Source organism: Moschus berezovskii, chromosome 2 (assembly GCF_049115385.1).
Source record: "Moschus berezovskii isolate FMDL1 chromosome 2, NW_MosBer_1.0, whole genome shotgun sequence".
NCBI classification, from domain to species: Eukaryota; Metazoa; Chordata; class Mammalia; order Artiodactyla; family Moschidae; genus Moschus; species Moschus berezovskii.
The window spans coordinates 278,792-391,329 of record NC_142461.1 but is presented as its reverse complement, the minus strand read 5'-3'; the positions used below and the strand labels follow the sequence as shown (position 1 = coordinate 391,329).

At 56.2% G+C, this 112,538-nt stretch overlaps 4 protein-coding genes and 1 long non-coding RNA gene across 5 annotated transcripts; 3 read left to right on the top strand and 2 right to left on the bottom strand.

Annotated features, from left to right (window-relative positions):
- Positions 1–33,641: 33,641 nt before the first annotated feature.
- FAM131C (family with sequence similarity 131 member C) lies at positions 33,642–54,613 on the top strand. Its single transcript, XM_088831310.1, has 9 exons — positions 33,642–33,651; positions 33,695–34,149; positions 34,249–34,609; positions 47,841–47,944; positions 49,312–49,347; positions 49,562–49,712; positions 51,998–52,180; positions 52,606–52,716; positions 53,848–54,613. Exons 1-9 carry the CDS (start codon positions 33,642–33,644, stop codon positions 54,087–54,089), a joined length of 1,653 nt encoding a protein of 550 aa, XP_088687436.1. The 3' UTR covers positions 54,090–54,613.
- A 718-nt stretch (positions 54,614–55,331) lies between these two features.
- CLCNKA (chloride voltage-gated channel Ka) lies at positions 55,332–68,399 on the bottom strand. The gene is made up of 18 exons (XM_088841582.1): positions 68,192–68,399; positions 67,393–67,521; positions 65,619–65,758; positions 65,251–65,328; positions 65,083–65,161; positions 64,294–64,419; positions 63,917–64,001; positions 63,738–63,839; positions 63,153–63,237; positions 62,509–62,682; positions 61,998–62,067; positions 61,721–61,831; positions 61,135–61,348; positions 60,144–60,277; positions 57,164–57,252; positions 56,937–57,020; positions 55,865–55,951; positions 55,332–55,523 (listed from the first exon to the last, which is right to left on the bottom strand). Exons 1-18 carry the CDS (start codon positions 68,310–68,312, stop codon positions 55,476–55,478), a joined length of 1,956 nt encoding a protein of 651 aa, XP_088697708.1. The 5' UTR covers positions 68,313–68,399; the 3' UTR covers positions 55,332–55,475.
- Positions 68,400–73,003: 4,604 nt separating this feature from the next.
- On the top strand, positions 73,004–76,858 carry HSPB7 (heat shock protein family B (small) member 7). Its single transcript, XM_055397658.2, has 3 exons — positions 73,004–73,279; positions 73,797–73,942; positions 75,039–76,858. Exons 1-3 carry the CDS (start codon positions 73,093–73,095, stop codon positions 75,216–75,218), a joined length of 513 nt encoding a protein of 170 aa, XP_055253633.1. The 5' UTR covers positions 73,004–73,092; the 3' UTR covers positions 75,219–76,858.
- Positions 76,859–81,286: 4,428 nt separating this feature from the next.
- LOC129537836 (uncharacterized) lies at positions 81,287–109,332 on the top strand. Its single transcript, XR_016038623.1, has 3 exons — positions 81,287–81,488; positions 87,004–87,088; positions 109,019–109,332. It is a non-coding gene; the product is annotated as an uncharacterized LOC129537836 (long non-coding RNA).
- Positions 85,889–88,030, bottom strand: SRARP (steroid receptor associated and regulated protein). Its single transcript, XM_055397657.2, has 2 exons — positions 87,845–88,030; positions 85,889–86,735 (listed from the first exon to the last, which is right to left on the bottom strand). The coding sequence occupies exons 1-2, from the start codon at positions 87,930–87,932 to the stop codon at positions 86,221–86,223; spliced, it is 603 nt and encodes a 200-aa protein (XP_055253632.1). The 5' UTR covers positions 87,933–88,030; the 3' UTR covers positions 85,889–86,220.
- Positions 109,333–112,538: the final 3,206 nt, after the last annotated feature.

Genomic DNA, 112,538 nt, shown 5'->3' with positions numbered 1-112,538 from the left:
GACCTCAGCCCCACTCTCCCATGTGGTTTCAGCACATGGACCACAGCGGGGCTGGAATGGCATTCAGAGGCGGGGCCCTCCCTGCAGCCCCGACCTCTCTGCCTGACAGCCCCAGTTCCTCCATTTCTTCAAGAACTCCGTAAACTAGAGCTGCTTTCATCCACCCCATGGGACGGGCTGCGTGCCCCACTTGTCCAGGGCCCAGTCGAGGCCACGTGTCCTGCATCACTGGCAGCAGCGCCCCTTCCACTCTGCCCGCGTCTGGATGGGCACTCACTCGGTCACCCTGCCACGAGGTACATAGAAGAGACGTGTATGCTCGGTTGAGTCTGAGACCCCCTGGACCGTAGCCCACCAGGCTCCTCTGTCCATGGGATTTTCCAGGCGAGAAGACCGGAGTGGGTTGCCACCCTCCTCTAGGGGATCTTCCCAACCACGATTGAGCCCATGTCTCTTACATCTCCTGCGCTGGCAGCGGATTCTTTACCACTGAGCCACTTGGGGAGGGAAAGCTTTGCCCAAAGCCCCAAGGCCAGAAGGTGCAGAGTCACAAGGCGAATCCGGCATCTTGACCTGAGCCCTGCAGCCCACGGCCAGGAGCCCAAGTGTCCGGGACTAGGCTTCCTCCAGGGCCCGCTCTGTGCCGCCTGCTGCCTGGGACTTTCCCCAAGGCCCTGGGCACTACCCACCAGCTTCCTCTGAGCTTTGACCTCGCCCACCCCTCGACTTAGAGGCACCCCTGACCCCCACCCCCGCCATCTCTCCTTCATGCACTTTTGACTCTGCAGCCACAGGCTGACAATGTGATGGTTACTTATCGTAGCTACACCTTCCTGCCTGGCAGCCAGTTCTGTGCAGCCTGACACCTGGAGATCGTCCCCACCACGTTTTTCACGTTGGGATCAATGACTGGATCTTGGTGCCAGGGAAAGTGTGGGCGGCGAGAGAATCCAAGTGGTCCCTTCACAGACCCTACGCGTCATAGCTCATGGCAAAAAGAATACTCAGAAGTCCAACCTGCCATGGCCCAGAGAAGGAGCAACTTGTTCAGTCTGGAGTGAGTCAGGGAAGGCTTCCTGGAGAAGGCAGTTGCTAAGCTGACTTGGAGGATGAGGTGATAGGGGAAGAATGAGGGTGTCCAACTCAGAAACTGAAGGAAAGCCAGTTTGGCCGTGTCTGACCGAGACTTCTGCTGCCATCCTAGGGGTTGAATTTTGATCCCGAGGCGGGGTGCCAAGGAGCAGCTCAGTGGTTCTTACCTTGGGGGTGGGGGGATGCGCAAGAAAAATGTCAATTTTTATTTTTTTCAGGGTTCCGCTACCCCCTTGTGAAAAAAAAATCAGCTAAGCATCGACTCTTAAAAAGAGAAAAATCAATTTTTTTTTTTTGGCCCGCCATTTGTGAGACCAGAGCTTCGGCCTGCCTGGCCCTGACCTGCTCTCAGAACAGGACTGAGTTGCAGGTGCCTCGGCCCCCCATCCCCGGCCATCTGTCTGGAAAGGCCCATTGTGTGGGTTCTGACATCACAGCGGGGGGCAGCGTGATGTCACAGGCCCCATTGTGGAGGCACAGGCGGCCCCTCCAGAGGCCGCAGCCCAATCCTATTAAGCACAGGCAGCAGACAAAGGCAGGCGCTTTGTGTTCTAGGCCCTGTCTGAAGTGAGTCCCAGCGTGGAGGGCGGGGCAGAGAGGGGCTGTGCATTCCAGAGGCTGCCTCCCCCCTACGCGGGCCCCGGGTCAGGCCAGAGGCCCCGCTGACCCCGGGGCTGGTTGCTATCCCCGGGGCCCAGCCCTGCTCACTGGACTCCCAGCAAGCAGGACAGCAGAGATACAGAGAGCCAAGGTCCTACACCTCCTGCCCCAGATCCCAGGCCACCCCCTGTGATGGGAGGCCAGAGACAGAGGCTCCTGGACCCCCGATGGGACAGGCAGCCTTGAGACAGGAGAGGGTCCCGGGGCGCAGAGAGGCGGCAGGGGCAGCTGGAGTGAGAGGGGAAAGCGCCCGGAACATAGACCCGGGGAGTGGCCTCGGCCACAGGTGGGGACCAGGTCGAGAGAGGTCAGGACCAGCCACCCAGCTGCGTCAGCGAGCAGCTATGAGCATCCACTGAGCACACGCTGGCCTGGGCTGTGGACTGCTCATCTGATCCCTGAAACCCTGGACCATGGTGCCCAGCACCAACCGCAGGCCTGGCCGCTTCGGACAAGGTCTCAGGGGTCTCTGAGGGAGGAGGGGCAGGCCTCCCGAGGCTCAAGCTCTGGGTTTGCAATTCCTCTTCTGCTCTCCCCTCACTGAGCCTCCATTTACACAGCCATAAAGTGGAATCTTTTATGGAAGGGCTACTGCTGAAGCTGAAGCTCCAATATTTGGCCACCTGATGCAAAGACCTGATTCACTGGAAAAGACCCTGATGTCAGGAAAGATTGAGGGCAGACGGAGAAGGGGGTGACAGAGGATGAGATGGTTGGATGGCATCACCGACTAGATGGACATGAATTTGAGTAAACTCCGGGAAATAGTGAAGGACGGGGAAGCCTGGGTGTGCTGCAGTCCATGGGGTTGCAGAGAGTCAGACGTGACTGAGCAACTGAACAGCAGCCGTAAACTGGGACTCAGTGTCCCTCCCACAGGGCTGTCCTGACGGCTGGACGAGACAGTGTGAGCACCCAGGACGCTGCCCCAGCCGGGGAGGGGGCAGGGACTCCTCCGATCCTGGCCACCCAGCCCCACTGCCATCTCTCCTGGGGTTTCAATCCTCCCCAGCTGGCATCTGCATCCTTTGAAGGACCTGTCTGGGGACACCTAGGTTGGGGGGAACAGCCCCTCCAGGAGAGGTCTGCGCTCCGCCCTGTTGCCTCCCAGTGGGTCTCTCCATTCTTGGCAGACTGCCCGGGCGTGCAAGGATGCCAGGGGTAGCTTGATTTCGGACAACAAAGTCCTCTTTCTCCCCGGCCTGAAGACTGCCTGGCACCCCTCCCACCCCCGCCCCGCCTGTATCTGTCACCCAGACCCAGGGCTCACTGCGCGGGGACCAGGCTGGGCATGGGCTCCGCCCTGAGCTTCTGGGGCAGCAAGGACCCTCTGCGCTACAGACGTGTCACCCCTGCCCCTGAGCAGCCTCCCCAGCCTGCCATCTCCCTGTCACACACACACATGCCCCCCAGAACAGCCCAGCCCTGGGCTCACAGGCCTGAGCCCCATTTAGAACCTGCGGTGGGTCCGGTGTGGCCGTGGACGCCTGCAGCAGCCTGGGAAGGAAGACGGGCCCCAGAGGGTGAGTGCCACCTCACCCTGTCGTTCCTCTGACCTTGTGCTTGATGCTGTTTTTAAAAATACCCTAACTTGGCAAAGCAGGAAGTCACAGCCCCCCACGCCTGCCCCGTTCTCTGATCTGGTGTCGGCGTGTGAGGTCCCAGGGTCTGAGCTCCTGACTTTGTTCAAGCCCCTCAGGTCTACCACGGAGGATGTAGAGGCCCAGGGTGGGCAGGACATTTGCCCAAGGCCTCGAGCCTGGTAGGGCTGGGCCTGTAGGGAGGATGGGCCACTCAGGCCACACAAGCTCTGATGGGAGCTCAGTCTGAGCCCAGCCAAGGGCAGGAGAGCGGTGACTCCCCTCCGTCCAGATGGGGACACTGAGGCCTGGCGAGGAGCAGCCCGAGGCTCCCAGTGGGGAGCAGTGAGAGTGTGCGCTCAGGTGTTGGTCCCGCTATGGGAGGGGCGGTCAGAGATGCTGAGCCCTGGGTGCCCTCCCTGCCCACTGCAGCGCCCAGGATGGCCCAAGGACTCAGTGAGGGCAGGCCCGACGGGGCGGTGCGGGGAGGGTGCACTTCAGGTCCAGGCTGCTGCCCTGGTCTTGACCCCCGCGGCGGGGTCTGCCCTTTTGCCATAGCCCTGGGCAGATTCTGCCCAGACACCTCAGGAATGTGTGGGGAGCAGGGCTCGGGGAAGATGGTGCCTGGGGACTGAGGGGGCAGAACACAGGAGCTGTGTGTCTGGACTCTCCCTGCACCCTGGGGCTGGACCACAGCCAGCAGAGGGGCCCCCAAGGGCACGCAGTCGTCCTTGAGTGCTGTGTGACCCTTGGGTGTGGCTACCCGTCTCTGGTTTCCCTGGCTGTAAAGTGGGGCCCAGCAGCAGGGGATTAAGGCCTCGGAGCTTGCTGATGGCCTGAGGTTGGGACTTCTGGCAGGAGGGGAGACAGCGGTGGGGGCAGCCCCACGAGGGCTCTGCTCCCTGCCTCCCACCGCAGCCTCAGGAATCGCCTTAATTACAGCGTCAGCCTCCCTGCGCTTCCTGCCATAAACCCAGGAATCTAAATTAGAAGGCAGCAGGCCTGCTCCCTTCTCTCCGACCCCCCAAGTCTGCCGGGAAGTTCTCCTGGAGACAGGCCGCCAGCGGGGGGCTGCCGACAGAGGTGCCCAGGGCTTAGACACGGGTGGGGGCCCGCGGGAGGGAGGCTGTCCCCAGAATCCCCACTCCTGTCCCTGCGAGTGCCCGCTGTGTGCCAGGCACGGGGCTGAACAAGCACGTTGCCTCCTCCTGGCAGTCGTGTTAGGCAGACACCAAGGTCCTTTGTACAGAGGGAGAAACTGAGGCATGCGTTCAAGGCCACCTGGGGTGTTGGAGGCTCAGCTGGCTGCACTCAGGGCCCCAGCTCCCAGGCCGGGGCTGGCCCCTCTGCATAAGGCAGCGTCTACCCTGGGCCAGGCCGACTGGGAGCCCGCTCCCCGCAGCCCCAGCGGGAGGGTGCTGGGTGGGGGTCGGGGAGCCTCTGGGCAGGTACCAGGCAGGGCCGGACCAAGTCACCCAGCGCTGGGGCTGGGCCCTCAGATTCGGGGTGAAACCCAGCCAGAGACCAGGGTGAGTGCGTGCGTGTGTGTGTGGGGTTTGCATCTGTGTGTGACAGTGAGTGTGTGTGCACGCGTGTGGTGGGGAAGTGAGGTCATCTGGGCAGAAGGGAGCTGAGACTGTCCAAACCACTGGAGCCACTGGGGAGGGAGACAGACGTTTGTGGGGAGGCGGGGAGGGTGTGGGGGGGAAGGAGACCAAGGCAGGAAGGGAGAGAGAAGGACGGACAGAGCCAGGGGGCTGGGGGGGCGGGAGGTGGACAGATGGACAGGACGCTGGTGGGCCGGGATGGTGCGGGGGAGGCGAGCCACGCCCGGGGAGAGGGCGCATCTGAGGAGGGAGCTGAGACTGGAGGTGAGGGGGCGCCCCAGAGGTGAGGGGCCGCCGTCCAGGCAGCTGCCACCCGTGTCCCGCTGAGTGGGGCCCAGCGAGGGCCCCTCACAGCTGCTTTCTGTCGTGGTTCTGGGATCACTCCTCACCCGAACGTTGCGTGCTGTGGCCCAACTAAAGGGGTGCAACCAGAGGCCGGGCGGTCAGGGCGTGGCCCCAGGGTGGCCCCGAGAGCACGGGGACAAGCGAGGGTTGGGAGAGCAGGAGGGGCCGCTCAGAAGCAGGAGTGTCACAGAGGCTGTTCGCGAGGCGGGCGCAGAGCTGGGCCCGTCACAGACACTGGCGGGGCGAGGCAGCGACCCGGCAGCCACTTCCCAGCAGCCGCAGCTCCGGCCGCTCTGACCTCTCATCACCCCGCTCTTGAAGCAGCTGACTGGGGGCCGTGGGCCCGGCAGCCAGATGACTGCCCACTGTGCTCGCCCTAACCCCACTGCTCTCAGGCATGATTTTCCCCCATGGGACATCTGACAGTCTCCGAAGACATGTTTGGTGGTACAGCTGCGGTGTGTGTGTACGTTGCTGGTGTCTACTGGTAAAGGCCAGAGATGCTAAACATCCTGTAGGACACCTCATGGTTGAGAACAAGTTGAACGGTTCTATGAAGACCTACAAGACCTTCTAGAACTATTATCCCCCAAAAATGTCCTTTTCATCATAGGGGATTGGAATGCAAAAGTAGGAAGTCAAGAAACACCTGGGGTAACAGGCAAATTTGGCCTTGGAGCATGGAATGAAGCAGGGCAAAGGCTAATAGAGTTTTGTCAAGAGAACGCACTGGTCATAGCAAACACCCTCTTCCAACAACACAAGAGAAGACTCTACACATGGACATCACCAGATGGTCAACACCGAAATCAGATTGATTATATTCTTTGCAGCCAAAGGTGGAGAAGCTGTATACAGTTAGCGAAAACAAGACCAGGAGCTGACTGTGGCTCAGATCATGAACTCCTTATTGCCACATTCAAACTTAAATTGAAGAAAGTGGGGAAAACCACTAGACCATTTAGGTATGACCTAAATCAAATCCCTTATGATTATACAGTGGAAGTGACAAAGAGATTCAAGGGATTAGATCTGATAGATAGAGTGCCTGATGAACGATGGACAGAGGTTCGTGACATTGTTCAGGAGACAGGGACCAAGACCATCCCCATGGAAAAGAAATGCAAAAGGGCAAAATGGCTGTCTGAGGAGGCCTTACAAATAGCTGAGAAAAGAAGACAAGCAAGAGGCAAAGGAGAAAAGGAAAGATAAACCATCTGAATGCAGAGTTCCAGAGAATGGCAAGGAGAGATAAGAAAGCCTTCCTCAGCAGTCAATGCAAAGAAATAAGAGGAAAACAATAGAATGGGAAAGACTAGTGATCTCTTCAAGAAAATTGGAGACACCAAGGGAACACTTCGTGCAAAGATGGGCTCAATAAAGGACTGAAATGGTATGGACCTAACAGAAGCAGAAGATATTAAGAAGAGGTGGCAGGAATACACAGAAGAACTGTACAGAAAAGATCTTCATGACCCAGATAATCACGATGGTGTGATCACTCACCTAGAGCCAGACATCCTGGAATGTGAAATCAAGTGGGCCTTAGGAAGCATCACATGAACAAAGCTGGTGAAGGTGATGGAATTCCAGTTGAGCTATTTCAAATCCTGAAAGATGATGGTGTGAAAGTGCTGCAATCAGTATGCCAGCAAATTTGGAAAACTCAGCAGTGGCCACAGGACTGGAAAAGGTCAGTCTTCATTCCAATCCCAAAGAAAGGAAATGCCAAAGAATGCTCAAACTACCGCACAATTGCACTCATCTCACACGCTAGTAAAGTAATGCTCAAAATTCTCCAAGCCAGGCTTCAGCAATATGTGAACCATGAACTTCCAGATGTTCAAGCTGGATTCATAAAAGGCAGAGGAACCAGAGACCAAATTGCCAACATCCATTGGATCATCGAAAAAGAAACAGTTCCAGAAAAACATCTATTTCTGCTTTATTGACTCTGCCAAAGCCTTTGACTGTGTGGATCACAATAAACTGTGGAAAATTCTGAAAGAGATGGGAATACCAGGCCACCTGACCTGCCTCCTGAGAAACCTGTATGCAGGTCAGGAAGCAACAGTCAGAACTGGACATGGAACAACAGACTGGTTCCAAATAGGAAAAGGAGTATGTCAAGGCTGTATATTGTCACCTTGCTTATTTAACTTATATGCAGGGTACATCATGAGGAACGCTGGGCTGGAGGAAGCACAAGCTGGAATCAAGATTGCCGGGAGAAATATCAATAACCTCAGATATGCAGATGACACCACCCTTATGGCGGAAAGTGAAGAAGAACTAAAGAGCCTCTCGATGAAAGTGAAAGAGGAGAGTGAAAAAGTTGGCTTAAAGCTCAGCATTCAGAAAACTAGGATCATGGCATCCGGTCCCATCACTTCATGGCAAATAGATGGGGAAACAGTGACAGATTTTAGTTTTGGGGGCTCCAAAATCACTGCAGATGGTGATTGCAGCCATGAAATTAAAAGATGCTTGCTCCTTGGAAGAAAATTTATGACCAATCTAGACAGCATATTAAAAAGCAGAGACAATACTTTGCCAACAAAGATCCGTCTAGTCAAAGCAATGGTTCTTCCAGTGGTCATGTATAGATGTGAGAGTTGGACTGTGAAGAAAGCTGAGCACCAAAGAATTGATGCTTTTGAACTGTCGTGTTGGAGAAGACTCTTGAGAGTCCCTTGGACTGCAAGGAGATCCAACCAGTCCATTCTAAGATCAGTCCTGAATATTCATTGGAAGGACTGATGCCGAAGCTGAGTTTGGCCACCTGATGTGAAGAACTGACTCATTGGAAAAGACCCTGATGCTGGGAAAGATTGAAGACAGGAGGAGAAGGGGACGACAGAGGATGATATGGTTGGATGGCATCACCAACTCAATGGGCATGAGTTTGAGCAATTCTGGGAGTTGGTGATGGACAGGGAGGCCTGTTGTGCTGCAGTCCATGGGGTCGCAGAGAGTTGGACACAACTGAGGGACTGAACTGAACTGAAGTAGCATACCCACCCCCTTCTGTTCTCAGCTGTGCCATCTTAGTTCCCACCTCAGGGCCTTTGCAGCTGCCTTGCACTTGACCCTACTTGGAATTCACTCTCCCCAGATCATCATATAGCCTCTTGTGTTCTTATCCTTCCAGAACTGGCTCATTCATTCTCTCCTTAGAGTGGTTGACATCCCCACACCCTCCCACACTCTCCACCGTAAACTTGAGTATTTCCCTACCAGCATTTATCCCCAAATCGTGAAGATCTTGTTTACTTATTCGAGTCCTTATTTATAGTTTGTTTACCCTCTACTTGGCTGTGAGCTCCATGAAGCATGGGCACTTTGACTCCCAGCGGGACCCAGGCTCTGAGCACTGGGTGATAAGATTCAGAACTCAACTAGAACAACAGGGGCTATGTGAGAACTTTGCTTAGCTCAGTCCTATGAGGTAGGCAATACTGCAGTGCCCAGTTCACGGAAGAGGAAACCGAGGCTCAGGAATATCAAGTGACTTGGCCAAAGGACACAGCTAGCCAGTGCCTGAGCTGGGATAGGAACCTGGCAGGCTGGCTTCCGAGTCCAGCCCTGAGCGGCGCTGCACTGCAGCCTCTCTGCAGATGTGAGTGGAGCGGCTGTGTGACCTGGTCACCAGGACGCATGCCTGTGTCTCCCTGAGAGAGCCTCCCCTAGCTCTCCGCTTGCCCCCCACGTTTGGGAAGCTGCTGTCAGTCGAGCGGAGATTTTGACAAGGAGGCAGTCAGGGCGCCTTTATCTCCCAGTCAGCAGTGAGAAACGGCTCCTCTGGGCAGCTCCTGACAGTGGGGAAAGTTGGGGACCCAGAGCGGAGGGCTCCACCCCGTGGGGCTCCCCCACCACAGTCACCACACTGGGGCCACGTGTGTGCATTTCCCTGGGTCCCCGTCGACTCTGCCAGGCACTCCTGGGCCTGCAGAGGAGGGGTCCCCCTGTCTCCCTGGCAGGGTGGGGGCGCTAAGCACTAGCCCCCCACAGGGGCCTCCCTGCCCAGTTGGCAGCCTCTAAGGAAGAGCTGTAACCATGAGGGGCCACCGTGGCAGGGGAGGAGGAAGCCCTCTGCAGCAGGCTGGGGTGCCCGGTGTGTTGGGTGGGGTGGGGAGAGGAACTTGGAGGGCTGCCCAGAGCTGCTTGCCGCCCAGATTCCTTGAGGAAGCCCCTCCAGGTCCCAAGCGCACTGCCCGCCCTTCTCTGTCCTCCTGGGCCCTGTCTGCCCGGCTCTGGTGCCCCCTGATTTCTCCAGCAGCCGTGCTGTCCTGCCCGTTTCCCCCGCGCTTCTTTCCCTGGTCCTGTCCCCTCCGCCAGCATCTGTGGTGCTGATCGAGCAACACCCTGGGCCTGGGCTCTGCCAGTGGTGCTGTGCTCGGCTGTGTCCAAAGGTTTGTGGCCCCGTGGACTGCAGCCCTCCAGGCTCCTCTGTCCATGGGATTTCCCAGGCAAGAATCCTGGAGTGGGCTGCCATGCCCTCTTCCAGGAGATCTTCCTGACCCAGGGATTGGACCCACACGTTCTTTTCTTGTGGGCTGGTTAAATCGTGGCTGCTAATCCCACAGGGCTGCGTTGATATTGTGCTTCATCACTGATTAACTGTGTGATCTTGGGAAAGTCTCACGATCTTTCTGAGCCCCCAGTTTTGCAACAATAAAAAGAGGGATGATAAACAGGGGTTTGGAGGTTTCACTGGGGTGAGGCATACAGTGTTGAGTGCAGCGCCAGGCTTGTGGTAAGTGTCATGGCCTCAGGAGCTATTCTTTCTTTAATTCTTTGCAAAAACTCTCCTGGGGCTTCCAGGGGCGCATAGACTCCTAACAGCATCCCCCAACCCAATAAGACACGATTCTGAAGGCCTGCTGAGGGAAAGCAGGCAGCGGCTCTAGCCCTGACTTGCTTCGGGCTGCCGTGTGACCTGGGTGTGTCATCAGCTCTCTCTGGGCCTCAGGTTCCCTGTCTGAACCCAGTGACTTGGATGACCTTAAGCACCAGAACCTTCTCCGTCTCAGCTGTTGTTAAAATGGAACAGTAACAGTGCCCACCTACAGGAGCGCTGAGAGGCACAAGTGAATTAATCTATATAAAGTACTTAGAACGGGTCTGATGCGTGGTTAGTGCTTCACAGATGTTAGCTGTTATTGGTGAACCTTGTCTCTGAGGATATTTAAAAAATCTGAGATATAATTTGCATACTATAAAGTTCACCATTTAAAAATATACGATTTGTTGTTTTAAGCATCTTCACAAGGCTGTGCAGCCATTAACACTGTCTAACTCCAGGACACACTCATCGCCCCCCAAATGAGATTGTACCTGTCGGCCTCGCTCATCCTCCACCCCTGGCAACCACTAATCCATCTTCTTTTTTATTGTTTAATTTTTTAATGGAAGTATAGTTGATATGCAACATTATATACTATGGGCATACAATATAATGGTTCACAATTTTCAAACTCCATTTATAGTTACTATAAACTATTGGTTACATTCCCTGTGTTATACAATATATTATTATAGTTTATACATATTAGTTTGTATCTTTTACTCCCCTATTCCTAAATTGTCCCCCCACTGGTAACCACTAGTATTTTCTCTGCATCTGTGAGTCTTTCTTTTTTGTTATATTCACTAGTCTTTTTTTTTTTTTTTTTAGGCTGAGCCATGCAGCATATGGAATCTTAGTTCCCCAACGAGGGATCAAACCCCTGCCAGCTTCGTTGGGAGCATGGAGTCTTAACCATTGGACTGCCAGGGGCGGCCCTGCTGTGTGTTTTAGGCTCCATATATAGGTGGCACCTTGCAGTATCTGTCCCTCTCTGTCTGACTTATTCCCTTCAGCATAATATCCTCCAAAGGGCTTCCCTGGTGGTTCAGTGGTGGAGAAACCACCTGCCAGAGCAGGAGACCAGGGTTCAATCCCTGAGTCAGGAAGATCCCCTGGAGAAGAAAATGGCAACCCACTCTGGTATTCTTGCCTGAAAAATCCTGGAGGAGCCTCGCAGGCTGCAGTCCATGGGGTCACAAGATTTGGACACGACTTAGTGACTACCAACGGCAACAAACCTCCAAGTCTGTCTATGTTGTTGCAAATGGCAAAATTTCTTTTTTATGGCTGAGCAGTATTCCATTGCATATATATATATATACATACATACATACATATATATATATGTATATATATCACATCTTCTTGAACACATTCATTTGTTGATGGGCATTTAGGTTGCTTCCATATCTTGGCAACTGTATTGTGAATAATGCTATAATGAACTTTGGGATGCATATATCTTTACAAGTTAGTGGTTTAATTTTTTTTCTTGATATATACCTAGGAATCGAATTGCTGGATCATCTGATAATTCTATTTTTAGTATTTTGAGAAACCTCCCTACCAATCTTCACATTGGCTGCACCAATTTACACTCCAACCAGCCGTGTGTGAGGGCTTCCTTTTCTCCACATTCTTGCCAACATTTGTTTTTTGTGCTCTGTTTGATGATCTCCATCTGAAAGGAGTGAGGTGATATCTCATTGTAGTTTTGATGTTCACTTCCCCAATGATGAGCATCTTTTCATGTGTGATCGGCCATCTGCACTTCCTCTTTGGAGGAACATCTATTTCAGTTGAGTTCAGTTCAGTCGCTCAGTCGTGTCCGACTCTCCGCGACCCCATGAAACACAGCATGCCAGGCCTCCCTGTCCATCACCAACTCCCGGAGTTCACTCAAACTCATGTCCATCGAGCTGGTGATGCCATCCAACCATCTCATTCTCTGTCGTCCCCGTCTCCTCCTGCCCCCAATCCCTCCCAGCATCAGAGTCTTTTCCAGTGAGTCAGCTCTTCGCATGAGGTGGCCAAAGTATTGGAGTTTCAGCTTCAGCATCAGTCCTTCCAATGAACACCGAGGACTGATCTCCTTTAGAATGGACTGGTTGGATCTCCTTGCAGGCCAAGGGACTCTCAAGAGTCTTCTCCAGCACCACAGTTCAAAAGCATCAATTCTTTGGCTTTCAGCTTTCTTTATAGTCCAACTCTCACATCCACATGGAAAAATCATAGCTTTGACTAGATGGACCTGTGTTGGCAAAGGAATGTCTCTGCTCTCTAGGTTTGTCATCGCTTTTCTTCCAAGGACCAAGAGTCTTTTAATTTCCTGGCTGTCCGCAGTGATTTTGGAGTCCAAGAAAATAAAGTCTTTCACTGTTTCCATTTTTTCCCTATCTATCTTTATAGGTTTAATTAGGTCCCATTTGGGCTTTCCAGGTGGCACTAGTGGTGAAGAACCCACCTGCCAATGCAGGTTAGACATAAGAGACTCAAGCTCCATCCCTGGGTTGGGAAGATCCCCTGGAGGAGTGCCTGGCAACCCACTCCAGTGTTCTTGCCTGGAGAATCCCCATGGACAGGGGAGCCTGGCAGGCTGCAGTCCATGGGGTTTCGAAGAGTTGGACATGACTAAGCAACTAAGCACAGCATAAACTACTTTCTATCTCTACGACTTTCCCTATTTGGAACATTTCATAAAAAATGGGAATGCAGAGTTTTGCATTTGGCATCTTTCATTTAACATAATGTTTTCAAGGTTCATTCACAGTGGTATTAGTATTATGTTCCTTTTTGTGGCTGAATAATATTCCATTGTATAGCTATACCATTTGGGTTGTTTCCACTTATTGGATATTATGAATAATGCACCTATAAACATTCATGTAGAAGTTTTGTGTAAACATATGTATTTTATTCTCTTTGGTGTCTCTGTTGGAATGGCAGTGCTGGGTCGCATTTAGCTTTCTGTGGAATTGCCAAACTCTTTTCCACAGTGATTGCACCAGTTCATATTCTTACCAGCCACATATGAAGATTCCAGTTTCTCTAAAGGGCTGCAACCCTTGTTAAGGTCTGTATTTTTTATGTAACCATCTTAGTGGGTGTAACTGGTGTTTCCTTGTGGTTTTGATTTACATTTTCCCAATTTGACTAATAAACTGTGGAAAATTCTGAAAGAGATGGGAATACCAGACCATCTGACCTGCCTCTTGAGAAACCTGTATGCAGGTCAGGAAGCAACAGTCAGAACTGTACATGGAACAACAGACTGGTTCCAAATAGGAAAAGGAGTACGTCAAGGTTGTATATTGTCACCCTGCTCATTTAACTTATATGCAGAGTACATCATGAAAAACGCTGGACTGGAGGAAGCACAAGCTGGAATCAAGATTGCTGGGAGAAATATCAATAACCTCACATATGCAGATGACACCACCCTTATGGCAGAAAGTGAAGAGGAACTCAAAGGCCTCTTGATGAAAGTGAAAGAGGAGAGTGAAAAGGTTGGCTTGAAGCTCAACATTCAGAAAATGAAGATCATGGCATCTGGTCCCATCACTTCATGGCAAATAGATGGGAAAACAGTGGAAAGAGTGTCAGACTTTATTTTTTTGGGGCTCCAAAATCACTGCGGATGCTGATTGCAGCCATGAAATTAAAAGACGCTTACTCCTTGGAAGGAAAGTTATGACCAATCTAGATAGCATATTAAAAAGCAGAGACATTACTTTGCCAACCAAGGTCTGTCTAGTCAAGGCTATGGTTTTTCCCGTGGTCATGTATGGATGTGAGAGTTGGACTATAAAGAAAGCTGATTGCCGAAGAATTGGTGCTTTTGAACTGTGGTGCTGGAGAAGACTCTTGAGAGTCCCTTGGACTGCAAGGAGATCCAACCAGTCCATTCTAAAGGAGATCAGTCCTCGGTGTTCATTGGAAGGACTGATGCTAAAGCTGAAACTCCAATACTTTGGCCACCTCATGTGAAGAGCTGACTCACTGGAAAAGACTCTGATGCTGGGAGAGATTGGGGGCAGGAGGAGACGGGGACAACAGAGAATGAGATGGTTGGATGGCATCACCAGCTCGATGGACATGAGTTTGAGTGAACTCCGGGAGTTGGTGATGGACAGGGAGGCCTGGCATGCTGTGATTCATGGGGTCGCAAAGAGTCGGACATGACTGAGCGACTGAACTGAACTGAACTGAATTGAATGACTAATGATGTTGAATATCTTGTACTTATTGGCCATTCATATGTCTTTGGAGAAATACCTATGCAATTCCCTAGCTCATTTTTTAAATGGGTTTTTTGTCGATTTTACTCTTGTGCTGTAAGAATTCTTTTTTAAAAATGTATTTATTTTTAATCGAAGGATAATTGCTTTATAGAACTTTGTTGTTTTCTGTTAGACATCAACAGGGAAGAATTCTTTATATATTCTAAATAGTAGGTCCTTATCAGATACCCGAATTGCAAATACTTGTTTTCCATCCTGTGGGTTGTCTTTTCACTTTTTTGCTGGTATCGTTTGAAGTCCAAAGGTTTTAACCGCTGATGACATCCAGTTTCTCTCGTTTCTCTCTGCTTGTGCCGAGTCGTCAATTCTCAGAAACCACTGTTGAATATCCAAGGTTATGCAGTCACACTTGTTTTCTTCTTCTTGTGTCTGGCCACATCACGCAGCTTGTGTGACTTTACTTCCCTAACCAGGGATCAAACCCATGACCCCTGCACTGGAAGCTCAAAGTCCCAACCACTGGACCACCAGGGAATTCCCTACTCTTGTTTACTTCTAAGAGTTTTATAATTCTAGCTCTTAGATTTAAAACTTTGGACCATTTTGAGGGAATGGTGTACGTGAAATATGGGGTCAACCAGAAGTCCAATTCCATTCTTTTCATGGGAAAATCCAGTTGTCCCACCTTTACTTGTCGAGAAGGCTATTTCCCCATTGCATTTTCTTGGCACCCTTGTCAAAAACCAACTGACCGTAATGTATGGGTTTATTGCTGGGCTTTCAGCTTCATTCTGTAGGTCTAAATGTCTGTCCTTACGCCAGTATTACACAGTCTTGATTACTGTGGCCTTGTAGTAAGTTTGGGGGCTGAAAGTATGAGTTTTCTGAATTTGTTATTTTTCAAGTTTTTTTTTTTTTTCTCTTCTGGTCCCTTGAATTTCCAAATGAATTCTGGATTGAGTTTGTCCATGAGGATCTCTGAACCTGTGATTCTGAAGCCATAATTTTTGAAAACCCCAACATCTGCAGTCATTGAGGTCTGTGTCTGTCACATTTGTAAGAACTTATTGAAATGTGACTGACACACAACATTATGCGAGTTTAAAGTGTGCCAGATGCCGGTGTGATACACTTATACATTGAAGTGCAATTACCACCTTAGTGTTAGCTAGCACCTCTACCATGTTACATAACTATTATTTACAGAGCCTTCTGTTTCTGCCGGTTTTGTCTTATTTCCTTATGCACCAAGTTATCTTTGTGCTCAACTCACTGTATTTGAAAACCTGAAATGATTTGAAATTATTAAGATTTTAATTTGAAAATTATCTGTGAAAATAACACGAGGCCTCAGACGGTGGCATCTCTAGCTAGATAATCACTTTGTTTGCTTCTATCGAGCACCGGGAGGCACTTGCTAATCCATGGCCTCTGTAACGCAAGTCTTGAGTGTCACGAGTCATCCTGGTGGGCGCAGGTCTGGTTTTCTTCCGGTTCACCTTATTCTGGGGACGTTTCTGCTTAGACACGTGGGGTGTCAGGCCCCCCCTCTTGGGCAAAAAGCTAGGTCTCCCTTTTATTCTTCCTCTCTCCCTGCCTCCCTTGAGGCCATCACAACAAGAGCTCAGTTTCAAAGCTGATTCTTCCGGATTGGCAGTTACCTTCAGGGCAAACAGGATCTCCAGACTGGGCTTTCCCCTCTGGATTTTTGCCTTCTGCAAGACTCTTACTATGGAATTCTTTTTTCTTTCTTTTTTAAAATTTATTTATTTTTGGCTGCACCACGGGGCATGTGGGGTCTTCATTTCCTGACGAGGGGGTCGAACCCAGCCCCCTGCATTGGGAGCCTGGAGTCTTAACCACTGGGCCACCAGGGAAGTCCCCTTTCTTTCTTTTTAAAATACTGATTTGTTTAAGCACTTCTTGACTGTGCTGGGTCTTTGTTAATGTGCACGGTTTTCTCCAGTTGTGGAGAGCAGAGGCTACTCTCTGTAGTTGCAAACGCATGTCCTCTGCACTGGCAGGGGGATTCTTGAGAGTCCCTTGGACTGCCAGGAGATCCAACCAGTCCATTCTAAAGGAGATCAGTCCTGGATGTTCATTGGAGGGACTGATGCTAAAGCTGAAACTGCAATACTTTGACCACCTCATGCGACGAGTTGACTCACTGGAAAAGACTCTGATGCTGGGAAAGGTTGGGGGCGGGAGGAGAAGGGGACGACCGAGAATGAGACGGCTGGATGGCATCACCGACTCTGTGGACATGAGTTTGAGTGAACTCCGGGAGTTGGTGATGGACAGGGAGGCCTGGCGTGCTGTGATTCATGGAGTCGCGGAGAGTCGGACACGACTGAGCGACTGAACTGGACCACCAGGGAAGTCCTTGGAATTCTTGTTAATTGTTCGATGGTCTTAAGGAGATGATCTTTTTGAATTGGATCTAGGGACTCTGGCTGTCTTCAGCAGGAGGGTTGTTCCAAATTACGTATCCCAGGAGGTCTGGAGTAGAAGTCCCCGCACTTCTGCCTCCACTGGTGTTTCTTCACCCTTGCCCGGGCTGTGTTCTGGTGGCTCAGATGGTAAAGAGTCCTCCTGCAGTGCGGGACACCTGGGTTCGATCCCTGGGTGGGGAGATCCCCTGGAGGAGGGCCTGGCAACCCACTGCAGTATTCTGGCCTGGAGAATGCCATGGACAGAGGGGTCTGGTGGGCTACTGTCCATGGGATTCGAAAGAGTCGGACACGCGTGACTGACTGAGCACGGCATCAGGCTGCGTCCAGGCGACACCTCTTCCTCCTCATCCCGGGCACGCCTACTCTCAAAGCCCTTCTCACAATCTGGCCACCATAGGCTCTCCCAGCTCAAGGGCCCTCGCTGGCAGCCCTGGTCCCTGGAGTGCACATCTCCACGCCTGTGTTTATTTACCATCAAACATGTGTGCAGTACTCACAGTCTGCCAGGCCCGTTCCAGGCCCTGGGGACTCAGCTATGACCAACACAGAGGCTGCCCCTTACCCTCCAGGAGGGTAATGAGAAGTGGGTCACAACGCAGTGGGATCCAGGTTGGGAGGAGGAAGCAGGAGCCACGGAGTACACTGCAAGGAGATTCAAGCAGGGGAGGCTTCCAAGAGGAAGTGATATTTAAACTGAGGCCTGAAGGATGTGTAGCAATCATCCAGCAAACACGTCTGTGAAGGTGCTGAGTGGAGCCAGTGAATCAGCCTGGAGGTCGGGGGTGGGGGGCCAGAAAGAAGCTGGGAGGTGGCCGTGGCACCCCGACTGCCTTTATGGGTCTCCTCTTCTCGCCCACCCCCAGAGACGGGCCTACAAAGATGGGAGGTCCCACGCTTGAGGGACAGCAAGCGCCCTTGACCTTCAGCCACGCAGCCTCTTTCTGGAAAGGTCACCGTCCCTGGCTCCCTCGGTCCTGGGCTCCGGCCTCCTCCTCTGCTCCTGCCTGGGGCGGAACAGGAGTGGCCGTGTCCGCTTGTCTCCGGAGAAGCCGGATGCAGGGCTGAATGGAGCCACAGAGCCGGCTCCCTCAACCGCGGCTTCCAGGTCACCCTCTGCTCAGCCCCGAGGCCCTTCCTGAGCCACCTCCGGCTCCGTCCTCCCATCTGTTTGTCTTGGACGGGATCCCTGCACTTGGGAACCTGAGGGACAGGGTGATGGGGTGCAGAGGAGGCCTGAGCCTTCAGAGCAGGCTCCAGTGATGCTCTCTGTGCAGCCAGGGGTGCAGCGACTGGAGACATACGGGTCCCCCAGTCCCTCTCTTGCCCCCCACATCCCCCTGCCTCTTCTCCTCGCCTCCGCAGATGCCCCCATGGTGGGGGAGGAGGCCTCAAGGCTCACACTCGGGCTGTGCTGGACGGGACCGCAGGAGTTAACCAAGGAGTTAACCGTTCTCCAGCTCCAGAGCCTGAAACTCGGCCTGCTGGGAACATATGGGGATGGCGGGCCCCATCCCACCCCGTGACATTTCATCAGAGGCTGTCACCTTCCTGGCCCACAGCTCCAGGGCCAACCACAAAATGGGCTGAACAAAACAGGTCCTGTGCAGTTTCTCTAAGCCTTTGTCAACGCCTCCCAGGCAAAGACCCCAGAAACACAGCTGAACGAAGCTGGCTACTGCTTGTGGCAGCGAGGGCGGACACTGGGGGGTGGCTCCATGAGAAGCAGTTGGGCAGGACTTGCGGAGGGCTCTGGGCTGCTGTTAGGAGCTCTGGGAAGCGCTTGAGGGAGTGGAGTTTCACCCTGGGCTGGATGCATCCGTAAGCGGGGGTGACTGTGTGGCGGGTACCCTAATGGTTTTAATCTGGAAGTGAAGAGGGATGAACTGAAGCTCACGCTGTGATCAGCAAAGAAACAGCCGTCACTCACTCAGCTGGGATGTCTGGTCATTTTTGTGGTTTGGATCACATTCATCTTTTGTCTGCATTCAGACTCGATTATCGAGTGCTCTTGATTTTTGTCTTGATCCCCCATGGTCCTCGAGGGGCCGTGTCTGATGCTGGTGATCTGTGAAACTGCTTCTGCTTAATGGGAGTGCATGGGGGGCCCAGGCGGTGGGGCTGGGCTGCTCCCGGCTGTCTGTAGGGGCTGCGTTTCTCTTTCTCAGTGTGAAACGAAATAGCGTGGAGCCTGGGAACGCTGGCCACCTGACACAGGAAACCTGTAACTGGATAAATGTCAGCCAAGCCTTGTCTGTGGGTCCCAAGGCCACAGAGGAGGTTCAGCTGAGAGAGAAGCCAAGAGCCTCTGGAGTCAGGCCTGGGTGCAGAATCTGCCTCTGTTCAGGCTCTTAGACAGATCACCTTCCTCCCTGCAACTGCATCCACGCACGAATACTTAGTGAATGAGCGCCGACTGTGTGCCAGGCAGGGGGAGCCTGGGGCGAGCGCCGCAACTCCCTGGGCTCAGTCTCAGTTCAGTCCAGGCGCTCAGTCGCGTCCGACTCTCTGCGACCCCGTGGACTGCAGCACGCAAGGCCTCCCTGTCCACCACCAACTCCCGGAGTTTGCTCAAACTCACGTCCATTGAGTCGGTGATGCCATCCAACCATCGCATCCTCTGTCACGCCCTTCTCTGCCTTCAATCTTTCCCAGCGTCAGGATCTTTTCCAATGAGTCTGCTCTTCGCATCAGGGGGCCAAAGAGTTGGAGTTTCAGCTTCAGCATCAGTCCTTCCAATGAATATTCAGGACCGAGTTCCTTTAGGATGGACTGGTTGGATCTCCTCACGGTCCAGGGGACTCTCAAGAGTCTTCTCCAACACCACAGTTCAAAAGCATCAATTCTTCGGTGATCAGCTTTCTTCACAGTCCAACTCTCACATCCATACCTGACCACGGGAAAAACCATAGCCTTGACTAGATGGACCTTGGTTGGCAAAGTAATGTCTCTGTTTTTTAATATGCTGTCTAGGTTGGTCATAGCTTTTCTTCTAAGGACTCAGTTTACTCCTCTAGAAAATGGAAAGAAGGTTGGTCCGTGAGATTAACTACTGTCTATCTCGCAGGGTTGCTGTGAGGTTCCCTGAAAATATGTGTGGAGTGTCTCAAGCACAGTCTGGCACATGCCATCTATTCTTCCCAGGGGCCCCCACTGCTCCTGACTACCCCTGTCTTGTGGGCCCTCTGTTGGTGGGAAAGCAGGAGAAGAGGCACGTTCCAGGTTCAGCCTGCTCGGGGGAGTGAGTCCCAGGGACCTGAGATGCCAGCTGGTTGCCAAGCAGATCTTGGGCTCACCAAGCAGAAGGAGGGCCTGGCCCCTGCGGTCTGTGTGTTCCACTGCTTCCTGGGGGTGGACCATGTGGTAGAGCGGGGTGGGACTGGTGACCCCAAATCTTGGAGTTTCCCTGAAGACAGCCAGGCCCCCAGCTCTGCCCAGGTACCAGCTCTGCCTGGCTGCACCGTGGTCTGGATGCTGCCTGTTTTTGGGACCAAATCTGTGCCCTATGGGGGCTCCTTCCCCGGCCTTCTGCAGAGCAGTGGTGCCAATCGCTTACCGGGGCCTGGGGAGGCCGCGAGGGCGCTGGGTGTGGGGGTGGAAAATGGCATGCCCCGTCCTGCCCTCTCCCGGTTGACAGAGGAGGGCATGAGGCCAGCCCCGGAGGAAGCGGGTGTATCTGCCGGAGGTGGCAGAAGGGAGGGCCCACTGCAGCGCCTCAGTGGTGTGGCAGACGGGGGCGTGCGCAGACGGGGGCCCGCGCAGACGGGGCCTCCGCTGAGGGCTGTGTGGGCTGTGGATGTGCATTTTCAGGGCCCTGGCATGTGGGAGGTGCACCTGCACTCGTGTCCATGTGATACCCCCACAGTGGTAGGTGGGTCTCAGAAACAGCCTGGGTTGAGGATTTGAACTCGCCGGGGTCGACTCTCAGAAGAGCGACCTTCTGGCTGTGCGTCCTTGGCCAGGTTGCTTGCCTTCTCTGAACCTCCTTCACTCACTCCACGAGTGTCACCTGAGCTCTTGTCCCATGGCAGCATTGGGAAGACAGGGACGGGCAAGTGAGAGCCAGTCCAGTCCCTCAGGCAGCAGCCAGTCTCACCTGAGCGTCCCTGTTTTTAAAGTGGGGGTGGCAATGCCTGTCTCCCAGACAGTGTGTGCCAACGGCAGGGCCTCAGTGCTCAGTGGTCGGTGGAGACTGGTTTTCCTCCTTGTCCTGGAAATCTTGGAGCCTCACCCCTCCTTCCAAACGACACAGCTCTCAGCTGGTGGGGACGGGGCCATGGGGGCCCCTTCAGGGCACGACCGAGCGCCCAGACGGCCCTCGTGCTGCTCCGTGGGCCTGGGGAGCCAGTGGCAGAGGCAGGCGGGCCAGGGTGGAGGAGCTGGGGCCTGGGATCCCGAGAACCTGGCTCCTTCCCGGCACCAGCGCAGGGAAGACGTGGGCTAGGTGCAGGCCTGGAGCACAGAGAGTCCCTGGGCCCCCCGCTCACCCCCACCCCGCCCAGGATGGGCACAGGTGAGGGGCGGAACTCCTCTAACGAGTCGAGGCACGCTCTTCTCTCCGGGCAGGGCTCCGGGGAGCGGGCTGGGGAGAGGGCAGCAGAGGCGGCTGCCAGCTTCCCACTGGGCTGCTGCTTACACCCAGGCGATGGCTGGCTCTTGGCTTTGCTGCCTGCTCAACTGGCCAGGTATGTCAGGAGAGGCTGCCCAGCGGCTCCATGGGCACCCAGTGCTCTGACCCTACTGGGCCTGGGCCAGGAGGGGCGGCGGCGGAGGAGGACTCTGGGCCCCCCGCTTAGAACTGGGTGTCTGATTTCTCTCGCCGCCTGCTTTCTGACATGGGTCCACGGCAACTCCTCTGAGTCTAGGGAGCTGCAGATCCTCTTGAGTGGGGGAGGCGGGTGGTGCCTCAGGAGCCCCTGGGCCGGCAAGGCAATCCCATGTGGGGAGCTGGTGACCTCTCTTCTGCACCCATGGACTTGGGGTGGGGGTGCATCTCTACAAGGGTGGCTGCCAGCTGTTGGCCCAGAGGCAGGTGAGGAGGAAACAGGCTGCAGCTCCCGCAGGAAAGATGCCAGTTAGACCCGAGAGAGTTGGAATAGCCAAGGGGGGATGCGGGGTCCTCAGAGAGGCTTGCGGTTGCTGACCTGAGCCGTCTTGGGGCCGGCCTTCGACAGCAGTGGGGAGACGGTCCAGCAGAGACGGAGGAGAGGCTGGGAGTCTGGTACCCTCTCCTGACACCAGCCGGAGGGCACGTGGATCCCGTCTCAAACCCACCCGCCCACCCGTTCCCTTCCACTTCCCAACCATCACCGTGGAAAGAACCAGGCTTGGGAACTGCTTGGTCAGAACTGCGCAGCAAACCACTTCAACCTCTCTGAGACTCAGTTTTCCTCTTCTGCGTGATGGGCACAGTGTCTCTGCCTCTCAGGGCCCGTGTGAGGCCATGTGATGTCACACCAGCAATCAGATTGTTGCTGTAGAGTCGGTCAGTCGTGTCCGACTCTTTGCAACCCCATGGACTGCAGCACACCAGGCCTCCCTGTCCATCTCCAACTCCCAGAGTTCACCCAAACTCATGTCCATTGAGTCGGTGATGCCATCCAGCCGTCTCATTCTCTGTCGTCCCCTTCTCCTCTTGCCTCTCCTCTCCTCAATCTTTCCCAGCATCATGGTCTTACTAATGAGCCTTCACATCAGCCAGCTATGCCAGGCAATTTGTGTCTGCCACACATGGTTTAATTTAGTCCTCTCGTCAGCCCTCTGAGGCAAGCGTCATTATAGCCCCCTTTGACAGACAAGGAAGCTGGGGCTTAGAGAGTGCAGGGAGACACGCGGTGAGCTGGGAGAAGCGAGGCCTGTGGCCGCTCCTGTCGTTCTCAGAGGGGAGGAGGGAGGCAGGGCCTGGACGTGTGGCAGCTGCAGAAGAGACCAGCAGCGCAGTCCCGGGCTGCAGCTGGCCCCATCGGAGGGGTGTCTCACCATCCAGACAGGGGTTCCCTTCCAGCCACCTCCCCGACTTTCATTTTCCGCAGCAAAGGGTCCCAGCTGCATGGCTGGCTCCCTAGTGTCGCGGACTGGCACCCAGGCCCCCACCCCCAGCTGAGGTTCTGCTGGCGAGGATGCCCTCGGCTTCTCGGTCCTTGCCCCAGGGGACACCGCCTCCTCCTAGCCCCTCTGCTGTCCAGGCCAGAGCCCTGCCTCCATCCCGTGCATGTTCCCTGCTTCCTTGGGCTCCCATCGCCCTGGTCTAGGCGTCCTCTGGCTGCGGCATTGATGCTGGGGCGTCCAGCGAGAGAGGTGGGGAGGGGGTTCTGTTTTGGCCCAGTTCTGACCTCACTTTCATTTTTCGCGCAAAGAGCAAGGTGCAGGGACTTAAGGCGCAATCAGCACACAGCCTCGGAGCAGGAGCCAGGAGCGGACCCCAGGGAGCCCACTCTGGTGTCTGTGCGTCCACCCCCACTCGCCCGGCCTCTGCTGAGCCCCGCACCCCTTTTCCAGACCCCGCTGCCGCCCAATCTGCGGCCACATAGGACCACCTCCCGCCCTCTGCTGGACCCATCAGTGGCTCTGCTGTGCTTCCTGGTGACGTGCTGGCCTCCAGCGCCCTCCCTGTGGTGACTGGCCAGGCTGCGAACCAGCTGGGCCTGAGGCCTCCTCCCGGCCCTGTGTCCAGAGTGAGGGGGGCAGCAGTCCCTCGTGAGTCGCCAGGAGACCCCTCACATGCTCTGGGTTCCACCTGGGCAGTCCAGCAGGTCCCCCACCCAGGGCTGAGCCCTCCCCCTGGAGACCCCCAGGCCCCTGGAAACCAGAGCTGGTGAGTGGGCGGGCGGCCTGTGCAAAGCTCCCGGGGGCACAGGCACGCACCGGCCCTGCTGGGCACCCCTGGCCCTCTCCTTCCCAAGCAGCTCCCCTTCCAGGGAGTAACGAGCCAACCAGCTGCCTCCTGAAAGGCAGGCTTGCGGGGCAGGGCGGCGAGGCCTCAGCTCCGCGCATCTCCACCTCCCAGCAGGGAGGCCTCCACGCAGGGCCACCCCACCTGCCCGGCCGCCCCCCGCAGGTTTCTTTCCGGCCTGGGCCCGGCTCAGCCTCAGGGCTGCGGGTCACGTAGCCAGATTCGCTCCTCCTCTTAGCCGGGCTGCTGAGCACAGCGGTTTCCTGCCCCGCGGGACCCACCCGGGGAGGCGCGCCCGCCAGCGCTGAGCGCTGTGACCTGGGATGGGTGACGCCCTCTCCGAGCCTTGGGTGCCCTGGTGAGAAGTGAGGGGTGAGACAAGGTCACGGGAGGCCACTCTCCCACATGATTAAAGAAGCTCTCCGTGAGCATCTGTGCGCGTCCTCACAAACACTGCGGAAGCTGGCGCAGAAGGTAAACGCTCGGCCACGGCCAAGCCCCCGCCGCGGCCGGCTCCCAGAGCTGCCTCCTGCTGCTCAGAGGTCTGCGCCCCGTGCCAGCCCCACGCACAGCCCGTGTCTCCCCCTCCTCCCCCTAGAAGGCACCCAGCCCAGAAGGGTTGAGCGTGAGAGGCATCGTTGGTCCAGATCCCATCAGAGGGACCTGGCCCACGGTGACCCGAGTCGGCGGACCCCAGGGGGGAGTGGGACAGAGGGTTAGGGCCATGAGGGAAGCGGAACTGAAAACGGAAGTGAATTGAGGCAGAAGGGAGAAATGAAAGCTGAAAATGTCTGCGGGGGCAGAGGGAGCCAGCCACCTTGGAACTAAGAACCGTGTGACAAGTCCCCAGCCAGGGGGTTTCCAAGCCTGGGAGCCCAGCATATTGCATCTTGCAGAGTTAACTCCTGACCCCTGCCTGTCTTCCCCTCTACAGGACCCTCAGCCTTAATTCCTTGTTTCCCGATTTGGACTGGGCTCTCCGACCCAAAGCCTGAGCCCCAGGGCCTGACCATGAACCAGAGCCTCCCAGTGGCAGGGAGAGGGGATGTGGCCACACTCTCCAGGTGACAGCGCTCCAGGATGGACCCCGGAGCCCCCTGGTCTGACTCTGCCGAGGATCAGGATCTGCGCCCGGGGTTCCTGGGAGAGCCGGTCCCAGGAAGGGTCTTCCTCAGAGCAGGGCAGGGATCTGTGGATGAGGAGACAGCTCTCCGCCCAGACGCGGAGGCCCCCCTGGGGGTCAGCTCTCCGCCCGGACGCGGAGGCCCCCCTGGAGTCGGGTCCGAGCAGCGGCCCCCACAGCGTGTCTTCCCGCCCCAGGCTCCAGAGCCTGAACCGCCCCTGCCTCTCGCCAGCCATCCAGGGTTAGAACGGACCCTGCTGGTGGTCAGCTATGACTTTCACCCTGCCCCCACCAGACCTGCAAGTGTCTCAGCCACTCAACTCTGAAGCTCAGGGTCCCCAGAAGGATCAGCCCTAGACGAAGCCCCCGTGATGCAGCCTCACCTCCCGCCTCTTGTCTTCTCCTGACATGGAGCGTGGCCGCCCTGCTCTCCTGGGCAGATGGGATACAGGATTCTGGCACTCATGTCTGAGTTTCCTCAGTGGTACAAAGGTCCTTAAAATAACCCCCACTCCCTAGGTTAGTTGTTGTTTAGTTGCTAAGTTGTGTCAGACTCTTTGTGACCCCATGGGCTGTAGCCCACCAGGCTCCTCTGTCCATAGGATTCTCCAGGCAAGGATACTGGAGTGGGTTACTGTGCCCTCCTCCAAGGGATCTTCTCGACCCAGGAATCAACCCGTGTCTCCTGCATCGACAGGTGCATTCTTTACCACTGAGCCACCTGGGAAGCTCCTAAGTTTTGAGGACCAGAAGGATTACAATGTATGGAAACCTCCACCCAGTGAGATGCAGGGTCCTGAGGACTTTAATTGTTAACAGGATTGACTTGCCATCCCTGTGTGCCTGTTCCTTCCCCCCTGCCTCCCTGCACTTCTGACTTCCTTATCTCATGGTTGCCACCGCCTCAGGCCTCCAAGCCTTCTGGAAGAGCCCTCCGTCCTCAGACAGACCCTGCCCCAGAGTCACTCCCTCCCAAGCCACCACAAGCCTCTCCTCAGATCAGCTTCTGCCTCTCCCAGCAGGCCTTGCTGGGCCTCCTCCATCAGATCCCAGGGCTTGAGGTCATCACAAATCTAGGGAATTAGGATCTGGGTGGCAGGACTTGTGGGTGGGCAGGCAGAAGGGTGTTGAACCAACTTCACAGTGGGTTCTGCTGCCCACTGTCCTATCGGCTGGAATAGGAGCGTCTCACCCCTCAGCTGAGTCCTGGGGGCCCTTCTGTCAGCTCTGCCGTGCCCTGGTTACTGCCACTCCCTGCACTGGGAGGAAATACTTTCCCAGAGCGTCTGTTTCTCCCCCGACTCACCCCACCTGCTTCTTGGGCTGCGAAGGCAGGAGTGGGCAGGGCAGGGCAGGGCTGCAGAGACCAGCTGGGCTGTGTTTGTGTTGGGGGTTTTCCTCTTTAGCTGGTTTTCTAGACAAACAACATGGGAGGTTGTGGGGCCAGAGCCAGACCCACCCCCTTATGGGACTGGAGGGGTCACAGCCGAAGAGGCTGGGGTCCCAGAGCCACGCTGTCTTAAGGAATCCTGTAGCTGTGTGATGTAGAAGCTATCACCCCATTTTACAGAGGAGGAGACTGAGGCTCAGAGAGGCCCAAGGACATGCCCAAGAGCACACAGCTGGGGAAGGAGCTGGGAGGGGGAGCCTCAGCAGGGAGTCGCGTCTGGGGCTGCCGCAACGGGCGCCCAGCTGCTCTTTCCTCCAATCCTCCCGCGCCTCACCGCGCCCCTCCTCCCCACTGTGTGCTCTGCGTCCCCCTCAGGCAGCCTCTGTCCTCTCCAGGGGGCCTGTCCTAAGCCCTGTCCTCACCGCTCTGCTCCTGAGGTGACGCGAACCCCTCGTGGCTTCACCGGTCAAGGTGCAAACTGTCCAGATGGGGTCACAACGGCAGCATTCAAGCAGCTGGCCCCAGTCAGAACCTGCTCTAAGGTGTCACCCACGGTTAGCTCTTTCGGTTCTCGCAGCAGCTCTGAGAAGCGGGTGCAATTATTATCCCATTTTACAGGCGAGGTGCCCGAGGCCCGGAGAGGCAACCTGCCTGCGCGTGGCACAGCCAGGAGTCAAGCCCAGGCAGCCCAGACGCTCCTCCACACTCTCCGCCTGGCTGTCCGGCCCAGGCCGCCGACCTCCTGCTTTCTCGTGGGCCCCCGGCCCGGGGGTCACTACCGCTGCCCCGCCCTGCCACGAGGCCCATCGCAGCCCCGCCCGAGGTCGGGGGTCTCTCCGGCCCCTTTCCTCCGCGTCCGCGCTGCGCGGGGCGGGTCCGCGCTCAGAGGGCCAGGGCGGGATCGGCCTCCGCTTCCCCACGGCGCCGCCTGCTGGTCACAGCGAACGCGGCCCCGGGACCCCGGCTCAGGCCCGGCCCCACCGCCCTAGGAAGCCTCTGGGTTTACAGAGGCCATTTCTTCCAGCGAGCTCAAAGCATTTTCCCATCTGTGATCTCCCTGGCCGGGGCCCAGCCTCAGGAGTGTGGGAGGGCTCAGCATTTCTCTCCCCACTTTACAGAGACAGACCGAGGTCTGGAGACAGACGGGGCGAGCTCTAGCGTGCCGCTGCAGGTCCAGAGAAGAGCTCCTTTCTCCAACCTTCTCAGCTACAGATGAACAAACCGAGGCCCAGAGGGGAACAGGCTTGCCCAAGTGATACCTGGGCTAGAGCCCTGGGGTCCGAAATACTGTCCAGGGCTTTCCCACGACATCAAGATCTCTGCCTGCAGCTCAGCAAAACTTGGCCAAGTCATTAAACGTAACGAGCCTCTGTTGTCCCGGGTGTAAAATCAACACTGCTTCCTGCTCTGCCTGCCTCCCAGGGGACGGGGAGATGGGGGACATGAGAATAGTCACAACCAGCTGTGAGGTCTGGTGAGGTGAGAGAGAAGGCAGTGACCCCGCACCACACATTTCAGCAGGACCCCCACCCCTGCCGTACACACAGCACAGGAGGAGGCTTCAGTTCCAGGCCGCCCTGCAGACCCTAGCGCGCTGCATATGCTGTCCACGTCCTGCCCCACTGACTGCTCGGAGAATCAAGGGCGGGAGGGAAGAAGTGGTGGCCGTCTCACCCTGCCTCTCAACTCCTGACCCTTGCTGTGCCCTCCTCACGCTTCTCACAATTTGTCGATTTATTTATTCCAGTGGACTTGTTCATGTCTGCCTTCTCTGCCAGACTAAACCAAGTGTCAGCAAACTTTTTCTGCGAAGGGCCAGGTAGCAAATATTTTTGGCTTTGAGAGCCATGGGATTTCTGCTGCAAGAACACAATTGTGCTGTTGTAAGGCAGGGTGGCCATAGGTAAACAAATGAGCACAGATGTGTTCCAATAAAACTTTATTTTAAAATGATGGCCAAGGGCCGGATTTGGCCCATGGATCACAGTTTGCTGACACCTACTCTAATCTCCAAGACAGCTGGGACGTGTCTGATTACTCTCAACTGTATACCATTATCTGAGCAGACAGCACATTGCTGATGCCGATTTGATCAAGATTTGACAAATGAAGACATGAATGAGGAGGGACGCAGGGAAGGCCTCTGTGGCTGAGACTCGAGGGGTGGATACAGAGGATGTGAACTAATCAAGGGGGATGCACAGTCTGTGCAAACATCCAGAGGTGGGAATGGGGAGAGACAGCAGGGCCCCAGGAGCTGCCAGGCTCCTAGGTCCAGACAGAGGGGCACTCCTGGAGTTTCCTGGCTGCCCCAGCACGGCCACAGCTCAGGCCCATCTTGTAAGGTTACTGGAAGGATTAGTTAAACGGGACAGGACTGGGAGGGTCTCAGTACAGCAGCTGGCACACGGGAAGGCCTCAGCTGCCATGACTATCATTGTTGCTGTTATTAACCCAAACATACCCACCTGCCCCTCAAGCCCACACCAACGGCCCCCCTGAAGTCAGGGGGCTCTCCGACTGGGGGTGTGCCTCTGATGCGCGTGAGAACTCCTGCCCCTGAAACAGCTGGGGGACAGCGGTCCTGATGTAGGAGATACCTCACCCCGCTTACGCACTGGCTGGAAGCTTTCCAAAGAGCAGGGCTGGTGCCCCCTTCGTGCCCCGCGCCGTACTTGCTCCTCCCCCATCAGACTGGGGGGCGTATTCCCTGTCCCTCCCCTGTCTAGTCCCTCTGGTCGCCTGGAAGGGACTCCGACCTGTCATCTCAGTCCAGCTGGAAGCCCCCCTAGTCTTGAGCCTGGAGCTGAGAGTGCACAGCTCTGAGGTCAGCCTGCAGCCTTTTCTCCCACATCCCGGAAAGGCCCCAAGCCCTGGTCTCTGGGACCCCTAGGCAGGGCCTGACTCCAGAGGAAGCCCCCGGCACCTGAAGCCTCCAGGTGGAGCAGGTAGTCCCTGCAGCTGCAGGGCACCAGGCCCAGCTTGCTCCTAACTGGCCTCGGTGGGCTTCCCAGGCCTCGGTTCCAACATCTGTACGGTGGGAGTCGGGACCGGGTAACGTGAGCTCAGGAGTGTTGCCGGCCTAAATGAAGACTGTGTGCAAATCTGGGTCAATGCAGCCTTGTGGTCTGAAGCATGGAAGGGAGATAACAACTTTGTGCTAAGAAAAAGACACCCCGGGGCTTCCCGGTGGCCCAGTGGCTAAGACTCGGCGCCCCCAGTGCAGGGGCCTGGGTTCGACCCCTGCTCAGGGAGCTAGCTTCCAATTGCCAGAACTAAGAGTTCACATGCTGCAGCTGAGATCCAGCACAGACAAAAAAAAAAAGGTGTCCCTTCCTAGAGCAGACCCAGCCCGTGCCAGAGCTCAGGGCTTGGTGACCAGAGCACAGGCAGGGTTTCCGTGTCCTCCTGCTCGGCTGGGCCCCCCCGTGCAGAACACACCAGCACAGCCTCACACAGTGGGTGAGTCCGGGTCACTAAGCTCCGTACCTTCTGGGTAAATTGGCCTCGGCAGGAAGGCCAATGACAGCAGTGAAGAAGGAGACTGTCCCAGGCTGCCCCCTGGTGGTCAGACGGCGCATGACACACACGGCCCCCGAGGCGCATCTCAGGGGAACCTTAACCGGCCTTGGTCCCTGCAGGGGGCCTCCTCCCCGCCGGCAGAGTCAGGGTACCAGCATCGGACCCCTGAGAAACGGATCCTGTCACGAAGCAGCTGCTGTAGGCCAGGCTTGGGCCGCGCACTTTAGAGATGAGCTCAGTGAACTGTGCTCACTCACCAGGCCGGAAGGCCCCCCGGGCCAGGGCTGGCCTCACCCCAGTGTCACCGGTGCCCATCACAGCGTCTCCCCCGTCAGCTGGGATCCCCCGGCGGAACGTACCCTTGTCCGTCTCCCAGTCCCACCAGTCACGAGGGAGGAGGGGGAGCTCTCACTAGGCACCCCACTCTGGCTAGAAGTCCCCGGGCCCGAGGCTGGATTGCAGAGCGGGCACTGTCTGAGGTCAGCTGTGGGCTTTTTGCCCAGGTGTCTCAGAAAGGCCCGCAGCCCTGGTCCTCAGGACGCCTGGGTCAGGCTGGGCCTCCAGAGAGACAAGGAACTGTACTGGGGGCCTCATCTGGGCCGCGACAGCCCCCGACCCGCACCCCAAGGGTGGCTGGAAGGGAGGCTGGCTTGCAGATGGAGAAGGATAATAGGGCTTCCCAAGGCCCTCTGGATGAAGACGAGATCCCAGCACCTTGGGATCCGGGCCCATGGCCTGGCCAGCTCCGCCACCCCACCAGCTCACCCTCTGTGTGCCAGCCACCCAGGCCTGGGGGGCAGGGGAACGGTGCAGGGCAAGGGGAGCCACATGCAGAAAGAGCTCAGGTCAGGGAGGACAGCGGTGCATGCCCGTTCCTGCCAAGTACGGCAGGAGAAGAGCTGGAAGGCCAGCTCGCAGAAGAAACACAGACTCGTCCTGCTGAGAATCGAACCCTTCCTCCCTTCTCCACACCATCGCCCACTCCGGTCTCGCTGCCAGGCCGGGTCCCACTCACCTCCCATCTGTGGACTTATCACTGTCACCTCCGCTGGACGCTCCCTCCACCTAAGAGACCAGATCAAGTCCTCCTCTTCCACCCTCTTAAGAGCTCTTGTCTAGAACCTTCCAGGGTGGTGAGTCTCAATTTGTCTGGGCCATTATCGGGTTAATGCCAGCCTCCCCCACCAGTCTGTTCTCCCTCCCCAGGGAGTGTGTCTCTGTCACCACCCCACAGCTCTGGGCACATAGTAGGTCTCCGGAAGTATCTGCTGGATGAAGGAGAGGTGAAATCAGACAGCCCTGGCTGCAACCACTTTCCGGACGTGTGGCCTCAGACAAGTCTCACGTTCTTACCTTCAGTCAATGAACATTTACTGAGTGTCTACTGCGTGTTATTCTGAGCACCGGAGGTAAACCCAGATCCGTCTGGTTTCTACTTCTGTTCTCTTTCCACTTATCCAGCTCTGTCTTTCCTGAGAAAACTGGTGCTGATGATCTGTCTGAGGCTGGGATGTGGGTACCTCCCGTCTGAAGTCTCGTCCTTCCCCACTGGACCCTGGGTGTCATAGATGTCAGTCCCCACGGGCCCGTCAGCACCCTGCCTCCGAGTCTTTGTGGACACGGAGCCCTCCTTCATCTCTGCCTGCCAACATCCCTCTTAACCTTCAAACTTCCACTGCGGGGTCACCCTCGCCTTAACACCATCCTCCTGACCCTTGGCAGAAGCAGCTCTCCTGTGACCACCCGTGGCTGGCGTGGGGGTGCCCCGCTGGCCACCCTGATCAGAGTTACTTATGCACGTGGCTCCCCCGCACCTCGCCGTTCCCCTCCCGGGACTGAGTCATCTCTAACCTCCCGTTGGCTGACCTCTCTCCTACCAAACCCCGCAGCGTCTCCTCTCCACACTCCAGCGCCCAGCCCGGGGCCAGGCACTCAGCATGGTGGACATTCACTGTCCACCGGGAGCAGCGGGCAGGCCATGCAGAGGGGGTGCTGGCTGGACCCCCCAAACCATGTCGGGAGAGCGGGACGCAGAGTGTGACAAGAACAGCGGGGCACTTGCCTCTGGCCCCTCCCCCACCAGGAGCCCCCTCCCCCATGCATGGCTGGGGGCGGTGGGTGGAAGGTCACCAGGCAGATGGGCTCTGGGCTGAGCTGGAAAAGGACAGCCTGCCCCTGGGGAAGGACAGCCGCACATCTTGGCACTGTCCTGGAATCGTCCGCTTCAGCAGAATTCCAAGGACTGGGAAGGTGAACGTGGCTGTGCCGGAGAGCAGCCCACCCTGCGAGGCCCAGGCTCAGCCGAGGGCCGGGGCTGGGCTGACGGGCAGCAGGCCTGTGTTCCAGTCCTCACTCGGCCGCCAGCTGGCAGTGTGGGCAGGCCCCCGCCCCTGTCTGAGTGCCTATCTGGACAAGGAGAGCGGCAGGCAGTGGAGAGCTGACCAGCCTGAACGCTGAGGCCGGGCTGGCCAGAGCCCCACCCTGGACGTGTCTCTGGGCTAGGGAGCAAGCGGCCTGCAGGGCATACTGCCCAGCCTCCCCGCGGGCCTCTGTCTCAGGCTGAAGGGGCTCTATGGGCTCCCTAGGCACCCTACTCCCATGAGCCTGGCACCCCCGCTGCCCCCAGAGTGGCCGGGCTGCCAGCGGGAGCCTCCATGGCTGTGACCCAGCGTCTTGCGTCAGGGTGAGTCACAGCCCTCCCTCCAGCAGGAGCCATGTGCCCCGTGACGGGAGGAAGAGAAAGGACCCCCGCCTCCCCAGACTGGTGCACAGACCTGGGCCTGGCTGCAGGCGGACGGGCAAGGGCACACGGTGCACGGGAGGGTCAGAGCTCCCCTCCTCTAGAGCAGACTCGGCGGGAGGGGCTGGGGCCGTGAGGCGGGCAGGGCATGCATGGCCTTGAGTGCCCCAGTCCGAGGGCAGTGCTGGGCTCCAGGACCGGCGCCTCTGTCGTGCTCACACTGGCACCTAGTAGGCACTTCACACGGGTCCGCTGAATGGAGTTTCTTCAGCATCCTCGCTTCATGAGGAAATGTGTCATACCTGTGCCCACCACCACTGCTATTTTTAGCTCTAAGTGCCTACTCTGGGTCAGTCGTTTTGCACACATTATCTCACGGGTCCTTACAGCAATCCCGTGAGGTAAGGTTTCTACTCCCAGTTAACAGGCAAAAGACTCTGATGCTGGGAGGGGTTGGGGGCGGGAGGAGAAGGGGACGACAGAGGATGAGATGGCTGGATGGCATCACCGACTCTGTGGACATGAGTTTGAGTGAACTCCGGGAGTTGGTGATGGACAGGGAGGCCTGGCGTGCTGCGATTCATGGGGTCGCACAGAGTCGGACGCGACCGAGGGACTGAACTGAACAGGCAAAAACCTGAGGCTCAGAGAAGGGAAGCAACTTGTCCCAGGTCGCACAGCGGGTGTGAGCCGAGCACACGTTCTCACCAGCGGTGCTGACACCCCTGGCCGGGGTCTCTCCCCACCAGGACTTTCCTCCGGAGAAGGCGCCAGGCCTGAGGAAAGAGGAGGTGGCAGCGCCCACCCCGACACGGGCAGCCACGAGGCCCGGATCCTGCCTGGCTGGAGGCCCCGAGCCCCACCACACGGCCTCCCCAGCCGCCTTCATCCCTCAGAGCCCTGTTGCGCCGGCACCAGGGAACCTGGCCTCCTCACTGTAAAGCGGGCCTGGCGCACAGGGAGGTGTCGGGCTGGAGCCAGCCGGAAGGAGGCGAGTGAGCGCCGCGTGCCCGAGGGCGGTGCGGACCGCTGGCTGGGGAGCTGGGCGTCTGAGCGCCACTGCGTGTGAAGGTGGGTGTGTGCGGCGGTGAGCGTGCGGCTGAAGCATACACGTGCCAGTGTACGCACGCACGTGTGTTCATGGCTGGGCATGCGGGAGGGTGAGTGTGAGTGATTAGAGGGGCCCCGGTCACCCGCCCTCAGGCGCCGGAGGGGACCGCAGCCGTGACCCCGACCTGCCGGCCCACCGCCCCCACCGTCAACATCCCCGGCCTGGCCCATCGACCCCCCAGCGAGGGGCTGACGGGCAAAAGTCGCCGTCCCTCCCCGCGCAGGCGCCCCGGGCCAGGTGGATGAGCGCCTCCGTTTCTTCCCTGCAAAGCGGCTCCCCGCCCGCCCTGCGCTCCGCCCGCCGGCCGGACGCGGGCGCCTCCCCGCCCCGCCGCCCGTCGCTGCCCTTCAGCCGGCGGCCCGCGGCCCGGGGTCCCCACCGGCCGCCCCGCCTCCGCGCTCGGCGCCGCCCCGCCCGGCCACAGGTGCGCGGCCGCGGGGCCCGGGCCGCCCGCGCTGACCGCGGCGGGGCGGCGCTAGGCGAGCGGGCGGCGCGGTCCGGACGCCCGGGCGGCGGCGGGAGCCGCGGGCCCGACCCCGCCCCGCTCGTCCGCGCCGGCGCCGCGCGTGGGCCCCGCGGCCGCGGAGACATGAGCGCCCGGCGGCCCGGCCCCGCGGCCCCGTGATGGGCTCCTGCGTGTCGCGAGGTGAGGGGGCCCCGGCCGCGCCGGGGTCGCGCGCGGGCCCTCGGCCGCTCCGAGGAGCCTGGCGGGGGTGGGGGGAACCACCCGCCCTTCGCGGCTGCTGCACCCCACCGGGACGCGGTGCCCCGCCTGCACCCACACCCCACCAGGCGGCGGGAGCCGGGGCGCTCCCTGCCCGGCGGCCGCACAGCCCTGCCTGGGGCGGGGGACACGAGCGTCTGCGCGCCCCCGGCCTCTCCGGAGGGACTCGGGGCACTCGCTGCGCAAGCCGACCTCCGTTCCCACGCCCCCCGGGACACAGGGCGCTCCGCTGTGCGCGGACCCCACTCCCTGTCTTCAGACTGCCTGGACCCACCTGCGGCGGGTTAGTGCGATGAGCAGGGTCTAAAGAGGGCCCCTGCCGGCGCCTCACCCCGCCCCCAGCCCGGTCCGGGGACAGGAGGCGGGCCCCCAGGAAGCCGCGGCCTGTGTCTCCGCCCGGCTCTCTGCGGCCCGCCGGTGCCTGACCCCTGGCTGTCCCCGGGGTGGAACCAGGGAGCGCCGGGAGCCGCCCTGGGGGCGGTGGGGTGCGCAGGGAGGGGGCGGGCAGGTGTTGCGGGCGCAGCCGGGCCCCTTCACCCTGCAGCGGGAGCGGCTGGGCTGAGGGCAGCGGGGCCAGGCTGGCTCCCGCTCTGCGGTGCGAAGCCACACCCGCTGACCCCAGGCGCGGCCGTGGGGGCCGCCGCCTCCGCCCGCACCCAGCCCTTCCTGGAGGGGTGTGGAGGGGCAACCAGGCCCTGGGAAGGGGCGGGGCGGGCTCCAGGGGACCCGCCCTGGGAGACAGCGGGTGGGGGGAAAGGGCGCTGCGTGGGGGCTCTGCTCACCTGGCCACGGGGGTTCAGGTAAGTGGCTCAGGATGTCTCGGGAGGGTGGGGTCGTGCGTGGGGGCTGGGCTGTGTGAGGTTCTTTCATTCATTCATTAAACTGACGTCAGCCTGACACCTACTGTGTGCCAGCCACTGTGTACATGATGGGTGCCTTGAGGTGGTGAGCCCAGCACAGCGTCTGCTCTGAGGCCTCCAGCCTGGCCAGAGGGGAAGGTGCTATTTCGAGTGGAGAGTACTGAAGTTTCTTTAGAAGCAGCAGGCTCTCGGTGTGTCTGCAGAAACCCGAAAGGCTGGGCAGGCTCCTGGTGTTGGGTCCTGGTGTTCCCTTTCCTGTGCGAGGTGTCAGAGGCCCCGCCCCAGGGGACTTGCCTGTGAGCCACAGACCAGGGCAGTCTGTCAGGACTGGGGCGGGGGCTCAGGTCCTCTGACACCCCCCGTAGCTGGTGCTGGGACCCTCTGCCATGCCCTCTGTGTGAGGTCACCCTGAGGTCTCCACCCTTCCTGCAGTGGCTCGGGTTCCTCGTTGTGTATTCTGACCCTGTGGCCTCCTGAGGGGGTCTGCCCACTCCCAGTGCCAACATGCCCGCAGGCAGGTTGGATGCAGGTACAGTGTGAGCCCACTTGCGCAGAGGACAGTCATCGTCCCATCCTCTGGTTCTGGGCATTGAACCCCTGAGTGGAGGCCACTCTTGCCGTCGCTGCTCCTCCCAGGTGCGTACGGCTAAGGGGCTGGTGGGAATGCTCCAGGCACAGCTCGCCAGTCTGGGGTCTCTACTAGCACAGCTCACATTTTACAGACAGGGAAACAGAGTCTGGGGCTGCATGGTTAAGGAAGAGCAGAAGCAGGCTTGAACGCAGTCATGCTGGCTTCGGAACCTGTCCCTTGTCCTCTGTACCACAGAGCCAGCCGTGGATCCAGGGCTGGCCTGGCCCGCTCCTCTCCAGCCCCCCGGCCTCTGGCTTCCAAGAGCCTCTGAGTCTCCACGTGCTAAGCTGCTCAGTCGTGTCTGACTCTGTACAACCCCATGGGCTGTAGTCCACCAGGCTCCTCTGTCCATGGGATTCTCCCGCAGGAACACTGGAGTGGGTAGCCATGCCCTCCTCCAGGGGATCTTCCAGACCCAGGAATTGAACCCGTCTCTTAATGTCTCCTGCATTGGCAGGCGGGTTTTTTTTTTTTTACCACTGGCGCCCCCTGGGAAGCCCTGGGAGTCTCCACACCCGCACCGATTGCTAACAATCACAGCCCGAAGCCAGGCCACAGATTGCATCCTGCTGCTGCCCATACCCACCCAGAGCCCGCACACGACTGGAGCTGCCCAGCCAAAGCCCAGGCTTCGGGCCACAGCTGAGAGAGCCACCCCACCCAGCCCTGGGCAGCCCCCTCAAGCCAGGCCTGAGAGGGTAGGAGTGTGAACTTTGGAGCCGGCCAGCCTGCTCTGCCACCTCAGCCAGTTACTTCACCCTGTGTATGTACCTCAGTGTTCTCCTCCCTGACATGGGAATAATCCTGCTCTGGATGTCAGGGGAACTGAAAGTGAAAGTGATCGTGCTCAGTCGTGTCCGACTCTTGGCGACCCCGTGGACTGTCGCCCGGCAGGCTCTTCAGTCTACGGAGTTCTCCAGGCAAGAATACTGGAGTGGGTTGCCATTCCCTTCTCCAGCGATCTTCCCAACCCAGGGATCGAAGCCAGGTCTCCTGCATCCCAGGAGGACTCTTTACCAGCTGAACCACCAGGATACTAGGCGGGGATTACATGACTTAATTCGTGTAAAGCACTCAGAGCACTACCTGGCATGCGCAAGCCCTCTGACTGTTAGATGTCACTTTAGTCTAATTTTTATTATCACCCTTCTGTGCAGACAGCTCATCCAGACCCTCTTGACTGGGAAAGGGAAGCTACAGGGGCTTTGAGCACCATCCCACCTTGTGGGAAAAGACACATGTGAGGGGCTGAGGGTATGGGGAGTGATCGGGCCCAGATGGAGGCAGCACACGCCTTTCCTCAGGGCTGCTTTGTGTTGTCTTGAGTGCTTATCCTGAGCTGGCTGAGGCACCATTCTCCTGACCTTGTTAGACCCCATTCAACCCCGAAAGTGGGGAGTATGGCTCAGAGATGGGAAGGGTCTTGGCTGAGGTCACACAGGCAGGATTTGAATCCAGGACTGCATGATCTTGGAGCCTGAGCAAAGAGCCCCTGCCTTTTGCTTTCTCATGCCCCCACTTGGAGAGGGGTACCGAGCATGTGGCCCGTGCTTGAGACATTCAGCCCTCTGGAGAAACGCTAGTGTGAGCATTCGGTTTGGCTTTGCTGCCACCCGCGGTGACAATCTGTACAGAGCAATCTGTGTCTGCCCGCCTCTCTCCAGCTCCAGGTCTCTCTGTGCCCCTCTCCTGCCCCTGGAGCTGAAACTCTCTGCCTGCCCCTTCCTGCTCCAGACCACCCGTCACCCTCCTGGCCCCACCCTGGGTCCAGTGCCCTGGGAGCTGTGAATTGTGAGACTGGGGGGTTCCTTCTGGAAGGTCAAGCATCTGATGATGCCTGAGAGGGGCTGCAAGCTCTAAGGGGCTGACCGGAGCACCCCCAGCACCCCCAGTGCTCTGACCCCGACTGTGACCCCCCACCCCCAGTGCTCTGACCCCGACTGTGACCCCCCACCCCCAGTGCTCTGACCCCGACTGTGACCCCCACCCCCAGTGCTCTGACCCCGACTGTGACCCCCACCCCCAGTGCTCTGACCCCGACTGTGACCCCCCACCCCCAGTGCTCTGACCCCGACTGTGACCCCCCACCCCCAGTGCTCTGATCCTGACTGTGAGCCCCCACCCCCAGTGCTCTGACCCCGACTGTGACCCCCCACCCCCAGTGCTCTGACCCCGACTGTGACCCCCACCCCCAGTGCTCTGACCCCGACTGTGACCCCCCCACCCCCAGCACCCCCAGGCCCATAAGCGGAGTCCCTCTGGGCACCGTGGGGAGACTGAGGAAGGGCTGGATGGGGCCTTGCCCTTTGGAAGCTCACAGTCTGAGGCGGGAGACACAGCCCTGTCCTTGGAGTTTAGTCTCGTGGGGGAGGCGGGACACACACGCTTGGAGAAGCAGCCTGAGGCCCCTCTCAGGAGATCAACACTGGTCAGTGGTCAGAGCACAAGCTCTGGAGCCTCATTTCTACCACTTACTAGTAGCTGCCCTTAACCTCTCTGAGCCTCAGTTTCCCCATATGTAAAATGGGTGTGAGTGTTGTGGGCGGGAGGAGAAGGGTACGACCGAGAATGAGATGGCTGGATGGCATCACCGACTCTGTGGACATGAGTTTGAGTGAGCTCCGGGAGTTGGTGATGGACAGGGAGGCCTGGCGTGCTGTGATTCATGGGGTCGCGGAGAGTCGGACACGACTGAGTGACTGAACTGAACTGAACTGAACTGAGTGAGTGAAGCCGCTCAGTCATGTCTGACTCTTTGCGACCCCATGGACTGTCACCTGCCAGGCTCCTCTGTCCATGGAGATTCTCCAGGCAAGAATACTGGAGTGGGTTGCCATTTCCTTCTCCAAGAGATATTCCCAACCCAGGAATCGAACCCAGGTCTCCTGCATTGTAGGCAGAGGCTTTACCGTCTGAGCCACCAGGGAAGTCAAAATGGGCGTAATAGTGCCTGATTTGCAGAGCTGTTGTTTCCCTCTCTGTCTCTCTCTTTTGGCCACCTGGCAGGGTCTTAGTTCTATGACCAGGGATTGAACCTGGGCCCCCAGCACTGGAAGCACTGAGTCCTAACCTCTGGACAAATAGGGAATTCCCTGAAGGGTTGTTGTTAAGATAAAATGGGAGATAACGGATGGCAAGGCCTAGCAGAGAAGGTGTTCAGTCAACAGTGTAAGCAAATCACTGTACGCTAGACTATGCCCAGTAGGGCTGCTGGTAAGGTAACGGCCTAATGTAGCTGAGGCTGATCTAGGCAGGCTGCTTGGAGGAGGTGAGGCTAGATCACGGTGTTCAGAGAAGTTGGGCTCTTGTCACCAGGCGCACCAGCCCAGGGAGTGAGGGGTTTGGATTCGTGCCTGGGGCAGTCCCATGGGGGGAAGGCCGTGCCCGGCGTGCTGTCTCCAGGGTGGGGCTGGAGCCTGGCATGTCACGGACGGCCGTGGCCGCTGTCCACCCTGTGCACTTAGCCCAGGGGCCCCAAGACGCCTCCCCGAGATGGTCCAGGGAGGGCCTCACAAGGGGCTTTGGGCCTTGGCTGTGTCTCAGATCCTGTGCGTTTTCGAGAGGAGCCTCACCCTCTCTGGGCCACTGAGCGGGAGCAGGGTGAAGCCTGGGAACCGCGTGCCCCCCAGGGTGTGGGGCCCGGGCAGACGGCAGGCACTGACTGATGGGCAGGGGCGCCAAGGCCCAGCTCAGGGGCTGGAAGGCAGAGAGAGGACTCCAGGGGGTACGTGGCATCCTCACCCCGGGCACGAGTGGAGAGGACTGTTGTGGGAGCTTTGCCGCAAGAGGGTGAAGCATCGGGAGCAGCTGCCGGGGTGGCTGGACTTGAGCGGACTGAGGAGCCGGCATGGGAAGGCAGGGAGCATCCTTGGCATGCTGAGCAGCTCTGGTGGAGGCAGGGGGTGGGGGAGACGGAAGGAGAGGACGGTGCCCCCATGCTGCCACGGTGACCGGGGCCTGTTCTGTGCCCGGCCCACGGTGGAGGGACAGTCAGAGAAGGGACCTCAGACCCTGGGTTTGGGGGAGTGGGCTGTGCACTGGGAAAGAGCAGGTGCCCCACGGCCCCCGTAGGAGAGGAAGGTGCCCCCAGGAGTGCAGGCTGGGGGTCTCTGCAGGCTGTCCCCCAGCCCCCGCCCACATGAAATGTTGTTTTTCCAGTTGCCTGTGGTGATGTGGCTGTTGGTCCCAGCTGGGCGAAGAGCAGCCTGTGATTTCACCTGGGGCTGGTTCATTACCTGACGTCTCCATGGCAACCAGCCTGTGACATCATGGGGCCAGAGTCCTCAGGGGGAGCAGGCGGCTTTGGTAGAGGTGCCTGCACCCCTCCTGAGCTGGAGGGCAGGAGCCCAGGTCTACGCCACGTTGACAGATAATCTTGTCCGAGTCCCATCTCCTCCAGGCTTGAGCCTCACCTGCCAGCTCCCCTCATTCCCGCTCTGTGGTCCCATTTCCAAACAGCTTCTGGCGACGGGTGGGGGCCTGGAGGGAGCCCTGCACCCTCGGGAGTTCCCGGGGCAGCTGGTAGTCAGCATCACCCAGCCTGCACCTTGGAGGCCCCAGCTCGTGAGTGCGGAAACCCTGAGGGCAACTTTCAAACTTGTTGACTGGACGCATAAGAATAAATGTATTTTGTATCATAGCCCAGGACACACATAGGAAACCCTTCCTGTGCACACGTGGTGTCTTTGCAATCTCAAAGAGGCTTCATGAGGGAAGACCTAACCTGACTGTGCCGTGGGTTCTGATATTTTCTGTTCTGCCCCATTCTGTTTCATTCTTTTAAAATACGACCTAGGAAACTGCTCGCTTGACCCACTGAAGGTTCCCCCTGCCCCCTGCCTGGTTTGAACGCCAACTCTGAAGGGCCTGGAACATGGCCTCTGTACACTGGAAAGTCTGAAGACCAGTGAGGCGCAAGATCTGCCCAGGGGCACAGGGCCAGAGCTGAGGGCGAAGAGCACAGTGTGTTGCGCGCTCCGGGCAGCGCCCCCACTGCTCCTGTTCCCGGATCGCTGAGCTCCGGATCCAGGGCTGGAGCTTAACCTGACTCCACTGCCCTTTCCTCCAGCCCCGCCCCACCTGCTGGCACGTGACACCCTTCGGGCAGATCACAGAACCCTCTCGCCTCTTCTGGACACAAGTCCAGTCCATCCAGTTCAGATGACAGCTTTCCTCTCCCGTCCCATCTGACCCTCCCCTCAGCCCCTGTGGCCCAGGCTTGTTGTTGTTCCGTTGCTAAGTTGTATCCGACTCTCTGTGACCCCATGAACCACAGCACGCCAGGCCTCCCTGTCCTTCACCAACTCCCGGAGTTCACTCAAACTCATGTCCATCGAGTCGGTGATGCCATCCAACCATCTCATCCTCGGTCATCCCCTTCTCCTCCCACCTTCAATCTTTCCCAACATCAGAGTGTTTTCCAAGGAGTCAGCCCTTCACATCAGGTGGCCAAATAATTGGAGTTTCAGCTTCAGCATCAGTCCTTCCAGTGAATATTCAAGACTGATTTCCTTTAGGATGGACTGGTTTGATCTTGCAGTCCAAGGGACTCTCAAGAGTCTTCTCCAGCACCACAGTTTGAAAGCATCAATTCTTTGGTGCTTGGCTAGCCGTATCCAAAGGTCTGCTCTTTGCTCTGCTGGCATCTCTCTCCTTTGGGTCCCATTCTCTGGTGGCATGCTGGAGTCCGGCACAAACAACTTGAGAAAGAATGGGGCAGAGACCGTTTTGTATTTGTGTCTCTCTGGAGCTCTGACCCCTGGCTCACTGGTGACTCCTCTGTGTGGCTGACACCCAAATGTTCGTTCCTTCCTTCTTACATCAAATATTTAACAAGCACCTACTATGTGCCAGGCCCTGGGCAGGTGCTAGGGCTATTTTGGCAAATAAAACAGAGTCCCAGCCCTCCCAGAGTGCGTGTTCTAGGGGAAACCACGAACAAGGAAACAGACACACGCTTTGTGGAGTGATGGGTGTAACGCAGGGTGAAGGGCTGGAGAGGCGCGGGTGTCCTGTTGAATGAGGTGGTTGGGGAGGCCTCGCTGAGGTTACAGCATCTGAGCAGAGACCTGGGCGGAGTGAGGCGTGACCCGTGTACGGGGAGAGAGGCCCAGGTGGAGGAAAGAGCAGCGGGCACACAGGATCCACAGCAGGAACGCCTGCAGTGAGGGGCAGAGGAAGGCTGGGGTGGCTGGTGGCCAGGGTCTCCCCGGTCAGCTCGGCAGAGTCTCCAAGCCCATGGCAGTGGGAGCAGGGCGGGGCCATTGTGGGAGATCTGATCTGGTCTGACCTCTTCTTCCGCTGTTCAACTTGCTTTTCTCCCTTCAGTGGTCCACCTTCCGTCCTCTTGGGGCTGGAGTCCCATTGCCGGCAAGCGGCCCTCTTAGCGGGCACCAGCAAGACTCACACCTGGCCCCTTTCTCTGTCTGCCTGGCCCGTGACAACACAAGCCTTGCCTTACTGGAGGTGGGAGGGCAGGCTGCCCCTGCCCCAGTCACGGACATCCAAGCAGGGAGGGGTGAAGTGTGCGGGTGAGGTGGTGGCCTCTCCTTCGCAGGCTTCCCAGATCTCTGCAAGTGAGTCCCTGAGATCACCTCATGCAGCCTGTGGGGAGAAACGGGCAGAGTCAGAAGATACTTGCTCCTGGGGGTGGGGGCGAAGTATGACAAACCTACACACAGCATATTCAAAAGCAGAGATAATCGCTTTGCTGACAAGGGTCCGTACAGTCAAAGCTATGGTTTTTCCAGTAATCATGTATGTATGTGATTTTCATTCTTTATGTGATTCTCCGTAAAGAATGTGGAGTGCCAAAGAATTGATGCTTTCAAACTGTGGTGTTGAAGACTCCTGAGAGTCCCTTGGACTGCAAGGAGATCCAACCAGTCCATCCTAAAGGAGATCAGTCCTCAATATTCATTGGAAGGATTCATGCTGAAGCTGAAGCTCTAATACTTTGGCCACCTGATTTGAAGAACCGACTCATGGGAAAAGACTCTGATGCTGGGAGAGATTGAGGGCAGGAGGAGAAGGGGATGACAGAGGATGAGATGGTTGGATGGCATCACCAACTCCATGGACATGCGTTTGAGCAAGCTCTGGGAGACAGCGAAGGACAGGGAGGCCTGGCATGTTGCAGTCATGGGGTCCGAAAGAGTTAGACACAACTGAGTGACTGAACAAGAGTCAGAAGGGGGTTGACAGCTGGGGTGGCAAAGCTGGTTTCAGCTGCTTTGAAGAGGCTGCCCGCTCCCCCCACCCCACATCCACCCTCTGGGTGGTTTTCTTCAAAAGCGGGGCCCTCAAAGCCTCCTGGGTCTCAGTTTTGGATCCTAGTAGACAATTCCCGAGGAATGAGAACCGTCTTCCTCGGTTGCCCGTTTTACAGATACATAAGTGGAGGCTAGGAGAGGTGAAGCCACTTGTTCAGGGCCCATGGGAATAAAGGGCAGACTTGGGATTTGAACTGGACAGTCTGGCACCAGAGCCTCTGCCAGCTGTCTTCAGGGCAGTTCCTCGAGAGCCGACCCTGAAACTGGGATTTGGGTGCGGAACCTGCCAGAGGAAACCAGTGCAGACGAGGGGAGAGTGGGGTGGAGGAGACGCAGCCAGGAGAGGGTGTCCGTCGTCCTGCAGGGGTGGTGTCAGCCTGATCCCACCGGGAGCTCTGGGGTGAGAGTAAAGCTCAGAACTTTCCCACCCGAAATAAAGCAGCTGGGGCCCTGCCCCTCCAGTCACAGACGGGAGCAGCATCGCTTCTCGGCTAGTTTCAGCCCAGTTGCCCTTGGGCAGCTGTCCAGGAAGCGCCTCAGGAGCTGCCTGGTGGAAGCCCAGCCCGCGGGGCAGGGACGGGTGACAGAAGCAGACGGGGGTCCACGGGGTCTGGGGGGCTGGGTGGGGCACCCACAGCCTTCGCTGCCCACTTCCCCTCCTCGTTAACTCCTGATCTCTGAGTCTCCAGTTCTGCCCACTCTCCTCCACCCAGCCCTGCCTTTGGGGTTGCCTGGCGCCTCCCATCTCCAGCCTCAGACGCTCCTGGGCCTCTGCCTCCTCCAGGAAGCCATGTCTGTGTCCACGCCATCGGTTCGTCTGCTTCTGTCCAGGTGGCCCCCAGCCAGAAAGGGTGATGGGAGCCAGTGCCCAGGGCAGGATGGTGGAGGCCGGGACGAGCGTCCTACAGAGGTTCCTCTCCCGGCATCGCCACAGACTGCTCCTTCCAGACTCCCTGGCTTGGTGCAAGCCCTGCCCGCCTCACCCCTCCCCTCCCGCCTCACCCCTCCCCTCCCCACCATTCCCCTCCTCTCCCCACCATCCCTCCCTGCCCACCTCACCCTTCCCCTCCCCACCCGCCTCACCCCTCCCTCCCATCTCACCCTCCCTCCCCACCATCCCCTTCCCCTCCCCACCATCCCTGCGCCCATCCAAACTGTCCACCTCCAGACAGCCCCTCTGGCCGGCTGACCCATCAGCACTCCCGTGCAGCCCCCAGTCCCTGCCGAAAATCATCACAACTCCTCCTGTGCTTTGCAAGAGGAGGAACCTTGGCATCAGACCCGCAGGGTTCAGGTCCTGACTGCCCACGGCGGGCCGTGTGCCTGGGGTTGTGACCCCCCCACATGCCCTGGGTTTCCTCACCTGCCAGGCTGACCACGGAGCCCTCCCTCTAGGTCAGGTGAGGACTCTGCCGTCACGCCGGGACAGGAGGGTGGAGAGAACAGCAGGCTGGGGTGCTGTCGTTCCCGCCGCTCAGCCTTGGGTTTGAGTGAGGGGCTTTGGGGGACTTCCTACTGTGAGCTCCCTGAAGGCAGGGACAGAGCTGATCCCACCTCGGTCCCCAGGTGCCTGCACAGTGTAGACGTCCAGGAGATGGGCGCTCACTGGCTGAAGGAATGAATGGTCAGCCTACAGCTCTTCATGTAACCGGACTTTCCTGGAACCCAGACCTCAGCTCTGAGCAGCTCTCAGAGCTTGTGAGTTTTGGGTTAATAGTCTTTCTCACTTACTAGAATGTCAGCTCCACGAGGGCAAAGAAATCATCTCTTTTTTTTTTGGATCATGCTGCACAGCATATGGGATCTTAGTTCCCCAGCCAGGCAGGGATCAAACCCACACCCCTTGCAGTGGAAGTGCAGAGTTTTAACCACTGGACCACCAGTGAAAGAAAGTGAAACTGTTAGTTGCTCAGTCGTGTCCAACTCTTTGTGATCCCATGCATTGTAGTCCACCAGGCTCCTCAGTCCACGGAATTCTCCAGGCAAGAATACTGGAGTGGGTAGCCGTTCCCTTCTCCAGGGGATCTTCCTGACCTCAGGATCGAGCCCACGTCTCCTGCATTGCGGGCAGATTCTTCACCATCTGAGCCACCGGGGAGGCCCAGGCTTCACCACTGGGCCCCTAGTACTCAGAAGAGTGGGTGGTATGCAGTAGTTGCTCAGCCAGTACCATTCGGTGAATAGAAGAGTAAGTAAGCACATTAATCAAGTGAGTGATAAGAGTGTTCCCTGTCACCCAGGGGGACTGGAGGATTCCTCTTAGTTAGACCAAGGATTCAGTCCAGCAGTTCTCGTTGCTAGGTTCACGGTGTGCACTCCCTCAGCAACGACTGTGAACCTCGTATGTGGTAGGCCCTGATAATCCATCAGTGGCGGGCTGGTCCCTGCCCTCCCACACAAAAGCACCTTTACCGGACGGTAGAAGTCATCCCCCGGTGTTCACAGAGCGCCTGCTAAGTGCAGGTGCCGTGGCCGCAGAGCCCAAGCAGGGCCGCTGTGGTCTCCACCCTCGTGGCACTCACACTCGGTGGGGGAGAGGCTGGACACTTAAATAAACACAAATATCAGGGTGGTGACTCGGGGGTGACTGGTGCCCGGCATGGGGACAGGGCGGTGGCAGGGATGGCCTCTCTTGAGCTGAGCGCTGGATGACAGGGTTCCGGAGGATCTGGGGAACCAGTGTTCCAGGCACAGGGAACAGTAAGGACGAAGAGCAGGCCTGGCCCGTTTGCGGAGCAGCACAGAGCGCAGTGCCAAGGACAGTGAGCCCAGGCGTGAGCGGGGGCCTGCAGTCAGAGTGGCCTGCTGGAGGCCCCCAGGCCGCGGGGGCCAGGGCTGGCTCTGTCCCTAAAGGTGAGAGAAGGGAGGGAGCCAGGCAGATGGAGACAGCCTGAGCGGGGCCCTGCTGGTGCAGAGTGGATGGCCCGGCAGGGGAGGGAGGAGGCTGCTGGTGGAGGTAACGGCTCTCACCTGGCAAAGCGGGAGCAGTGGTGCTGCTGGAGAGGGCTAAATCTGGGGTGGAGGTCAGAGAGAGGGCCAGGGGGACTTGCTGGTTGATAGATGGGGTTGGTGGGAAGAGTTGGAGAAGCAGGACTCCAAGAAAGTGCCTGGGTTTTTCGTTCGGACAGCTGGGTGGACCATCGCTTTGTTTTCTAAAACTGGGGAAGGAAAGGAAGATGGATTGTGGTTCGCAAGTTCCGTTTTGCTGCGTTTGCTTGAGATGCCTAGTGGGCAAACATGTGGGGAGCTGGAAATTCAGTCGGGAGCTCCAGCAAACAGTCGGGGCTGGAGGCATAAATGTGGGTGTCAGCCGCAGGGGTGAGGCCTCCTGGGAGAGGGGAGAAGGGAGGAGGGAAGGGGCCCTGGGGTGAGCAGCGGGTGGGCTCGGGTGGAGCAGAAGAGGAAGAGGAGCGGCTGTGGAGGTGCGGCTTGGGGGTGGGGGGCTCGTGCCTGCTGGGGGCCACCGAGGACGGGCCAGAGGATCTCTCTGAGCTTTCTGGCCACTTGCCAAGGGCTATCTCAAGGAAGGCTGGTTGGAACCGGTGCTGGAGAACAGGAGACGGGAGTAGCAGCTGGACACAGCTCTAAGCTGGGGGCAGAGGCGTGAGCAAGGAGCGGAAGAACAGGGGTCGGGAGAAGGTCTTCCAAGGGTGGGGAGGCTTGGGCTGCCAAGATGGGCGGGGCTGTGGGCCAGCCCAGTGGTGCGGGGACCCCACACGGCAAGAGTCCCTGAGCCCAGAGGCATTGCAGTCACACCGACGGGCCGACTCTGGGGAGAGAAACTCAGACAACACAGGAAAGAGAGAGCATGGAGCCCCAGGGCAGGGCAGGCACGAAACCCCAGTGGACGGGCTGGACTTGGACTGGGGGTACAGTTCTTCCTTTGTCACAAGAGGGAAAGTGGACTGTGTGGCATGCGGGCACAACAGTGATTTGAGGCGGAGAGAATGGGTGATATCTGCCGAAGGCTCCTGGATCACACTGACAGCCGGAGAGCAGCCGGCAGTGGGGTGCAGGGAGCAGCAGGGGTGTCAGTGTGAAAGTTCGAGAAGGAAAGAGGATGAAGTGGTCAGCCTCACAGGATGCAAACTCGCAGGAATCAGAGACAGGTAGAGGGATCCCTGGGTAGACCGGTGGGCACCAATTTAACTTGACGCCCATGACTTTCCCTGGCAGCCAGTAGCTCTGAGAGTCCCCACAAAGCGGGCAGAGGGTTAGGCCAAAACAGGGTTAAGAGAGGCGAGTCAAGGGCATCTGCAAAGGAGACCTTTAAGGATATGTCAAGGAGTCTTAGCCGGGCCAGGAGGGAAGTAGGGACATGAGTGTCTTGTGAAAGACAGGCAAACAAACGGATTTGAGGTCTCTGTGAGGTCAAGGAATCGCTGGAGTGTGAGGACTAGAGTTAGTAAATCTGGCTGGACTCCTCACCTGCTGTGGGCCTGACTACTTTCTTTTTCTAAATTTTATTTATTTGGCTGTGTCGGGTGTTACTTGCGGCATGCAGGATCTTTTGCTGCACTGCGCCAGCTTAGTTACTCCAGGTGTGTGGGATCTTAGTTCCGCTACCAGGGATTGAGCCCATATCCCCTGCATCACAAGGCAGATTCTTAACCACTGGACCACCAGGGAAGTCCCTGAGTCTATTTTTGATGAAACGATGTAATAATAAAGTAACACCTCTCAGAACTGGCTTGAATGGGCTTCGTAATCAACAGAGCTTGTCTAAGTTCCTCGTCTCTTCCTTTTTTCCAGACTTGCTCACAAGTGCCCACAAGGATTGCCCCCTGCCCCAGGGCATGGCCCCCCTGAACCCAGACTTGCCCTCCATCGTGGCTCCAGACCATGTCACTGGCAAGGTAACTGGTCATACTTTGTACCCCTGGTTCCTGGGCTGTGCCCTGGAAGCAGAAACTGTTTCTGCCTCTTTCTCTCCCTGCCGGGCCTGGCTACTTCCTGCAGGGTCAGGGCCACCCAGGGTTGTATTCAGCTGGATGAAGCTCTGAATGGAGCAGGGCATCCAGGCACTGAACCTGGTCTATCTAGAAAAGAGCCCCATCCTGAAGGGCCTCCCACCCAGATTCACTCAGTCCTGCAGATAAGATGTTCCGTTAGGAGCCCACAACTCCTTGGCCTCCTATGCTGCCAGCTGGGGAGTAAAGGAATGAGTTCTCAGTTCAGACAGATCAGCCATCTTGCTAGGGGCCTCAAATCTGGTGCATAATTTTGACCTTTGCCCCAGAAGCTGTGGCCTGAACAGACTAGTTGAGATATACATATATCACAAGTATATATATATATGATATGTATAGCATATGCAAGTGTATAACACACACACACACGATTCTCAAGTGGTGTGGTGGTAAAGAACCTGCTTGCCAATACAAGTAGATTTAAGAGATGTGGGTTTGGTCCCTGGGTCTGGAAGATCCTTTGGAGGAGGGCATGGCGACCCACTCCAGTATTCTTGCCTGAAGAGTCCCACGGACAGAGGAGCCTGGCGGGCTACAGTCCATAGGGTCACAAAGAGTTGGACACGACTGAAGCAACTTAGCAGGTAATTGTGTTGTTGTTTAATCTGTAAGTCGTGTCTGACATTTTTCGACACCATGGACCATAGCCTGCCAGGCTCCTCCATCCGTGGGATTTCCCAGGCAAGAATACTGGAGTTGGTTGCCATTTTCTCCTCCAGGGGACCTTCCTGACCCAGCAATTGAACCCCCATCTCCTGCATTGGCAGGTGGATTCTTTAGCACTGAGTCGCCTGGGAAGCTCAGTGGTAAATAATCGGGTGTGTGTGTGTGTGTATAGAGCAAGCCCACGCACCACATGCTCAGTGTCGTGCCCGGCACTTTGCCCACTTTATGTCGTTAATGCTTCAGCACAGCCTGTGAGATGCATGGCACTGTCCCGTCTTACAGAGGCGCAGACTAAGGTTCTGGGATATTAGGTCACTAGTCTAAGGATGTCCAGGCAGCAATGGCAGAGTCACAGTCTGAGCCCAGGCCTGCTCGGTCCCCCATACCCGCTGCCTCTCCCAGCAAAGTCACGGTCACCCTCACCCACCCGCTTCTCTCTGCGTGCCAGGGGCCAGGAGGGCGTACCCCAGGAGCAGGCAGACCGTGGCTCAGTCAGGGAGCACTGCTCCCCGGGGCTGCAGGAGCCCTGCCGTCTGCCGGCACAGCGTGCCAGGCCCTTCCTGTTCCTCTTTCTCCTCTTGTTTCAGGACATACAGATGAATTTCTGTTGGGATCCTTGGCAGGTCAGTGCACTCACCCCTCCCTGCAGTCTGGCCAGCCCCAGCTGATACCGTCGCCCTCTCTCCTGCGCCCAGCTTGGGCACACAGGGCTGCCAGCCCTGGAGGGGCGGGTGTCTGATGGACACAGGTCTGGGGAGGGTGGGTAGTGGGGTGGCAGGGGTGGGGGGTCATCGTGCCAGTCTGCCTACCCTGCTCAGCCCCCTCCCCTTCCTACAGAGGTGCTTCCAGACCACCAATGGCTACCTGTCCGACTCCAGGTCCTGCTCCAGCAACTACAACGTGGCAGCCCTGGCCACCTCATCCCTTGTGGGTGAGCTCTGGCTGCCCCCTCCTGCCCTGGGAATCTGCACAGCGTGGGGGTGGGAAGGTCAGAGTGGAATTGCAGCTGGAGGGACTGCAGCCCTGTTGGACAGAAGAGTTTTCTAAATGCCCGGCTCCGTGTGGGACTCTGCAGGACTTGGGGGTTCTTGCCCTTCTTGGGGTTCAGTTACTGGGTTCTCCTGAAGTTCTGGGTGTCTCCCTGCTTCTCTGCAGCAGATGAAAGCAGCCAACTTGTGACGGGTCTCCTAGAAGCAGAACCGAGAGGGGCACTGTGCTGGGGTTCACCGAAGGGTTGTTCTCGAAGGAACCCCGCAGGGAGCGAGGGGAGCAGGGCAGGGGTGGGGCTCGGGCGGGGTTAGGGGCGGGGCTCGGGGCGGGGCTAGGGCGGGGCTCGGGGCGGGGCTCGGGCGGGGGCTCGGGCGGGGTTCGTGGCGGGGTTGGGGCGGGGCTCGGGCGGGGCTCGGGGCGGGGCTCGGGCGGGGCTCGGGCGGGGCTCGGCAGAGGGCTGGTTGCAGGGCTCGTCTCTCCCAGCCTGACCCAAAGAACCGTGGCTCTGAGGCCGTGGCTGATTTCACACGGCTCCTCCGTCTGTCAGTGTCGGCTGCCACTCGGGAGGACTCCCAGCTTCCGGGCCTCTCTGGGTGAGGCAGTTCCAGTCAGCCGAGGCCAAGGCTCCCGAGTGTGCAGGTGTGAGCACAGGTGTGAGCACAGGTGTGCCCGCGGCGCCCGCAGCACCAGGGGTGGTCGTCCCGGCACGGCCTGCGGGGCTCTGCTCCGCCAGCTCTGCTCACAGGCTGCTCCATCACCAGTCGCTCGCAGCCCCCCTGAAGCTGCCCCTGTTTCCTCCACCCGAAATCCCCTCCCTCCGCCTCACCGGGCCCTTGGGGGCCACTGAACCACCCCCTCCAGAAGCCTCCGCCGGCTGCCAGTGCTCCCTAACCTGGGGGCCCCACCTTCTTTCCGAGCTTCATCTTTCCCATTCTCCCGGAGTTTTGTCTCAGCTTCCTTTATGGATGCCTTTCTTCCTTTCTTTTTCTAAAACAAGTCAACGTTAGCTTTTCTGAATTATTATTTTAATTATGTATCTGTCTGTCTGTTTGGCTGTGCCAGTTCTTAGCTGTGGCGTGAGGAAGCTCAGCTGTTGCATCTGGGATCTAGTTCCTTGACTGGGGATCGAACCTGGGCCCCCTGCATTGGGAGCATGGATTCTTAGCCACTGGACCACCAGGGTAGTCGCCTTTCTTTCTTAAATATTGCTTTTCCTCATGTCCTGCTTTCTGGGACCAGCGATCCGCAGATCTGTTCTCAGCCTGGGTTTGAGGAGATACCAGGGATGGTCCTTGGCAACGTTTTGTCCATCAGCCTGCTCATCCAGCTGGTCTGCTCCCAGGAGCGCCCCCAGGCCCTGCTCCCCATCTCCCCACCCTGTCCTGTCCCTCGCTGACCCCCTTCAGTGGCCCCTAATGCCCACCCTTGGCCCTAGGCCTCCGGTGAGGAGGTCCGCTGACCCCCTTCAGTGGCCCCTAACGCCCACCCTTGGCCCTAGGCCTCCGGTGAGGAGGTCCGCCCTGGGCCGCTCTCCTGCTCATCATTGCGCCGTTGCCGCAAGGAGAGGGGTCGTCCGCACTGAGTCTGGATCTTGTTGGGCTTCCCAGACTCTCCCGCCACCCTGTTCCCAGTGTTGCCCTGTGGCTTGACCCTCAGTGGTCCTGGAACCACGCCATACTCTTCTCTGCCTCCGTCCTCTTCTCAGCTCTGAAACAGCCTCCAGCCTTGCCTCTTTTTATCCATCCAAAACTGCCTTCAAAGCCTGCCTCCAGCCCACCTCTTCCAGGAAGCCTTCCCTGCCTGCTGCAGGTCTCACCCTGGGCAGAGTAGGCTGTGTCTAGGCACAGAAGATGCTGTCCCCTAGCTTGTTTACTGCTGGAGGAAGGGACGGCTGGTGGGGCTTGAAGGATCCATGAGTGAATCTTCTTGAGCCAGCGAGTGTGAACTTGGTCAGAAGGGAGCGAGGGGTGTGGCAGGCGTGGAGAAGGGCCAGGTGGGCGGGAGCACTGCCCAGGAGCAGGCCACTGGTAGGGCATGAGGCCCACAGGTGGGTGGGGAATGTCTGTGCAAGGTGACCTCGGGTGTGGGAGGGTGTGGGCAGGCAGGGCGTGGACAGAGCAGTGACCGGCTGTGAGGAGCTGGGTGGGCACGGGCACTGCGGGTGGGACTCTGAGGACACAGCTCTGGAGGCACATGGGGCACAGGCCAGTGGACCGGCCAGAGGTTCTGGGAGGGCTGGGCTCTTGGGGCGGGGGCTGGCTCAGCCACCCTCAATCCCCGCAGGGGTGGTGCAGAGCATCAAGGATCACATCACAAAACCCACGGCCATGGCCCGCGGCCGCGTGGCCCACCTCATCGAGTGGAAGGGCTGGAGCGCCCAGCAGGCGGGCTGGGAGCTGCCCCCGGCCGAAGAGGAGCATTACCGCCGCCTCCCGGAGAAGCTGCGTGAGGCCCGCTTTGCTGCAGGTCAGCGGAGGCGGGGGCTGGGGTACAGACTGGCCGGGTCTGGTCCTGAGCGGCACCGGGGTGCCCCTGCATGTTGTCGGGGTGTGCTTAGTCGCTGAGTCATGTCCAGCTCTCTGTGAGCCCATGGACTGTAGCCCGCCAGGCTCCTCTGTCCATGGGATTCTCCAGCAAGAATAAGGAGTGGGTTGCCATTTCCTTCTCCAGGGGCTCTTTCTGACCCAGGGTTTGAACCTGTGTCTCTTATGTCTCCTGCATTGGCAGGTGGGGTGTTTACCACTGATCTGGGCAGGGAATAAATACAGTGCTGAGCACTGTGGGGGGCATTGATGGGAACTCCGATCCCCCGGGCCATGGATGGGCAGCCTCGAGAGCCAGCATGTGGTGCCCGCCCACCTGCCCCCACTGAGCCGGGTCCATCCCCACAGGGGTTGCCGAGCAGTTTGCCATCACGGAGGCCACACTGAGCGCCTGGTCCTCGCTGGACGATGGAGAGCTGGGACCAGAGAGCAGCCCTGCGGACATCCTTCAGCTCCAGGGTACGGCCTGGGGGCCTGCTCTGCTGCCTGTGCCCTGAGACCTCAGAGAAGGCCCCCAGCCCTCAGCCCTAGGTTTTCTGCATCTGGAAAAGGGGCCTGGGGATCCTTGCCCTGCCCATCGCCCAGGGAGTGCCATGAGCATAAAGGAGAGAGAGGAGAGGCGATAGGTTAGATGACGGACAGACAGATGACGGTCAGCAGGTGACAGACGATGTGAATTGAGGGCTCACTGTGCCAAGTGCTTCACATGTGTTATTGCAATTGATTCTATGACACTCCGAGAAGTAGAGCGGCTGTTACCTCCATGTTACAAATAAGGGAAACTGAGGCATCAGGAGACTTGCCTCAGACACTTCCCTGGTGGTTGAAACTCTGCGTTTTCACTAAAGGGCACACGGGTTTGACTCCTGGTTGGGGAACTAAGGTCCTGCCTGCTGCATAGCGCAGCCAAAAGGAGACTGGCTCAGACTGTGCTGTGCTAATTGCTCAGGCATGTCCGACTCTTTGCGGCCCCATGGACTGTAGCCCTCCAGGCTCCTCTGTCCATGGGATTCTCTAGGCAAGAATACTGGAGTGGGTTGCCATGCCCTCCTCCAGGGGATCTTCCCCACCCAGGGATCAAACACAGGTCTCCCACACTGCAGGCGGTTCTTTACCAGCTGAGCCACCAGGGAAGCCTCAGATTACACACACCACGCTGGAGACATCAGGATCTGAACCTCAGCCTCAGGCACCATCAGTCACCTTTGTAGATGCCCCGGTTACCCCTGAGGGCTGCAGGGAGCCCGGGTCCTGGGTGGAGCTCACAGACCCCACGTGTGCTCTTCCTCCTGATGTGAGCGACGGGAGGGTGGAGGCCTGGGGAGAGCACGGGTCGGCCCAGTTCTCAGAGCACAGACGGATTTGAAGCTGCTGTTAACCATTCTGCTCACTGCCACCACCACACCATCATCCAGGGAGAAGTGGGCTCAGAGGTTCAGTGACATGACCGAGGCCACACAGCTTGGCGTTGATAAAGCAGGGTTCTGAAGCAGGTCTTCTGCCGCTCGCCCCTGCCTCCTACCCCGGAGAGGGCGAGGGGCAGGGCCTTCGCAGCTCCATCCTCACCCCCACCCCCCATTGCTTTTGCAGGCCTGGGGAGCGTCTGGCTCCAGGACAGACTTCTGAGTGTCTGCTCGCAGGACGACAGTCTTCTGGCCTTCTCCCCCGATGGCTGGCCCTCCCCTGACGAGCCCTCCAGCCCCGGATGGCAGCTCCGGCCGTGTCTCCCGGGGACCCTGGGGCCCGAGGCGGGGGCCAGCCCGCAGGGCCCCCTCTGCTCTGGGGACGGCGGCCCGCCCTCTGGGGAGGAGGATGAGGTGTTCTATAACTGAGGCAGGCCGGGCCGCTCCCAATCTGGCCCAGCGGGCAGCCCAGAGTCGTCAGGACCCCGGGTGCTGGGGGGCGTTAGTAGCCCCTGGGGCAGCCATGGGGTGGGGGTGGTCTCCTGTGGACACTCCATGCCTCCCAGACCTCTCCTGCCTCCCCCATGGGGGCCGTGACCCCCTTCCCCCTCTCTGCCTGGCTCAGGAGGGCCTTCCCTGCAGGGTGTCTGCCACGGGCAGGCTCGAGGACTCTCAGCAGACACCCAGGCAGACTGCCCATAGGAGCCAACAGCCGCAGAAGGGCGTGGGGACCCCACTCAGGCCCGGGCTCAGCCCTCCACCTGTGCTCTGGCGCCATCAGAGGCGGCGGCTCCTTGGGGTGCTGAGCCCTGCTCCTTAGTGCTCTTCACGGGACTGTGTCTCGGGGCGTCTGCCGGCCCCTCACTCTCCAGACCTGCTCTGGGGGCCCTGCTTCCCCTCCTTGCATCCCCCTCCATCCCCAGGGAGGTTCTCTGCAGACATTAAAGTGGTGGATTCTCCCTGGATGACCTTGGCCTGGTCTCTGCAGGGGATGGCATGTCCTTGGGCTCCCGGCTTGCGGGAGAGGGCCCCGACCCCTCAACACACAGACCGCCGGTCACCCTGCTGCTGGCGGCCAGGACGGTCCCCATGAAGGAGGCTTAAGGCTCTGTGGACTCCGAGGAGCCCCACCTGGGGACCCTGCTTTGCCAGCTCCGGCTCAGCCAAGGAGGAGGCTGAGGCTGGAGTGGAGGTAACTGGGTCACAGGGCCATGCGTACCCATGAGGACAGGCATCATAAAACCCAGTGGGAGCCCACTCTCCCCCACTCTCCTTCCCTGCCAGGAAGGGGGTGCAAGGAGTGGAGGTCCAGGGTCCAGGCCTGCAATGCCCACACGGCCACCTGGGGGCCCCCGACAGGCGAGGCGCTAAGGCAGCAAGACAGCTGGATGCTGAAATGAGCGTGGAGCGCAGCTCTGGGAACCGGCTTTATTTGCCTTGGAAGCTGCTGGATGGGAGTCACACAGCCCCCAGAGGGAGCCGGTGCCTGCCCTTGCTGACAGAGGGCACCAAGCTGTTCCTCTGTGAATCGGGTGCTTCCTTGCAGTACCCACCACATGGTGCTTTCTGCTGCCTCACATTCTGAGCTTCCCAGGGTGGGATTTGTCCTTCAAGACAGGTGGCACTTGTCCCACGAGGATGGGACATGGCGACTGTGGGGTCCTGCTCGGTGCTAGGTCAGCTGCCGGCTTCGCCGAGGGACTGAGCTGGGCTGGAGGGGAGGGGTGTGTTGTCGTGCGGGACACAGGCAGGGTCTCTGCCCTGCTTCCTTCATGGGGGTAGCTGAGCAGCTCTGTTTCATCCTGCCAGGCTGGTTCACTTTGGGGCCGGAGGGTTTGTCAGGTTGGAAATTGCTTTCTCCAACTAGAACAAAGACCAGAGGGGAAGAGTGTAGAGGAGATGAAGATGGGGCTGCAGTATCGTCTGCCTCCCCTAAGGGCTGATTTTGGAGTGAGTCTTAGAGCCAGGGCCTCTCTACTGCAGAGATCGGATCACTGAGGCCCAGAGGTAATGGCAGGGCTGGCCAGTGGCCACAAGATAAGGCTGGCGTAGCTGGACCAGGCGGCCGGCTCCTCCGGGCCAGAAGTGAGGCTCGTCAAAGTCCCACAAGGCCCCTCCCCAGGTGACAGCGGTAACTGTGCCCCCAGCCGCCGGCTGCTCAAGTGCGGTAGCACCCCTCTGTTTCATCCTCGGGGCCACGGTACCTCCACCCAAGAAACGAAGCCCACAGCTCTGCCCTGAGACGTCACGAAGAGGGAATGAAGATTCAACAGCTCGAAGAGGTTGTGTGCCTGGAGGAGGAGGGTTAGGAAACGCTGGAGGACAGGCTCCCACCCGTTTCTTCCGAGCCTGCGAGCCCTGAGCAGAGATGAAGGCCCTGGCCACGCTCTGTCCCGGGCTGCTGCCCCCGCTCCCCCTGCCCTGCCGCGCTGTTTCTGAGCCTGCTTCTGAGCCGTTTCTGAGCCTGCTTCTGAGCCTGTTTCTGAGCCGTTTCTGAGCCTGTTTCTGAGCCGTTTCTGAGCCTGCTTCTGAGCCGTTTCTGAGCCTACTTCTGAGCCTGTTTCTGAGCCGTTTCTGAGCCGCTTCTGAGCCTGTTTCTGAGCCGTTTCTGAGCCTGCTTCTGAGCCTGCTTCTGAGCCGTTTCTGAGCCTGTTTCTGAGCCGTTTCTGAGCCTGCTTCTGAGCCTGTTTCTGAGCCGTTTCTGATCCTGCTTCTGAGCCTGTTTCTGAGCCGCTTCTGAGCCTGGAGGGCTGGGCAGTTGGGATGGGCCGGCAATGTCCACTGTGACCACCAGGGGTCCCCAGAGTCCACACAAGGGAACAGCGGGACTCGCTACTCAGGATCATCCAGCATCAGCCACGAACACAGGGCTTGGGCTACCTTTAGGCCCCCAACCCGCTCCATCCCTCCACGAGCCCATGTGCCAGGCTCTGTGCTTGCTGCGGGGAGGGACCAGCAGTCAGAGTGATTAAGTAATTTGCCCAAGATCACACAGGCAGAATGTGGGAGACCTGGAATTGAAACCCATGTGTGCCTTCATGAAAGACCCTTAACCATGATTTCTCTCCATCCGGAGTCTTCAGCTTCCCAAGCTCTCCCTCTCCCCGAGTCTGTTTGTCCCACCAACCCTGGGACCAGCGGGCAGAGAGGCGGGGACTGCATGCCGGAGGTAGACGCAGAAGGAGCAGAGAGCCACACCTGAAGCTGTTTCCCTCTCAGGTTCCTCCCCTCTATCCCAGGACCCAGGTCTGCCACAGCCCGGATGTCGCCCCTTACCTGGTGCAGGGAGGTCTCCGGGGACAGTTTCAGGGTCACTGGCTCCACAGGGCAACCCCCAGCCAAGATGTCCTGGAGGCAGCGCTGGGGATGGGAGAAGGTTATGGGGGCCTGGGCGAGCCTCTGCTCCTGGGCTGCCCCTCTCAAACCACAGGCGATCAGCTGGCCACTCTGTGAGAACCCTCCTGACTCCCCATCCCCTCCTGACACCTCACAAAAGCGCTCACCTGGTGTCCTGGAGCCCAGGAGGGCGGCTCAGCTTGAAGGGCCTGCACAAGGTGTGCCCTTCGCACGGTGCCCACCAGGGTCTGGGACTCTGGACAGGCAGAGAGGGAGATGGAAAGAGCCATGTTACGAAAAAGGAATTTCTGTTTACTGGGCTTCTATGATGTGCCAAGAACTGTGCTGGGTGTTCTCATGACTCTCGGGAACCTGCAGCAATCTATGAGTCAGGAACTATTATCACCCATTTTACAGAAGAGGAAACTGAGGCTCAGGAGCATAGAGAGGTTCATTGTCTTGCCCAAGGTCACTCAGCTTCTGAGGGCAGTTGGGCAAGGCTGCCAGGGGGCCAGGAGATCACTTGCCCACCCTGAAATGCCCCATGTGGTGGGACCTCAAGCAGGAGCAGGTCTGGGACACCTCTGTGAATACAGCCATGCCCTGGGGCTGGGCTTTGCCTCTCATTTCCCAGTGAGGGTGTGAATCCAAAGGCCACCTTGTTCCTGTGGGGAAGGTGTCGCAAGCTTTCAGGGCATCACTGGCTTTTGCAAGTGTTCCGTTTTGAAAGACAGCCTGACAGTTCTGCTCCTTTTCCAGTAAAATAAAAACCTCACAACTGGACAAATACATGTTCCCCCTTTAAAAACAAAAAGCCAAGCTATTTCTTGGATGAGCAGCTGGGTCGCATAGCCTGGGCCTGCACTAGTTAGTAGTGCTTTGCTTCCTGTGGCTCTAAGGGTGGATTTGGAATTGGTCTTGGACACCACTTCTGTCTTTTTTCCAGGGAGTGAAGCTTCTTGAGGGGGCACCCATGTGCAGACATTTTCTAATGGGGTATCTGGCATGTTCTATGGGATAATGCTATAGGTATCCCACTGTGAGTGGGAAGAAGGGCCTGGAATTTGGGATGAGAACCTCTGACAACTCTGTGTTCCCTACTTTCCAGCTGAGGCAACTGCCGTTCATAGAGTTAGGGGGTCTGTCTACAGTTCTGCTGCTCATAATAGTTTTATGCTTCTTGGGTTAGGCGTGTGGATGACACATACAGTTGTTCTGGTTGCTCACTGCCCAAGAAACCTGCTCACAGGACAAGCAGGGACCAAACTCCAGTCACGCTATGCTTTCCCAGTGCACACCTGTGTTCATTTATGTGAAGGGGACACACGGGCTGATGGGCCCTGAGTGGACAGGGCTGCCCCTCCCCAACCCCCTGCGTATCTGTCCCACTCACACTGTCCTTGTCCGAGAGGGAAATGGTGTTCCAGCTAGGCCCTCCCTCAAGATTCTGCTTACGTGTCTTTTAACAAGGGCCCCCATCCATTTTTCTGTGAAAAGATGTCTTTCTCCTGGTGATGAGACTGAGGGAGGTAGTTCAGTTGGGGACCGCTGGGCAGGGAGGCTGAGGGATCAGAGCCCCAAGCACACCAGGCCTGATTTCCAGGACTCACAGTGTGCCCTACCAGTCCCCTCTCATCTCTCATCCAAACATGTTGGAACTTCCCTGGTGGTCCAGTGGTTAAGACTTTGCCTCCAATGCAGGGGCTGTGAGTCAGGGAGTTAAGGTTACACGAGCCTCATGGCCAAAACAAACAAAACCCTGAAAAACAGAAGCAGCATTGGGACTTCCCTGAGGGAAAAGTGTATAAGAATCCACCTGCCAATGCATGAGACAGGGGTTCCATCTCTGGTCCGGGAAGATCCCACATGGTGGGTGCAACTAACCCTAAGTGCCACAACCCCTGATCCTGATCCTGAGTGCTGGGGACCAGGACCCACAGACACTGGTCCTGAGTCCCGGACACTGGGACCCACAGCCACTGGTCCTGAGTGCCAGACACCACTGATCCTGAGTCCTGGGGACCGGGACCCACAGCCTCTGATCCAGAGTCCTGGGGACCGGGACCCACAGCCTCTGATCCTGAGTGCCAGACACTGGGAATCACAGCCTCTGATCCTGAGTCCCGGGGACCAGGAACCACAGCCTCTGATCCTGAGTGCCGGACACTGGGAACCACAGCCTCTGATCCTGAGTGCCAGACACTGGGACCCACAGCCTCTGATCCTGAGTCCCGGGGACTGGGACCCACAGCCTCTGATCCTGAGTCCTGGGGACCGGGAACCACAGCCTCTGATCCTGAGTCCCGGGGACCAGGAACCACAGCCTCTGATCCTGAGTGCCGGACACTGGGACCCACACCCTCTGATCCTGAGTCCCGGGGACTGGGACCCACGGCCTCTGATCCTGAGTCCTGGGGACCAGGAACCACAGCCTCTGATCCTGAGTCCCGGTGACCAGGAACCACAGCCTCTGATCCTGAGTGCCAGACACTGGGAACCACAGCCTCTGATCCTGAGTCCCGGGCACCGGGAACCACAGCCTCTGATCCTGAGTGCCAGACACTGGGACCCACACCCTCTGATCCTGAGTCCCAGGGACCGGGAACCATAGCCTCTGATCCTGAGTGCCAGATGCTGGGACCCACAGCCTCTGATCCTGAATCCCGGACACCGGGACCCACAGCCACTGGTCCTGAATCCCAGGGACCGGGACCCAGAGCCACTGATCCTGAGTGCTCCAACTACTGAAGCTGTTGAGCCCTAGGGCCCATGCTAAAAATAAATAGATAATTTTTAAAAACCCGAAAGCAGTACTGTATCAAATTCAATAAAATCTTTACAACAACAAAAAAGAAAAAAATCCTTTAAATGAAAAGGACTGCAAGCTGAAAAGAAGATCAATAAATAAACATGTGAAGCAACCCAGGGTAGGATGGTTATTATCTCCATTTTACCAGTGAGGAAACTGAGGCTCAGAGAGGTGAAGTGACTTGCCCAAGGTCACACAGTTGCAGAGCCTGGGTCTGGACTCAGGTGCCTGACAGCTCCTATGCCTTGCTCACCCTTTCCTGCGTCTGCCTCTCCCAGGTGCAAGAGGGAGCAGACGGACACCCCCTCCCCATTCACACCCCACTTCCTGTTGGGCACCTGTGCTCGCCACCAGGGGATACTCGGCCACGCCTGTGGAGGTCACAACCTTGACCACCTCCTCCTGTGGTGTGTCCTTGGCCAGCGTGGTGATGGCTCGGTTCATGAAGTGCTCCACAGTCACCCGGTGAGAGCTGCAGGCAGAGGAGTGCTCCCATCAGGTCCTGGAGCAGCGTGTCCTCCAGACCCCGGGACAAGGCGGGGGGCCTGGGCGAGTTCCACTGGTTCTCCAGTGCAGGCCAGGACTAAGGGATTCCTTGGAGGAACAGTTCCTCACATCCCAGGTTGGGAGGAGCCTGGGGAAACGACTCGCCTATGGCCTGGCTCTGGATTCCCAGCCCCCCGACCTCTATCTCCCCAAGACCAGCTCCAGCTTCATCTGTTTTATTCAGAAGCCATCACTGGAGAATTTCATTTTGAAGAAAAGCTTTATGGCATAAAGGGGGAAAAAAAAACTTCAACGTTTGAAAATGACTGGAGTAACCACCCCCATTTCACAGACGGGGAAACTGAGTCTGCAGCAGGCGGCAGCTTGCACATGCTTAAGTTGGGCCTTGGACCCAGGAGTCTCAGAGGCTCTTGGTCCTGCTCCTCTGGGGACAGAAGCTGCTGGACCCTGTGTGGTCGCGCGAGGACCTCAAAGCCTCTTTCCATTCTAGTATTCCAGCCCCACCTCCAGCTCCCAAGGCCCCAGTGAGGACCGCAGAGCAGGAGCAGGGGGAGGGGTGGGACCTCCCCGAGCTGGTGCTGACTCGCTGCGGGAACTGGATCAAGACAGTGCACCTCTCTGAGGCCCCGTATCTGTCCTCCTGGTGTGAAGACAGACTGATAACCAGGAAGACACTGAGGCTCGGGAGGCCAAGGACTCACGCGAGCCACACGGGGAGCTGGAGAGCATGCAGACTAGACAGCAGCGGGCGTCAGCCCTCCGGTGGGGTCAGCCCACCGACACCGTCGCCTCGGTCCACCAACCTGAGCAGGCACCGCTCACCTGATTTTTCGGCTCCGGATCCACGGAAGGTATGGCAGCTTCTTGACAATAATGGTGCCGTCGTAGAAGGAGGGTTGGCAGCTCTGGGCGATGGCGTTAGCTGCCAGCACTGCCATTAGCACGGGTAGTGCGTGCACGATCTGACCGGTCATCTCGAAGGCCAGCAGTGCGGTGGAGATGCTGTGGGTCACGGCCCCTGAGAACGCTGCAGCCCCTGCAAGCCAGGGGTGGGGGTGCACAGCCAGGGAGCAGGGCTCAGGCTAGGAGACAGCTTTGTGCAGAGGGCAAAGATGCTGTGAGGACAGCCGTGCGCTTGGCTGGGAATTGTCCAGAGGCTACAACTGGCTACTGTTGGAAATGCCTTGGGCCTGGGCTTGGTGAGGGAGAGAGCAGTAAGGGATAGAGGCATCAGGGCCCAGGGAGAAGCTAGAAAGAGTAGTGGGGGTTGAGAGGCAGGGTCCAGGGAGGGGCAGGGCTCATGGGAAGCTACTGACCGCCCCATGCCCTGCAGGACTGCTGGCTGCTGCTCCAGGTCCATCCCAGACCCATGATGCATGCCCACCCAGTAAGAACCCGGTCCACTCACCTGCCAGCGCGTACCCCCCAGGCACGATGGGGTTGGTGACCCCTCCGGCCATGATGCCCTCTGGGAACACCACAGAAAGGGCCTCTCCTATGAGGCGCCCAATGGCAGCTCCTGGCCACAGACTTAGTGTGAGGATGGGGGCCAGGCTGACCTGCTTCCCAGAGCCCTTCCCACCTGGAGACCAGTCTCAGCACCACACTGGGGAGGCAGGTGGACGAGCGGCCACGGCCCTGTCCTGGTACCCTGAGCCTCTCAGACCCTCAACACACAGACTCACCAAAGATAAATATGGGCATGAAGTACCCGGCGGGCATGGGGATCGTTGTGGCCAGAATCAGCATCCAGAACTGCGGGGGGAACGGGGCGGGGTAGTGGGGGCGGAGGTTACTGGTGGCTGCACAAGAGCAGGCGGAGGGACGAGCTGGGGCAGCCGGTTTCCCTGGAGGAGGAGGAGGCCAGGGCACGCACCCGTCACTAGCGTCCCGTGTGAGCGAAGGTGTGAGCCGGGGAAAGACCTCCATCTGGCAGCGTGCCTACTGTGTGCCTGGCACTGCACCAGAGCCTCTCCTTTCTTCCCTCCAAACCTTCTATGATGGAGGCCCAGTGATGACCCCATTTTAAAGATGAGGAAAGCAAGGCTCAGAGAGTTGAAGCAACTTGCCAGGGACCACACAGTGGGCAGAGGTCAGGGCAGCGGGTCTGGGGGAAGGTGCAGGCCCTGTGCTGTATGCAGTCATGGGGAGGGACCCCAGCCCACCCAGGCTCTGTGAACACCCCTGGGGGCCCACCTTCATAACGAGGAAGAAAGTGAGGGTCCCGAAGATGGTGAACTGTGGGTGGTACCATTCGAACCACAGGTTCTGAGGGTCAGGTTCCACAGGCCAGGGCGGGGACATGTTCCGGGTCAGCAGCGCCCACGAGTTATCATCGAGCAGGGAGTCCAGATACTCCCTCATGGACAGCTGGAGGGGAGGGGGGTCAGAGTTCTGCCCAAGGGCAGGGCAGCAGTAACCCCCAGCCCTCACGGCCTCAAACCCTCCTCTGTCACTTCCTGATGGGGGGACTCCTTGGGAACGGCTCTGTCCCTACAGGAGCTGCTATGTGCTTAGTTGCTAAGTCGTGTCTGACTCCTTGCAACCCCGTGGACTGCAGCCAGCCAGGTTCCTCTGTCCAGGGGATTCTCCAGGCACGAATACCAGAGTGGGTTGCCACGCCCTCCTCCAGGGGATCTTCCTGATCCAGGGATCGAACCCAGGTCTCCCACACCGCAGGTGGATTCTTTGCCGTCTGAGCCCCCAGGGAACTGCCATGGCCTCATATGAAAAGTGCCACACAGCCCTCCTCTTCTGGGTGTTGAGGGGACTCAGGGAGATGGTGGACACAAGGCAGACAACAATGGGCGGCCACCCGGCCCCCCAGCTCAGGCCCTTACCCGAGACGCCATGAAGCGGCCCGCGCCAGAGGGGTAGGTGATGGAGGCGAGGACCAAAGCCGCCAGCGCTGAATACAGAGGCTTGCTGTGTGTGGGGGGGTGGGGGTCAGCGACGGTCCAGCCATCCACCCCCCTCACCCCACCCCATGGGCAGCTACGCCAGTCTGGGGGTGACGCTGAGGCAGGGATGGGGGGAGGAGGCAGGAGCAGGGCACTGATCCAGGGGGTCCGCCCCACAGCACTGGGTGACCGGGGGCAGGAATAGGAATATAGGAGAGTTCAGGACAGAGACCACTGTCCCCCAGGCAGGAGGGACCGGAGCGGGACCGGCCTGGCAGAGGAGGGCTGAGTCTGTGGCAACGCCAGGGCTCAGACTAGGCTGGGGCAACGGGGCTCAGTGAGGTCCCCCCGGGCTTCGTCATAGGCAGTGGGGTGGCCGTTAGCGAGGGAGGGCTGGAATGTTGACGCTGGTGGCCGAGTACGGGGGAGGCAGACCCTGCGGGGGCCTGCAGAGGGTGCTGGTGACCAGGGAGGGAGGGTCTGGGGCATCAGCCTGACGGGGCCCGGCCCCCACCCAGGGCCCACCTGGTGGCCATCAGTTTGGAGAGGACTGGATTTGTCTTAACAAAGCCGAGAAACTTTCGCTGGCAGAAGAGGTAAGCGCAGCTCACCACGCCGCAGATGGCCCTGCGGGGGCAGGTGGTGAGTCCAGAGCCCCTCCTGGACCCAGGGCAGCTGTGCAGGCGGGCAGTGCCCGCACTCACCCCAGTGCCACGAAGAAGAAGATCTCTGGCAGGTCGAAGGGGACATCCACCCGGAAACTGGTCTTGTAGAGGGAGGTGATGGTCTCTGGGGAAAGGGGGAGTGGGGTCAGGGCCCAGCCCAGCCGAAGGCTCAGAATCAACGGGCAGGAGAGGAGGCCCGGCAGGTGTGCCCCAGATGCCTTCTCCCAGCCGGCCTCCCTGACTGGCTTCACCTGCTTCTACCCTGGGGGCTCCCATCCTTCACGCCCAACACAGGTCAGTTCCCTCCATGCCCCTTGGAGGAGGGGAGTGGAGGGGAGGGAGGGGAAGAGATGGGAGAGGGGAAGGGGCAGGGGGTAGGGGGCGGGGGTCAGGGCCAGGGTTCTGGAGGCGCTCACCCTGCTCACTGTTGAAGACCGCCAGTAGGCGGAACATGAAGGCCCCGCAGGTGGCCGCGAAGAAGCCCCTCCAGTAATCCCAGACCGAGAAGTGAGAGGACACGACCTCGATGCAGAACAGGACGCCTGGGGGCGACACGGGGCTGAGAGCCCGCCGTGCTGGGCCGCCGGGGCAGGGCCACCCGCTCCAGGTTCTGAGCTGAAGCCGAGGGCGGGCGGCGCGGCGGGAACCGGCGCCCCCATCCTGACCCCTGCGGTGGGGAGGGTGCCCGCCCCCGCTTCACAGACGAGGAGGGAGGCTGAGCGCCGGGCTCAGCCGCTGCGGGACGCGCAGCGGGGCCAAAGCCCGTCTGTCCAGGGGACCGCTGGGTCTCGGCGCCCACCCAGCTGCCCCACCCCCGGGGGTCGGCCAGCGCTCCCGGGAGGACTGCGGGGACGACCGCGGCCACCCCATCTGCCCCCAGGTCCCTGCGCCGGGCGGGGCGGCCGGGCTGCGCAGTGCGGGCCGGGCGTGGGGGCCCGGGGTGGGTGTGGTCCCGGGGGGTTTGGGGGTCCCGGGAGGTGTGGGGGTCCCGGGGGGGTGTGGGAACCGGGGCGTGGGGGAGCCAGGAGGGCGGGTGTGGAGGTCCCCGGGGGTGTCGGGGTCCCGGGGGGTGTGGGGGTCCCGGGGGGTGTGGGGGTCCCAGGGGTCAGGTGTGGGAACCGGGGGGAAGCGGGTGTGGGGGTCCCGGGGGATGCGGGGGTCCCGGGGGGCGAGTGTGGGAAGCGGGGCGCCGGGCGGGGCCTCACCGCTGAAGGGCGCTGCGAACACCGTGGCCACGCCCACCGCCGCGGCGGCCACCAGCATTTCGTTTTGCTTGCTTTTGTTCTGGAGGGATCCAGAGTTCGGGCTGAGAGCCAGCCCCCGCCCACTCCCTCTCATTCCTCCAACGGAGGGGGTCCCCACGAGCCCCTTACCTCGGACTCCCCAGTGGCCTTGGCGCGCACGCGGCCCAGGTAGGCGGCTATCATGACAGACAGGTGCACGAAGGGGCCCTGCCCGGGAGGTGTGGGCACAGGGCACGGGGTCAGGCCATGACGGGACCCCCAGTTCTGCTCCTCCCCTTCCCCTCCCTCGGTCCCAGGGCCCCGCTCATCCAGGGATGGCGTGCCCCTCGCCCCCACCTCCCAGCTTCCTGAGTCACGCTCTGGGGACCTGGCCTGCCTCTGCCCTTAGGCAGTCACTGGCCTGAGTTCCTGCTGACCCAATCTCAGTGGGTGATGCAGAAAAGGCAGCGGGGGCTGGAGGGCAGTGGGGGGAGTGGTGCGCTCACGCCAGTCCATACCACTTTGCCCAGGAAGATGGTGCTGCCGCTGGCCAGGGTACAGGTGAGGCCCACCACCTTGGCCCCAAAGTTCTTGATGTCCAGGTAGTCTTCCAAGACCACGCCTGACAGGATGGTCTTCAGCTCCGGAATCCCAGAACCTTGGTGGGGTGGATGGACGGGGGCAAGGGGAGGGACCACCTTTAGATTATCCCTTATCCCTCTACCCTGCACAGAGTTTCACATTTGGGTCTTGTCAGGTCTCCTAAACCCTGTCAGTGAGGGGCTGTAAACTCATTCTGCAGATGAGGGCTTCCCTGGTGGCTCAGACAGTAAAGAATCCATCTGCAACTCAGGAGACCTGGGTTCAATCCCTGGGTTGGAAAGATCCCCTGGAGAAGGGACAGGCTACCCGCTCCAGTACTCTTGCCTGGAAAATTCCACGTACAGAGGAGCCTGGCGGGCTACATGGGGTCACAAACAGTCAAATGTGACTGAGTGACTAACACGTTTCACTTTCTGCGGATGAGAAAGCTGACGGTCAGAGAGGGGATGTGAACGTCCACCTCCCTCCATCTGGGCCTGCTAGATGCTATTGCGGGACAGGGGACTAGGAGGGACTCTTAGACCTTGCCCCCGTGATGCACCCCTGCACCCCCCTCTGCTGGCCTGGCCCGGAGGCAGAGCTGCGAGGCCTGGCAGAGGCGTGTGCCTCCATGAGCCCCTCAAAGCAGAGCCAGAAGCGACCCGAGGCAGGCTCTGTCCTTTTCACTGTGTGACTTCAGGCAAGGGCCACGACTCTTCCAAGCCTGGCTTCTCTGCCGAGAGGCGAGGTCGCCGCTTCCTGCCATCCCCCAGCAGGAGCCCCTCGGGACAGTCTTTGGCCAGCAGTCACTGCTGGGCAAGGCACGCAGGCGGACGGCATAGTGACTGTGCTTACCTCCTGAGAAGGGCGTGATGCTCTGAGAGAAGCCTGAGGAGAAGGAGACCAGGGCCACGGGGTACACGGTCCAGGAGAGATACCGGAGGAGGTGGCTGTCCCCGATCTCCCGGTACAGCCACTGGTGTGCTGGGGACAGCGGGGTGTCAGGGAGCCGTCCACAGACTGCACAGCCCTCAGACACCCACTTGCTAGCCTGAAAGTGCACGCCCAGAGGCTGCCCACAGAGAGGCGGCCAGGGCTACCCCGTGAGCGACAGACCCCCAAGAGGAGGAAGAGTGGGACGCTGGATTCCCTGTCCCAGCATTGCCACTCCGTAGCTGAGTGACATTTTGCAAGCTGTTCAACATCGCTGAGCCTCTGTTTTTCCCATCTGTCACATGGGCTCTGATGGTAACTCCCTCACAGGGTGATTGTAAGAAAGCCAGACGTGGTCTGGTGCCTGGCAGGCCCTTGTAATGCCTCCAGAGCGACTTCCTGTCCCTCGCCCCTCTTGCAGGGGGACCTTGGGTGGAGGGAGCCTGCGGAAGCATGGGAAGGGAATGTTCTGTGCCTGGTGGTCTAGACGAGGGCCCTACCTGGGGATCCTGGGCTGATGCCAGGGCAGGGGGAGCAGGGGCAGTAGGCAGCAGTGGGCACAGAGCTCAGAGAAAGGATGGTTTGGTCTCTCGTCACCCTGCAGACATGGAGTCTGAGGCCCAGGGAGATGCCCAGGGTCACCCAGCACGCCAGGACCAGACCCAGCGCCCTCCCCGCCCCCGCAGCACCTGGGCCCCCCCCCCCCGCCCCGGCATCTCGAGAGTGTGCTCGGAGGCCTGGCTCCAGAGCAGGAGGGCGTGTCGGGGTGGGGGTTACCTCGGACCACACGGCCGACAGTGAAGCTCATGGTGAAGCTGATCAAGGCCATGAGCACCCCGAGGATGGTCAGGAAGCACCAGTCCTCACCCACGCGGAACAGCTTCCGCTTCAGCCAGTCCAGGCCACCTGGGGTGGGGGCAGCGGGTCAGAGCCCAGTGCCAAGGGCAGGGAGGGAAGGTGCTGTGTGGGGCTGGGGTCAGGTGGGCCAGTCCCTGGAGGATGGGAGGGGGCTCTGCCTCACTTGAGGGACGGCAGGATTTTTGGCAAGCGGAGGCGGTAGCACAGCAGGTGCCAGGCCCCGCCAGGAGGGCGCCTCAGACCATCTGCCCCCCGCACCCCCACCCCTTCCTGAGGCTCCCCTGCACCCCCACCCCTTCCTGAGGCTCTGATGGAGGAAGGGGGTCAGGGCATGGGGCCCTGGAGCGGCGCTCTCTCCAGCACCTCCACAGGGTCCATGGTGGAGAGAACGCCGAGTCTAGAGAGACTGCTCTGTTGTCCCAGGACTAGGGGGCCATTCTGGGGTCATGCCAGAGGGCACCCCGGGGCCCCCAGCAAGACCCCTGGTGAGCAGGCCTGGGGGCTGTGTTCCCAAAAAGCAGAGAGCCAGCCACGAGCACGTCTGACCCACAGACAGGCAGACAGACCCCCTCCCTCTGTCCTGTCACCCAGGAAACGCTGGACCCTGGGAAGGAGGGGCCGCTCCCAGGCTCCAAGGCGAGTGGGGAGGCAGGCTGGGTGGGGTGCTGTCACGAGGGGGCTCCCACAGGCGGTCGGCAGTGAGGAGCCCAGCTCTCACCTCGGATGCCTCGGCGGATGCGGGGACATGGGCCCCAGAGCTCCTGGAGAGTCACAGGGTTCCCCGAGGAGCCCTCACGAAGCCCTACCAGCTCCTCCATCAGGCCCCTGAGGGAGTACATGGGCAGACGGACCCTGGTGGGCGGCTCCAAGGCCCTTCCCCTCCCTGCCACTGGACCCTTCCCATCTCTGCTTCCCGGATGGGAAGGAAAGGAGGCATTTTTAGGAGCAGACACAGCTCTGATGTGCCTTCATTCCTGAGGGGGTACCCCGAGGCTGTGCGCACCCGTGTTAACATTCGGGCTGGGGGCTTTAGAGCGCCCCTTCCATGTCTAGCAGCTGGTTGACCAAGGACAGGCCCCCGGCTATCTGGGAGCCATCACTCCACCTTCCCAGGACGCTTGATTGTTACCGCTGCTAGGGGCAGCCTCCTCGCCCAGGGGAGTCACCATCTCACCGTGGGGTCCCCAGGCCCATCCCTGAGCTCCCACCCCCGCAGCTGAGGCGTGAGTCAGAAAAACCCCAGGTCCAGAGGGAGAGCCCCTGAGGGTCAAAAGGCGGTGCTGGCTCCCTGCCCCCAGCCTCCCACTCCCGCCCTGTGCTGGCCCAGGCAGGTTTCGTCCAGGCCCATCCCGGCTCTGTACCCTGCGGCCCCTCACCTCGGTCAGTCTGCTGCGCTGTGGCCCCAGTCAGCGCGCCTCTGACAGACGCTCCTTTGCTCACAGCTCAGGTGCACCTGGACAGGTGTGCATTCCACCAATCATCACCCTGGCACCCCTCCCCGCTGGGGTGTACCTTGGCCATTAAGAATGTCCTTGACAAACCGACTGGAACTGCCCCAGCCAGCTGAGCAGTACAGGCCAGAGCCGCCAGGAGAGGCCAGGGCGGGGGCTCCCCAACCTGCCAGAGCCACGCAGAGGCAGGGGGCACTCACCTGAGCTGCAGGCTGGAGTCAGAGGGCCTGGGAGGGGGATGCTCCTGATGCAACAGGACAGGTAGGGGTCATCTGCAGGGGCTGAAGGTCAGGGCTGCAGACTCTCAGAGTTGGGCATGTGAGGGATTTGGAAGATCAGAGAAGAGAGAGTGGAAGGGCCCACCCAAACGGTGATGCTGTCCCTGACCGACAGGGCTGCTGGGAGGAGAACCTTGATGCACCCACTCCCGTGCTCTGTTGGGGCGGGATAAAGTCTGTGGCCTTTACCCAGAAGCCCCAAGCACAACCACTGCCCCTGGGGTGCTGTGGTGGGAGAGGCAGTTTCGCAGACTGGGGAGCCTGGATGTGAGAATCTAGTCCAAGTTCCTCCCCCTGCCCCAGTTCCCCGTTCCTGCTCCAGCCTGTCGGCCCCTTGCCCCCAGCCCTGAGCGAGGCAGGTCATAAAGGCAGGATCCTGGAGAAATCTCCAGGCTTGGGAGCCAGGCAAACCAGGGTGGAAATTCGGGCTTTGTCCCTCAGCCTCTGTGACCTTGGGCAAGCACCCTCGCCTCTCCGAGACTCCATTTCTTTCAAATGGGCTGACACCTCTCACCTGCTTGGGTTTCCCTGAGCACTCACTAACCTGGAGGAGGATTGAGCACAGTGCTTGGCACACAGAAAAGATGCAGTAATAGTAAATGGAGCATCAGAGAGGTGCACTCACTCATCTAAGGTCACAGAGCAGATGCTGAGCCCAGACTCAGATGCTGGGACTCTTCCTATGCCCAGAGTCCTGCAGCTCCTGTGGCTTAACCATTCAGGACGAGGGTTTAGGCACAGAGCAGAGGATTTGTGCCCAATAGCACTGTTTGAAGATCTGGGCCAGAGATCCCGACCTCTTCCAGACAGCGCCCCCTTCTGAAAAGTGCGATGGCCCTTCAGTGACTTAAACTCCTGAGACCCCGAGCCATCCTCTGCCCCTGGATGTCAGGCCACGTCAGTCCAGGCTAGGAGCACGTGTGCTGTGAGGGGTGGGGTGGGGGCTCGCTGCGCTGCACGGGCCAGGGCCCACTGCTGCTCAACCTGTGTATAGTGACAGTGTCACTGGCCGCCCTGCTGACACCCCAAACCCGCATCTCCAGCCTCAGGCAGCCTCGGCTGGCCAGCCGGCAACGCACGGCCATGCCTCATTCCCCAGCCCCGCGAGCACCAGGGCCCTGGGGAGAGGGCGGCAGGCAGACACGGTGCCTGTGGCAAGTTCCCCCAGAGCCAGTCCCCGCGTTGCAGCCCCTGGCGTCTCCTGCTTCTGCGTCAGGCCGTGAGGGTGGAGGGCAGGCTTGATGCCGGAACAGCTCTCTCACCCCTGATTGGTCCTTCACCACTCGGAGCCTCGGTTTCCTCTTCTGTCCAGTGAGGGCCTCCCTGGGAGCTCAGACGGTAAAGAATCCATCTGCAACGCAGGAGGCCCAGGTTCCATCCCTAGGTTGGGAAGATCCCCTGGAGGAGGCCATGGCAACCCACACACCAGTATTCTCGCCTGGAGAATTCCAGGGACAAAGGAGCCTGGTGGGCTACAACCCGTGGGGTCAGAAAGAGGTGGACACGACTGAGTGACTGACACTTCACTTCTTCCAACGAGGGGAGCGCGAGAGCCATGGGGCAGGGTTCATCACCATCACGGGTCCCCCAGAACCTGGGCAATGCCTGGCACAGAACAGCTGTTCAGCCGTTACCTGCTGAGCTGTGAGTGGTTTCCAAACGTTGGCTTGTGGGCTGGTTGAGTAGGGAACTGACAGGAGCAGATTCCCATCAAAATCTCTGCGTACATGGGAAGAGTCTGTGTTTGTTAAAAGTTCCTGCAGGAGACTGAGGTGCCCTGGCAGGTTTGGAATTGAAGACACTGCATCATCTCTGAAGCCCCTTCTGTCCCTAGGATCTGAAGGGAGAGACAGGCACAGAGACAGGGGGATGGCCTTCATGACCTTTCAGGGTCCCTCCTGGCGTCTGGAGCCAGTAGATCCAGTGCCTGTGTGGGTGACACCTCGGGGGCGGGGGGAGGGGGAGGCATGGTGGGCGGGGGTGGGTAATGAGAGCTGCCATCCAGGAGCAGTGACTCAGGCCTCCACACCATGACCGTGTGTCTGCATTTAGCCACGGGCTCCTGTTTCCTGGCGGGCGGGCAGCAGGCCTCTGGGCCCCCCAGCCCCACCCCCACGGTCACTCCGTCTCACCTCAGCAGCAGCCCTGCTGGAAGCCCCTCTTTGGGGTGGGGTGACCCAGCCAGGCAGGAATCTCCACTGGAGAGACAGACCCCTCTGTTCCAGCCGCCACCCTGACCCCACTGCATGGACCACCAGCCCCAGTCATCACCCTGTAGCTAGACCCCCACCACACGCACACACACCAAGGAGGAGGCTGTGCGGGAGCCAGACAAGAGAGGAATGGCCTCCACATTCAGGAGCCCCCGTTCTGATGGGGCAGACAGGCGAAGACCTTCCCCAGAGAGCTGCCAGTCTGAGAGGGGACGGCACACTGGAAGCCTGAGTCACAGCCAGCGCCAGGGTGGGCAAAGGCCAGCTGGTACAGCGGGCACCTGGGCAGGACCTCCAGTGTGGGCTGCAGCAGTCAGGCTGCCATGGGGAGGAGGAGCCAGAGCTGGTCTGGGGAGCAGGGGCCCCAGGCTCCCAGGTCAGCCTTGTCTGGCTTCACCCCCGATGCCGCGTGACGTCAAGCCGGGCTCCGTGGACCTGTGTGTGGGCAGGGGCCTCTCGGGGGGTTCTGGGCCAGCCTGTCTCATTACATGGATGTTCAGGGTGCCCTGGCTTCCTAGGGGGATTGGGTCAGACACCTCCAGTTTCAGATCCCGGCCCCACCACTTCCCAGATGCAAGCCCCAGGCTCTCTGTGAGGCTCCGTTTCTCCATCTATAAAATGGGAACAACCTCTCCTTGCAGGGATCGAATGAGGCCACGCTGGAAAGCTCCCAGCCAGGAGCCCCGGCCCAGTAGGCCCCTCAGAACTCAGAGCTAGCACGACCGTCTCACCGAGCCTCCTTTACTCTGACTGAATCCTCGCCTGCTGCCTCCCTGGCCTCTCCTCTGAGCTGGAGGTCAGGCAGACACCTCCTGGGAACAGAACCTTCTATATCGTTAAGGGCCATTTCTGGATCATCTGCTCTCCACCCCTGAGTCCGGACCCAACCCACCCTGCCTCAGCTTTCTCCTCTGGGTCTAGAAATGTTCCAGAGTCGGGGTGGTGGGAGGGTGGGGGGCAGGGAGAGAAGCCTGACATCTGGGTTCCTTGGGGGGCTGGGAGGGGAACAGCTGCATGTTCTATTCCCCCCTCCAGGGATGTCTCAGGCCTCCCAAGAGATGTTATCTGTCCTGGTTGGGGACGCCCTTGCCTCACACAGGGATCCCGTGGGTGGGGTCCCCCATGCATCCCTGACCTTGCATTGCCTGACTTCCCCATATCCAGGGCCTTGAGCCTCTGCCCTGATCCCTTGCACCAAGGGCTGAGACTTTAGGGGAGAGGGGGCAAGAGAGAGAAAACCCTCTGCAAGAGGTCTGTAGTCTGATGCGGGAAGCACAGTTCTTTGACTGCTGGGGGAAGACAGACCCAGAGACAGGCACGCACAGGGTCCTGAGGCCGGCCCGGGTCTGAGTGGTGGGGGACAGCACAGGACCCCGCGCCGTTGCCACAGCGGCTCTGGGGCTGGAGTTATCAGCCTGGAATGCCAGGCGGTGAGCTCAGCCTCAAGGCTGCCCGCACTGGACTGTCAACAGGGCTGTCTCACTGGAGAAGCTCCCCAGCCCCTCTGGGCCATGGAGAGGACTAAATTTAGCTGGTAGACAAGGGGCTGGCCCCGCGCCCGGGGCGGCCGGGCCTTATAAAGCGGCGGTGGCCGGGGCCTGGCAGCTCCCCGATCCCGCTGCCCCTGCGCTGCCTGTCTGCCCAGCCCGCTGGCCGGGGCCTGCCGCCGCCCCGTGGATGAGCCACAGGACATCCTCCACCTTCCGAGCGGAGCGGAGCTTCCATTCCTCCTCCTCCTCCTCCTCTTCCTCGGCTTCCCACAGCCTCCCGGCCCAGGACCCACCCATGGAGAAGGCCTTGAGCATGTTCTCCGAGGATTTTGGCAGCTTCATGCGGCCCCACTCGGAGCCCCTGGCCTTTCCAGGCAAGTGCTCGCGGCCCCCTGGGGAGGGGGGCCGCGCAGGGCGGGACCACCAGCTCCAGGGCACCACCCCCTCCACTGCGCCTCCAGCGACAGGTGCTACCGCTGCAACCCTGTGCAGATGTGGCCGGACAGACAGACGTGGCCAGGATGGGCAGGCCTTCAGGAGACAGTGCTGGCCTGGGGTCAGCTCTGATGCCAGGGTCTGCGGGGCCCGGGGCCAGGTCCTCTCTGGAGTCCTGAGAGCTGCGGGGCTCGGGGGAGGCTCGCAGTCCCCCCTGCAGGCCTGGGGCGTCCCTGCAGAGAGTCACACTCGCACACCCCTCCCCCACAGCCTCCGCGGGGCGAGGCCCCGCCCCCTCGGTGCAGAAGGTGGGCTGCAAGAGATGAGGGGGCCGGCTGGTTAGGAGATGGTTGAGGGGGCAGTCAGGCCTCGGGGGCTGCCCCTCCACCCCGCGCCCGAGAGGGAGCCAGAAACCTGGCCCTGGGGACAAGCCTGCCCTATGCTCTGCCCACCCAGCACTCCCCACGGCCCGTGCTGGGGGGCCGGGCAACATCAAGACCCTGGGAGATGCCTACGAGTTTGCTGTGGACGTGAGTGACTTCTCCCCTGAGGACATCATCGTCACCACCTCCAACAACCACATCGAAGTGCGGGCTGAGAAGGTGAGCCGGCCCCGCCCCACTGCTGGGCCTCACAGCCGCACCCTCTGCACAGGGGCCCCTCCCACGGCCCGTCCCGGGGGCCCCGCACCCTGACCGAGCCCCCAACCCCCAGGACAAACAAGAGGCCGGCTGGTGGGCCCCAGGACCCCCGCCACTGCCCCAGGCTCCCAGGTGCTTTCTTCAGGAGCCAAGGGAGCCACGGGGAGGGGCGAGGGGCAGAGGGTTGCCGCATGGGCCCGGGAGGCGAGGCGAGAAAGGGAGCTGAGGAGAAGGACGGCCCTCCCTCTCGGCCTGCGCGTGGTGGGCGCCCCATGTCCGGGGGCAGCCGGGGAGGCGCTCTCGCCCCTGCCGCCCCTCACGGCCTCGTTTCTCCCAGACCCTGAAGCCCGGCTAGCGTCTCATCTCGGGACCGCTGAACTGGGCTCAAGGCTGGGCAGAGCCCTACAGGTCAGGGCCTCACAGCCTCCAAACCCCACGCTGCCTCCGCCCACAGGGCCTCAGGGTCAGGAGGCTTGCACCCTGGAGGAGGGGGTGGCCGTGACTGAACGGGGAGGCGCCCCCTAGAGAAGAGGGGCTGCCCAGGGCCGCCTCGGATCCCCGCGGCCCGGATTCCTCCTTTGAGCCCGGAGGGCCCCCATCAGGGAGCCAGGCCCTGCGGGTGCCAGGACCAGTGGGCAGCACGTGCCCGCCCTGACTCAGCCGCCCGGGCTCCGCTGGACACCGTGTGCTGGCGGCGTCAGGGGGCGCGGCTGCGGACACCCACGCACGGGAATGCGAGCGCAGCTCCGCGCCGTCTCCTTGGTGCTCAGGAGCCCCGGAAACGCCCCCTCCTCCTCTGAGCTCCTCCCCCGAGCCGCCCTCCCCCGGGCCCGCTGGGGTCCTTTGAGTCCTCTGCAGGCGTCGCCGCGCTGCGCTCAGCCCGTGGGCACCACTGCCCCGGGGCAGCTCCAACGCCAGGCCCTCGCACCTGAGAGCAGGAGCCCAGGGCGCGTGGGGCCCAGCTGCGGTGGGAGCAGGGAGCAGGGGCTGGGGCTTGACGTGGGCAGGGGCTGGGGTGGGTGGTGCAGTCCGCCCTGACCCTTCGCCCCTTCCCCAGCTGGCAGCCGACGGCACCGTCATGAACACCTTCGCTCACAAGTGCCAGCTGCCGGAGGACGTGGACCCCACGTCGGTGACCTCGGCCCTGCGGGAGGACGGCAGCCTCACCATCCGGGCCCGGCGCCAGCCCCCCACGGAGCACGTGCAGCAGACCTTTCGAACGGAGATCAAGATCTGAGGCCGCCCCTGCCCCACCTCCCAACTGCCCCGCCGTCCTGTTCTCCCCCCTGGCCAGCCAGAGTGGCTCTCCTGATCCCCTCGTGACAGCTCAGCCCAGGTTCCGGGCCCTGACACCCCACCCCACCCCAGACCCCAGGTGGGTCATCCCCACCCCCAACTGAGGGCTTCTGCTCTACCCAGGGCAGGCCGGGGACCTCCCTGCCTCACGTGTGGCCCCCAGATTGCAGATGCGGCCTTAATCCAGAGCAAAGGGTTTGGGACGGGAACAGGAGAGCCCAGAGAACGCGGTTTGGAGAAGGCGGTCGGGACAGGCAATCTGGGCGAATAATCTGCAGGACAGACAGACATATTCTTTCATCTTTGGAGTCGCTGCAGGGCAGGGGAACTGGGGACCAGAGACCCCCTTGGCCAAGGGGAGCAGGAGGGCGGAGGGGGATCGCCGGCAGAGGCGCCCACGAAACCGAACTGCCCAGGCACAGAGAGGCCAGGAGACAGCCCTGATGGTCCACATCCCCGTGGCCGCTCTCCAAGCCCCGAGCCCGCTGCCAGGCTGCCCGCCCACAAGGTGCCCCATCCAGCCCGCTTCCCCCAGGCAGGGCCATGTTGTGTCTGTATATAGACGGGGTTTTTCCAATACAGCTGGTTCGTGATAGACTGTGTGAACCCTCTGTTACCTGCTCATGCCTCCAGGGAAGGCTGGGCCGAGGGGCGGGGCTGACCCTTCCTCCTCCCATCCGGAGACCTGGGCTCCCAGGACTGTCTCCACTGCAGTCAAGTCACCCAACAAGAGGAAGTATGGATGGGGCTTGAATCCTCGAGGTAGGATCCGTGCTTCCCGCCAACCTTCCGCCTCCCCCATCCTCCCTATCTATAATCTGTGAAGCTATAGGCGTGGTGTGTGTGTACTGCACACACACACAGATAGGCGGTACACACACGCATGCCGGGTTACCCTTGTCCTTCAAATACTAAGCGTTACCATTGGTTGCAGCCAAATTCAGAACATTCTATTTTTCTATCTCAATTTTTGATCTCACCCTGCAACCCGTGGGGCCTTAGTTCCCTAAGCAGAGATTGAACCCTCACCCACTTCGTGGGGAGGTGGAGCCTTAACCACTGCCACCAGGAAAGTCTCAGAAGACTCTAAATCAGGTTTACAATCTCCACTTGTATCAGTGGGGACAGAGTCTGAGCAGCTGAGCGGCCAGCTTGCTCACTGAAGGCTGGGTTTGAACCCAGGATGTCAGAAGCTGCTCTCCAACCCCCGTGCCCCTCCGTGCAGAGGGGAAGAGCTCCCTGTTCTGCTCTCAGCCCTGCACCCGCCCCACAGCTTCCTGTTAGAGACAGAATGCCACACCCTGTCCCTCCTCATCCCCAGGCCAGGACAAGGACATCCTGCCAGCCTCCATTCTGGGGAACCCCAGCTGACCCCCAGGACCTGGCACAGTCTCCCACATTCAAAGGCAGGGCGGGGTGGTGCAGCAGGGAGCCCTGGCCTTCTGCACTTCCTGGGTCAGTGCTCTGTGAGGTGGCCTCAGGGGACGACGGGGGTCGCGGTGGGGGGGGGGTCCTGGCGTTGTATCCTGCACACACAATAAACAGCAGAATCACCAGCTTCTGGAGGTCACCCGCCTGAGGTTTTCAAGCTTGGGGTAGGGCAGGAATGGAAAGCTGGATAAACGTCGTCTTTCTTGAGATTGGGGGTGGGGTGGTAGCTCAAGTAAAGGTCAAGACCGCACAGAAACGTGGGTTCCTTTGGCCTTCTGCCTTGGCTCCCGGGCCCACGTTGGCAGTCTTCTGGGAATGGTTTCCCTGGAACCCTTGCGTCGCCTTCTCTTCCAACTGCCAGCCCCTGCTCCTACCTGCCAGGAGCTGTCCCAGGCACGGGGACACCTACAGTGGGGCAGCTGCGCTGGGCGGCTTTTGAAGCCTGTCTTGTACCAGCCGGGTGCTGACGACCAGTGAGGCTGAGGGGCTAACCTAGGGGCGTACGGCCCCGGGCAGAGGCCGGCTGGAACCTGGCTGGGGAGCGGACCGGTTCCGGGAGTCTGAGCGCCCTTTGGAAGGACGCCCCCCACACACCAGCGGGCGCTGCTGAAAGCGGAATCCAGGCAGCTCCGCGCAGTCTGCAGGAGGGGCGGGGAGGGAGGCGAGGGGCGCGGTATTTCCAGTCTCCGTGACTCACTGATTCCACCCGGCTATTTGCAGCCCCGACACTCATCGCTGAGGAGCTGGGGGGAGGAGGGACCAGCCCTCCCCCTTCTCCGACCCCCGCTTGGGGCCAGGCTCACCTTGGCGTCCCCAGCCCAGCGGCGTCCCTCCCTGGGCCAGGAAAGGGGGCAGCTCCCCGGTGGCCAATGGGGCCGAATGTTCCCCACCCCGCGGGCCCCAGCGGCCCCTCCCCAGACCGCGCTTTTAGAGGCTGAGGGCGCTCTGGAGACTGAAGGCGCCCTCCGGCCAAGGTGACCCGCGCAAGAGGAGGGCGGGGCTGGGGACCGCGGGCTCAGCGCGCTGGCTCCGCCCCCTGGAGCCCGGGCTGGCGGCCGCGCTTTGTCTCCACTGGCCCCCCACGCTTTCCAGGCTAAAAATAGACCTGGCTGCGGGTCCTGGGCTCCGCCCCTACCACGTGAAAAATAATTATAGCAGCCCCATTCATTGAGCGCCTAGTGTGTGCCAAACACCTGCTCATGCCCACTATCCTGCGAGGTGGGCACCAAGAACACAGGAGGCTCAGGGAAGTCAAGTAACTGGCCCAAGGTCACACAGCTGGGAAGTGGCATGGCTAGAATGTGAATCGCTGTAGCTCTAGAATGTCCTCTGCTGTGTCAGCTCAGATCAGTCCCCCACTTCCTGCCCTCCTGTATAGAGAAGGGGAACCCCTACATCTTATAGCTTTAGCAGACAGTGTGGGCTGGAGGCAGGGGAGGTTGAAAACATGCAAGCTTCCAGGGGTGGAGATCTGTGAGTAAGTCCAGGTCCAGTACCTGAGGGGTGTGGAAGACCTAGGAGGTGCCATCACTTTCAAAGGCCTAGCCCAGACCAAAAGCCTCCTCCTCCAGGAAGTCCTCCAGAGTTACCAGCTCAGAGTCACAGAGCTCAAGGACCCTAGGCCCAAAACTTGCGTTTAAAAGAAACTCAGATTCAGATGAGATGACCATATGCCTGCGGCTGAGGGCAGACCTGAGACTTGGTTGGCCAGCCCCATATCCTCTGGGAGTCACTCCCAACTCCTCATGGTTTGATGGGGGGACCCAGGCCCCCGGAGGGGTAGAGCTTTGCCCTTGGTCACACAGCAAGTCAGTGGCAGAGATGGGGTGAAGACCAGGCCTCTAGAACTTCAGGCTAGAGCTTCTTTACCAGACCGCCCCCCATTACCAGACCACCCTTCCCTGACCCACTTCCTCTGTTGTGCCCCTCCATCTGCCCTCACCCCTGTCCGCTTCCCATCTGCCTTGGATCCCAGTTCTGCGATGGCAGAGATGCCTTATTCTGCCTTCTTGCTCCCAAGGCCAGCACGGGAAAGGCGCTAAGTAAATGCTTGTGGAATTTTTTTAAAAGCTCAGAAGCCTTAGTAAAGAGTGGAGGGTCCCTGGTGGCCCAGTGGATAAGAATGCACCTGCCAGTGCAGGGGATGTGGGTTCATCCCTGGTCCTGGGAGATTCCACATGCTGCGAAGCAACCAAGCCCCTGTCCCACGGCTACTGAGCCCGCGTGCTGCAGCAGCTGATGCCAGCACGCCTAGAGCCTGTGCTCCACGGAGAAGCCCGTGAGCCGCAGCGAAGAGCAGCCCGCGCCACCGCAACTAGAGAAAGCCAGGGCGCAGTGGCGAAGACTCAGTCAGCCAAAAATACACAAATAAAATCTAAAAACTTCCTTTTTAAAAAAAAAAGAGTGGCGGCTCAGGACTTCCCTGGTGGTCCAGTGATTTGGGTTTGACCCCTGGTCAGGGAACTAAGATCCTACATGCCGGGCTGGGAGGGGGGCAACTAAGCCCCAACGCCGCGGATCCTCGGAGCGGGCGCCACAACCAGAGACCCGCGGAGCCGCAGCGAGAGGCTCCTGGCGCGGCAGCTGAGACGCGATGCGGCCAAACAGGTTACAAAGCGCAGTTCAGGCGGGACCCTAGACATGGAGAGGTGACTAACGAAAGCGTATGATGTACAGGCTTCATTAAGGAAAAGGAGCGGAGAATCAGTTGTAAACCCTGGAACCAAACCACCTGGGTTCGACTCTTGTCTCTGCTGCTTGTGAGCTGTGTGATCTTGGGTAAGTAACTTAACCTCTCTGTGGCACCATGGCAAGAATACACAGAAGACCCGCACGAAAAAGATCTCCATGACCCAGATGACCCTAAATCTAGCCCTGACAGAAGCAGAAGATATTAAGAAGAGGTGGCAAGAATACACAGAAGAGCTATACAAAAAAAGATCTTCACGACCAAGATAACCACGATTGTGTGATCACTCACCTACAGCCAGACATCCTGGAATGCGAGGTCAAGTAGGCCTTAGGAAGCATCACTGCGAACAAAGCTAGTGGAGGTGATGGAATTCCAGTTGAGCTATTTCAAATCCTAAAAGATGATGCTGTGAAAGTCCTACACTCAATATGTCAGCAAATTTGGAAAACTCAGCAGTGTCCACAGGACTGGAAAAGGTCAGGCTTCATTCCAATCCCAAAGAAAAGCAAGGCCAAAGAATGCTCAAACTACCACACAATAACACTCGTCTCACACACTAGTAAAGTAATGCTCAAAATTCTCCAAGCCAGGCTTCAGCAATACGTGAACCGTGAACTTCCAGATGTTCAAGCTGGTTTTAGAAAAGGCACCAGAACCAGAGATCAAATTGCCAACAACCGCTGGATCATGGAAAAAGCAAGAGAGTTCCAGAAAAACATCTATTTCTGCTTTATTGACTATGCGAAAGCCTTTGACTGTGTGGATCACAATAAACTGTGGAAAATTCTGAAAGAGTTGGGAACACAAGATCACCTGACCTGCCTCCTGAGAAATCTGTATGCAGGTCAGGAAGCAAGTTAGAACTGGACATGGAATAACAGACTGGTTCCAAATAGGAAAAGGAGTACGTCAAGGCTGTATATTGTCACCCTGCTTATTTAACCAATATGCAGAGTATATCATGAGGAACGCTGTGCTGGATGAAGCACAAGCTGGAATCAAGATTGCTGGTAAAATATCAATAACCTCAGATATGCAGATGATACTACCCTTATGGCAGAAAGTGAAGAAGAACTAAAGAGCCTCTTGATGAAAGTGAAAGAGGAGAGTGAAAAGGTTGGCTTAAAATTCAACATTCAGAAAACTAAGATCGTGGCATCTGGTCCATCACTTCATGGCAAATAGAAGGAGAAACAGTGGAAACAGTGTCAGACTTTATTTTTCGGGGCTCCAAAATCACTGCAGATGGTGACTGCAGCTGTGAAATTAAACATTTACTCCTTGGAAGGAAAGCTATGACCAACCTAGACTGTATATTAAAAAGCAGAGACATTACTTTGCCAAGAAAGGTCCATCTAGTCAAGGCTATTGTTTTTCCAGTAGTCAGTATGGATGTGAGAGTTGGACTATAAAGAAAGGTGAAAGGCAAAGAATTGATGCTTTTGAACTGTGGTGTTGGAGAAGACTCTTGAGAGTCCCTTGGACTGCAAGGAGATCCAACCAGTCCATCCTAAAGGAGATCAGTCCTGGGTGTTCATTGGAAGGACTGATGTTGAAGCTGAAACTTCAATACTTTGGGCACCTGATGGGAAGAACTAACTCATTTGAAAAGACCCTGATGCTGGGAAAGATTGAAGGTGGGAGGAGAAGGGGACAGCAGAGGGTGAGATGGCTGGATGGCATCACCGACTCAATGTCATGAGTTTGAGTAAACTACCCGGAGTTGGTGATGGACAGGGAGGCTTGGTGTGCTGCAGTCCATGGGGTCACAAAGAGTTGGACACAACTGAGGAAATGAACTAAACGGAACTGTTGCACCATAAAATGGTGCTAACAGGCTCTACCTACTGTGCTTGTTTTGTAATACACTTAGAGGGCTTGGTACATGACGGTTGACTATAGTTCACATATGCCATGTGCTGAAAACACCCAGAAGGGCTCATTTAGAGCCCCCTAATCTCATTTCTGTTTGGATCCTGACACTGTCTCTGGCTCCATTAAGATGAAGACTTGGACTGGAAGGGCAGAGGAGCTGTCTTGTACCTGGCGTCCTCTTTCCAGGAAAAGCAGGCAAAGCAGACAGAAAAGGTAGGTTCCTGGGACTTCCTGGTGGTACAGTAGATGAGAATCCACCGGCCAGTGCCGGGGACACCGGTCCAATCCCAGGTCCCAGAAGGTTCCAGCTGCCACGGAGCAATGGCAGCCCGTGCACCGCAGCTGCTGAGTCTGAGCTCTGGAGGCCTCAATGGCGCCTGCTGAGCCTGGAACGTGTGCGCTGCGACCAGAGGAGCTGCCGAAATGAGGAGCCCCAGCACCGCAAGAAGCAACCCCCGCTCAGTGACCCAGAAAGCCCAAGCGCAGCAACACAGACCCGGCGCCACCGAAAATAATGAATAATAATCATAAAGTGGTTGGTTAGGCAAGGCCCTCCTGGAAGACCTGTCTGGGCCCTGGGGATGGGGGAGGTGGGTGAGAGAAGCACCTGGAAGCCTCGGTTTCCTCTTCCACAAACAAAGATCAGGTAGCACCCTCCCAGGCCCCCTGTGCCAGCCAGAACCAGATGGTGTTTAATGTAAGCTTGGGAAATGCTAAGCTCCTGTAAAATCTCTGTGTTTGTTTTTGGAATGAGGAAACCCAAGCTTCCACCCTCTGACTCTGCCCTCACACGGGAGAGGGTCCTGAGGAGCAGAGAGGCTGGAGTCTGCCCGGCTGGGGTCCCGGGCAGGAGCCTCTGGGCGGCAGGATGGTGCGGTTTATAGTCAGCACAGCATGCCTGGGCTCACCCCGAGCAGCCCCGGGTCCGTCCTGAGCTCTGGATGCCCCTCCAGTGCCTGGACCCAGGGGCAGCTCTCCCTGGGGGTCTGGGGGCTGCTGGATGGGATGGAGGCCCTGGGGAGCCTCCTTGAGGGGCATGAAGTGGGGCAGCTGGCCCTAGGGAGCCGGAGGGGAGAGAGCGGACTGCAAACCTGCCTCTTCCTCCCTGCTTCCCTCCCTTCCTTCTGCGTCTTCCTCCCTTTCTTCCCTCACAATTCTTGAGCACATACCATGCACCAGGCACTTTTAGGGCACCGGGGACACAGTCCTGATAGGCGCGGCTGCCAACCTGGAGACACACTTACCGATTCACACTTTCACTCGCCACTTCAGGAAAGTCTTTCTTCTTTGTTGGCTCATCCTCTCAACAGCTTTTCAGTAAGTTTCTGCGATACGGTGGGTACATAAAGCTCTGAGGATGCGCCGTGTCCATCTTAGCCCTGGCTCTGCCACCTGCTGTCTGCATGACCTTGGGCCAGTCACTCCACCGAGCCAGGCCTCAGTCTCCTTATCTGTACAATGGGATGGCTCCCACGGGACTGTGGGGAAGAGATGAGGTTTCCTCCTCCAACCGTGTGCCCAGCTTAGTGAGGGCCTCAGTCACTTGCTCAATCCTCAGACACCCCTGCCCAATGCCAGGCCCTCGGGACTGCTCCCTGGGGACTGTTCCCTGGGGACTGCTCCTTGGGGACTGCTCCTTGGGGACTGCTCCTTGGGGAATGATTCTTTGGGACTGCTCCCTGGGGACTGTTCATTCACTCCTTCAGCAAACGAATGGAGCACCTGCAGCTCAGTACAGGCTTATGGCGCTAGAACTGCGTGGTCACACTGCCTGCGGTTTGGACTTAGTGACCTTGGGTAAATCATTTCATCTCTCTATGCCTCCGTGTCTTCACGGGTGCAGTGTGAGAGGATTAAGTGGCTTGTAGTTTATATAAACGGAGAAGGCAATGGCAAGCCACTCCAGTACTCTTGCCTAGAAAATCCCATGGATGGAGGTGCCTGGTAGGCTGCAGTCCGTGGGGTCGCTAAGGGTCGGACACGACTGAGCGACTTCACTTTCACACATTGGAGAAGGAAATGGCAACCCATTCCAGGTGTTCTTGCCTGGAGAATCCCAGGGACAGGGGAGCCTGGTGGGCTGCCGTCAATGGGGTCACATAGAGTCGGACAGGACTGAAGTGACTTAGCAGCAGCAGCAGCAGTTTATATAAAACTATCAATAGCGGCTATTCGAGAAGAAAGGGACGTTGCTTAGAGTAAAAGCGAGGCTTCTGAAAGCTCGGCCCTCCCCCAGCCCGGAAGGCGGGGCTGCCCAGTCTGATGCTGGGGCGACACCTGCTGGCAGGAAGCTAAGCCTGCAGCCCCACCCTCTTCCTGGCGGCTCTCAGACTCCCTTCCAGCCCTGTCTCTAGGCTCTGCTAGTCCAGTGATTCTCAGCAAGGGGAGGACAGAGGAGGGCATGTTAACGGTCCAGACTCCTCTCTCAGCACCTCTCTAGGACGGATCATTACTCCTTTTGCCTGGAATAAGATGCGGCTTCCTCCCCTGCCTTCGTCTCCCAAAACAGGAGCTAAAGAATCTTTTTTTATTAGGTGGGTCGTAATTTCCCAGAGTAAAACACAGAGACCTCCTCGTAATACAGAGGCCTGCGAGGCCTCCCGTGAGATGGCCACTGTCGCTTCCCTGGCCTCTCTGTTTTCAGCGTGTCCGTGCATTCTCTCCCCCAGCTTGACGACAAGCTCCTTGATGCAAAGCCTTGTTTGTCTGTCACTGCTCCATCTCAGGGTCTAGCCCAGAGCCTAGCACACAGTGGGCGCCCAACAAATACTTGGTGAATGAATGAATGCCTACTCCAGCCAGACTGAATGACTGGCCCTTCTCCCTGGAGCACTCCCTACCCTTGCCCCTTGCCTTGGTGTGACTCACTCACCGGTCAGATCTTAGTTTAGATGCCACATCCTGCATGAAGCCCTCCTTGATCTCCTCTCCTGAGTGGCCTGGGCACCCTCTCCAGCCCCAGTCTCATTCTGTGTGCCCTTACTGCTGCACTTACCAGAAGTTACGACAACTGACAGTGGTCTTCTTTTTCGCCTCCCCTACTAGGCTACGAGCTCCTTGAGGACAGGGTCTGCTCTGTATAGGTCCCCTCTGTTCAGAAAAGACCCTGCCGGGAGAAGAGGCCATCTGCTGTAGGGCTGGTTTGGGTTCTCAGCCCAGCTGCACCTGTCCATGGGCCTCGAGTGGATTCCTCAACATCTCTGTGCCGTGGTTCTCTAATCTGTGAAATGGGTTAAAAAAAAAAAAGGCGCTTCTCTGTACTGGCATTTGGAGGATGTCATTTCCCTGGCACAGAGCAAATGGTCAAGACATGTTAGCCACCAGTATTTGTGTGTGCGTGCTAAGTCGCTTCAGTCGTGTCCAACTCTGCAACTCTATGGACTGTAGCCCGCCAGGCTCCTCTGTCCGTGAGATGCTCCAGGCAAGAACACTGGAGTGGGTCGCCACGCCCTCCTCCAGGGCATCTTCCGGACCCAGGGGTCAAAACTCTGTCTCATGTGTCTCCTGCATTGACAGGCAGGTTCTGTACCGTGAGTGCCACCTGGGAAACCCACCAGTGTTTGCAGGAACCTAGTAAAACATCAGTGAATAAATGAACATTCAGCGATTTTAATCCAAGAGCCTTGAGAGCCTCTTTGTCAGCATCTCTTAGATCTTCATCTTCTATCACAGCGGCTCCCACTCCCTGCTGAGGACCAGGACTGCCCTGGGGGAAAGGCACAAAGTTCCCCCACCTACTTCTCTGTGTCCCTAGGGGCAGTATCAGCCTGTATGCAGAGGATGCTCAATAAATAATATCTCATTTTCATTGGTTCAAGCATGATACTCCCTTCCCTTTCTGAGTACTTCCACCCCCTCCTGAGAAGCCAGTTCCCCTTATTTCCCATCCCAGCTGGCCCCTTAGATCGCCCATCCTGAGTCCCATGCCCTTCCGGTGATCCCTGGTGACCTATACCCTCGCATGGTGAGCGAAGATGGCTGCAGCCACTGTACCGCCCCTGCCCGTTGTGCTGGCAGGTTCTGACTCCTGCTGTGGATGAGAAACCAACCAGGTGACCCTGGGGAGGGTAGTTCCCGCACTGGAGCCTTTTCATCCGTTAGATCATGCTTTGTTCCCCACTCAGCGAGGCCTTTCCCAACCACGATATCAGAAAAACCTGTTTACCAGGAATTCCTTATGAGTCCAGTGGTTAGAACTCTGCTCTCCTGTTGCAGGGGGCACAGGTTCGATCCCTGGTTGGGGCACCAAGATCCTGCATGCCATGCAATGCATGCTAAATTGCTTCAGTGGGGTCCGCCTCTTTGCAATCCTGTGGACTGTAGCCCACCAGGCTCCTCTGTCCATGGGATTCTCCAGGCAAGAATACTGGAGTGTGTTGCCATGCCCTCCTCCAGGGCATCTTCCCAACCCGGGGATGGAACCTGTGTCTCGTTGCAGGCAGAGTCTTTGCTGCTGAGCCACTGGAGAAAACCCTGCACGTGAAAAGTAGCAACCATTAAAAAAAAAACCACCTCTTTGTTCCATCATTTTCCATCCCACCACCTTGCGTTTCTGCACAGCACTCATTACACTGTTCGAATAGTCTTTATTCAGTTGTTTAACCTTTCTCCCTCACCCTCAAGAATACAAACTCCAAGAAAGCTGCAGTGTCTTTTCAGTGCTTTGCAGAGATGGCAATTGAGAGATGCTGCATTAGAATATGCTGTGTGAGTGAGTCAGCCTCATTCCGCGTGGCGGTGCCTTATCCTGCTGCCGCTGAAAGGCTAGCAAAGATGGAGAGGAGGGAAGAAGGATACTTGGGGCTGTTTCAGATGTCCTTTAGGATCTAACTCTCCTTCCCTGGCTCTGGTACAAAAGCCTTCTGCTCGGCTGGGAAAGTGGGAGTGGACGCTGGGAATCGTGCACGGACCGCCGAGCCTCCCCGCCATGGCCAGGCTCCTGCAGTCAATCCGCCTGTGCGCAGACGCAGGAGGAGAGGGCCTTGAGGGAGCCGATGACCGTCCCCCACGCGGAGGACCGCGAGGATACGGCCTTCATGGGGCTCCCCTTGGCTTCAGGAGCCTCCGCAAGGCCTCCGGGGCTGGCTGGGGGGGAAGCTGGGGCCATAGTCCCTCTGCAAGGCCCCCTGGCCTGGGCCAGGCCCCCCCTACCTAGCGGAGCCTCCAGAGTCGGGTTGGGGGGCTGCTGTTCCCCACATAACAAGATGTAGGTCTTCATCGGAGGGACGGCAGGCCCCGGGTTGGGACCGGGGGTGCGGGGTGGCCCTGGGGGCGCTGCCAGGGAGATCTGCGTCCCTCGTGCGCAGTCGATGAGGAAGGTCAGGTGGGCTCCGGGGACGGCCTTCTGCCGGCGCGCTGGCCTTCCGCCTGGAAGGGAGCAGAAGGCCGGAGGCTCGTGCTGGCGCAGTGCAGGGGCGGCTCCAGTGGGTGGTGTGTTCGTCCACTCAGCGGGGAGTTTTTCTGTTAATTTAATTTTTATTTTATATTGGGGTATAGTTGATTTGGGCTTCCCTGGTGGCTCAGGGTAAAGAATTCGCTTACCATGCAAGAGACGGGGGTTGGATCCCTGGGTTGGGAAGATCCCCTGGAGAAGGGAATGGCTACCCACTCCAGTATTCTTGCCTGGAGAATTCCATGGACAGAGGGGCCTGGCGGGATACAGTATATGGCTCTCAAAGAGTCAGATGTGACTGAGTGACTAACACTTTCACTTCACTTTCTGGTACAGCAGGTCTGGGCTGGGGCCTGACAGTCTGCATTTCTGAGAAGCGCCCAGGGAGTGCCGATGCTGCTGGCTTACGGACCACACTGTGGTGAGTAGTTCGAGGAAAGCCCGACCTCCTTTTACAGGTGAGGGAACTGTGGCTCAGCTGGTGCAGATGTTAGTGGCCTCAGGAAACACTGCTGCTCTCCCATCCTCCCCCACCACTCTCTTATCTACCCGTCCTCTCTGCCTTGGGGATCCTTGCTGTGTCTTTCCCCACCAAACAGGGAGCAGCCATGAGCCAACCCAGGGGCTTATCAATGAACCAACCTGGGGATTTATCAATGAAGCAAGTGCCAGAGCAGGTCTCCCTGAATCCAAAGCCTTTGCTCTTCGAAAAAAACCTTTTAAGTTGCCCAAATGATAAACAAAACCATCCTTTTGATTACGTGCTCGTCACCACGACCCAGGCTCAGAAGGAAGCTTCTTTTCTGCTAAGTTTGTTAACACAGGAAATGTGCCTGATCCTTGAACAATGCCGGTTAGAACTGTGGATTCACTTATATGTGGATTTTTTTTCAATCAATACCCATTCCTACACAATCTGTAGTAGGTTGAGTCTGTGGATATGGACTCTCAGATACAAAGGGATGATTGCAGTTATAGCCTGATTTTCCACTGCTCGGAGGATCAGTGCCCCAGCCCCCAAGCTGTTCAAGGGTCAACTGTAAATGAAGCTAACCAGTGGCTTGAGAATCTTGGCAGCGCTGGAGGGAGGCTGTCTGTCCTTTCCTGCCACCCCCACTCCACGGCCTCCCCAGTCCCTCTCAGCTGCAGGGCTGAGGCCCCGTCCATCGCCTCTTACCTGAGCTGGTCTCCAGGTTCATCTCAGGTCCCCTGGAGCGGGCACCCAGGTCTCTGGTGTCTTCTGAGGGGGCTGTGACTGCTGCCATGGCTTCTGGCTCAGCACTGATAGAGGAAGCTGTTTTCAGCAGCCTTGTCCAGAATGCAGGTCCGCACCCAAGGAGCAGACCTTTTATATTTACCAGATCTGGATCTACTGAGTGAATTCCACCAGAAGCCACAGGAACTGGCCTGGAGCAGTTGGGGGATTGCTTTGATCAACAGGTTTATGTCAACAGGATTGCAGTTGGGTGGCTGGGAGGCAGGCCTTCTACCAAACACACACAGTTACTTCCAAGCTCAGCAGCTTCCTCCCTTGGGACGAGGCTGGGAACCGTCTCTTCCAGGTCTCAGTTTCCCGAACCTCAGTCATTGCCTGGCTGCATTCCCAGTTTTTAGCTGTTTTATTTATTTTGGTCCCACCTAAGAGAAGGGGCTGGCAGAGGATGAAATGGTTAGATAGTATCACTGACTCAATGGACATAAATTTGAGCAAACTCCGGGAGACAGTGGTGGACGGAGGAGCTGGGCATCCTGTAGTCCATGGGACCACAGAGAGTCAAACGTGACTTAGCAACTGAACAGCAACAAAAAACTATACGGAATATTACTGACAACATGTCCTTGTCTTACTCTGTTTGAGCAGCGATAGATTAGGGGAAAATGAAGGAAAGTGAAGTCGCTCAGTCGTGTCCGACTCTTTGCGACCCCGTGGACTGTAGCCTACCAGGCTCCTCCATCCATGGGATTTTCCAGGCAAGAGTACTGCAGTGGGTTGCCATTTCCTTCTCCAGGAGATCTTCCCAACCCAGGGATTGAACCTGGGTCTCCTGCATTGTAAGCAGATGCTTTACTGTTTGAGTCTCCCAGGGAATTAAACCACAAATCTTTGATTACTCACAGTTCTGGATGGTGGGAAGTCCAAGATCAAGGTGCTTATTGATTCTGGGGTTTGGTGAGGACCTGCCTGCTGCTGCTGCTAAGTCGCTTCAGTCGTGTCCGACTCTGTGTGACCCCAGAGACGGCAGCCCACCAGGCTCCACTGTCCCTGGGATTCTCCAGGCAAGAACACTAGAGTGGGTTGCCATTTCCTTCTCCAATGGGTGAAAGTGAAAAGTGAAAGTGAAGTCGCTCAGTCGTATCCGACTCTTCGCGACCCCATGAACTGCAGCACACCAGGCTTCCCTGTCCATCACCAACTCCCAGAACTTGCTCAAACTCATGTCCATCGAGTCCGTGAGTCCATCCAACCATCTCATCCTCTGTCGTCCCCTTCTCCTCCCACCTTCAGTCTTTCCCAGCATCAAGTCTTTTCCAGTGAGTCAGTTCTTTGCATCAGGTGGCCAAACTATTAGAACTTCAGCATGAGCATCAGTCCTTCCAATGAATATTCAGGACTGATTTCCTTTAGGATAGACTGGTTGGATCTCCTTGCAGTCCAAGGAACTCTCAAGAGTCTTCTCCAACACCACAGTTCAAAAGCATCAATTCTTCAGCGCTCAGTTTTCTTCACAGTCCAACTCTCACATCCATACATGACTATGGAAAAACCATAGCCTTAACTAGGTGGACCTTTGTTGGCAAAGTAATGTCTCTGCTTTTTAATATGCTATCTAGATTGGTCATAAATTTTCTTCCAAGGAGCAAACGTCTTTTAATTTCATGGCTGCAATCAGCATCTGCAGTGATTTTGGAGCCCAAAAAAATAAAGTCTGACACTGTTTCCACTGGTTCCCCATCTATTTCCCATGAAGTGATGGGACCAGATGCCATGATCTTCGTTTTCTGAATGTTGAGCTTTAAGCCAACTTTTTCACTGTCCTCTTTCGCTTTCATCAAGAGGCTTTTGAGTTCCTCTTCACTTTCTGCCATAAGGGTGGTGTCATCTGCATATCTGAGGTTATTGATATTTCTCCCAGCAATCTTGATTCCAGCTTGTGCTTCCTCCAGCCCAGCGTTTCTCATGATGTGCTCTGCATATAAGTTAAATAAGCAGGGTGACAACATACAGCCTTGATGTACTCCTTTCTTGATTTGGAACCAGTCTGTTGTTCCATGTCCAGTTCTAACTGTTGCTTCTTGACCTGCATACAGATTTCTCAGGAGGCAGGTCAGGTGGTCTGGTGTTCCCATCTCTTTCAGAATTTTCCACAGTTTTTTATGATCCACACAATTGAAGGCTTTGGCATAGTCAGTAAAACAGAAGTAGATGTTTTTCTGGAACTCTCTTGCTTTTTCGATGATCCAGCAGATGTTGGGAATTTGATCTCTGGTTCCTCTGCCTCTACTAGGTTTCCAAATATGAATTTTGGGGGGATGTATTCTATCTACAGCATCTTTTAGGTCAATCAAACTTTAAGTCAATTTTTTCTTTTATTGAAAAAGAGAAATACTTGTCTACTGAAAAAAAAATGTACAGCCTAAAGTTCAGAGGCATGGTTTTTCAGTGAATTTACTGAGGACTTAAGTCCAACAGAAAACCTGACCAAAAGAGTTAAGTGTACAGCCGGGATATATCGCAGTTAAAAAAAACCCAACAAAACAAACCAAGTAGTTGAAACATCAAAAGATTACTGTCAGGGACTTCCCTGGTGGTCTAGAAGTTAAGACTCCCAGCTTCCAATTCAGGGGGCTCAGGTTCGATCCTGGGTCAGGGAATGAAGATCCCACATGCTGTGCAGCGTGGCCAGAAAATAAACAAAGAAAAGAAAAGATTACTGTTAATTAAAGAAAATCAGACATGTCACATTAATCAATTTAGTGCTTTTCTATGTACGGGAAGATGCACGACTTTGGGATTATTCCTTCACCATACACCTTAGCTATCCTGCTTTTCTCCCTCCTGAAGCCCATCAGGGCGCGCCGTTGGGGTGGTTGCAGTGGCGGCCGGCCTGTCGGCTGCAATGCTGTTTGTTTGCTGACAAGGCAGGCAACATTCTTTGTAGTAGTACTACAAATAAATATGTGCGGTAGCAGACGCCCCCCCAAAGCAGCCCAGCCCTAATCCCCAGATTAAGGGCACCCCAGCTCTGACACCAATTCTGATGTGTGCTTTTGCCACATTACCAAGCAGTTAATGCTTTTCTGACATTGCCTACCTGGAGATTGCTTCAGATTTCACAGATTAAGAGGTCAGTCCTACAAGACTGCCCCTGGCACAGATACCAATCACACGTAATGGTGGTCAGATGGGTTTCTGACCTACAGATGGGAGGGTCCCAAAACACACTCCTTGGATTCAATTAGTTTGCTAGAGCGGACCACAGAACTCAGAGAAATGTTTTGCTTATTAGATTGCCAGTTTCTTATAAAAGGATATAACTCAGGGGACTTCCCTGTGGTCCAGTGGCTAAGACTCCACACTCCCAACGCAGGCGGCCTAGGTTCGATCCCTGGTCAGGGAACATAGATCCCACATGCCACAACTAAGCATTTGAATCCCACAACTTAAGATCCCGCGTGCCCCAACCAAAAATCCTGTATGTCTCAATGAAGATCAAAGATCCCACACACTGCACCTAAGACCTGGGCAGCCTGAATAAATGAATAAATGTATATATATTTAAAAGAATGTAACTCTGGAAGAGCCAGATGGAAGAGATGCATAGGCAAGCTGTGTGGGAAGGGCAAGGAGTGTCCATGGCCTCTGAGAACGCCACTCTTCCCCAATCTCTACGAGTTCGCCAACCCAGAAGCTCTCAAAACCCTGTTCCTTAGGGTTTTAATGGAGGCTTCAGTGTATGATCATGATTGATTAAACCACTGGCCATTGCTGGCCACGAATCTGCAGCCCCTCTCACTTTCTGAAGGTTGGCTGCTGGGCGGGACTGACACGTCCAACCCTCTAACCAAGTGCTCGGTTCTCCTGCTTGCATCCTCATGTGATGCTGTTGCTGTTCAGTGTCCGACTCTCTGCAACCCCATGGACTGCAGCACACCAGGCTCCTCTGTCCTCCGAGATCTCTCAGAGTTTGCTCAAATTCATGTCCCTGGAGTTGGTGAGGCTATCTAACCGTCTCATCCTCTGCTGCCCCCTTCTCCTTTTGCCTTCAATCTTTCCCAGCGTCAGGGACTTCTCCAGTGAGTGAGTTCTTCACATCCGGTGGATGTAGGGCCTTTCTAAGAGTCACCTCATTATGATAACAGAAGCCATATTTTTCCTTCTTCTCAACTGGGAAGTTCCAAGGCTGGTAGGAGCTCTGTGCCAGGAACCAGTAGGAAGACCAAATATATATTAACTTAACAGATCTGGGTTCAATCATGCATCAGGAAGATCTCCTGGAGGAGGGCATGGAAGTTCACTCCAGGATTCTTGTGTGGAGAATCCCCTGGACAGAGGAGCCTGGTGGGCCACTGTCTATAGGGTCGAAAAGAGTCAGACACGACAAGCTACTTGGCATGCATGCATTTATCAGAGGTATGGACTTTGATGTAGGGATATTGGGTGGATTATCTAAGTGAATACACCATAATCACACCAGGCCTTAAAACGGGACCGTTTTCCAAGCTGGGTTAGAAAGATGTGACGATGGGACAGAATGAAATGGAATGAGAGACTCGGTCTGCCACTGCTGGTATTAAAAGACAAACCGGACGCAGGAAATGTTTCAAGAGTCTATTTGAGTAAAAATCGACTTCAGTCAGGTAGCATCCAATCTAGAAGATAGAAAGGAACTCTCAGCAGTGGTACAAAGGCAGAAAGGGGCAGAATTGGAAGTTACACTAGGCAGGAAAGTGGGTTGGTTATTGCAAGGTTGCTTTCCCTTTGGAGACAGCAAGGGTCCATCAGGCACCTAACTAGTGCCAATCAGGTGATTCCTGATTGACTGGTTTACGATTCCACTTCTGGAAGAGCCAAAACTTTCATGAAGTTAAATCTTTTCTTGGTGATGTGAGGCTTAGTATAAGCAGTTCTATTTGGGGCTTGTTGTATGGTTTGGGTTTTTTTGTTTGTTTTTTAATTGAGGTTTAGTTTATTTACAGTATTGTGTTAGGTTCAGGTGTACAGCTTTTTTGCTGTTTAGTCGCTGAGTCATGTTCAACTCTTTTGTGACCCCATGGACTGTAGCCTGCCAGGCTCCTCTGTCCATGGAATTTTCTAGGAAAGAATACTGGAGTGGGTTCCCGTTTCCTGCTCCAGGGGTTTTCCCGGCCCAGGGATCGAACCCGTGTCTTCTGCATTGGCAGGTGGATTCTTACCACTGAGACACCAGGATGCCCAGCAGATGTAGAGCATCATTCCTCAAAACCCATGCTGCTGCTGCTGCTAAGTCGCTTCAGTCATGTCCGACCCTGTGTGACCCCATAGACGGCAGCCCACCAGGCTCCCCCGTCCCTGGGATTCTCCAGGCAAGAACACTGGAGTGGGCTGCCATTTCCTTCTCCAATGCGTGAAAGTGAAAAGTGAAAGTGAAGTCGCTCAGTCGTGTCCGACTCTTAGTGATCCTATGGACTGCGGCCCAGCAGGCTCCTCCGTCCATGGGATTTTCCAGGCAAGAGCACGGGAGTGGGGTGCCGTTGCCTTCTCCCCTCAAAACGCATAACCCTGGTCTAATCGTGAGAAAAAAACTGGAAAGATCCAAACTGGAGGACGTTCTGCAAAATACCCACTTAGTCCTCAGTGTCACGATCGTGAAAAGTGAGGAGAGACTGAGCAATCGTCACCAGCCAGAGGAGGTGAAGGCGGCGCGGTGACCGCGTGCCGTGTAGGACCCTGGACTGCGCCCTGGGAGAGAGAGAGAGGGCACCGACAGGAGAACTGGGGAAATCCAAATAAAGCCGGGAAGCTAGGGAGTAGTCACGTAGCGATGTTGTTTTCTTAGTTTTAACAAATGCTCCGTGGTCACGTAAGACGTTAACAATGGGGAACCTGGGTGTGGACCATACAGGGACTCTCTGTATTAACTTTGCAACTTCCCAATAAGCCTAAGATTATTAAAAGATTTAAAACGTATTTTTAAAAAGTTAGTGGGGAAGACTCTCGTTGGGCGCTAGTGGAGGTAACCGGGACACCTTCTCATTTCTCTGATAATTCAGAGGAAATGAATGTCAGGAAGACGGTGCTAGTGAGGGTCTGGAGAATTTGGAACCCTCTTAGGTTGCTAGTGGGGTTTTGTTAAGTGTTTCAGCCGCTCTGAGTGGGGGGAATAAATTAGGAATTTGGGGTTAACAGATACACACCACTATATATAAACTGTATTAGCAGTGAGGACTTCCTGTACAGCACAGGGAGCTATGCTCAGTGTCTTGTGACAATCCATAATAGAAAAGAGTCTTAAAATAGTACATACATGTATGTGTGATTGAACCACTGAGACACTGTAAACCAACTGTAATTCAGCTTTTAAAAATGGTGCTGTCATCTTGGAAAATAATTTGGCAGATCCTCAAAATGTTAAAGATTGAGTCATCATAGGCTTCCCTGGTGGCTCAGAGGTAAAGAGTCCACCTGCAAATGCAGAAGACGTGGGTTTGATCCCTGATCCAGGATGATTCCACATGCAGCAGAGCAACTAAGCCTGTGAGCCACAGCTCCTTTGCTCCTGAGCCCCCGTGCTGAGACCACTGAAGCCAGCACACCCCGGAGCCTGTGCTCCTCAGAGAGGCCGCCACAGTAAGATGTCCCAGCGCCGCAGTAAAGAGCAGCTCCGCAGTAACCCAGCACAGCCAGAAGGAAACAAGTTTGCAAAAAGATCCACAAAAAATCCTGTAATATGGAGCTTATGTTCCAGTATGAAGAGTCAAAAAATAAAGGACATAGTGCTTAAAAAAGTTATCATAAGACCCAGCAATTTCACTCAATATGTATACCTGAGTGAAAACATGTCCACATAAAACTTGTACACAGATGTTCATGGCATCATTATTCACAACAGCTTCCCTTGTGGCTCAGCTGGTGAAGAATGCGTCCTGCCATGCAGGAGACCTGGATTCAATCCCTGGGTTGGGGAGATCCCCTGGAGGAGGGCATGGCAACCCACTCCAGTACTCTTGCCTGGAGAATCCCATGGACAGAGGAGCCTGGCGGGCTCCAGTCCATGGGGTCGAAAAGGGTCGGACCCGGCTGAGCAAGGAAGCACAAAGTGAAAAGGACTCCAGTGTCCATCCGCTGCTGAACAGATAAACCAGATGTTGTCTATTTAACAGCAGGGTAGTATTTGACCGTAAATGTTACAGTGTGGATGAAGCTTAAAATCTAAGTGACAGAAGCCAGTCATTAAAGACCACATGTTGTTTGATTCCATTTTATATAATGTCCAGAATAGGCAAAGCTGTGAAGACCAAAAATAGATTAGTGATTGTCAGAAGTTGGGGGAAGGAAGAAATGGGGTTTGGCAGAGTGATGAAAATGTTCTGAACTTAGATAGCAGTGTTGGCTGAGCAACTGTTACTATACTGATAACCAGTGAATTTTATGCTTCAAAATGGTGGATTGCATGGTATGTTTATAATCTCAACAGAGCTGTTATCTTTTTAAAAAAATGAGCGCTATCCTATCTTCCCTGATGAACTGTTTTTCTAGAAAATCATGTGGCCCTGGATGAGGGAAAGCTCTTATTTACAGAATTTCAGCTAATAAATGTGGAAAGAACAATAGGATCAGAAATGTGTCATTTTACAACCTCTAATGAAATTACTGACTCAGACAAGCATCTTCAAAGGAAGAAAGTACTATGGAAGGTTGATGAGAAACTTTCCAAATAAAGAATCAGGCTGCTGCCACTCAAACCACCCAAACCACCCATTTTATCATCACTAAAGGATCGGGAAAATCCCCTGGAGGAAGGCATGACACCCCACTACATTATTCTTGCTTGGAAAATTCCATGGATAGAGAAGCCTGGTGGGCTACAGGTCACGGGGTCTCAAAACAGTCAGACACAACTGAACACACACAACAACACACGAAGCACTCAACAGAACCCAGGAAGCCTTCTCACCAAAAAACTGGATCTGAAGCTACTCAGGCATCTGTAGCTATCTCACAGGAAATGGGACAAAGGAGCATAAGCAAAGGAGCAAGGCAGCATAAGGAAGGAAATAGAAACATCCAGAATGTGGGTCATTCTGCAGGACAAGTGACCCCATTTCTGCAATAAAGCAACGAAATGGCAATGAAACAAACCAAAAAAAAAGATCGAATAAACCAAAAAACGAGACAAGGAGAAAAGATTACTTTGGAACAAAAGTGGCTCAAAAGCCAAAACTAACTGTCGACTGAAAAAGATGCACAACTTGAGAGCTGCGAGTTAAGTTCTATTTGGGGCAAAATGAGGACTGCGGCCCGGGAGGCAGCGCCGCAGACAGCGCCGAGAGACCGCTGCAGAGTGGCCATCGGGGAAACTCAGTGTATAAGGTTTTGTCGAAGGGGGAGTCCAATACCATTAGGCACTCATTTTACAAAAGGGAATGGCATTGAACTCCCCCTTCAACAATTGGGTGGGGTGTTTTTTGGGGTTTTGTTTTGTTAGCCATGAGAATCTGATGTCACCATGAAGGGATTTAGTGCTTCTCTAGAAGTGAGGAGATGCAAGGATTGCGATCATAAAATCTGTTCCTAAAAACATTCAATCATCTAAAGACCTGTTCCACCAGATTCCCTAGAGCACAGAGTGCCTGAACTCCCTCAGGGATTGTTGAAGGTCAACATAGAGGCAGATGGCAAATGCCTTTGCTATTCAGTTGGCAACGCTCTTGGTAAGTGCCAATTTGTAGCTGACAAAACAAAACCCCAAAAAACACCCCACCCAATTGTTACTGCAATGAAAGAGGACCTTGTATAAATCCTGGTTGGAAAAAATAATAAAAAGACATTTCAAGACAATTAGGGAAATTTTGATTCTGGTTGGATATTAAATGATTCCAAAGAACATTTTGTTAGGCTTGATTAGGGCATTGCATAAATGTAAGATCTTTTTAAAAGAATTGCACACTTAAATATATAAAGATGGAATGACTTGATACCTAGGATTTGCTTTAAAATACTTCAGCAAATCTTTTTAAAAAGTGAGTAAGTGAAAGGACTTTCCTGGCCATCCAGTGGTTGAGACTCCATACTTCTGAAACAAGAGGGAAGAGAGAAGTGAAGTGAAGTCGCTCAGTCGTGTCCGACTGTTTGCGACCCCATGGACAGTAGCCTACCAGGCTCCGCAGTCCATGGGATTTTCCAGGCAAGAATACTGGAGTGTGCTGCCATTTCCTTCTCCAGGGCATCGTCCCAACCCAGGAATCGAACCCGGGTCTCCTGCATTGCAGAGAGACGCTTTACCGTCTGAGCCACCAGGGAAGCCAGGGCACAGCTTTTGAAAGGATGACAGAGTCCAAGGATACAACATACACGGATTAGAATCAAATGGGTCCAAGATTGCAGACAAGTTGACTTTGATTAGACCTTGCTTCTCAGCCAGCAAGCTAGGAAGCACACCCAGGGGAGCCGTGACAGTTCAAGGCACCATCAAAGACCAAAAAGCTGGTGGTGGCCCAACTCCTGGAAATCTCCAACCCTTCCCCAAAGTAGTTGGAATAACCCTCCCACTTATTAGCCTGTGGGCTTCCCTTGTGGCTCAGCTGGTAAAGAATTCGCCTGCAATGCAGGAGACCTGGGTTTGATCCCTGGGTTGGGAAGATCCTCTGCAGAAGGGAAAGGCTACCCACTCCAGTATTCTGGCCTGGAGAATTTCATGGACTGTATAGTCCATGGGGTCACAAAGAGTCGGACACGACTGAGCGACTTTCACTTTCACTTCATAAGCTCTTAACACTCCATCATTAAGCCTATGAAATTACCCAGTGCATAAAAACTAACCACGCCACATCTTGGGCTGCCAGACTCACCCTTTGCGATGGCCCACACTCTCTCTGCAGAGTGTGTTTCTCTCTAAATAAATCCACTTATTATGCATCACCTTGCCTCTCACTGAATTCTTTCTGCAGTGAGACATCAAGCTTCTGTAGGACCTGAAACCAGGTACTGTGGGTTTTGGCTGGGTTCAAGTCCCAGCCACGTGGGTTAGAGTCCCAAACTGGACTTTGGCTGAGTTCTGGTCCCAGCCATGTGACTGCTGCAAAGAGCTGGACACGACTGAGCGACTGAACTGAACTGATATTGTTCAAGTCCCAGTCTAAGGTAATCAGTTTCACTTCCACTGCAGGAGGCGTGGGTTCGATTCCTGGTGGGGAAGGGGTGGGGTGGGGGGAAGAAGGGTATCTTAAGTACATTTAGCAAAAGTTAGCTATTGAATCTGGGTGATAGAGGTACAGAAAATATTTCACTATTCTCACTACTCTGTGTTCTTTACAAAGTTTTCTTTTCTTTTAACAATTTAAAAAAAAATTATTATTTTTGGCTCACTGAATCTTTGTGGCTGCAGGTGGGCTTTCTCTAGTCGCGCTGAGTAGGGGCAGCTCCTCTTTAGTTGTGCTGTCCGGGCTTCTCAGAGCAGTGGCTGCTCTTGTTGCAGAGCACAGGTCTCATTAGCTGTGAGTGTGCACGGGCTTTTGTCCCAAAGTATGTGAAATCTTCTTGGACCAGGGGCTTAACCAGGGTCCCTGCTTTGGCAGGTGGATGCTTTTACCACTGGACCAGCAAGGGAGTCCCACAAAATTTTCAAAATGAAAAGGAGTTTAAAAGTGAATGTCAAGGGTGTGTGCCGAGGATGTCCGTGAAGAGTAAAGAAAACCATTCCCTGACAAGTGAGCAGAGAAAACATTAAAGTAGCATTTATAAATTAAAACGCTGTTGTATAATTCATGATTGTAAAATGTTTGTAGTCAGCATGAGAAACTAAATTGTATAAACAGATGTTTGTCGGTTTATCTACAGTGTTTCAGGTTTATATCCTCAGGCTTGTCAACCAAATAAAAACATTCTGCTTATTCGGAAAGTGCAAGGGAGCCCGCGTGTAAGTAGTGACTGAGCTTTGGGAAGGCTTTAGGGTGGGGCTGGGAATGAGTTTAAGGCTGGAAACTCTGGAGATGGTGAAGGGCCCTGTGCGTCACTCTGAGGGGAGGGGGTTCTGGAGGGCAGAATCTCGGGGTGAGGGAGCTGGTTAGTGACACACCGGAGCACGAGCCCTTCGTGAGGAACCAGCAAGTCAGTCCGTCACTCATTCAACCAATGCGTGTGTACTTACTCCGGCCCTATCCCAACCGCGCATCCCAGGTTTCTGGATTTCTTCTTCTCCAAAACTCTAAAGAGTTTCTGGCATCTCACTGTCATTTAATGAAGACCCATAGTGAGTCCAGATGTTATTCAACCAACTGTGCTGTTAGAACCTTTCTCAGCTGCATCATTAAAACACCCAAATCTCTGTAACATGCATTTATATATTGATGCATTCTGCCAAGCCTAATGTAAGCTCCCCTCCTCCTGGACCTAGCACCTTCAGCAGCCAGTTACACCCATGTTCCCCAGGTTCAGCTCACTTATTAGTTAAGACTGCTGTCTCTTCCTCTCTCTCCTTCCTTCCTTTCTTTCTGGTGTGTAAGCCACGTCCAAGATCAGACTGGGGCGTTTTGGAATTAGACTCTCTGTACAGATCTGGAGACAAAAGAAGGGTGGTGGAGTGCGTGGTCTCTGGGAGGAACCAGCATCTCCTTGCAAAATAGCTTCCTTGCTGTTTGTTGTTCAGCTGCTGAGTTATGTCCAACGTTTTGCGACCTTATGGACTGTAGCATGTCAGGTTCCTCTGCCCTCCACTAACTCCTGGAGTTTGCCCAGATTCAAGTCCATTCATGTCATTTCACATGCTGGCAAAGTTCAAAATCCTTCAAGCTTTAGCAGTACATGAACCCGGAACTTCCAGCTGGGTTTTGAAGAGGCAGAGGAACCAGAGATCAAATTGTCAACATTTGTTGGATCATGGACAAAACAAACAAGTTTCAGAGGAACATCTGCTTCACTGACCACACTAAAGCCTTTGACTGTGTGGAACACAACAAAATAACTTCCTAATTGGGCTTCCCTGATAGCTCACTTGGTAAAGAATCCACCTGCAATGCAGGAGACCCTGGGTCAATCCCTGGGTTGGGAAGATCCACTGGAAAAGGGATAATCTACCCGCTCCAGTATTCTTGGGCTTCCCTTGTGGCTCAGCTGGTAAAGAATCCACCTGCAATGCAGGAGACCTCGGTTCCATCCCTGGGTTGGGAAGATCTCTTGAAGAAGGGAAAGGCTACCACTCTGGTATACTGCCCTGGAGAAGTCCATGGACTGTATAGTCCGCGGGGTCTCAAAGAGTCGGACACTGAGGACTCTCATTACAGCCCTCCAGGGAAAGCAGTTTGGCCTCATGCCATGGGGGGAGGGGCTGCCTCTGCTGGCAAGGGCGTTTCCTTGAATTTTGGATTTCGGGAATCAGGGGAAGTCAGTCATCTGCACCCACCCAAACATCCCCATTTCAATTCCTAAGTGCACCTTGTTCCCATTCAGTGTAACTGGCTAGGTGAATTATATCGCAATTATATTACAGTTTAGCAACCCATTGGTCACTTCTGCTGAATTTTTGACTACACAAGCCCTGTGGCTACAGGAGAGAAGGAAACACAGAATAGTCAGGAGTGGCCTCGTTCTCTGGCTCTGTCTGGAAATTTTAAATCCTTTCTTCTTTGAACATCATTAGTGTAATTATCCCAGTTACACTAATCACAGTTCACCCCACGGTTCTTATAGCTTCACTCCCATCATAAAGGTCAGCCACAGAAACTGCGACGACAGAACCTCTTGATGAAAGTGGAAGAGGAGAGGGAAAAAGCTGGCTGAAAGCTCAACATTCAGAAAACTAAGATAATGGCATCCACTCCCATCACTTCACGGCAGATAGATGGGGAAACAGTGGGAAGTGACAGACTTTATTTTGGGGGCTCCAAAATCACTGCGGATGGTGACTGCTACCAAGAAATTAAAAGACGCTTACACCTTGGAAGAAAAGCTGTGATCAACCTAGACAGCATATTAAAAAGCAGAGACATTGCTTTGCTGACAAAGGTCCGTCTAGTCAAAGCTATGGTTTTTCTCAGTGGTCATGTATGGATGTGAGAGTTGAACTATAAAGAAAGCTGAGCGTCGAAGAATTGATGCTTTTGAACTGTGGTGTTGGAGAAGACTCTTGAGAGTCCCTTGGACAGCAAGGCGATCCAACCAGTCCATCCTAAAGGAGATCAGTCCTGAACATTCATTGGAAGGACTGAGGCTGAAGCTGAAGCTCCAATACTTTGGCCACCTGATGAGAAGAACTGACTCTTTGGAAAAGACCCTGATGCTGGGAAAGATTGAGGGCAGGAGGAGAAGGGGACGACAGAGGATGAGATGGTTGGATGGCATCACTGACTCAATGGCCACGATTTAGAGCAAGCTCCCAGAGTTGGTGATGGACAGGGAGGCCTGGAGTGCTGCAGTCCATGGGGTGGCAAAGAGTTGGACACGACTGAGCGAGTGAACTGAACTGAACAGCAACTGCTCATCCACCGAAGCTTCATCTTCAGTAGACACTTACCTAGGCAACAGTACTTATTATACTATTTTTCTCCCTGAATGAAATAGACTAGATCTGCATGACCTTCAAATCTAATGCCCTGATTTCCATCTTTGAAGGTCAGTTTGCTGCAGAAATAGAAATCTCAGTGGGTTTTCTCTTTAATTAAACCTTTTATTTTGATTTTTAAAAATTTTAAATATTTTTTGGCTGCACTGTGGGGCATGTGGGATCTTAGTTCCCCAGTTAGGGACTGAACCCAACCCCCTGCATTGGAAGTGTGTAGTCTTAACCACTGAACTGACTGCCAAGGAAGTCCCAGATTTTTTCATTTTGAAATAATTGTAGGTTCACATGAAATTGTAAGAAACGATACATAACAACTCCATCCCCTTTCCCATCCTTTGTGGGCTTTCCAGGTGGCTGAGTGGTAATCGAATCCACCTGCCAATGCAGGAGCCACTACTTCAATCCCTGGGTTGGGAAGATCCCCTGGAGGAGGAAAGGGCAACTCACTCCAGTATTCTTGCCAGGAAAATCCCATGGACAGAGGAGCCTGGCGGGCTACAGTCCATGGAGGCACAAAGAATCGGACTTAGCGCCTAACAAAAGGATCTCCTCGGGAAAGACAAAGCGCTGCATTGCAGCGGTGGCCCTTTAACTTCACTTGCGTGTCTGGCAGGTGTCACCTGTGGGCCCCGCCCAGGGGCACCTGTGAGGCGGGGGCACTGGGTTTCTACTGTGGTGCTCACAGGCCGGTCGGGGGTGGGAGTCCACAGGGACACGGTCGAGGAAGGTTCTGGTGCAGTATTAGAGCAGCAGTGAGGAAGGTGGGACTCGCGCCCCGGGGCCTTGCACACTGCAGATAGGAGTGTGTGCAGGTGTGCACTGGTTCATGAGGGTGCCTTTCACCCCGGTGGTGTCTCTGGAGGATCATATCAAGAGAGGGCCACGTGGGCTGCCAGAGGAAGCGTGTCAGATGCAGGTAATTTGAGATGATGACTTTATTTCACGAAGAGACAAAGCATACTGGGTCTTGTGGAGTCTTCTCAAGACCACGGGTGGGAGGCCTTGCACCGAGGCCCAGAAGCAGAGCCCAGAGACAAGGTCGTCTCCAGAACTGACTGAGCCCCTTCGTAAGCGTTGCGGAAGCCCCCGGGTCACCACCAGCCGGCTTCCTGACCCACATTAGGCGAAACTGCCCAACCCAGCGCCCACCCCTGTTGCTGAGTTGTTCTTTCGCTCAGTCGTGTCTGACTCTTTTGCGTCCCCATGGACTCTAGCCCGCCAGGCTCCTCTGTCCATGGCATTTCCCAGGCAAGAACACTGGAGTGGGTTGCCATTTCCTTCTCCAGGGGATCTTCCCGACCCAGGGGATTGATGCCTGGTCTCCTGTATTTGTGTCCCCTCGGCGCTCCCTGGCCTGTCGGGATGTCGGGCCACTGTGCTCACAGCACCTTCCTTATCTTTGCTCCTTGCTCTTAATAAACTCACTCCCTTGGAATATGCTCTGTGTCTGAAAATTCTTTTCCAACCTGCGATGAGACTGCCATGACAGTATCATGCCCTGCTCCCTAAGACTCACAAGGTTCTTATGAATGTGACCCTGGTCTGTGGATGTTAAGGTCATCCTTGCCCTTGGGATTTTGACCAGCACTTTAAGGTCAGCTCAGCTGCTGTAGATTCTTGGGCCACGAGTGATGATGGTTCTCAGGGTGAAGCTCAGAAACGTTCCAAGCAAAAGGAGCATGGGCACTCTGTGGAAAACTGTCCTCACACTGGCATTCCTACAGCTGTTTTTAAACCACAAATGTTCTCTGCACAGGTGCAGACGGATTGGTTAGTGTCCAGGGGCCCTGGAGGCCATTCCGGCAAAATGCACCCGATGCTGGTGCTGCTGCACCCTCTGCCCCTGTGCCCACTTCTTCCCAGATGGAAGGAAAACACTGGTGGGCGCCATCGGGCGAAACAGGTATTTCTGTGTCAGTGCCACAGCTGGGCACTGATGCTTGGGGTCCAGGACTCACCCCCCCAGAGCCAGCCCCCCACGAAGTCCCAAGGCTCTCCTATGCCCCATGCCCCCCCCCTCAGAAGCCCCAGAACCTGAATTAGGGACAACTCTGAGCACTTGTGGGCTCCCTGGTGGCTCAGGTGGTAAAGAATCCACCTGCAGTGCAGGAGACCCAGCTTTGATCCCTGGATTAGATCCCCTGGAGGAGGAAATGGCAACCCACTCCAGGATTCTTGCCTGGAGAATCCTATAGACAGAGGAGTCTGGTGGGCTACAGTCCACGGGGCCACAAAGAGTTGGACACGACTGAGCGAGTGATGCTTTCTGAGCACTTGTGGGGAGCCGCCTGCCGAGTCCTGGTTCATGGAGGTGATGGGCTGGTGTCTCAGAAAGGCTCTTCCCGAGGGCCGTGTGTTGAGAGCTGCTCCGGCCTTGCCAAGAGGCACATCCCTGAGGAAACGCTGTGACCCTAACTTCAGGCTGCCAGCTCTCCATGTTGAAAAGCTTATCCTGTGAAAAAGTGAAAGTCACTCAGTGGAGTCTAACTCTGTGGCCCCGTGGACTGTAGCCCGCCAGGATCCTCTGCCCATGGAAGTCTCCAGGTGACAATACCAGAGTTAGTATGCATTCCCTTCTCCTGGGGATCTTCCCAACCCAGGGATGGAATCTGGGTCTCCTGCATTGCAGGCAGATTCTTTACCATCACAGCCACCACTTATCCTGAGACTTGTCAATCTTTGAAGATTCTTGTTCAGTTAGCGCCATTTGTTTTTTAAAAACTCTTGAACTCAGTGAGAAAAAGGAAAACAAGTTATACTTACTTGTTGGCACTCCCTTCATTACTGTCCATTAGGTCCTTTCACATCAGAGCTATTTCTGGGAATGGGCAGCGTTTACACATTTCAGACCAAATCTGGAGGGCTCCGTGAGTGCTCCTGGCGGCTCTCAACAGAGGGGTCGGGCTCTGAGCGCTCAGACTTCCCTCTGGGGTGACTCTGTGTGCACTTTCAGTCCGGGGGAATGTTGTGCCCATGGTCAGGAGGTCACCCCCTTAGGCTCCCCTGTTGGTGCCCTTCACGAGGCTCTGGGAGGTACCCTTGTTGGTTTACTGGCTTCACTTGGGTGGGATTTCTGCCTTCTAGATGTGGCTTCCAAGGGGCAAGACATGGCTGTGCTTGGCACTGTGTTGGCTCCACCCAAGTCAGCCCTTCGCCAGTAGAGCAGGAGAGGGTGGGGGCTGGGGTCTCTGTGTACTAAGGGCACGGCAGGCTGGAAGGCCTGCTGACTTGGGCAGCTTGGTGGTCAGTAGTGGGACAGTGAGCCCTGAGTTTTGCCCATGTACTCAGGATACAGCAGGTGAGAGTTAAAAACCCAAGTCTGTAGCATGAACATCTGCTTTTGCAGAAGTGGTGTTTTTTGTAGCTTGCAGTGCAAACCTAGGAAAATAGAGAAAGATGCAATCCAAGGATAAAACAACATTCAGTAAGTATTCAGATTTTCAGGGGAGAGAAAATGCCCATTGTGGGGCAGAGCTGCGTGTTGAGGCTGAGCTGCTGGTAGGGTTGATGGACAGCCCTGGGATGCCTGTGGGCTCTGCCGGTGCTGCTCCAGGCTGGGGCTGAGGGCTCTGTGGCTCCTGAGCCCACAGTGAGTTCAGGCCTATAGTCCTTTTACGATTCAAGCAGTTTATTGGACTATAGCCCACTAGGCACCTGTGTCCATGGGATTATCCAGGCAAGAACACTGGAGTGGGTTGCCATGCCCTCCTCCAGGGGATCTTCCCGACCCAGGGATCAAACCCAGGTCTCCTGCATTGCAAGCAGATTCTTTACCATCTGAGCCACCAGGGAAGCATTCACTTGAGTTCAGTTCAGTAGTGCAGTCCTGCCTCTTTGCGACCCCATGAATCACAGCATGCCAAGCCTCCCTGTCCATCACAAACTCCCAGAGTTCACTCAAACTCATGTCCATCAAGTCGGTGATGCCATCCAACCATCTCATCCTCTGTCGTCCCCTTCTCCTCCTGCCCCCAATCCCTCCCAGCATCAGGGTCTTTTCCAATGAGTCAACTCTTCGCATGAGGTGGCCAAAGTATTGGAGTTTCAGCTTCAACATCAGTCCTTCCAATGAATACCCAGGACTGATCTCCTTTAGGATGGACTGGTTGATCTCCTTGCAGTCCAAGGGACTCTCAAGAGTCTTCTCCAGCACCACAGTTCAAAAGCATCAATTCTTCAGCGATCAGCTTTCTTCACAGTCCAACTCTCACCCCCATACATGACCACTGGATAAACCATAGCCTTGACTAGATGGACCTTTATTGGCAAAGTAATGTCTCTGCTTTTTAATATGCTGTCTAGGTTGGTCATAACTTTCCTTCCAAGGAGTAAGTGTCTTTTAATTTCATGGCTGCAATCACCATCTGCAGTGATTCTGGAGCCCAAAAAATAAAATCTGACACTATTTCCACTGTTTCCCCACCTATTTGCCATGAAGTGATTGGACTAGATGCCACAATCTTAGTTTTCTGAATGTTGAGCTTCAAGCCAACTTTTTCACACTCCTCTTTCACTTTCATCAAGAGGCTGTTTAGTTCCTCTTCACTTTCTGCCATAAGGGTGCTGTCAACTGCATATCTGAGGTTATTGATATTTCTCCCAGCAATCTTGATTCCAGTCTGTGCTTCTTCCAGCCCAGCGTTCCTCATGATGTATTCTGCATATAAGTTAAATAAGCAGGGTGACAATATACAGCCTTGACATACTCCTTTTCCTATTTGGAACCAGTCTGTTGTTCCATGTCCAGTTCTAACTGTTGCTTCCTGACCTGCATACAGCTTTCTCAAGAGGCAGGTCAGGTGGTCTGGTGTTCCCATCTCTTTCAGAATTTTCCACAGTTTATTGTGATCCACACAGTCAAAGGCTTTGGCATAGTCAATAAAGCAAAACTAGATGTTTTTCTGGAACTCTCTTGCTTTTTCCATGATCCAGCAGATGTTGGCAATTTGATCTCTGGTTCTGGTGCCTTTTCTAAAACCAGCTTGAACATCTGGAAGTTCACGGTTCACGTATTGTTGAAGCCTGACTTGGAGAATTTTGAGCATGACTTTACTAGCGTGTGAGATGAGTGCAATTGTGCGGTAGTTTGAGCATTCTTTGGCATTGCCTTTCTTTGGGATTGGAATGAAGACTGACCTTTTCCAGTCCTGTGGCCACTGTTGAGTTTTCCAGATTTGCTGGCATATTGAGTGTATCACTTTCACAGCATCATCTTTCAGGATTTGAAATAGCTCAACTGGAATTCCATCACCTCCCTAGCTTTGTTCATAGTGATGCTTCCTAAGGTCCACTTGATTTCACATTCCAGGATGTCTGGCTCTAGGTGAGTGATCACACCATTGTGGTTATCTGGGTCGCGAAGATCTTTTTTGTACAGTTCTTCTGTGTATTCTTGCTACCTCTTCTTAATATCTTCTGTTTCTGTTAGGTCCATACCATTTCTGTCCTTTATTGAGCCCATCTTTGCATGAAGTGTTCCCTTGGTATCTCTAATTTTCTTGAAGAGATCTCTAGTCTTTCCCATTCTGTTGTTTTCCTCTCTTTGCACTGATCGGCAAGGGAGGCTTTCTTTTCTCTCCTTGCTGTTCTTTGAAACTCTGCATTCAGATGCTTATATCTTTCATTTTCTCTTTTGCTTTTCACTTCTCTTCTTTTCACAGCTATTTGTGAGGCCTCCTCAGCCATTTTGCTTTTTGCATTTCTTGTCCATGGGGATGGTCTTGATCCATATCTCCTGTACAATTTCACGAACCTCCATCCATAGCTCATCAGGCACTCTATCAGATCTAATCCCTTGAATCTCTTTGTCACTTCCACTGTATACCTGTAAGGGATTTGATTTAGATCATACCTGAATGGTCTAGTGGTTTCCCCCACTTTCTTCAATTTAAGTCTGAATTTGGCAATAAGGAGTTCATGATCTGAGCCACAGTCAGCTCCTGGTCTTGTTTTTGCTGACTGTATAGATCTTCTCCATCTTTGGCTGCAAAGAATATAATCAATCTGATTTCCTTGTTGATCATTTGGTGATGTCCATGTATAGAGTCTTCTCTTGTGTTGTTGGAAGACGGTGTTTGCTATGACCAGTGCGTTCTCTTGCCAAAACTCTATTAGCCTTTGCCCTGCTTCATTCCATGCTCCAAGGCCAAATTTGCCTGTTACTCCAGGTGTTTCTTGACTTCTTACTTTTGCATTCCAGTCCCCTATAATGAAAAGGCAAATTCAATATCATGGTAATCCAAGTCTATGCCCTGACCAGTAACACTGAAGAACCTGAAGTTGAATGGTTCTATGAAGACCTACAAGACCTTTTAGAACTAACCCCCCAAAAAGATGTCCTTTTAATTATGTGTGTACTCTGATGCTTCCCTCTGAGGGAAGCATTAGTGGGTTTAATTTTGGTTTTCTGTCCACAAGCAGTAGGGTTGAGGGTGGAGAGGATCCTGCCTTAGGCCCACCGCAGCAAGTGTGGCCAAGGAGCAGCTATCTGATGTGGCCCAGCCTGTGAGTAGAGGCAGATGGCCCGCCTGCTGAGGTTTATGCCTCCCTACCCTGAGGGGGCTGTCAGCAAGCAGTGCAGAAAATTTGGGTTCACCTGACCCTCCCGGACATGTAGGAGGTGTCTTTCCTTTGGATGCCTCTCCTTGACTATGAGACGGTCCACCTGCTACAAGTGTGTGGGTCCACGGGCACCCAGCAGACTGTAGAACAGTGACATCCCAGGAAGCCCCTGCACCCGCTGGCCCCCTCCCTGCCTGAGCTCTGCCTCTTTCTGATCCATGGTCGTACAACATGGGAACTTAGGAGGTGGCTTCTGACTAACATCCGAGGTTTGTCCAGGATGCAGTGAGGTGTCCTTTTTAAAGTGTAAATTCCCCCTCCCTCCCACAAATTGGACCTTGATTTTTTTCTTTCCTTTATCTTGGAGTCCTTTGGGATACAGAGTGGCTTCAAACTTGGTGTTCCGAGTGGGGCCCAAGTGAAGCTCCTTAGTCAAGCTGGTAGGGGCTTCCAGATTTTTTTCATTTTCTGCCGGAATTAGTTTTCACACCTGAGCTTCCTTTTCGGGCTCCTAGCATCAACCGAGCAGACTCTGGGGCTGAGCCCTCCAGCCTACTTGGAGCACTTCTGGGGAAAGATGAGTCGCTTTCTTCTGAACGTAGGAACGGTCAACCTGAAATAATGAACAGGGTGCCTGGGCCTAGTCACGGTGGGGGGGAGAGGCTGACGGTGTTCTCATGGCTCCAAGACGGTTGTCTTTGTAAGTTTTGGTTTTAACTGCTTTGTGAATTATAAAACCACTTGTCTTAAAAAGCGAGTGAATGTGTGATTATAAATACAGTTACTGGGATTTTTTTAAATACATGCAACCACTTGCTCCCCAAACAGTGAGCTGAAATGCAGGTATAACGAACATGTTTCCAGATCCTGACTTTATCCTCATAACTGGAGGCTGCATGTGTAGCCTGCACCTAACGGATTTTTCCAGTTTCTCTTGTGGCTCATTTGCCATCAATTCCCTCTGGGTTTACATTGATTAAGAAAAAAACTATTTGTTCATTCATTTTCATCTTCTTAATTGCATTGTCTTTTAGGCCTTTGATTGACTTCTGTAACTATCCACTTCTCCACTGGGTACTTTTTGTTGTCATGGGGTAAAAGGTAAAGATAAGCCTGATGTCCATGCCTCGGGGTAACTAAGCTCGTGCGTCACGGCTGTTGAGCCTGTGCTGTAGAGCCCTGAAGCTGCAACTATAGAAACATGCGAGCCCTGGAGCCTGGATTCCCAACCCGAGAAGCCGCCTCAGAGAGAAGCTTGCGCACCACAGCAGAGAGCAGCCCCTGCTTGCCGCAACGAGAGAAAGCCCAGCAGCCATGGAGACCCAGCACAGCCTAATAAATGCGTACAGTTCAGTTCAGTTCAGTCGCTCAGTCGTGTCCGACTCTCCGCGACCCCATGAATCACAGCACGCCAGGCCTCCCTGTCCATCACCAACTCCTGGAGTTCACTCAAACTCATGCATACAAATAAACATTAAAAAAGAAACGTGATTTCTAAGACTTGAAAAAGCAAACATATCACCACAGCAAGTGTCCATGGATCTAGGTTTGGGACTAGACGCTGGTTCCCAGGTACCAGAACGCTGAGTTTGGCGGCCCCCATCTCACAGATGCTTCTGAACACTCAGGAAGCTGCAGAAAGGCCACAATGCACTGCTGGCTGCAGCATCCCATATTTGCATGACCTTTCTTGCCAGCAAAAATCAGCTAACATCAGCAGGCCAATGGCTTCCAAATCTTACCTACTGGCAGAACCTACCTGTACCTGGGATTCCAGCTGCTACTGAGTCTGGGAAATAAAATTTTAACTTTTTAGATTCTGAAAGGAATGGATGGCAAGTCTCAATTGACTAGATCCAACACAGATGGACTCAGAAGTAGAAACTTACATGTTTAGTATTGGGAAGACAAGAGGTTTCCTATCAAATTTGCTATTATTAATACTTTCCTGTAAAAGAAAGATGAAGTCAGCTGCTGCTGAGTGTTTTAGTTTCGCTAGCTATTGTGAAGAGAGGAGCAGTGAACTGGCCATACTGACATTTGTTGAAGTCCCTCTTAAGGCTGATAGTCATGAGTTTGTAGAGAACAGTCTGTCCCACTAGGTACTTTCTCCAGTTGTGCTTGGCTCTTTGGGTGTTGACAAAGGGGAAAAGGAGCAGTTGGGTTCATCCAGGGTTGAAATTCTTACGACATCCACGTGACAAAAAGACCAGAGAGCAAAGGAGATCAGGGTTGTTGCAAGGGTGTTGTTAAAACTATGGATCATGAAAATAAACAAAGTCAAAAATGAAAGGAGAACTATTAGGAACTATTAGGAAGCAGAAGTCAATGGCCTGGTGGTGCTGAAAAGCTGGAAAGACACCACAGAGGCGCTGGTGAAATCTGAAAGCTGACTTTTGTTTTCAGGCACCCTCATTCACACACAGGCTAACCCTGGACATCCCCTAAACAGGGAAAGGGGCGATGTTTAGCTCAGAAAGTAGAAAAAAGTAACAGCTTTGAAGCCACAACTAGGTTCACATCTGTGCTTCACCACTTGTAAGACGCGTGACAACGGGCAATTCATTTACCCTGAAACTCCGTTTTCCCTTCTTCAAAGCGGGAGAAAAATATCGTACGATGGTGAGAGGACTTGAGATAATGCTCGTAAACGGTTAACACTGCCTGGCACACAGGAAGCGCTGAACACGTAAAAGCTGTTACTTTTACGTTTGAAGCGTAAAAGTTTCAAGGAAGGGTTCAACCCTTCCTAACCCAAGGAAATGGAAATGGCTGTCTGAGGAGGCCTTACAAATAGCTGTAAAAAGAAGAGAGGCGAAAAGCAAAGGAGAAAAGGAAAGATATAAGCATCTGAATGCAGAGTTCCAAAGAATAGCAAGGAGAGATAAGAAAGCCTTCCTCAGTGATCAATGCAAAGAAATAGAGGAAAACAACAGAATAGGAAAAACAAGAGACCTCTTCAAGAAAATTAGAGATTCCAAGGGAACTTTTCATGCAAAGATGGGCTCGATAAAGGACAGAAATGGTATGGACCTAACAGAAGCAGAAGATATTAAGAAGAGGTGGCAGGAATACACAGAAGAACTGTACAAAAAAGATCTTCACGACCAAGATAGTCACGATAATGTGATCACTGACCTAGAGCCAGACATCTTGGAATGTGAAGTCAAGTGGGCCTTAGAAAGCATCACTACGAACAAAGCTAGTGGTGGTGATGGAATTCCAGTTGAGCTATTTCAAGTCTTGAAAGATGATGCTGTGAAAGTGCTGCACTCAATATGCCAGCAGATTTGGAAAACTCAGCAGTGGCCACAGGACTGGAAGAGGTCACTCTTCATTCCAATCCCAAAGAAAGGCAATGCCAAAGAATGCTCAAACTACCGCACAATTGCACTCATCTCACACGCTAGTAAAGTCATGCTCAAAATTCTCCAAGCCAGGCTTCAGCAGTATGTAAACCGTGAACTCCCAGATGTTCAAGCAGGTTTTAGAAAAGGCAGAGGCACCAGAGATCAAATTGCCAACATCCGCTGGATCATGGAGAAAGCAAGAGAGTTTCAGAAAAACATCTATTTCTGCTTCATTGACTATGCCAAAGCCTTTGACTGTGTGGATCACAATAAACTGTGGAACATTCTGAAAGAGATGGGAATCCCAGACCACCTGACCTGCCTCTTGAGAAACCTGTATGCAGGTCAGGAAGCAACAGTTAGAACCGGTCATGGAACAACAGACTGGTTCCAAATAGGAAAAGGAGTGCGTCAAGGTTGTATATTGTCACCTTGCTTATTTAACTTATATGCAGAGTACATCATGAGGAATGCTGGGCTGGAAGAAGCACAAGCTGGAATCAAGATTGCTGGGAGAAATATCAATAACCTCAGATATGCAGATGACACTACCCTTATGGCAGAAAGTGAAGAGGAACTCAAAAGCCTCTTGATGACAGTGCAAGAGGAGAGTGAAAAGGTTGGCTTGAAGCTCAACATTCAGAAAACAAAGATCATGGCATCTGGTCCCATCACTTCATGGGAAATAGATGGAAAAACAGTGGAAACAGTGTCAGACTTTGTTTTTTTGGGCTCCAAAATCACTGCAGATGCTGATTGCAGCCATGAAATTAAAAGACGCTTGCTCCTTGGAAGGAAAGTTATGACCAACCTTGATAGTATATTAAAAAGCAGAGACATTACTTTGCCGACCAAGGTCCGTCTAGTCAAGGCAATGGTTTTTCCCGTGGTCATGTATGGATGTGAGAGTTGGACTGTGAAGAAAGCTGATCGCCGAAGAATCGATGCTTTTGAACTGTGGTGTTGGAGAAGACTCTTGAGAGTCCCTTATACTGCAAGGAGATCCAACCAGTCCATTCTAAAGGAGATCAATCCTGGATGTTCATTGGAGGGACTGATGCTAAAGCTGAAACTCCAATACTTTGGCCACCTCATGAGACGAGTTGACTCACTGGAAAAGACTCTGATGCTGGGAAAGGTTGGGGGCGGGAGGAGAAGGGGACGACGGAGAATGAGATGGCTGGATGGCATCACCGACTCTGTG

What these genes read in the sequence shown, in the direction of transcription:
- FAM131C (XM_088831310.1), top strand. An exon ending in TCTGTTGGGATCCTTGGCAG is followed by an intron (nt 49,348 to 49,561) that starts GTCAGTGCACTC and finishes CCCTTCCTACAG; the next exon opens with AGGTGCTTCCAGACCACCAA. An exon ending in TGAGGCCCGCTTTGCTGCAG is followed by an intron (nt 52,181 to 52,605) that starts GTCAGCGGAGGC and finishes CCATCCCCACAG; the next exon opens with GGGTTGCCGAGCAGTTTGCC.
- CLCNKA (XM_088841582.1), bottom strand. Translation starts at nt 68,312, where the DNA reads ATGTACTCCCTCAGGGGCCTGATGGAGGAGCTGGTAGGGCTTCGTGAG. An exon ending in AGGCCACTGGGGAGTCCGAG is followed by an intron (nt 65,162 to 65,250) that starts GTAAGGGGCTCG and finishes GGATCCCTCCAG; the next exon opens with AACAAAAGCAAGCAAAACGA. An exon ending in TCCCCTGGTGGCGAGCACAG is followed by an intron (nt 57,253 to 60,143) that starts GTGCCCAACAGG and finishes CTGCCTGTCCAG; the next exon opens with AGTCCCAGACCCTGGTGGGC.
- HSPB7 (XM_055397658.2), top strand. Translation starts at nt 73,093, where the DNA reads ATGAGCCACAGGACATCCTCCACCTTCCGAGCGGAGCGGAGCTTCCAT. An exon ending in GGAGCCCCTGGCCTTTCCAG is followed by an intron (nt 73,280 to 73,796) that starts GCAAGTGCTCGC and finishes CTGCCCACCCAG; the next exon opens with CACTCCCCACGGCCCGTGCT. An exon ending in TCGAAGTGCGGGCTGAGAAG is followed by an intron (nt 73,943 to 75,038) that starts GTGAGCCGGCCC and finishes CCCCTTCCCCAG; the next exon opens with CTGGCAGCCGACGGCACCGT.
- SRARP (XM_055397657.2), bottom strand. Translation starts at nt 87,932, where the DNA reads ATGGCAGCAGTCACAGCCCCCTCAGAAGACACCAGAGACCTGGGTGCC. An exon ending in GAACCTGGAGACCAGCTCAG is followed by an intron (nt 86,736 to 87,844) that starts GTAAGAGGCGAT and finishes TTAAATTAACAG; the next exon opens with AAAAACTCCCCGCTGAGTGG.